Consider the following 129,395-nt stretch of genomic DNA (forward strand, 5'->3'; position numbering starts at 1 on the left):
TTCATTCAGAAGACTTACATTCACTTAAAGGTTTCATCCAAGAGAAATACAGCAGCTTTCAAATAAGATTCATTTCACAACACATGCTGAAGTCACCTTACCCATTCAGCCTGTATCTTGTCAATTCTACGAAAGCCATGTATACAGGGTCATGTGACGAGCATATCAAGACATGCGACTTTCTTAAATACATTAAGGTCACATGACAAAAGGCTACCAAGTCATGAAACAGGTATACAAAGTCGTGTAACCCATGTACACAAAGTTACGTGACACATGTATACAAAGTCACGTGACACATGTATACAAAGTCACGTGACAAATGTATACAAAGTCACGTGACACATGAATACAAAGTCACGTGACACATGTATACAAAGTCATGTGACACATGTAACAAAGCCATGTGACACATGTATACAAAGTCATGTGACACATGTAATACAAAGTCATGTGACGACACATCTATACAAAGTCACGTGAAACATGTATACAAAGTCACGCGACACATGTATACAAAGTCACGTGACAAACATGCATACAAAGTCACGTGACACATGTATACAAAGTCACATGACACTTGTACACACTCCAGTTTACATGTGTAGCCATACACTAACATAAAGCCACTCTGATGTATAATTACAATATTGCACAAAATTCTTCAGTAACACTTCCTGTCTGTGTACTTGGCAAGCGCTGTCCATGGATGCCCGCACTTCATCACAACAACAACAAATCAATGGAGTGTAGACGACTAGGTTAGCACCGCGCCACCCCCAGGGATCAGCTCTTAGCAAACATTTTTAACCGAGTTCTGTCCACAACATCCAAAAGATTTTTCGAGTCCATTGCTAACACATGAGCTGCTTTGAGCATGCCTTTTCTGTATTCATTTTCTAATGCTGTCGATCTGTACTGTTGAGCAAGTTTCATGGAGCTAATCAACGAGGCCATGTCTGTCGATAAAACCTTTTGTGCCATCAGAATCTGTCAACAAAAGTATAATAATCAGAATTCATACACTAAAACAGAAGTATCTGTACACAATGGTAGAATAACATACAAGTATCACAAAACATTCAGGAAAGACTGGTACCGATGTAATTCTTTCTCTGGAGCAAGAATAACCTAGCAGATTTTTTCCTTCCTTATATATGTAATATCACAAACTTGTAAAACTTCTACAACCTGGCTTGATACCAAAATTGATTTGAACTCTCAACTAAAATTTCAACTATGTATTGAAATAGGTTTCACACCCCTTTGAATTGACATTAGAGTTAATGAAATTTCACTGTAATGTCACCAGGATAAGCTTTAAACATACAACAGTAGCAATATAAGGAGAAAATGTTAAATCATATTCCTATTTCAGTAGCACGTCGTCACTAGCTATAATATGTCACTTAAGAACCCTGTACAAACTACGTACCTCATCCATCTGTTGAATCCATACCCAGCATCAGATTAACATATTCCACCCAATAAGCACCTATGTCCCTATAAGCGCTCATCATCCTTTTGAGGCCTCAATATCAATTTCTTAGGCATAAATAAAGACCTGAACTGTATAGGTTTGCAATAATTTTGTCTTATTAGCACCTTTTCATTTTGTTTATTTTTTTTAGAAGCCCTGGGCGCTCATGGGGTCTAATACAGTATATAAAACTTGTGTATGCATGAGCTTACCTCAGAATCCAGTCCTTGCGGTACTGTCCGTGTGAACTCGTCAGCACTGGTGAGCAGGCCTCTCAGCTGTAAGCCAGTGTCCTGTAACAACGAGCAAGGTCCTTTATATCTCACAATATAAAGTTGGTAAGTTTATCGATTAATTTGGTTTGGTTTTATGAGGACATCTTAACCACTCCGCCACCACAGCTCCAGAGGATGGAATTGAAATGGTGAAACAGTAACTTCACCTTATCTGAAATCCTTCAAAGTGGTAATATTTCTAAGGCATTTTAAAAAATATGCTATCAAGGGGGGAAAAATATCTTCAAATATTTTGCAAATCTTGCATGAAAACAGCAAAAAAAAGTTTCTATTAAAACAGGGGACATGACTCGATCAAGCCAGTTATACATTCTCACTCTCCACTTTGATTAAGTCCACATACTCGTCAGTTTAGAGGAATTGGGTTATCCTTGTTTCGTGATATTTATGTACATTTTCACTACCTACCTTTACTAAATCCACATACTCGTCAGGTTTGACAGTTTGGGCTACCCTCGTTAAGGACATCACAGATCGCACGACATTCGTTGTATTTTCATAAACATGGTCATCGTTTCTGTCTAATTGTTGTGCTGAAGCAGCCTCCGCCTACAGGGAAATTAATAGATAATGTAATTAGTCCAAAGCAGTGTTATCTCAATTATTTTATATCTAGACACAGTGGACTAAGCATATAGCAAAACTGAGTGAGGCATCAATTTTTCTTTTTTAGAACTGATTCTTGTTGAAGTTAAACCTAGCATATCAAAGACAAAAAATCTTTGACAGGGTTTGGTCTCTTCCTCTGATAATGACAATTCTATCAATATATAAAGTTCACTGTATTTCAGAATTATGAGTACTGCAAACCAACATTTTTTCGCTTGTGATTTACTTTCGCGATCAAAGTCAATTCACAAAACTTAGTCTCCGCAAATTGATATCTACACCATATATACTGAAAGGAATTTCCGTCAATTTTTAAATCTGCAAATGTTAATCTTGGCCAACTTGGTTTTAAATGGCATTCGCAAAATTAAGAAGCCGCGAAAGTAAGTTGATTTACAGTAATAAAGTAAGAAACAAAATTTAATTCTTCACATATCTAGGCTACATTGAGAATCTGGGAAATATATGTAGGTATGTGGTAAAATGTAGAGACTCACCTTGGAAGTTGGAGATGGAAGTTCTGGTTCACTGTTAACACTACTTCTGCTACCTGCTGAGATCAAAGTTAATATATCAATAATTTACAGAGGTAGTGAATAGTACTGTTTCAATATTTTCTAAACTGATTTCTATTACAGAAATTATATTGTAAATTCTAGGAATGCTTATGATTTTGAGATACCAAAACAATGTGGGTAAAGTATGATTACCAATACCAATAACCGGTGACACTGATGTCATATTTTTACCTGTTTTTGTGACGTCAGAATCAACAGAAGATGGAATTAATCTAAGTTTTAAGATATTAAAAATGGCAAATTTGTGTATAATCTTTACAAATTAACGGTTATATTTGTACAACTTACTAGAGGCGTGACTGTTACTAGAGGTACGTGAGTATGTGATGGTGGGTCGTGTCTGGACCTCCATGGCAGCTGGCTGGGAGGTGACGGGGGCCTGTGGGGGAGAGTTTTCCTTACTCCCAACGTCTATCTTCACATTTGGTGCCTGCCACTTATCTCGACCTCATTTGGTGCCTGCCACTTATCTCGACCCTGTAAAATAAACCCACAATATGTTATATCACAAACACAACATTTAGATACAGCGCTATTTTCTCATCCATCAGGGAACATTAATATAAAGTTGGTTTCCAGTTTCACTTATCACAAATTAGAATTATCATTATATCAATTTTCAATTTTTCATACCTCTGACAGATTTCAAAAATGTTTGCACCTCGATCGGTAGTCCCTACAAAATTTCACCTACGAACTGGGTAAAGACAATGGTTTAGGCAGTATACACTCCACAAAACACCACACTTGGAGGCCTCCTGCCTTTGTGTATGCTACATGTACATTACTAACTACACACAAACAACACTCACCAGTTTGGTTTCTGAGGCCTCCAGCCACTTGGCGTCCTCCTGTAACTGTCGCTGTTGTTGTAACAGACGCTGCTCTAGTATTTTAGGGTCCACGTCCTCATCATGGTTGATGTGGGCGCGAGGGATACCCTCTGTTGTGTGGAAGTCAAACTCCTGTACAATGTAAAGTACACACGCTGTAGTACATGGATAGTCTATAAATACTGTTAATGTACACATTTTGGTAGAAATAATTATCTAGTGCTTTTTGCACAAGACATTTTGTAATTTGATATAATTGCATTAATTTCATTTTCTGTATGAAGTTAGCAAAGCAATTATTGTAGATATGCAAATTTATCCCTGTTTTAATCTGTTGGCAGGTATGTAGGGTCTTCTAATTGCTATGGCATGTTTTTGTGAGCGTAATATCATATTTTTCAGGGAAATAACATAATATTCGCTCACAAAATGATGGAGTCAAGAAAGATATAAACCCACAAGGGCAGACAACTCTGTAATATACAAAGACGGAATAGGCAGTATTCAGACTCCCGAACTTCATACAACAAATAGCAAGATATACATGCGTGTACCAACCTCCGGAGAAAGTCTTGGGTCTTTAGGAATCTGGTGGTCTATCACAGCTGAATTTCTTGGCGACGGTTTACGGTACTGGTTACCTAAGATATCGGACAACTCATGATGATTTCGAGGCACATGGTATCCAAAAGGCTTTGACGAGGCCCCACCTCGCCGAGTCGGCAGACTGGCTGCCCCAGGGTCCGGGATGGCATGGATAGGCATGGCAGAGTCCATGGTACTGATTCCCAGGTGGTGATTATTAGAAGGCACAGACGTATAGCCGGAGGAGGAGGGGAAGTAGTGCTGCAGATTTATTTCTGCGGGAAGTTGAGAGTTCCGCAGCGTGGTGGGTTCTGAGGCAGCGGGAGGATGTGTCTGAGGACTGAGGCCCTGAAGAGGCGTACTATGGCCCACAGGGAGATTTGTAGTACTGTTCCACTGGTGGGGCAGGCTGGCTACACTACTATTAATGGCTAAGTTAGGCGTAGAGCCGGTGGGCGACATGGCCTGGTACTGGGGGCGGGCAGGTTTGGGGGGCGGCTCCTCAATGTCTGATCCACTAGATCCTGTATCACAAAATCTGTCTTTATTACTCATATCAAATTAATCATTACCATTCACATTCAAATATCAACATAGCCCATTTCTGTAGAAATGTTCTGTCTGAAAACTAGTATGTGAAGACAATTATCATTACTCTTATGAAAATTTTCAACAAACCTCACTTTTCAGTAAAAGATTTTGAATTTATAAACATAAAGTACACTTTTGATTTCTTCCTCTTTTTGAAGATTACAATGTTAATTCAAATTAGAGTAAAACATGTTTATAACAGACACGCTTACAGTATGAATTCATCGTTATAGGGTAGTAATTTTCATTCCTGATCAAGGTTCCTGTAAGATGTATACAATATGTGTATAATGAACTATGCTTATATTTGTTGGTCCCCCGAGGTTAGTTATAACCATGTTTTACTGAATCTCTTTTGATAATTATAAGACAACATAGTAAATCATGTCTTCCTTTCTGTCACAGCATCAATTTCTGTGAGTTTTCCTTGTTACATAGAATGATGTAAGAAAACTCACAGGAAACTAGAATATGCCTTAAACACTGACCGAAAATAATTCTGTACAGAATTTTTAACTTAATGATTCAGAACTAATAACAGAACATTGAAAATATCACTGAACAACCTCTGATTTTCAACGACAACAATTAAAGCCGTTGGTCATCTCTGATCTTATAAATATTTTAACGCAACAAACAAAAAAATTCCAGGGTGTTTAGATTTTCTGGGAGTTGACAGATATTGTTTATAAAGCTAAAGTAAGACAGATGAAATAAATCACAATGCCAAGCCTTACTTACAAACAGAATTATTATGTACGTGGTTCATCATACATCTATACTTTCTATTCTTTCATTACCTGCTTCCTCTCCATATGAATTAGACACAGATCTCTGTAGCGATAGTTTGAGACTAGACCGCTTGACACTCAGCCTTTTTACAGGTTCTCCTAACATCATTCTCTAATATCTCCACGATCTGTGATTTATTGACAATGCATACAGAAGCATTGACACATCACACTAAGTTTTCCGAGTTCTGTTTTTCGAGCGATCTAGGATTTATTGACGATGCATACAGCAGCATTGACACATCACATTACTTCAGTTTTCTAAATTCTGTTTTTGGAATGTCAACACAATCATAACATAATATTAACATCAGAATGATGTCTGCAATCTAAGAGTCTATTCCTCTGAAGAAGTTTCACTTAGGACTCTCTCCCATAAAGACGTCAGATCCAGAATCCTGTAGTCCATTCTCCAGTAGTAAAGTTATGACCTTTATGGCCCCGAGGGCCTAGATATACACACAGATATAGACACAGAGGTTCCTGGTGTGTGTCAGGGGTTCTCACCACACCTCTAACCACACCTTCTAACATGTGCAGGAAAGTTAATCCCTTTAGGGGCTATAATGGACTCCCCAGCAGTTCCTCTATTAGTTACTACCTTGTTTAATCAGGAAGGTTTCCTGAATGACTGCTCGTATAATGTCTACGCGTTTCCTGTCCAAGTCCACTAAATACACATAAATATATCATCATACGTACATCATCAGAGATTTCCTGTCAATTCTAACAGATACACATAAATACAAACAAATATACGTACTCCACGAGATTTCCTGTATCCTCCGATTATCTCGTCTCATTTCGTCCTCCTGTCGACATCTCTCCTCCTCCAAAATCTCACTTTAATCATTAATTTAACCAAGGTTAGTGGATCAAATACTGCATTAAATACTTTCTCTTTCATGTATATCGCCCAATTAAAAATAAATATGATGAAAATGTTGTCATTATTGTTTACATCTTGTTTCTTTACTCCTAAATCATGAAACTTCCAGCTCAATATTTCACAAATTTAATTATCCAATGCATTTTATAAAGAGTCTTGAAACAGTCCAAGGGATTTTTATTATGACAAAATTAAAGTATAACATAAACTACAAACTAAAAAATTATAAGTGTTCTTTACATGTGCAAGTTACAGTATGCATACATTTTAAGACGTTCACCCTATTACTCCATTTTTTCTTGAAGAATTTGAAGCAATATAAACATAAGTCAACCATTTCTCTCTAATCATTAATGTGAAATGTATTATAAAGTTTTATTTTAACACATACTCTATGGAAATATCTATAATTGAATTTTCATTTTCATTTAGCATTGTGAAAATTAAACATGTACACATATCAATGAATGAAGCCATGGTTATGTACAAGCATGACATGGTTAGAAAGCTAAGCATGATGGAAAGAAGATCACTCAAGATTTGTGTGTGACATGGTTTTACTTTCATTCATTTTTGATAGATAAAAGGTCAAAATAAGGTTGTCATGGCATATTTAAAAATGTGACAAATTTGCTTTGGTGATACCCTGCTGTGGTCAAGGACGAGACCGGTAGAAGCCACCACAAGATAATGCTATGGAAGAGATCAGGCATTATGGACACCATACAAAAGTAAAGAATCTTCCCCCCCTCCGTTCTGAGTTGGTAACAGATGTAGTAATTAAGATATGCAATCCTTACTGACTACAAAGCAGCTGACTGTATGTAAAATAACCACAATATGTGGCCAGATTTTAGGTAAAAAAGTATAAATCATTATAGACTAGCGGTGACTTAGTAAATACCATAACAGTTCTTTCGTAAATAACAACATAGGAGTGCTATCCATTTAGATAGAGAAAAGTATATAATCCTTAATTGACTACCGTAACTTATAATTCATAAGTCTTTCGTAAATAACAACAAAGGTGCTAAATTTTAGATTAGTGTATAAATCCTTACTGACTACCGTACTTATAATTCATAAGTCTTTCGTAAATAACAACAAAGGTGCTAAATTTAGATGAGAAAGAATAAATCCTTATTGACTACAGCGACTGACTTTAGTAAATAACAACAAACGTGCCAGATTTTAGCTGTTGTTGATTTAAGTACGAGCCACTTGAACACACTACGTACTTCCTATCACGATGACTTATACTCCTTATAACACAAGCATGTTTCTAAGTAGCATTGTTGTACGCTGACCTACAAATGACCTCTACCTCACTCCATCTAACGTACAAGGCATCTATAACAGCCAACTTCCTTGTATAATTGTTATTGAAGAAATTATAAAACAATCTGAAAATGTTTGTGTCTTAAAAGTTCTCTGTCCACTTAAATACAAGGTTATAAAGGCAAATTTTATTTTGAGAGATTATTTTAATCCATATCTATTTTAATTTTTTTCTATATATTCAAAGTTATATTAAAGAGGTTTTGTTTGACAATACTTCAGTATTTTTTATTATTTTTTAAAACCAATTCAAGTTAAAATTTAAATACAAAAATAGATAACATAGATGTTTTATACCGGCACTTTAAAATCTAATTTTTCCATCTCTCAAACTGAAAAGGGACAAATTCACTCAGGCTAATTCTTTTACATAACCAAGAAGCAAAAATATGGACATAAATGTATTGTTCTACATTTTCTTATGGAACATATAACATAAAAATATTGACAAATTCCACGTCATTATTTAGTATTTTAATTGATACCGTTGTAATTTACAAATCGTTGATCAATACGATTAAGCAGGTATAATATGTACGCGGTGTACCCAAACTCAATAAGCCAAAGTCCCACGCCTTATTGGTAGTAAACAAATGAACTTTAACCACTGAGAGGTGATAAATGATTTTTTAGGCAAGACAATTCACCTAATAAGGTAACACACTACAGTCAAAGCAATTGGATCAAGTTCTAAGACAAAACATTACTTTACAAGCAAGGTGACAGGTTCGGCATACAAGGGATGTACGATCCACAATGTGTAAATGGCAGACAGCGAGCAAGTTTGAACTTTACCCAACCATGACTAATTTCTATAAGAATGTGTTTTGATTTCTCCTAGTACTGAATTGTCTCTTATAAATAAATAGACATTAACTGTTGTCAAAATGAGAATCTTTCCTTGTAGGGTTTCAATCTTTCACTCTTTGAAATCTTAGCTGAGCATATTAGCAAACAACAATCAAAATAGGCTTATTGCTTTCACACATACGTAATAAAAGATGTAAGTGCCCTCTCTTTCATTAAAAGATGTTGTCAACTATAAGTACCCCCTCTTTCATTTGTGGCTTAAAACTGAGTTCTTTATCATTCTCTTTATTTGTTTACCAAACTTATTCGACTTCCTATGAACAATAATTCAGTGAAAAGGTTTAAATTTGGTCTCACTAACTGCCCTTAATTATCTCTAACTTTTAAGTCTACTGGGCACTTATTGGATTGAATGGTATATTGTTGATATAGCTGTTTTTTAGGGGACTGGTACGGGGTGTATACCATGCCCCACCCAACCCCTGCTTACAGTCTATACCATGCCCCACCCAACCCCTGTTTAACAGTCTATAGAATCAATCCATTACCTATAGTTTTACTTACCACAAAAGAATTTTCATATCAGCAAACGAAGGTCTCTTGGAGGGTTCGTAAGACCAGCACACACACATATAAGGTTGTACATGGAGGGGGACAGCCCGGGGGGAGGGGCAGCCGCTCTCCATTCTCTATCGTTTTCCCTATCACATCATTATTCTTCACATGTTGGAATGGTTTGAGAAAGACCATACAATACTTTGGAATCATAACGAAAAACAAATGTAATCCAAAGCCTGGCAGCAATGACCGAATTTATGAGGTCCCTTAATGAATTTGATAATCCCCTTCAGTACTTTAGAAATTGCCATGAACAAACTTTAACTATCAAAATCCAAGATGTTCGGCCTGGCGGCCATCTGTTGACCGAATCGGCAAAGCAATATGCAAACAAAGACCTACATATATTTTGAGACAGGAAACTTTTGAAAAAGCGATAACAAACTTTTTAACAATAGGCAGATTGAAATTTGAGAAAGAAGCACTTTTTTGAGGAAACTATCATCAATGGCTGCCTGGTGCCTGGTTTTTCCTATCAGCTTATGACACAAATAGGGACCAAGGTAATTAAAGTTTGAACAAAATTCCTTTTACAGTTATGGCTGCCTGGCGTCCAAAACAGCCATCCAGCCATCCATTTAATGGGCAGCTTTCCTTTGGAAGCTGCAAATAAAATCAACAAAAATAACATGAGTAGCTGTTCTTAAATTTTCCACAGTTGATCTAACGTTTCATTTCTGAATTCTTCATCAATTTTAACACGACTATATGGTACCCTTCATGCTAGATTGACAATAATGAATGATTTATACTTGAACCTAGCTTTCAGTTACTTTTACTGTGTTATGGTCATGTGTCTTAATGTCTTGACCATTTTGACAACGTCCGATAATGATTATTATTGTAAAGGGCAATAAAGCTGTGTAAGTTACAGTCGAACAAGTCCGATTTTTTTGAACTCCTCCAATATCTTACTAATGTTCGTCTATATACAAAGTTTTGTCACATATTGTCACACAAATATTCATTCAAGTTATTCTGTAGAAGTTATCTAAGGTCAGATGAACTAGAAGCATTTTCCTTAAGCAACTTGTGTGTTGCTGTACTGGTTTCAAACTCAAGTTGAGTTTTACAACTACCCAACACAACTAAAGGTAAAGTTCAATGAACTTAGTTTTTATTTATCATCTATAAAGAAAGCAAAGCCAGTAGTAATCAGTTTCAACGCCAATTTATTTAAATTTATTAAATTGCGACAGGTATTCTGACATCCTTATTCAGCAAAACATAATATATGTCATTCTGTGATGAGAGTGTTTAGTACAGGGAATAAATAACAGGAAATGCTGAACAGATGTTTCCTGTCTACAATACACATTTCTGGGAAACTTTTTACAACTCATAGAGATCTACAAAGTGACAGTTCCTCCTAATTATTAAACTTATGTCAATACACACCAGGAAGAGAGAAGAACTTTTAAGTATATATATCGGTCATAAGGAGTATTCTGTACAATACAGAAAATAATCAGGAAACGAAAACTGGGTGAAAAATAAAAAGATATTTACAGATAAAGCGAAAGTTGGCCCCAACAGTGAAATACTTTACTAGGTTTGTATAATCAAGTTTTACACTCATACGGTGATAGAATGACGTTACCTCTGAGAGTTGTACAAGTTATTAGATATCCAATGTCTTGTTCAACATTTCTCTAATTAAGTCTAATACTTGATTATCTCCCCTTAGTTTCAAACTCCCAGAATTTATATATTTTTGCTCACTTTTCATGATACTTTTTTCAGCCTGAAGACAGGTAACCACATTCTCTGAAAGGTCATTAGTTCAAACAATAGACATGTTTTCCCTAATTTTTTATTATTTCCTACAGATTTGGTAAAACTAAGCATTCTAAGCTTTAGGAGACCATAATGGTTTCCTTAAAATTACAACATTTGGATGGTAGTTGTTTGTAAGTAGAGGTGTGAACTATGCAGTAGTATAGAGATCAATCTATAAAGGGACTGATTGTGTTCTAACTACTAATAGGAAGAGGATGGCAGTTTACATACTACATTTGTATACTTTTCTCTTTCATGAGTTACTAACCTTTATAATAACTCTGTTCCTCTACAACACGCGACAGACCAAAGTCAGCCAATTTCTCACACAGTCATGTGACGACACTAACACATTCCTAGCCGCGATATCCCTGAAAATATAAATATTCTGCATAATGATACATTCTACAGAAAATATGAAAATTTTGTATCAGAATAAATTACTTTCACACTCAATAAATGTATTTCCTAAATTAATAAGAATTTGTATAAATTGATAAGAATTTGAATAAATTAATAAGAATTTGTATTGTGCAACATTTATTGCTATTAACAGAGTATGTATAGACCAAATATTACACAATGACTTACCTTTGTACAGATATTACACAATGACTTTTTGACTTACCTATGTACAAATATTACACAATGACTCACCTATGTACAAATATTACACAATGACTTACCTATGTACAAATATTACACAATGACTTATCTTTGTACAAATTTTACACAATGACTTACCTTTGTACAAATATTACACAATGACTTACCTATGCATACATTTTACACCATGACTTACCTATGTACAAATATTACACAATGACTTACCTATGTACAAATTTTACACAATGACTTACCTATGTACAAATTGTACACGATGACTTACCTATGTACAGTGGAACCTCCCGAAACCGATCATGGTCGGTGCACCATAATTTCGACCGGTTTAGAGAGGGTTCGGTTTGGAGAAGTGAACCGAATACCGATCATTACAATCCGGATTTAATCGATCGGAAGTCGTTTTTTACACTAGTGTACCGCATGTATGCCTAGTGTTTGTTAAAACCGACCGATATTGATTGTTAATGTGAATGTTATCACAAAAGAGAGAATCATACGTTTAAAAGGAATGGATTACAACAATCTTGATTTGTTACCGTTTTATAAACGTAGTTTTAGTTAGTTAGTTGCGTCAAGGACGTACATGAGAAGGATAAGTCACACTGGGGTTTGGGGAAGTCCAAGGCAGGCGCTTTTGTGTTTGTGCACTGACCGTGACGTTGGGCGACGACTGATTTTTCCTTTGATATCCGCCGGCGCAGCCTTTGATGTAGCTTGCGGGTGCGAGGGTTACCGTCTTACTTTCTGAAGCGGGGCCGTCATTTCATGAGCTGTCGATCTTTTTTAACGAAAATTTAAGACATATCCTCCAAATATTCCGTCTTTAAAGCAAGTAATATACGTCATGAAATTTAATAAACTTTACAATGGTGTTTCGTTTGACTCGATAAGACAAGTATTTGTTGAGAAAAACGGTTTTTATTCCCGGTTCATAGGCGTCTCGCGTGGTGTTTAGTAATGGAAAGAGACAGTCACGAATCCTTCTCACTTATAAATCCTTGGTTGCGTGAATGTTCTTGTGGATGTTCTCGTCTGCACTAACCTACATACGGCCGATCGCTTCCGGTTACGTCAAGAATCAAATTAAATGGTCTAATTACACGATGATCAGTTGATGTCGGTCATTATATGACATAGTCATTTTTCTAATAACAATTACATGGCTTTGGCTTCTTCATACAGATAATTTACGACATATGTAAATAAAAAAAACCGTGTGATTTGAATACGAAACTATCTCTTTATTACTAGCTCTGCTTGTTTTCATACAGTAAACAAACTGCGTGCACGTGGTAGACTTTTGTTAAATATCTAAACAATAGACATGATTAAATAATTTCACCACTATCTCGGGTATAATTACCGTGTACCTATAGCCTTCACATCTGTATACATGCCCCAGGACATGGCATGCGACAACTATTGTACAGGTACGTGTGTATTTCACGGTCGGTTGATCAGACCTCAATGCAATCTATCGGTATCGCTCAGGTAAGGCCGGTTTTCAGAAGTGTATTTTAGTTACATTTGACTATTCCTATCTCAAAATCGGTCCGGTATTCGGAATTGGGAGGGATCGGTTTTGGGAAGTTTTATATACTATTAATAAAGAGGAATTCATTCCGTACATGACATCCATGTTCGGTTTCTAGAGGTGATCGGTTTTGAGAAGGTTCGGTTTCGGGAGGTTCCACTGTATAAATTTTACACGATGACTTACCTATGTATAAATTTTACACAATGACTTACCTATGTACAAATTTTACACAATGACTTACCTATGTACAAATTTTACCCAATGACTAACCTATGTACAAATTTTACACAATGACTTACCTATGTACAAATATTACACATTGACTTACCTATGTACAAATTTTACACAATGACTTACCTATGTACAAACTTTTTACTCTCTAAGTAGGACAGGGCTGTGCACAGTTGACATGTATACAATATCAAGGTACACAGGTCCAGAAGGTGTGCGTTTTTCTGTAGATAAGCTCTCATCTGTAACATACCAGTAAATGTGTTACTCAAAATATCCTCAGATCACTAGCAATAAGTCATGTGAATCAGTGTTCTTGGATCATGACAATTACCATATATTTCAAAATTAACTCTAAAGTACTTGTATCAGAACCTATTAATGAGAAAATTTAGCCACACATTATTCAAAATATTACCATTATATATATGGAATGAGGTGATATATCCATCCCGAAATGCCCTGCTTGTATACATAATGTATATCTGAAAGTTGTCTCCCCTTTTTCCCCCCCCCCCCTCTTTTTTTTTCTCATTTTAGTTGAGCAACTTGTGGTGATTTGTGTGGTTTAGGAGACAGCAGTAATTGTTACTTCAGTCTGGGAACAACTACAAGTTATGGCTATACATAAGTAGTTATATATCTGTTAGTTACCTCCCCATGTTTAGCCAGCTCCATGACGATCCACACTGGTCTTGTCTCTGAACAGATCCCAATAAGGTGTATGATGTGAGGGTGGTCAAACTGCTGCATGATCACTGGAATACAAATATAATAGCATCAGTTATAACTTAAGTGATTATTTTTCAGTTTGGGATATCTTTATGTTAAAACGTTAATAATATAACATAGTGGCTTATGAGTGTTGACTATCCTTGACCTTTGTACAAATCACAAAGTTACCATCTTTGACCTTGGTAAAGGTCACAACACATCTTACTTATGACCTTGACCTTGGTATAGGTCACCACACGCCTAATTTATGACTTTGACCTTGGGTCACCATACACCTTACTTATCATAACCTTCACCTCGGTAAAGGTAACCACATACTAAACTACTTTGATCTTGTTTTAACCTTGACCTACTTACATGCCTCCTCCAGGAATTTTTCCGTCATGGATTCTTCATTGTCTTCTTTACATGTCTTCACAGCCACTGCGACACTCAGTCCTTCCTATAAACAAACAACCAATGACTTCAAAAATCCCTAAAACAACCTTAACTTTTAGTTTATATATAACCTAATACAACCTTAACTTTTAGTTTATATATAACCTAATACAACTTTAACTTTTAGTTTTATATATATATATATATTGACCTCTTTTGCATACTGTGTAATTGTTTAATTTTGTAGCAAGAAAAATTCCGTTGATTTCTCTTTGGTATTTGTAGTAGGAAATGTTTGCACATTACCAATTTTCTGTTTAGCTTTTTATCCTTCTTTTTATAGTATTCACAAGTTTGTAGAAATAAACTTGACCATCAACATAGTGAAATTTAAACCTCCGCAAATAAAACAACGTTATAGTTTTTGATTTTGGATAATATTGCTTTTCACTATAGTATTTTCTGAGCAATTCTATAAGGTAATCTTTTATTGTAGATTTTCGTACTAACCAACACGTTTTCAGTACTGACCAATACCTTTTTCATACTGACCAACATTTCTCCGTACTAACCGACACCTTTACAGTCCTGACTAAAACTGACCTTGTCAATGTAAACCCCTTTGTGGACATCCCCAAACTGTCCCTCTCCTAGCACCTCCTGTAAGTTTATTGCATCTCGCCGAAGCTCGTAGTCTCGCGCTGTAAATAAATCGCACACTTATATCATAATAACAATGTTTACAAATAACATCCCTTAAACATTAGGATTGGTAACAGTTTCTCTGCTTTAACTAGTTTTCATGTGTCACACGACAGTTATTGACATTATTGACATTACCACGTGAAAAGTTTAATCATATCTTCCAGATTTCAAAGATTCTGTTACAAATTCACCTCCATCCAAATTCACATATCATCTCATACAAGGTGCTTTTGAAAAAGAAGAAAACGATTTAGTATCTATCAATCACAAATCTCTTTAAAAAAATTGTTTTTTTTATTTATTTAATTTTGTCAAACCTCTGACTGTTTTACAGTGCTTTATGATATTGTTTTGTGTGTATAATACTGTATTATAGGCATGCGACCATTCTACACTCCAGTAACAAACCTTAAACATATGGAATGGTGATTTGTTGTATTTTCATGTTCAAAATTTCAATTAAAGTGCATCACTGGCTACTGGCAATAGTAGAAGCCATTTGATACTCCTATTGTAAAATGGACCATCACAATAGCCATTCGATACTCCTATTGTAAAATGGACCATTACAAACTCCAGTAACATTATGCTATTGTTTCAGAGATCATTAGATGTACGGTACCAGACAAAGCACATGTTGTCAACCAAGCAGTAAATATATATAACGATGGTAGGCAGACTTACAAAGCAGGATGGAGATGTAGTTATCTCCCTTTAGATACAGTAGGATGCGTAGTACAATACAGACACAAACACATGCAGAATTAGAAACATGGCTACCATGTAGAATAGCAAAGCCACAAAACAAACAATTTACCTACTAAAGCAAACGGAAACCTAACCTGTACATGCTTAGACAGAATTCAAAAGTGGTGATGATAATCGGTATAGTAATGCGATTACAGGGCCATAGTTAATGGAGTTAAAGCCATGTATAGGCCTAAACTATTGGATCGTTATACAGACTCATACTAGTAATGGTTTCACAAAATAAGGGTACCAGTGGAGTAATTTGTTTAGCATACAACACTTAGTCGGATAATTGATTTAGTATACAAGATTTTATCCTGCGGCAAGGAGACAGCAAGACAAAGCTAAGGATGTGACACATGAAAGAAAAATTGTTTTTCACAGGATCATCCTTTTTAAACATTAAATATCAAAAGCTGCATACAACATTCAAGTTATTACTGAACATATCAGCAGTTTTGGTCATTTAACGCATGACATTATATAGAAATCATCTGTTCTGGTAAGTTTTAACTTAGCTATCCATCATACACATGTTACACCAGTGTCATACTGGCATTCTAAAGGTCACACATGCTCAAGGTCAAGGCCGTTCATTCTCAAGGTCACTCACACTTTTTCTTCTTCCGACGACTGCCATACTGGCCTAAAGGTACCGTCAAACAAAGTATCAGTAAAATGGACAGAAATCAAAAAAAAAAAAAAATATGGAGATTTCAAAATAATATTTCTACAACTTCAATTCTTTATAACGGTAATGAGAAATAGTACTTTCAAAAAACATAGGTTGTGTATAGAATCTATCTCTACAGAGCCCAATGAAATTCAATGCCAGTAAATTTACTTAAATTCATTTTCTGACTTCATCCAAACATCTTTATAAATTATTCCCATATTTTACATGTGATGGGGAAAGAAACTTCAATTTGTAAATTTAAAGCCAACAGAAGTTATGCCCCTTTCCCGATCTTTGTACATCAATATCCCAATGCAGATTCCACGATCTCACAACTTTCTATAAACAAACTTAAATTTCCCAGATAGTGACTAATTTTTCTCTCTTCCTTTATGAATATTATGGGTTAAACATAATACATGAAGAGAAAGAATACCAAAGGAAACCACAAAAGCTTGGAAATAAAATATCAATATACAATCATATAGATATCTGCTGAAGTACACAATAATTATATATATACCACCAAATAATACAATACCACCAGTTACACAGTATCTCAAAGCAGGGCTAATGGACATCAAAAGTTTGGGAAAGAATTTGTATAAAAGATAACCTTGAGATAATAAACAAATTATAAATATACAGTCAAACCTGTCTTAATAACCCCCTCTGTATAAAGACCACCTGCTTAATAAGACAACTTTGCAGGGTCCCTGATGGTTATTTCAGCACAATTTGACCTGTGTATAAAGACCGCCTGGTTATAGGGACCATTTTTTCAAGGTCCCTGGGGTAGTCTATATAGACAGGTTTGACTACCATTTATCAAAAAATTGATTGCCATTAATCCTGCTATGCTAGATGAGACGTGATTATATAACATAAGTAAACGATGATGACCAGAGAGTAAACTGACCGGTGGTCAGTAACTATTCGGTTTTACCTGCTGGGGTACTGTAATCTCCTTCATCCTCCACTATTTCTGCATAGTCTGATATTCCTAAAAACACATAAAATTGAAATACAACATTGACTGGTATTCCTGATAAAGAAACCTACAATACAAAAGTTGTTCGTCAGAGCAAAATTGTTAATAATTGCAGATTTGATAAATCAGGGGTTCTAGAAACAGTTTCTTTATTGAGATTATTTCCCTTGTAGAAAGCCAGGATCATTGTGCGGTGATGATCTAATGTGTAGTAGCTGGTGGCTACATCACAAAGCAATATATATACTGGTCCCATGTTATACAGACAGTTCACTGTAGTGTATCACTCAATCTGACAATCATGACAGCACAGACCAGTCCATTTCTCAACTTTAGCTTATCATATGAGATATCAAAGAACTGATCAGTATTAAAACTCAATGTGTTATCACTGACCTAGTGTAGATATATCTCAAAGTGTTATCACTGACCTAGTGTAGATATATCACAATGTGTTATCACTGACCTAGTGTAGATATATCACAATGTGTTATCACTGACCTAGTGTAGATATATCACAATGTGTTATCACTGACCTAGTGTAGATATATCTCAATGTGTTATCACTGACCTAGTGTAGATATATCACAATGTGTTATCACTGACTTAGTGTAGATATATCTCAATGTGTTATCACTGACCTAGTGTAGATATATCTCAACGTGTATCATGTGTTATCACTGACCTAGTGTAGATATATCTCAATGTGTTATCACTGACCTAGTGTAGATATATCTCAATGTGTTATCACTGACCTAGTGTAGATATATCTCAATGTGTTATCACTGACCTAGTGTAGATATATCTCAATGTGTTATCACTGACCTAGTGTAGATATATCTCAATGTGTTATCACTGACCTAGTGTAGATATATCTCAATGTGTTATCACTGACCTAGTGTAGATATATCTCAATGTGTTATCACTGACCTAGTGTAGATATATCTCAATGTGTTATCACTGACCTAGTGTAGATATATCTCAATGTGTTATCACTGACCTAGTGTAGATATATCTCAATGTGTTATCACTGACCTAGTGTAGATATATCTCAATGTGTTATCACTGACCTAGTGTAGATATATCTCAATGTGTTATCACTGACCTAGTGTAGATATATCTCAATGTGTTATCACTGACCTAGTGTAGATATATCTCAATGTGTTATCACTGACCTAGTGTAGATATATCTCAATGTGTTATCACTGACCTAGTGTAGATATATCTCAATGTGTTATCACTGACCTAGTGTAGATATATCTCAATGTGTTATCACTGACCTAGTGTAGAATATCACATATCACTGACTAGTGTAGATCCAGTGTCTAGTGTAGATATATCTCAATGGTGTTATCACTGACCTAGTGTAGATATATCTCAATGTGTTATCACTGACCTAGTGTAGATATATCTCAATGTGTTATCACTGACCTAGTGTAGATATCATGTTATCTGACCTAGTGTAGATATATCTCAATGTGTTATCACTGACCTAGTGTAGATATATCTCAATGTGTTATCACTGACTAGTGTAGATATATCTCAATGTGTTTCACTGACCTAGTGTAGATATATCTCAACGTGTTATCACTGACCTAGTGTAGATATATCACAATGTGTTATCACTGACCTAGTGTAGATATATCACAATGTGTTATCACTGACTAGTGTAGATACATCTGTACATCTCAATGCGTTATCATTGACCTAGTGTAGTAGATATATCACAATGTGTTATCACTGACCTAGTGTAGATACATCTGTACATCTCAATGCGTTATCATTGACCTAGTGTAGATATATCTCAATGTGTTATCACTGACTTAGTGTAGATATATCTCAATGTGTTATCACTGACCTAGTGGAGATATATCTCAATGTGTTATCACTGACCTAGTGTAGATATATCTCAACGTGTTATCTCTGACCTAGTGTAGATATATCTCAACGTGTTATCTCTGACCTAGTGTAGATATATCTCAATGTGTTATCACTGACCTAGTGTTTTAAGTTATTATAACTGTATTTGTGATGAAGTGTCAGTCACCTGTACATATTATAACTAGATCTACTTACGTTCATTAGAACCATTATTATGAGATGACTTTCCATGACTTCCTGTCTTCTCAACTCTGTAGATAGCAAAAAATGATGAGTATTATTAGTCTAAAACTGAATCTATCTTCACATGAAACCACATCAATAATATCACATTTCTCAGCTTAGACATAAAGACTAATTGTCAAGTAACTGTTATTCAACCTTAATATAACTTATCAATTTGAAAAATCACTCATTGAATTACAATACCGACCCAAGTAGTAATTTAAACATAGATTCCATGTAAATATTCCTGCTGGATCTATGAGATTTTGGTGTCCCTGCCATCTGTGCCTATAGCAGGGTCCCAGCCCTCTATCACCTATATTATATACTACAGGGCCTAGTTTTAATTTGTATCCTTGGCCACATTAATTAGCCATGACTAAGCTACATTAGGCCCTGCCTCCCTCAGACACCCCAGTGTTTAAAACTCTAAACAGGAAACAGCTTCTATGTGCCAGTAAGTAAGTTATGTTGACCCCCCAACAAAAAGGTCAACGTTATTATGACTAATAGTTTTTAAGGCAAGTTAATTTAAAACTTTCTTATACCTCCCTAAAGAGATATTTTGAAGTGAGAGCTCAGACAATTATTTGTAATAACCAGATAGTGTAGTGGCCTATAGAGCACTGCCTGAGAAACATGAGACACACATTTAACTGTTGTTTATAGCTATAGGATGTGATCAGAAACACATGTCCTGTGTTTACAGCTATGGTGTCACTTACCCAAGGGATGGTAAACGGGGAATATTTTCACCTGAAACACGCAGAAAAATCAGAGTTAAATTAAATAAACAGCAACAGCAAGATTATTGAAATACAGGGGAAAACACACACAATGAAATAGAATTACACAAACATTAATTTAAGTAAAATTTTCTCAAAAATATGAAAATAATGAAAAGTATACAAGACTTTGCATGAAATTATAGATAATATCGACAGATTAAATATTTAAATATCAACTTTGGTACTCTATGTAATCAGCCAATGACAAAACTGTTAAGGAATTTTTATCACCAGCATCAATGCTACAATAGCTCTTTAAGCTCTTTATCTATCTGGCACCTTGACAATGAAACATGCATCCACATCATTAAGAGTTCTTTAGCTTCCGATCTAGATGTTACGGCTTTTATATTTTTGGACAGTCCCATGTTACCCTTTGATTATCCAAAAGCCCATTCAAAGGCAACCAAATGTGTATGGCTCTTAAAGATGCTTTATGACGTTTTAATGTTTAAATGAATGATAACAGGAATGACAATATTGATGAAATTCTGATTAAATATTGAACATGAATTCTACCAATCCATCATGCCAGAAAGAATGGTGTATATACTCTATCTAGTGAATCACTACAGTACAAAAAGAAAGTATGAAATAAAAGATCTAGTCATACAAAATGTTCAAGGACAAACATTGGCATGTTGAACCAGAGGGTGTCGGAGTGTACTTGTCAAGTGTTATCAAAATTAACTTAAAACTATCATAACCCGTCTAAATCAGAAGAAGTAAAACATATAAAAATATAGTCTGACTTTTATTTGAATGAAAATTTTTTGTTGGCTTTTATTTAAATGTCATAAGATAACAACAGCATTAGCTCTGTAGATGTGCCTATTTTAGGACAGAATTCTAGCATTTAATGTGGGAGAAAACATTACAAAACATGCTGTATGGTGTGTAACCATAGGAACCCAAATCTGATTGGTCGATTCAACACCTTGTATTCAGTCCAGTAGAAACAATATTAATAATAGTTTTAAACACAGGGATGTCACATGAGGAGCACACAAATATAACACTGGTGAGGATGTTAAGTTGGGAGGGGGATATCTGTGATATAATGTTCAAATGGTGCGGGGTAGTTTAGTGAATGGGAATGGTCGGACATGGAATAAATCATCAGTCTAAGGTCATAGGGATACAATATTTAATTTTCTTATCTAACTTCTTAATTTATACATGCATTCCACTGTTATCTAAAACCAGACTTAAATCAGATGTATTAACATTTAGCCACACAAACAAAAAATATGTAAGATGATACACTGCCACAAACTGTTTCTGTACTTAATTATAATTGATATAAAAACTAAATTTAGACTGTATCTACTTGTTAGATAAATACATGGATAAAGATATATATATGTTTTTTTTAAATTTCTAGTAAAAGACATAGGATATAAACACAAATAATCTTTTTCTTGTTAAATAAGCATTACTGAATGTTTAAATTAAATTCAATACATCACATACAGTTATTATGACTTATTAGGTAATCTTGGGTTACAGTTATTTTTGTCCATTTTTGTTGCCTTTAAGTATATTCTACTGATAGAACCAGATATTATAGAACTAGATATATAGTCACACATGCTCACGATAGAAGTACCCAGCCTCTTATAGGCCGAGGCTGCTAACTGTAAAACCCATCTGTTCTTACTGACATTGTATCTGGTGTCTAAAGAAAATACAGAAATGGCCCCATAATGGTGGGTTGTTTTAAGGGAAGGGCTAATGGAACCTTGGAGAATCTATCATATATTGATGCTCATAACGGAATATTAAAAGCATATGGAAACAGATTTATTTAAGTATTAAACTGCCTTTATGGTCTTATGATTCTCCCAGGATTGCCAACAAGTTGAATAATGTGCCTTATGATTTATATATCTTTGATTATTATGTAATGAATATCAATATCAAAGTCATAAACAAATTTCATGACTGACAAATTTAAAAATTTAATTTTTTTTTTTTTTTTTTTTTTTTAAAGTAATAAGAAAGCTCTTCTACCCCTGTGTGTAGTTTACACATATTCTACATAATGTATATGGGTAACATGAGGTTGAAGGTTTGTGTGATCAGTAGCGGTGTGAGAACACGAGGATGACTAACTGTGACAGTAGAATCACAGACAGGTTTTACACTGGACACCAGGGTACAACACATGCAAGGAAAACCAACACTGGTGACAACAAACCTCGGAGATCTAAGATATTGAGATTCTCCTCTACGGAAGACTTCCAGTCGGACAGAGCTACAAAACAGTCCAAGGGCAATAACTCACTAGCACCTGGTTCAGTCGTATTTTTATATCTCGAATTTTTTGTTTCATTATTGAAATAGCTTCAGTCTTCAATATTACCAGAATATATTTGATAGAATTCACAGATAAATTCAGAAGGTTCAATAATTTTGTTTTTTATTTTTGAAAATTCACATTTAAAATAATTGATAAGCAATTTGTTTTAAACAAAACTTTCAAAGTTTTAAAGGAATATTTTCAGAAAAAAATATATCTAAACATCGAGTTGTAAACTGAACTGTAAAATAAAAATAAAAACCTTTTTATTGAATAAGACTTGAGCATAAATTAACAGAACCTATAAGTGAGAATCAGACAGATACAAAGATTTGAACTCAGAGAATCTAGACAACAAAAAGATTTGAACATGAATCCAGAGCCTAAATGTGATGGTCTATGTTTCGGGGAAACTCACATCGTTTGGTCCAGAGGGATGTTGTTACATTGTGTACCAGTCGACAGTAGCCGTCCATCAAGTTGGCCATATCCTCGGCCTCCTCTAGCGTACTACAGATAATGGTCAGCGCCTCGGTCGCCCCAGCTATCTTTATCTGTAGTACACCCTTGGAGTCGGGTGTGGCGTTAGTCTGGATCGACTGCACCTGGGCAAAGTCGGCCATGTGTGTCGGCTAAAACAAACAGATTATTGTCATTTAGAATTTATTAGTGACATTTTCCTTATTCTGTTAATATCAGCCAAATACAACTCTAACATGTTGTACCTTTTAACTCTCTTCTGAAAACTTATTGCATTGAAACTCAGAAAGCAGTTGTTCAGGATTATTTTATTCTTTTTTCACTTCTATCATGATCAAACAATATCATTTGCTTGTTTGTGTATAAATAATGAATTACTTTGAATATAATAAATGGTTATAATAATTCAAACTTGGAAAGCATTCAAAACAGAGACCTGGCTTGCATATAACCAGATGGTGAAAGCAGATTGTTACAATTGTCATTTGGCTGCAAAGGACGTGGATGGGTGCTTTGCCAAACATGGGTTAACTTGTACCAGACAGGGGCTTATAACCAGACATGGGCTAATAACCAGACATGGGCTTATTACCAGACATGGGCTTATAGCCAGATATGGGCTTATAACCAGACATGGGCTTATAACCAGAGATACTTATTACCAAGCATTAGCAAAATGGTAAGTGAATATAATAAAAGCCTATGTCCTTGTGACTTACCGACGAGGCCTTCTCAGTGAGGTAGCTAATTCCTACTTCTGGTCCTATAACTATCTCCATGGAGATACTCCAACCCGTCTGATGATAAAACAATACATCAATAGTTAGGACATGTCCTAAAATTATATTGATAATACTTCTAACATTTAGAAAAAAAGAAATCAGTAAGTTATCCTCAGTGTTTTGAATTGTTATCAAAAACGTAGTATTTCATATAAATTTGTTTTAATCAAAATCCATACCATGGTTTAACACATTTATCAAATCCACAGAAACATATAATCCATCCTAAATGGAAGATAACATTCACTCCCTCAAGTTAAACTTTGTGTAAGAAAAAGCTTTATCTCAAATTCTTCAGATATCACAAGCGCATATCACATGGGTTTTTTTTTATAGAGGTTTAACTAACTGGAAAAGCTGTAGAAAAAACAGATGCTTTTCATGATTTATTTAAACTTGAAAACTTCTCCAGTTTTAAATCATTTTATTCATTTGTTAGCCACAAACGTTGTGTTTTATTAGAGCCCCCACACAGTGCTGTAGACACACACTACAACTCACCCCTAATGCACAGTTAAACCGTTCCTGCTCAAACTTATACACCGTCTTCAAAGTTTCAAAAAATTTATAAACACATTCATTCTCTGTAAGTTGTGCATACTGTTTGAAATGGAACTGGATCAGTTTTCGGAGAGTCTTCGACTGTAAAAACAAAATGACATAATCTCAGGAATTGAAACACAAGAGAAAATGTGAGGAATTTTTGGTCTGTTTTTTTTTTTTTTTTTTAAGTTTGTTATTCATGAGATTAACAAAGAGATTGAGAGGGAGAGAAAATAAACATACGGTACAAGCTGTTTTTATCAGTTAGTCGTTCTGTCTGAAATTCACTCGGGCTTTTTATCATAACTAAGAATCGTCTTAACTATGACAAATGGAAAGGAAATTTTTTTTTCTTTATTGAAAAAGTACTATAAACATGAATCATAGGAATTCATAACGATCAATTGATAAAACATTCTCACCAATTTGATCAGTAAAGCAACATATGACTCACTATGTAAACATAAACAATTTCTGCATAACTAATCATAATCAAAAACCAGTGATAGACACGAAATACTGCTTTTTCTCGTGAAATTGATACAGGATATCATGGTCGGTTTTTCTTTGTTTATTTTTTAATTTCCAAAAAATCAACATTCTTTTTGAATTTTTTTTTATCTCAGCCATCAGATGTACCATTAAACATGTTTACAACATAAGATAGTGATACATACCTTCATAGTTTCAGTGACAGACTTAGGAAGGAATCTTTTGAAGCCCACTTCCTTTTCTAAACACTCGAAGTTAGACTTCTTATCAAGAGCTGCTTGTGGCATATCCTTGAAAAATCTCCTGGAATTACAGAGGAACAGAAACGTTAGATCATTGTTGCAGCAGATACATGTAATCATCACATAAGTAAATGATTAAAACAAATGCTAGATCATTGTTTCAACAGATAATCATCAAATAAATTAAGGATGAACAAATTTTACAAAATTGTTATAAATATTTTCAAATTCAGATTTCTGGCTTTGACTTTTTTTCTTACCATAATATAAACTGATGTTCAATACACTATAAAATAACAACAGACTAATAAGTGATTTCTAATTACTTTTAAATGCCACTTGGTGGCAGGATTTGCAAGGCCTATATATATATATATGTTGACAGCATCTACAGGCCTCTCACAAGTTAGGCCTAAAACAGGCTCTTAATGACCAAGGAGTTTGGAGATATGAGTTGTCTCCCTTGTCATATGTGGAGTTATTGCTAGTATCTAATAGTATATTATAATATTCTGATGGTGCAATAAAGATGTTTTGGGGAACAACTGTAAGTAAGGTAGACTGGCCAACAGACCCTGGCACCAGACCCTAAGCTGTTTTTAAAATTTTCTCAGCAGAATTCTTATACTGGTTTACTATTTAAGAGGAGATTAAATGTAGCTCGGTGTTTGAACCTGAGACCTCCTAACATTAGCCAGATGGTTTATCGATTGAGCTATTTGATCATCGAAGATCGACACTGCTACACTAAATTATCTCTCCCTGGTTTAAAACTATAGAATCACACATATTGCAACTACAAAAGTATAAAAATTTTAGCAATAATTTCATTATTCTTGATATTGGTGATGTGTCTATAAATAAGAATGAGAGTATGACACAGCATCCCTCTCACATTATCACAGACACCATTAACTGTGGTATGCTATATCAGGGCCTTTGCACCATTAACTGTGGTACGCTATATCAGGACCTGGCACCATTAACTGTGGTACACTATACCAGGGCCATACATGACGTCATGTCGACAGCCTACACTTCCGTACTCAATAACACAGATATCATTTTATTGTAGTTATTACATCATATTAGTGTTCTCCCTATGATATCATCTACAATACACAAGAGATAACAATCCTTTTATTGATTTCTCGCTGATGTCTGTGGTCTGGTAAACAAAAGATAATAGATCGCTATGATGGTGCTGCCCGTAGATTTGTTAAGACGTATTGCAGTGCAGACATCCAAGCTCAATCGAGCTCAATCATTTTGAGGGCGGAGTCCTGTCGTCCAGACTCCTAACGACGGGATGAAGTGTCACAAACAAAATTCTTCTGTTTGTTGTCCAATGATTTTTTTTTCTCTTCCAAATATTGATTTTATCAAAACTTAAAGCTATAAATAAGGATTGGGGGGAAGATCTATAAGAGTAAAGACAAGCTTTTATATAATTTTGATTACATAAGAATATCTCACCTCATTTCAATACAGCCTAGCCGGATAGCAATGTCAGCATCTATGTGTTCCGCTATGTCTCTCATGTAATCATTTCGCACCTATAAAATCAGAAAACAAAATTCTTCATAATTTAAACAGCGATCCAAGATCCAAACGTAAAATCTACCAGGGAATAGCCAAATGGTCCCACATTTCTCACACTTGTCTGGAAACTGACCCAGCGGGACTCCAAGGTGATAGTAAGCTTTTTACTTATTGTGCCTTAAATGCAAGGTTGTTTTCTTGTTTATTCTACCTATGAAGGTATATTACTGTGGGTATGTGTGAAGAATACCTTTATCATAACGGTCTGATTTATTTTGTTGATGTTATGAATTTTTCCTCTGACGAGAGTTGCAATAGAATTTGGTCCTGACTCAGAAACCTAACAAAACTGCTTCCAATTTCTCTATAATATTCCAGAATTAAACAATGAACTCCGATTAGGAAAAAGAAAATGTGTTGTAGCTTCGTGGTTCTATAATTAACCATTTTGTCAAAATCAAATCAAATTATGCTAAATTTTTCCACATGCTATATCTCAAACAAAGAACTGCATGAAAGCTTTCATGCACTGTACGTGCACATTACGTCAAATGAAATGATATATGTTAAGTCAATAAACTGGAACGTAATTTCAGTAATTGTTTATACGTATCACACAGAATGGATGACTACACAATAACAATGTATTTGATGGTGGTATAAGCCCACAGAGGGAACATTAGATCTGTTTATCAGACATAATCATATATACAACAGGTGTTCCCCAGCAGGAACAATGCAAATCAATATCAACATTTAACACCTGAACATCTATGAATGAAACTACGTCAACAAACGTCAAGTAAACGATAAACGTTTATAGCGTACCACATCAACAAACTATCCATGTGTGAAGTATTTTATTGCAGCTATAGAAAATAGTGCAGTGTATACCGATTCACCTTTTGAATCATCCTCTGATCGATAGCTGTATCATACCAACGTCAATCCCTAATATCATCTACACTCACATCATCTTCTAATCGATAGCTGTATCATACCAACGTCCATCCCTAATATCATCTACACTCACATCATCTCTTCTAATCGATAGCTGTATCATACCAACGTCCATCCCTAATATCATCTACACTCACATCATCTTCTAATCGATAGCTGTATCATACCAACGTCCATCCCTAATATCATCTACACTCACATCATCTTCTAATCGATAGCTGTATCATACCAACGTCCATCCCTAATATCATCTACACTCACATCATCTTCTAATCGATAGCTGTATCATACCAACGTCCATCCCTAATATCATCTACACTCACATCATCTTCTAATCGATAGTTCTATCATACCAATGTCCATCCCTAATATCATCTACGCTCACATCATCTTCTAATCGATAGCTGTATCATACCAACGTCCATCCCTAATATCATCTATACTCACATCATCTTCTAATCGATAGCTGTATCATACCAACGTCCATCCCTAATATCATCTACACTCACATCATCTTCTAATCGATAGTTCTATCATACCAACGTCCATCCCTAATATCATCTACACTCACATCATCTTCTAATCGATAGCTCTATCATACCTATCCATCCCTAATATCATCTACACTCACATCATCTTCTAATCGATAGCTGTATCATACCAACGTCCATCCCTAATATCATCTACACTCACATCATCTTCTAATGATAGCGATAGTCCATCCCTAATATCATCTACACTCACATCATCTTCTAATATAGCTCTATCATACATACCTATCCATCCCTAATATCATCTACACTCACATCATCTTCTAATCGATAGCTATCATCATATCCCAAACGTCCATCTACACTCACATCATCTCTAATGATAGCTATCATACCAACTCCATCCATCATCTTCTAATCGATAGCTGTATCATACCAACGTCCATCCCTAATATCATCTACACTCACATCATCTTCTAATCGATAGCTGTATCATACCAACGTCCATCCCTAATATCATCTACACTCACATCATCTTCTCATCGATAGCTCTATCATACCTATCCATCTCTCAATTATCTACACTGACACTGGTTCATCCCTCTGTGAAAACTGTCCCCCCAGCTATTCACTATCATAATTTTGTAGTTTGAATTCATCACATGTTTGTTGCTGTATCTATAAAATGACCTTTATGCCATTGGTTATTATTGCACTAGAATTTTTGTGTGAAAATTTCTTATGCGTCTTGGGTATGGTAATTGTGTTATAAATGTTGAAATTAATATTTCGCTGATTTTTCTAAAATTCTAAAAGTTCTGAAATTGCAGTAAATTTACAGAAATCAGGTCGTTGGTTTGAGATTATAAGTGTATCTCTATATCAGTCGAGATCCTAGCTCTAAATAATTGTCAGTTTCTATAAAGTAGTCTAGATATCATCTTATTTCAATGAATTCTAATCCTGTAAGTTCCAAAATAGAATCCCAATACACTATAACTATACACATCCAAATGATCAGAAGATTCATCCTGAACGATTTGTAAAAGCGTGACCAAATTTCAGTGGTCATTGATTAAATCTCCTCAATAGTACCACACAGGTAGATTTATATTACAGAGGCTGGAGGCAACGAAGTCATTATGAAACCATAACAAAATATGATACAACACTTCTTATTGTTGGAAACAAAGTCATGCTCATAGGATGCTCAATTTCACCTTAAATTTCAACAACTAATGTTGTACATTGTCCAGGTGTCAGTTTCAAAAATCAGAAAACAATTAAAACGAGAAAGAGCTAATGAAATAAACACGAGGTGAATCACTGTCAATGCTTTTTACCGAAACCTCTCAGAAATATGGAGTTTTTTAATCCATGCCATATAGAACTAGAGAGAAATCAATTATTTACAGAAATGCTTGCCACAGCAACACACGAGACATATATAGAGAATACTACGACAGAAATCTTACCCTACACTATGAATCCTAAACGAGGCTCATCAGAACGTTTCTGTCTGTCTCATAAATAAGGAAATATCAATTTTCTCTAGTTTATTTTTGTAAGTGTGCGTCATGCTTTCTTCAAAGTGTAATATTTCATTTTCAAAATATTTATTTCAGCCACATCTAAATGACACACAACAGAAAATCCAATTGTTCTTATATAGGAACATCATCGATATCATTGTCATCGTCTCCGTCGCCATCTCGTAGGAATCATCATTAACATTAATCTTTACCTGTATTGTTTTTATTTTCCAATAAATTTGAGATGCCCTCTAGCCAACTTATACAAATATTCTTGCTAACAATCACTTTCACTCAGAAATTCTCCAAGAAAGGACATTATAACTTTGTTCTTTCAAGGAAGGTAATAATAAGCTAATGGGTTTGTTAAATTGTTAATCACCTTATAACAGATCAAACTTTGATTTATAAAACGCGGAAAGCTCATTTGAGAGAGTCATCACATTTTGTTGGCGTTTTAAGTAACTACATTAGACAACAAAGACTGATTATAATCACGCCACAGAAGCTAACAGACCTGTTGCTGCTATTATGGTATATAAATCATCGATGGATGAAGAATTATTAAATAATCATACCACCGAAGCTAATTACAGATATCTTTGTACTGACATGATGAGATGCCTAACTTTTCTCTAGGTATTTTTCCGTTACATCAACACCTACACCATATAGCCTCTCATACTCAGTAATATAAAAATGGCATGTTATTGACTGATGACAGACATGGAGGATATAGATTTTACATCATCACATGTCTAATGTACATCCTCATCAAACCTCTAGGAGTAAGGGGGAGCCAACTTACCATCAACACAGACCACCTGGACATATCACATCCTAAATCTAGACTACCAATATAATGTTTCTATAGCTGTGCAAAGTTTTCTTATATTTGTTTAAATGTTTCTCTTTTCTTCAGACCACAAAGGAGGTGTACCGTGTGTAGGTAGGACTGGTATGGCACCTTTCAACAGTAGTTTTATCAGTAAATCTTGGAATCTAGCGGGTGTTGGCTTTAAGCTCCCTTCATCACAATATCACTTCTATACTGGTGAGATCTTCATGTCTGTGTAGTAAATTTGTAACGGCTAACAAAACAATACCACCATTCTCACACCGACTTAATTTATATGCACACACTGTCTCAATCTTAATAGATTTAAAGGAAAAGAAATCTAACTTCAAATAGGTTTAAATTCACTCTCCCACTTAGGGAACCTGATGTAATCTGTTTTGATGTCTATAACTCAATCTATGAATTATTATCTCATTTAAATTCCAGAAATATTTTGAATTTCAATTTACTGGATTTCTGACATCTTGAATACACAGCCAGTTTTTTTTTCTTCCTTAATAACAGATAAGACGATAAAGCTGTTGGTAAAGATCAACTTCAATCGCATAAAAGAAAACCGCTACCCACTAAATGACGCATAAATAAACAACAATCTCTTCTATTTTGAACTGAAATGCTTCAATACCTGTAACAAAGAGCAGAGATCTCATTCTCTTTGTTTTCAAACCTTAGTGCAATTTTAAACGCCAACTTTATTACGCAAGACCGATTTAATTGTAACATGTAATAACGGAGTCAATGAATGATAAACTGCCATCGTAATAGACAGGTTACGTAAGACTCGGTGATCTACACACGAACAAAGTGCCTAAATTTACGACAATTATCGTCCAATTTTTAGTGTTTTGTTGAGATATTCCAGCTCATTGCTCCAGAAGATAATATCAATATGACACACCCAATCCCTGATAATCACGATGCTTTAACAAGGGGTGCAGTATTGCAGTAATCTACCCCGGATTCTACTCACAGTGAGCTGTGAGGTAGTGAAACCCTCACTCCAGCCGTCCCTTATCTTATACCTCTATCAGACAGCAGTAGTCGTCTTGAGGAGCTCAATCACACACAAACACAACATCATGGCAGGAGTAATGTTCTCACATTATTGCAATATTCTGGTGAGCATTATCAGTCGGTGAATAAAAGTAATGTTCGTTAAAATACCACAATTTTGTGTAAAACAGAGTTACCTGCTCTTGATGGGAAGGAATTGATTGTTACGTCGTTTTCTTTGAAAAAATGTATGTAACACCCAGAAAAACATGACATATCACAATTAATGCCAACCTGCAAAAGCACCTAACACTTAGAAATATACAATTTGTTATTTGCTTGATAGGTTTAGCATTCCATTAACAGTCAAGGTCATTTAAGGACAGGTCACTAGGTTTAGGAAGTTGAGAAAGCCGGAGTACCCAGAGAAAAAATGACCACCATACAGGCTGTACCTTTCAACTGTCCCAGATGGGATTCAAACTCAGATGAGATTCAAACTCAGATGGGATTCAAACTCACGACCCAGAGGCGGAAAATATATCTGGACATCTTAATTTAATCATTCTGCCAGCATAGCACAAGAAGTCTTATACTATAGGACTCCTACATCTGATACAGTGGGGTCATAATTATCCATTAAACACACTAATACTGGACTTGAATATAAAAGATTATTATCCTTTATCTGTTTATTCATTGTCCTGAAGCTTTATACTTACAACAATCAAATTAATTCATTGTATATCATAATGCCCTTGTTGTACTTATCCAAAACTGATGTTGTTGGATTTATTGTAAACTTTTGAAAGGCTAATTCCATACCTATTAACCATAATTCATGAAGTTTTATTGATTTGAAGTTTCACTCTAATGTACCCTACACCTGTGCTGGTATCAAATTTCTAATGGAATCATACAAATGAGACGCTTCACATGGCACATCAAAATAATCAATGTTAAACAGAAGCTTTTTTACAGGACAGGAAACAACATTTGAATCAATACTCCAGGTGAGTCACACCAATATTTAAGGTAAATTATGCAGATCCCCTGTAACCAGTGGCCAGACAGACCGGTCAAAGTGAAAGACAAAATAATGCATTGACATCAATAATGACCGTCTGCTACTCTCTACAGAACAATAACATCCAGCTTCAAATCAGGAAAAAATCTTCCAGCTCAGGCCATGTTTAATAATTAAACCAAATATTCAGGGAAATGGAAATGTCTTGATAGAGTGATATTAGACCTTGAATCTAATACCATTATTTATCCATTGAATTTGAATTGTCTTTATCTATACGACCATGTCTTTTATTAAGGCCAACTGTATATCTAGCATTGTTCAGCATAAAAATCATTACACAATACTACATATAAAATTACGTCTGTAATAACAACAAAGCCAACCTGACTGAGTTCATTGATTATTTGAATAGATGCTATATGACAATATATCTATCACCTATACAACACATGACTGTTGAATTGAGACAGGAAGATATACATCACAGGTGCGTGGGAGTGTTCCGAGGTCAAAGTGACACGTACAGGTGAGCACAGGTGATAAGTACGACCATACATCAACATCAGCAGGGACCAGGTAATTACTGGTGAGCTCAGCACTTCCTCTCAAAGGCGAGAAACGTAATCATAGGATAGCTCAACACTTCCTCTCAATGGCCAGAGACATTATACATGTTTCAAGTGTTTGTCTACTTTATTTTCGTCATTCATGTCCAAAAATCAGATAAACAAGCAGCAAAGCATTAAGGGTATAAACTAACAAAACTCACAAAACATGTTTGAAATATGTACAGGTAGCCATATTCAGTATAAATAGACAAAGGACTACTAAATCTATGGACAAATGGGATAAAAACTTATTATAGATCAATACTAATATTGTATCAAAACCATTCTGGATTTGCACTGCCCATTCTTGTGGTTAGCCACAAATTAAAAAAACTTAGCTTCGTCACATCCAGGAAGCCAATAGCACAAGCCAACTACAAACCACAGGAAATGTTGTGTGAAATTTGGCGTGACTTTCATTATCAGTCGTACTCTCCCAACATCAATCAACCCAGATATATACTGTCCAATGGGAGGAATTTAAATGAGCCATTTCACTGGATTATCACAGTGTATCAATGAAACTGATGTACTCGAAAACAAAAGATAAATTTCATACTATAACACTATTTACACTTTGTTTGTTTGTTGGATTAAATTAACGACCTATTAACAACCGGGGTTATGTAAGGACGGCCGTCCATGTATGCGGTGTGTTGCATGTATGAAATGCGGGTATGTGTTTTGGGAGACTGTGGTATCATTTACAAAATTATTATTTGAGTACCGTCACTTAAAACATCACAAGAGTAGAGTTGATGAATAATTTTCTGTGTTATTTTTTTCACTGGAATACTCTGAAATCTTAATGATCCACCCACAGTGGTCATGTGGCCAAGAGTTTAAGGTATCCTGAGTCTTGACAGCCTCGGAGTAAATTCAAAACCCACTCTAGCCTAGCTCACCACCGAAAAGAATGACACAGAGCGATGAAGTAAGAAGAAGCTCTCTGATCATCCTGATTGACATGTCTCTTTTCAATCTCTCGGAGTTAATCACTATACGCTGATTTATTTGGATATCACACCTCAATCATTCCAGATATCTTTCCATCATGTAGCTACCAGCTACTACAAAAAGATGCCACATTTTACTGACTTTTACTATTATCAAAATTATGTCCCAAGTTTCACTACCAGGTTTGGCCCTATATGAATTATCCTTACAATACCATACCTGATCATATAGATAGTAGAAGGTCACTTTGTCCTTGGTGTACAGTTCTTGGAAGCTCTTTGGAAGGTACCGTACTCTTAGCTCGTATCTGGAACACAAAAAGAACCAATTCAGTTACATAAAAAAATATCACAGACATATATAATATCAATAGGATTTTATGTGTATAGATAGAGAGTTTGGATAGAAAAGGCGATCAAGGTGGTCGTCTGTTAACTATTACAAAGTCAATTAGTATTTATTTACATTATCAGGTCTTCAATGTCTACCACATGTTTCCCGTGTAGAGCCCTCCACCTGTAAGCCTTTATATATCTAATGATTTAGTTCGCTCGTGTAATAAGGTCTAATTATCTTGATGTTCTCTATAAATACTCTCCCCCTTACAGCCATAGATCTCTTTGTGTTTATTAGTTAAATAAAGACGACAGGTCTAATTGCCGATCATCAACAATTTAGACATGATCAATGGTAATTCCAGACCTCGACTGACAAAACCTCTATAATACATCTGTATACACTATACATAGTCATGGTGTTTCTTAAATAAGCTGATGTGCTGTCTTTTGTATGCATGCATTTACATCTTCAGAATATAAACGCAGAGGGATTTAATGTCATTATGACATAGATATATCAGGGACTTTAATCTTAATATCAGGGAGAATGAAGTTCACAATTAGGTCACAGTGACCTTGATATCAGATATAATACACTATGACCAAGATATAAGGTAGAATGTAGGTCACAGTGACCTTAATATCAGATAGGTTATATGTCATTTTCGTAACCTAGATATCATGTCGAATATATGTCACAGTGACCTAAATATCAGACAGATTATATGTTATTGTAACCTAGATATCAGTAAGAATGTAGGTCACTATAACTATGATATCTGGTAGAATGTCAGTCACTGTATATAAATTACATAGTACCCTGTTTCCTCCTACTAGAAATTCAGAATATGTATATCTAATTATATATAGGTCATGTTTGAGATAAACTTTGACCTTATAATGCCCTCAGTGAAATATTTCTATTTTTTCTCTCTGTGGTTTATTATATAAAATATTCCATCCTAGATTGAACGTTAAGATATATTGCATGATATAGAGTATTATGGAAGCAAGCCAAATCTAGTACGCTGCTCTGGTGAAGCTATGCTAATACAAATCTGATATCATAACTTCATACATTATAAACCAAGTTGGATGAAATTTGACCTCCAGAGACAGAGGGGCTTAAGGCTTTGTGTGAATTCACTAGAGGAATACTCTGGTATTGAGAGAATTAAGATATATACAAGATAATAGCTGTAGCCTTGGTATTGGCCAGTGTATTGTGTCCAGTATATATAGGTATATATTGTGGATGCTCTCCATAGAACAGGTGTCAACACTAACCCACAACACATGTGTGTAGCATGTGTTCTCTCCCCTGTAACCTCACCATTCTTTACTTTCTACTCCTCCCAAATACCACCTCTCACAATCAATAACCCCCTCCTTTAAGATAAATGTCCCCCACCATCACCCCAACTATCCCTTAAGTCATTCCACCACCATTTTTCTACTACCTCTACCCTTCAAAAATCTCCCCTCTCCATCTTTTTCCTTTGATCTTTATCACACAACATTAATGATAGGTAACCCAAAACAATACAGAAAAGCTGGAAGTTCTCCCTATAAACTGTTTCCATCAGTCCTAGATCACAACACAAGGCCAATGATCCAGTGAGGGATTTAAGTATGTTATAGATACGGAAAGGATTAAATTAATCAGTAACAGATGTTCCAAAGTCGGTCAGATGTGACCAAAACCAGGATTGATTCTCATGAAGTGGAATGTATTAATGTTGTTGTGACAGACTTAGTATATAATGTATAGCAAAGGCAAGGTTGCACGCATCAACTACTAAAAGAGGACCTTCACTGGAATAGTGAGGTTGCCATCATCTTCATCCTCATAATGGCTTGTTGTTGATGATGTCTGAAGACACCACTGATGCCAGATAATTCTATTTAGGGCCTATCCACATCTAGAGCACTGCAAAGTAGGGCTGGGTATTGGAAGGTCTAAAACGATACGATACATATTGACGATACAGTCGACCTTTTTTCAAATACAGTTCACCGTTGTGTTTTGAATATTGTGACAATAAAAGATAATTTTGATGTTAAAACATTCTATAACATGGGGAAAATCTACCAAACATTTGATTGGTTTATCATCTGTGTTAATTAATTTCTGTCAATTCGTATTCTTAGTTATCAAAAGACATTTCTAATCCCTCTACTAGGTGACACAGATGCCTTAAACACTTGCTTTTGATTGAAATGCTCTAACTTGAATGATGTTTTAGAATAAATTTTGTTTGAAATTTCCTATTTCTATAACGAAAACAGTAGGTTGAGTTGTTAAAACGATACAGCGATATACAGGATGTTAGTGTATCGATATTTGATACACTGCTGAAAACCGATACGTATTGGTATATCGATATATTGATCCAGCCCTACTGCAAAGGATACAATATCTATAGATTGGAAAATGAGTTAGCCACCAGCTACGTCATCATAATGACTTGCTGGTGATGATGCTGTACTAAGACACCAACATACTTTAAGGTCTTTGCCTAGCTGTCCTCAGCTAGAACCCTACAAAGCTAGACCATCAGTACACCTGTATGTTTGGCCTGAACGAGATGTACTTATAGATCACAGACACCATCCTCTATAGTTCCCTGTTAATACAACCATACAGGTGTTCTCTGTAGTAGTGATGCTCACCACAAACTCTCGTTAACCTGTCACACCTGTCTTGCTTAGGTTAAGGCGGTCTTATCGTTTATCATCATTATCTATCATAACTGTGACCTCCTTTAATTCCCTTAACCATAATTCAATACACAAGACAGTAGAAATCTAATTATTAATATTTAAATTCCCGAATTCATAGGCATCATACTTCATTTTTATTGCAGACCAATAGCTAGGATTTTCAACTGTTGTTGGCAAATGACCCTGCATATGAATGATGTGCCAGGTTTAGGATACAGAGGAAAGCTGGAGTACCCAGAGAAAAAACATCAGTACCTGACAACTGCTCCACATGAGATTCAATTTCATGACCCAGATGTGGAGAGGTTGTGGTAGTATGTCAAGAAATTTTAATCAGTCTTTGGCCATCGAGGCCTAACATGAGTTTCTGTATAGAATTAGGTAATCTCATATATCAAACGGTGCTATATATCACATAGATTCTCCATTTTATCATATTTTTTGTTTTGTGTAAAGAGAATACTTTCAAATAATCAAAATTGGCAGTGATGCATGGATCATTTATATTGACCAGTTGTGTTGATGTTTGAATATTTTATTGAGACGGTCATATTGAACCTCAGAGAAAACACCCACCTATATACACCAAGGGAAACCTAATCCAGTAGTATTGTATAGCAGCTGACACATATTGTCACTCTCAAGCCTCGCGTGATATACAACATTAAAGCATTCACAGAAATTATTTAATTTGAATATAATCATGGAGGAAATGGGATCTGTATTCAGCATATTTCACTTTCCTATCCGACAGTCTGACTGATAGCTTCAGCAGATCTCGACAAAGCTACTGGGGTCAAAGGTTACCATCTGTTCCTGATCCTTCAAACAACCAACTCTCACACTATCTTGTTATTTACATTTTGTTTTCAAACTATCCTTAAAGAAAAAGTTTCCTTTTTATATGTGTAAATTCAACTCATGTGAAAGAAGAATTAAAATGCAATTGAAGTAAAATTTCAGGGGTAAATTCTTCCACGGGTTTCTGTTTTCGATTATTTATAAAAACTAGCTCATATCCAGTTTCCATGCCACTAATGGCTTCCAGATTCAACAATGTCAAGTTTTCCTTCTGAACCTGTCCATTACCATCCAATAAATACAGGGGTATATACAGAGGACCTTATCTCTATAGCTGTAGTGCATTTCAGCTACAGAAACACACTACTTAACTGGTACAGTTAATGTAGAGTGCTTGTGAAAACAACTTGGTAAATGGAATCTTAAATTCTAAATGAAGGGCATACACATGTTTATTTTTCTAATTTATGAGCCTGAAAATCCACCATTATAGAATATTTCTATCCTTCCACCCCTCCCGTGGGTAATGTAACACTCCACTGGACTGTGAAACAATAATGTGCCACAGTGATGTGTGGTCAGCAGGGTTGATCAGTTAATATGTAATTAACCATAATGCTAATTACAGAGTATAATTACAATGTCTCCCACTAAGCCATAATAACCAGATACCAGCCCACCATCTATCAGAATAGACAGATTTGACACTTCTCAAGGCTGTGCAGTGTTTATTGACACTTTCCTTGGCTAGACAGAGCTTACCATATTACAAACAAGGGACAGAACTCCCAAGGGTCCAGCCAGCTATGGGTCAGAGGCTCTGAAGGGAAACAAGCCAGCTAATGGTTAGAGGGCTCTAGAAGGGATCTAGCCAGCTAATGGTTAGAGGACTCTGGAAGGCAAATGGGTTCAGCCAACCATGGTCACATGTAATGGCTCTAGAGGAGAGGGTGTGACCATCTAATGGTCAGAGGCTGTAGAGGGGAAGTTATAGTGAGCTACTATTGAGAGGCTCCTGAGGACTGGGTCTGACCATCTTATGGCTCTAGAGGAGAGGGTGTGACCATCTAATGGACAGAGGCTCTAGAGGGGAAGTTATAGTGAGCTACTATTGAGAGGCTCCTGAGGACAGGGTCTGACCATCTTATGGCTCTAGAGGAGAGGGTGTGACCATCTAATGGTCAGAGGCTCTAGAGGGGAAGTTATAGTGAGCTACTATTGAGAGGCTCCTGAGGACAGAGTCTGACCATCTAATGGCTCTAGAGGAGAGGGTGCGACCATCTAATGGTCAGAGGGTCTAGAGGGGAGATTGGAGCCAGCTACTGTTGTGAGGCTCTAGACAGGAGATTGTCAATAAGGCCAAATAACATATGTACAGTAAAACCCCTATAACTCGAACAGCAGGGGACCAGGTCAATAGTTTGAGGAATACGGGGTATTCGACTCATCCGAGGTTGGTCATGATCAACAGTCAAAATGTCCGGTCTCAAACTATGACAGACAATGCACGACAATGGCATTTTAATTACCCTATCTTTCAACATTCTTTGCATATATCGTTTGATATCGTTTACATCTTTCGATAAATAACATTATGTTAGCCTGTCGAATGAAACCAACAAAGAAATTAAAAAAAAAACTTTTATAATTAGGCGGACGTCAGCAATATCTTCCACCTCTTTTGTCATTTCACAATGCGTACTTTCTATAAACACGGATCAACAACTTCCGTATTTTCGTATTTACAGCGAAGATTATTACGAGAGAAACATCAATAACTTAATGCCTTTTCTGAAATATTCAAATAAAGTTAGCATCAAACAACTACTTGCGATCGTGTAGGTAGGTAATAATGACACCGTTAATCTCTTAATTACCTAAAGGCTCGACACGCCAACTGTATAAACACAAGATTGTGAGCAATTATCCGTGTCGGTTGGTGCAGTCAGTTGTGACACAGGTAAAAAAATCTCAAGGGCTGAACACCTGTTCGACGAATACATGGGTAAATACTATGTATTTGATGAAACGGGGACATAATTCTGTTCGAGGAATAAGGGGTATTCGACGAATAGCTGTTCGAGCTATCCGGGGTTCTGTTACATAGATTATATAGGGAGACGGTCGGGACCGTACGACAAGTTCGACGAATAGCAGGTATTCAAGGAATCCGGGTTCGAGTTAGAGGGGTTTTACTGTATCTGTTTCAAGTAATAGCCTTGATCAAACTAGTACTGCTTGAAATGATCTGACTTATGAAATATCATACAATCTGACCAATGAAATATCATACAATCTGACCAATGAAATATCATACAATCTGACCAATGAAATATCATACAATCTGACCAATGAAACATCATACAATCTGACCAATGAAATACCATACAATCTGACCAATGAAACATCATACAATCTGACCAATGAAATATCATACAATCTGACCAATGAAATACCATACAAGCTGACCAATGAAATATCATACAATCTGATTTATGAAATACCATACAATCTGATTTATGAAATATCATACAATCTGACCAATGAAATATCATACAATCTGACCAATGAAATATCATACAATCTGACCAATGAAACATCATACAATCTGACCAATGAAATATCATACAATCTGACCAATGAAACATCATACAATCTGACCAATGAAATATCATACAATCTGACCAATGAAACATCATACATCTGACCAATGAAACATCATACAATCTGACCAATGAAACATCATACAATCTGACCAATGAAACATCATACAATCTGACCAATGAAATGAAACAATGACCAATGAAACATCATACAATCTGACCAATGAAATATCATACAATCTGACCAATGAAACATCATACAATCTGACCAATGAAATATCATACAATCTAACCAATGAAATATCATACAATCTGACCAATGAAATATCATACAATCTGACCAATGAAATATCATACAATCTGACCAATGAAACATCATACAATCTGACCAATGAAACATCATACAATCTGACCAATGAAATATCATACAATCTGACCAATGAAATATCATACAATCTGACCAATGAAACATCATACAATCTGACCAATGAAATATCATACAATCTGACCAATGAAACATCATACAATCTGACCAATGAAATATCATACAATCTGACCAATGAAACATCATACAATCTGACCAATGAAATATCATACAATCTGACCAATGAAACATCATACAATCTGACCAATGAAATATCATACAATCTGACCAATGAAATATCAATGAAACATCATACAATCTGACCAATGAAATATCATACAATCTGACCAATGAAATATCATACAATCTGACCAATGAAATATCATACAATCTGACCAATGAAATATCATACAATCTGACCAATGAAACATCATACAATCTGACCAATGAAATATCATACAATCTGACCAATGAAACATCATACAATCTGACCAATGAAATATCATACAATCTGACCAATGAAATATCATACAATCTGACCAATGAAACATCATACAATCTGACCAATGAAATATCATACAATCTGACCAATGAAACATCATACAATCTGACCAATGAAATATCATACAATCTGACCAATGAAACATCATACAATCTGACCAATGAAACATCATACAATCTGACCAATGAAACATCATACAATCTGACCAATGAAACATCATACAATCTGACCAATGAAATATCAATGAAACATCATACAATCTGACCAATGAAATATCATACAATCTGACCAATGAAACATCATACAATCTGACCAATGAAATATCATACAATCTAACCAATGAAATATCATACAATCTGACCAATGAAATATCATACAATCTGACCAATGAAACATCATACAATCTGACCAATGAAACATCATACAATCTGACCAATGAAATATCATACAATCTAACCAATGAAATATCATACAATCTAACCAATGAAACATCATACAATCTGACCAATGAAATATCATACAATCTGACCAATGAAATATCATACAATCTGATCAATGACAATCATACAATCTAACCAATGAAACATCATACAATCTGACCAATGAAATATCATACAATCTGACCAATGAAACATCATACAATCTAACCAATGAAACATCATACAATCTGACCAATGAAATATCATACAATCTGACCAATGAAATATCATACAATCTGACCAATGAAATATCATACAATCTGACCAATGAAATATCATACAATCTGACCAATGAAATATCATACAATCTGACCAATGAAATATCATACAATCTGACCAATGAAATATCATACAAGCTGACCGATGAAACATCATACAATCTGACCAATGAAATATCATACAATCTGACCAATGAAATATCAATGAAACATCATACAATCTGACCAATGAAACATCATACAATCTGACCAATGAAATATCATACAATCTGACCAATGAAATATCAATGAAACATCATACAATCTGACCAATGAAACATCATACAATCTGACCAATGAAATATCATACAATCTGACCAATGAAATATCATACAATCTGACCAATGAAATATCATGCAAGCTGACCAATGGAACAGCATACAATCTGACCAATGAAACATCATACAATCTGACCAATGAAATATCATACAAGCTGACCGATGAAATATCATAAAATCTTACTAACGAAACCTCATAAAATCTTACATCTACATTTTTCTGATATCATGATCATGCATAACATGTTCTATTTTTTTTGTAGAGCCAGTAAGTTATTTGAGATATTTTCACAACTATTTCTTTTGATTTGAACAATCCATATTACATGTAATTTATCATTTACGGTAATGTGGGAGCCCAGCATTACTATCAGAAACAGAGAAGCAGACAGAAACCTTGATAATCCCCATTACATTGTGTATGTGAAACACAGTCTAGGTTATCAAGTCAAAGTAAGCACTCCAGATTACTGCTGTTTGAAAGTGGCCCATGTCTGAAAGGGCCACCTTTCCACTGTACCTAACTATTGTACACTCGCCAATTTGTAAACCAACTTCAATCAAAGATGCCAAGAATTTGTCACTAAAAAATGTACATCACAACGATTTGTGATATGTGTACTATAATAACCGTGGTATAATGTACCAGGAGATCCAGCCGCCATATAATATGTAATGTGGGGATATGATGTTGTTTTTCTGTCCATTGCTGATTATCATCTGAGGAATGTCTCATTCTGCCATGTCCCTCAGTATACTGCATGTGTGATGTGATTGTATCTATGATTTGGGAGGCAGTGGCATATTTGTAGTTGGCTGTGCGAGGAATACTGACAATGACAACTAGCAGACAACCTTGACTAGTCACATAAAACTTTGAGCGAACAATTAAATCATCTGACTTCTAATTTGCGAGCACAAGAACAAAACGCATCTTACAGCAGTTAATAGTACTAGTTGGTCCCTAGCTCTTCCAGTCCTGAAACTTAAATCTAAAATCCTTTCAAAACAAGACCTTATCATAAACGAATTTGAAAAATTCCACAATGACACAGTAATTTTTTATGTGAGAAAACCATATCAAGGAAAAACCATATCAAATGACCAGACTATTACTGAACACTTCTTTGAAACTCGTCCAAAGTAGTCTCCTCTTTCATATTGTCTTCTAGCTACCGGATCAAGTCAAAATACCAGGGCAAAAATGACTTCGATAGCAAGACATGATATAGTCTACCTAAAATTACACAGCAATTAAAAACATCAACAAACAGAAACTAGAAGTAACGTAGGACAAGACAGATTGTATTCTCTGGCAGCTTTCATGTTGGACTCTCCCGCAATCTGTTATTGAATGTGTCCTTGGAAAAAAACCATTTTATTCAAAGTTATGGCCAAAAATTCAAAACGCCTTAAATACTATGTCCCATGAGGTAACAACCAGCTACAACAAATATAGACAGATGTACTGAAGATAGCACAGCCTTGAACAAACAGGACACCATCTTCAAATTGCAATCCAGGATGTAAGCCATATCAGCAGAAATATCAAATATATTACAGACGCATAAAATATACTTGTTTATCATCCAATGAACGCCAATGTGATTCTCAGAGTTGAGGTTTCAAGTACCTCAACAAAACAAAACTGAAGACATGTCAGTTACCTCAACTAAACAAAACTGAAGACATGTCAGTTACCTCAACTAAACAAAACTGAAGACATGTCAGTTACCCTAACTAAACAAAACTGAAGACAAGTCACACACTAAATGGAATAACTCTGGGTACACGTAGCAAGTTTGAAACTTAAACCAGGTACATCCTTACAAATGGCTCTGGCTATTTATGGAACGTCAAACCAAACACCTTGATTAAGGACATAACTGCGTCAGTCCTGATCAGGTTTGATGGCCTTCTGAAAACCCCCACTTGCGTCAAATTACAGACATTCATTACAAAAACCATATTTTAGAAATATCATTTCAAAATTTAGAAGTTAGCAGTGAGTGGCTGGAGATCTAAGTTATCAAACCAGAAGCTGGAATCACTCCCAATATCAGTTATCTAAACGTTTCTTCATCTTTATCACACAGACGATGATGCTGAGCAGTTTCTGTGGTTCAAATTCTGGACTATAGTAAGGTACTGCTGCACTGGTTAAAAGACACTGTAATAAAACTCTGCTAGTAGAGAAACTGCTTCCTCAAACACTCATACACTACAGTCTGATGTTGTCTGTCTACAACTGCTAATCAATGTCACCAAACTCCATGGTGTAGCTTTTTTATATTCAAAATGAAATAAACAAAAATCTTCTCTAAGTAGACACAACACCCCCAACCCGCCAACCCCCCACTCTAAATAAATCTTACCTAGAAAATGTGATCTTGATGGTTTTCAGCCATTGTGCTGGTATTCCACACTTGAAATACCATTTTAGTCATTTGTGTTTGGGTTACATCTACAAAATCTATACCTAATATACAGTGTTTTTGTTTTTTTTCAATAAATTGTATTTTAGAATTGGGTTTGAAATGCCCCTTGAAGTAATTTCAGACATCAAATTTGAGATGCTCCCTAGAGCACGATCTTAGATATTGAGTTTGAGATGGTCCCTATAGCATGATTTCAGAATTTGAGATGTTACCCAAGGTATTTTGTACATAGGCATTGGATTTGAGATGTTCCCTAATTACTTGTTTTCAGACATATACTGAGCTTACCTCCACTCGTCTGACGGGTGAGCAGCTTCGTATTTTTGTCGGACCTGGTACATGGACAGGTTGTTATGGAGCCAGTAACTATCCTTAGACTGTACATGGACTAACTTGAGAGCGTAACAGTTGGAGAAATACCTTTCTCCAGCGGTCAATCGCCCCACCACCAATTTGATTATATCCTAAAAAACAATTGCAAAACACAGTAGCCAATCATCAAGTTTTTTTTGTAATATCATGCATGCATAAACATTTCAAAAGATGATGACAATCGAAACAGCTTCAGAGTGTGGTTAGTTTTGCAGAACCCACTTGTAACCTTAGAAACTTATGGCGTTGGCTCTATCCATCTCTTCCTTCTTTGCATAACCATTTGATATAAAATGAGTGTTCAATTCATATGAAAATTTTCCCAAACAGTTTTCGATTTTTTTTTCTTATAGACAACCTTTATAACAGCAACAAAGGGATACAACTCTGTATAGGATAAAAAAGGGATATAACTCTACACATAGAGAAATCGACTAGGATATATGTTTTGATAAGAATCAGCAAATGTCATTACAGTGCTGTTATCAAGCATGTGGAAACTGTCATAGAGATTAACAAGGACTTACTTTGACATCAGTGGCGTCCCCATATTTGACCATGTTGAAGCCTCCATTTGGGAGGTGAACCTTTAAAATGGTGCGCTCCATGCTACACTTTTTCACCTTGGAGTCCGAGTCGATTGTATCAAACTCCTGTATTGGGTCTAAAACGACTTCGCGACACCCATCATCATCCTGTATTAGCTTCCACAATCTGCTCCATCGTGCTATCTGTAACATACAAAGTTTGTCAACATGTTATAATCGGATCATAAACAGAAATACAGTTACTACAATTATGAAAATTAACTTTTCAGCCCATGTAGTTACAACAGATCGAGAAATAGTTCTGAAAGCTATTTTCTTAGTGGACAACATCAAATATTTGACAGTTCCCAATTTGAAGGATTACCTTTACAAATGTATGTACAGTGAAATGCACACTGCTATAATGTTATTGGTTTTATTAAGATTTGATACGACACACAAAGTGAGTTTTGTTAAACCTGCAGCCTAAATTATTAATTAATATAAAATATGTAACGATGCATGTCTCTCTAATGTGACAGATACCTACACACAGTGATTTCTATTAAATTTACCTGTTACAGATAGCTAACAGTACAAATATCTTACACCATTAAATATACACATAGTGAATCCCAGAACTTGTGTGATAACTGATCGTGAAAATATAACTTTAAAAAAATCCATGTAACACTAATAAATGTTTTATTATGATTCATATGATAAGATCTAAGAAACAATTAAATGCTCACAAAGTCAGATCATAAACGTTTATGCAGTCATCTCATACACTCCACGATGCACATTGCACCACCATTCAGTGGGGAAGTTGTAATGGAGGTACAGCCAGTTAAGACATAAGATAACTCTCTACAAGTGAAGGTACAAAACTCAAAACTTTTTTATAGAAATTCTGTTCTGCTTCCAACAACTACTTGGATTACTGTACTGTTCCCAATGATTAGAAAGATCATTAACACCAGCAATGTTTTCCCTTTCCCTGACATATCACAGAGTTATCTGCCCTTGCAGGTAGCTGATGATTAAGACGTAATGCCAGACTACAAGCAAAACATCATGTTTTTTTAAAAAGAACAAACCACAAAGTAATGATGTCACAATCATAACCTACCATCAAGGGCGAATAACTCTGCTATATCCAAAGAAAGAATTGCACCAATCTTATACACACACACAAACCATACACAGGAAAATTCTCTGTATTGAAAAACACGTCTTTTATTGTTCAAAACTTTAAGTACTAAATAATGATACAATAGGTTTGTCTGGGTAATTTTACCCTCATTTTAAACCCCATATATGAGTAGCAGACACCCAATATTCAGGACACACCACACCTTCATTATTCCCGAGCTAATCAACTTTGGTCAGAAATGGCTTTCATTGAGAGAAAATTCACGTAAGCCAAGGTGTACTTGACCCGGCGACCTGGCAACTAAGTTATCAAATTTCACCCTTTCTAGTTGATCACAATATCTGTCAAATTTAACACCAGAGAAAAAAACACTCTTAGATATCAGATAAGTAGCTCCACCAATCACAGGGCGTGTTGTTCATAGTATCAGCCAGGTGTTTATAGAAATGGCCCGTTATTTTAAATTTATACTTCAATGAACTACCATTATTTATAATTCATACTTCAATGAACTACCGTTAACATATTTGGTTTTGCTCCTGATCTTTACGCAAGCCGACACAGTTATAATACTATAACGACCAATTATCTATAAATGTTTGGAATTGGCTTTAAAACTTGTTTTGTTATTTTGATCTTCTGACAACCAATTCACATGCAGAGTTTTACAGACATTTTAAAGACGTGCAAAAATCAGACAAAAGTTGGACTTCAGACTAACTACAACAAAACTATAACCATATTCCCATTACTAATAAATACAATACCATATTAATCCTGGTTCTAAAGCACCAGAAATATTTCTCAGATGAATCAGGGCATGTTTTGATTGATATGTTAGATAATCATGCTTAACGCTCTACATAACGGATCAAAACAACCAGTTTGCCTGTTGTCAGTATGGTTTGACCAAGTGGGGTGTTTTAGGTAGTATGCTTCAGTGAGATAGCACTATAAAAACTGCAAAGTCTCACTATTGCATGATGACACAGCATGGGAATATACTGTGTAGACTGCTATATTTTTACACGCAAATCATTGCATACAGGGGAGGCAGCCCTTAAATGACTTAAGCTGCTAATAGGATATTAAAACTATAAACCAATCATTGAACATACTGGTGGATGGAAGTATGTTTTACCCAGTTAACAAAAAATACAAATGACCTGCAGTCTCTACTTGGTATCTGTCTCTCATGGGCCTTAGCCTCCAGGCCCGGAGATAGAGGATAAGTGGTGGAAAGTCAGACACCTTAACCATTTGGCCATAGTCACCAAGTTTATAATAGACAATGTATGTAAAACAAACAGCATGTACTCTAACCAGATCTAGTCCATGTAACTGCTTTATCTGAATTAAAGTCATTAGAAGGTCCACTACAAGTTAATCTGATTGTTCAATAAGTACTAACTACAATAAGTCTTTGTTATCAACTATTCACTGTCAACAAATCATATTCCAGGTCAACAGCACTCAACCGACTTATAACTTATAAACCTATTAAATCATAGTTTAATTGTATAAAGAGCTTTAACATAATTGCCACCAGCTGGAAATTAATTAGTTAAATATTCTTATTGTTCAGATATTGAAATGAATCGACTGTACAAGATTACAAACACCTTTGATTGATATAATATAAGCATATATGTTACAATATATGCAGCTGTTTTGTCCTTCCAGGACTTGTCATCAATGTCTCAGGACATGTACAGCATACAGTTGTTTTGTCCTTCTATCAGACTCATCAGTGAAACTATAACCATAATTATAATGTCATTTTGTTGATTTTTCTTATTATAAACTTAATTTAAAGTTCAATACTGTCTATGCACATCCATCTCTTATGAAAGATTAAAGATCATGTGTATTTGTCAGTGTAGACTAAAGTAGCAACATCATCAGTATCATATCAACATATCTACAAGTCTATGTGACTTCACATAGGCGACGACAGGTCTAAAGTATGAAACAATACAACACTTTGAAGTCTTTTGTCATTTCCAGCATCAAACCTTGTCAATGCCAGTATATTTCTAACAGTACCACAGTATCCTTTGTATTCAGCAGCTATATATAATACCAGTACTATCAGCCTTTCATATCATATCTGACCTATATACACGAAACATCATTCATAGTGTCAAGGATTATATTGCAATTACATGTTGATACCAAAGCCATGGATTCTTTTTATTTCCCAAATAACATCCATTATTCCTTATACATTCTTTCATATAATGGTGTCATTGGACTGTAGCTATATATGTACTTAAAAAAATCTCCTTTTCTGTGTTAACTCAAATATGTATACACATATATACAAATGTACTTTACTTGAAAATGACTTGCTACTTTAAAAACCATTTTTAAACACATTGATAGAAACACACAATAAGATATCCTGCTTCATTCACAACCAGTTTATCCAGGTTTATCGGTCAATAGCTGAACAACAGGAAGTACTAATAGGAGACAATGCACATCGAAAATGTATTAAAATTCCAGAGTGAAGATGATGGTATATTTGGCCCCATTACATACCATCCCAGGAAACCCATCATGTCAAAGGGTAACAATGATGATAGTGATAATGATAGATTTGTGGGAGACATGTGGTCAGGCCTAATCCCACCGTATTGTATATATAGATCTGTTTATAAGAGGAGATAACCTGACAATGTGGTACAGTATATACTGATAACTACCCTCTCCTAGCTTTCATCCACCTCCACCATACACATAATGCATATAAAGGATTTTAAATGAGCTAAATGAAGGTCAATTTTATGCAACAAAAAGAAAAGTTATGTCAGAATTTATACATGCCCCACATGAAGAATGATTAAAGAACTTAGAAATACGAGGGTTTCAAGATCCCAAATCAACATGGTAAAGTTGCTAGTCCTATACCATCGATTAGTCCGATTATGTATCTTTATTTTCAGCGATTATGATATCTTTTTTATTTGGTAACATGATACCTATATATATTTCCAATACTTTTTATATTTGGTAACATGATACCTATATATATATTTCTATATTTATTTTATATTTGGTAACATGGACACCTAAATATTTCTATATATTTTATATTTTGTAACATGATACCTATATATTTCTCCACATTTATATTTTCTATACTTTTTACATTTGGTAACATGGACACCTGTATATTTACTATTATAGATCTATTATAGTTTTTATATTTGTATCATGATACCTATATATCCCTATACTTTTATATTTAGTAACATGGCACCTATATATTCCTCTTATAGTTTTATATTTGGTAACATGACACCTATAGATTCCTATTATAGTTTTATATTTGGTATCATGATACCTATATATTCCTATACTTTTATATTTAGTAACATGGCACCTATATATTCCTCTTATAGTTTTATATTTGGTAGCATGATACATATAGATTCCTATTATAGTTTTATATTTGGTAATATGGCACCTATAGATCATGTTATAGTTTTATATTTGGTAACATGGCACCTTTATATTCCTATTATAGTTTTATAATTGGTAATATGGCACCTATAGATCTTACTATAGTTTTATTTATATTAAGTAACGTGGCAGCTATATATTCCTATTATAGTTTTATATTTGGTAACCTGACACCTATATAACTAATTGGTATACATCCCAATATGTTTAAATTGTTTTTTCTGTACCCTTCTATTGACTGTATCAACACACCCCAGGCACCTTGTATAATGCAGTCAACAGCTGACCTAGTGTCTGTATCTACCACAGGCTCCAACAACAAAGATTGGGATATCATCCCATCTCACACACCCAAAATGTGTTGTACCATTTAACATAGCCAGCCAATTATTATCAATCTCAGAAAACTACCACACATGTTTGAATATGATGAGTACGATCATAGAAAAACAATGTTATTTCCATAATTCATATACATGTATTCATACGATAATATTGCAAACTTTATAGAGTGAAACAAGCACTGAGTTGGGTATATCGTGTCTATAAAGTTTTACCAAATAAATCGGAACAAGTTTTTGTTTTGTTTGATGTGTTCAGATGTTAATAAGTTACTAAATGTTACTCAAGTCAATAGCAGGTCAATTAAGTCATACATGTGGTCAGTCAAACCAGTGGTCAGCAAAGTTGGTGATCTGTTAGTAAAATAGTCAGAGGTCACTAAAACCGATATTGAAACACATAGCAGCAGTGACTGTGTTCAGAAAAGTAAGTATTCAGTATAAAGTCCTTGGTCAATACAATAAAATACCAGTAAAGTCAGAGGTCAGTGCACTCATCAGTGGTCAGTAAAAGCACTGATAAGTAAAGTCAGTGGTCAATAAAATTATCAGATGATTATAAACGTAACAAAAAATTCTTTCCCTGTATGACTAAAGAATATGTTTTAGTTGTAAATATTGTACATTCCATCCTATTGCTGTTTTGTCAACTTAAGAGATATCGTATAATAACCTTTGGGTAAATAGAATATCAGGTTCCAGTTATAGTTCAGTTTAAAGTTTCCGATTCTGAAATCTACATTTAAAATTACCTACATCATGATTCATTATGAAAATATTCCTTTTTTATTTAAATTTCTTCTGATTTCCTATGCTGTTCCCTGTAGGAGAGAACCATCACCACAATTGCTTTGTCATAAGACGTTTTACTCGTTTATAACTAAAATACAGGGCAATTTTCTTTAAAGTACAATATCAATGATGATAATCATTTCTGACAGAATTTGTTGTGATTTTGATCGTTAGATGAACAACAGGACATATTACAATAGGGTTCATGTCAACAATGCCGCTATACACCTGATATTTTAGGCCATTGAGAATCACATGGTCACCATGACCGTGGTCTATGTCTTTATAATTAACTCTATACTATTGTAGACGACTAGATCTTCTTACCTCAGCTAATATTTCTGGTCTACATATACACACATTTATATATACCAGTACTATATAGAATTCCTAGTTAACCTGGTTATCGTTGAGTGCTTTAAGTCGTACATGATATGTATAGGTTAATACCATACCGTGTGTAAATTCACACATTTGTTTTTTCATTTTAATAATAACCTGGCTATTGATACTTGGAATAAACAATATGGTATTGTTTATGTGTTGAACAGAAACTGGTATATGCCCTATATCTCTATCAGTAAGAGCATATAGACTGCGGAAATGTTTCCAAAACAAAGTCGTCAACACTTGCCCTTTTTATATAAATAGATGGGTCGTTCCTGTATGAAAAGGTACATACGTGTGTTTATCCACATGTACTTGCCAAGTACTCGCCTCATCTCACAAATATCTGCATACACTGTATAGACCATAATATGGACTTCCCAACTCATGATTTTATAGGATTCCAGCAACATAAAACAAAAAATATTGAGCAAGTATGTGGAGCAAAATCAAACAGACAACAGTGACCTTGATAAGCTTTCATGTGAGTATGAACCTTGATAAGCTAAAACTTTCATGTCAACATGAATATTAAAGATTTCATAATCACCAAATCAGAAATAATTAGTACAGTGAACCCTGGTTAATCCCCTTCCCAGATTACAAATTTTCCAGTCTGTTGAATTCTGTCTAATAAGACCATAATCAGACCTGTTCCCTGACATTTCTGTCTGGTTTGTGAGCTTCCCGGACTATCATATATGCATGTATCAAGATTATAGCAGGTCCAGAACTGTATCATCATCATGAAATTACACATCTATGAATACAAATATTACGAATATGAATAAGAAAACTAAATTTTCCCACTTATATAAGAACAAGATATACTTAATTAATGACACATTCACATTTGTCGTAAATAAAAGCATCTGAGGTAAAAAAAATACTCATGTGTTTGTCAGAACTCTCAAATAAAGTTCAATGATAAATGATTGCATCAAACATCTACAAGGAAATGAGATCATTAATAAGAGCGGAGACAATGGGAGTATGACCATGTGTACAGTGTTTACACTAGGGCAAATATACAGACCTTAACATACTACACGCCCTAACATGTGGTGTACAACGACTCCAAACACAGGAAGTGATTCCATGTCGTAAGACATCCCCTACACAAAATGTACATCACACATCACCATAGACTTACCTTGCTCCCCAATTCTAACCAATAACTCCAAAAGTTACGAATCTGCACTTTAACATCCCCTGTTATTTGTATGGTACTCCCCGACTCTACCATTCATGTAGTAAATATGTGGACCAAGACTCTGCAGCAATCAAAACCCAAGAGGCACCAAAGGGAAACTCCCAATCCGTAAATCATAATTCTCACATTAACTGTTAGGCTATCTAAGTGGAATCTATTGATTATGTAAATTGTAAATCTCAGTAGAAATAAAACACCCATGTAGACTGTTTTATGTGGAAAAGAATTAGATGAGATATTAGGGATTGACTGACACTTAAAGAGGCCCCCTTTGGAGTAGATTAGCTCCTGCCTATAGCTAACACATGGTGATTTATAAAGGACAATGTTAATCAAGCAATTTTTCCAATTGATTTTTCTGATGCCAGCCACTGCAGCAGACTGGCAGGTTAAGGAGGGGGACTCCTCCTCCCCTCCCCCTCCCCCCACTTCATCATGGGATCTGCAACACAAAGGAGAAGAATCTAATGACAAACCAAACAATGGTCAACAGCCGCCAATCATCCAGGCTCGTCATAACACACAAATTACTCCCGGACACAGACATGCCTCAGACTACTCATATCAAAGAAACCAGTTGCAGTCTCCAATTTCACTTCCATTTTTATTGGATTTTAGATAATAAAGCCAGAGATTAAATCAAGCTTTTATTGCCGTGGGATCATTATCTATCATGGAACATAGCTAACACATTTGTACAAATGTAAAACCAAAGTTGATTAATCAGAACTCAAGAGAGTGGAGGACATGAAATCCAAAGTTATACAACACCTCAACTGAATATGACATAACAGCTGGGGAAAATCTATAGCAAATAAGTAAGACTTCAATCCTGAATATCAGGACAATACTAAATATCAGGACTGCTTTGTTTTCATACTATAATAGGCAAGGTAAATTTAGGACATTGCCATGTATAGAAAGTGGAGGAACCCTAGAGGTAGAGTGAGCTAGCAGTAATGTGTCAAGACACTTCACCACATAGCAAGTAATTCTCATCATCACACCCTTTATTGATCAGAAGTCAACAGGACGGCAGAATAAGGAATTAATCATTAATGAAAATAAAGGACAAAGTTCAATAGGTCATAGTAAACAAATGTCAACAGAGGTTAATAGGTTATAGAGGTTAAACTGTTATGTTTGACTAAGCAAGGCATGCAAGTGCAATGGAAGGGTGAAAATAGGAAGTGGTTTGTGATAGAAATAGAATCATTAGAGAGAGATAGAGAGATTGTGGAAGAAATGATCGAGCTGGGAGGTTAATACACCTGGGAAAGAGAGAGATTGATGGAGATCCTCGTCCCCAAAATCTGTCCAAGATATCAGAGCTGGAATGTTGCAGTGGAGCATACATCAGGGGAATGTGAAGGCCACTTAGGGCTCTGTGTACTGTGTCTGTGGTGTAACTGTGTGTGTGTGTGCACTGCACAATCAACTTATTGGCTAATCAGACTGGTTAAAAAGTCCTTATCATGGGTACAAAAACCCAGGCTATACTACACACCAGAGAGATGGAGTGGTGTAGGCTAGGGCAGTGACAGATCTCTACACACATGTAACTATTACAATGGAATGTCAGACATGTATACATCCCCTCCCCTTGGGACAAGTGCAGATCATTGGGGCAGGGGACATTGCTTCTTTAATTTCTGGTTGTGAGTTCAAATCTCTAGGGAAGGGAAATTTTAAAACAGACCCATCCCATAACCTAGCATATTAAAATCCTTGGATGAGGGCCAGGATATTTAGAGGGTGCTGATCCCTGGGAGAAAGGATATGTATGTACATTTAGATCTCCTTCATCAATATAATGCAATTCCAGGCCAACTGATTCCAGAGAAGAGCTAGGACTTTTCATACCTTAGTTACCTACAATTATTTATTTTAAAATAATTTATTTTATTGATCCCTTGGGGTGGGGCATACTCTTATTCCCCTCACACTCTGCTAGGATATAGTTACAGAATGCTATGAACATATCAATTACACATACACCTTACAGTTGTCTCCCTTACATACCTATCAGAGTTATCTCCCTTATATACCTAATAGAGTTATCTCCCTTACACAATCTTATAGAGTTGTCTCCCTTAAAGCTTACATGCCAGTTACAGAGTTGTTGAATGAGCCCACAACAATACCTGCAACTCTCATTCACACAATGAATGTGTTGACTTCCCGTTGACCTCCTAACATGTAGGAATACCAGGAATGTCTTATCTACCAAACAATATCTTATCATCTACAATCAGTATGGACCTCTGGTAATCCGGGCTGGTACCACACAAGAAAGGTGTAGCTACTCAGTGTCATAACACATCTAAATCAACTCCCAACAAACCTACAAGTGTTCCCAGCATATACAGGAAAGGTGTGGGTTAGTGATGCCAATTAATGGTGGAGATGGATTGGTGTAACGTCTTTGGTTTAGGAGGCGGGGGAAAGCCAGAGTATTCAGAGAAAATCCATCAGCCTACAAGATCAGTACTTGGCAATGTCAGATTTCATAGTATAAGAAGCATTTGTCATTGTCACTTCAAGTAAAATAGACATGGTAACAAGCATGTTTCTATTAGACTTTTCAAAAAAGATTTCCATTTCAGCTCAGATGAAACAGTAATATGTCAAAAACACCATCCTCACCCTGCAATAAGGCCAGTACAAAATCCTTCACAATGCCAACTTCAACTTGTTTGTATGTTAATCCCTAGTAAAAGTGATTTTTTTTTATTTTTTTCCATGGATTAACCCTGGGTTTACGACAGGGGAAATATGCATGGTGGGTTTCATTCCAAGAACAATGGATTTGAGAGTAACATTTATCTAAGTCTACTTCTGTAAAGATGTGAGTGTTGATGTCTAATTTACTGATGTAAGCCCTCCATCATCAGCGTAAAATACAAGGACACCTGTCAGAAGACAGGTCATTTTAAGGCAAGGGGATTAACTCTTGCTGCTGTTTACTCTGTTTACTCGGAGCAAATCTATTGGGTCATATTATGATTGACACAGGTAATACTTTGAGATAAGAGAGAGGAGTCTGTGTTTACACATGCATAACCTGAGTACTGATAAACACGGATAACTGTTGACATACACAGATACACTGATAGTGTGTGCTATCCATTGTTCTAAATCAATGTAGTTACACCTGCAATCATGGCTAATGCTTTCTTAGTTACAACAGAAATGAGGCACTTGATCGATGTTGTTAATCAACTTATGTTAACAACAACTTAATTTTGTGTTTTCTTGCCTTAAAACTTTAATCAGGATGATTTAATTTTGTGATTTACAGTTATTTGTTTTATTGAGCTTCCATGTTTGATTCTGAACTGCATGTGGACGACAACAAAATTGAGTTCAGAATGATTTCTCATGTGCTGAATTAATGAGATAATGACATTTTTTCGATAGAGTTGAAGCTCACCAACATCAAGTATCAGTGACAATGCTGTGGTTTTCCTGATGATGGTAGCTAGATTTCCATTAATTCTGGTGACCTTAACGAAATCAATTTCCTCCAAATAGAATTCAAATCAAATTTCCTGATGCCAAGTTTCTCATTCTAGAAATTATTTATGAGCTAGATTTTGATTAATTTTGAAATCACACGATCTAAATCAAAACATGTGTTTTCTACAATGATGAATTAGATTTCATTTTTTTTTCTCAATTTTGTACTTTTTTTATTTCTTTTTTCAGATACATTCTTATAAAACAACAATATATATCATCCTCCTTATTTAATATTAAGAAAGATAATTTTCATCATCTTTCATTATTCCAATGTCTTCATTTAATATCATAACCTAATATAGATATCCTTCTCCACATCAATCATAACTCTATTCTCCATTTTGTAATTATAACATCCTCCAATATGAATATTATTCTTGTATTTGAATGTAACACCTGATAAATAGCCATATATATATATTTATTACACTGGTAATACGACTGTCAATCCTAGCCGATACATTAGCGAAGTCCTGTGATTTCCCCAGGCTTCAATACAGGTGTCAAAACAGTCCCTGGTGTGTAGCTACACATCTAATTTAATGTATTTATGGTGTTATATAAATTTGACCTATTTTACAATTCTAATTCAATTTTAAAGTTTTCACTACTAGTATCACTGACAGAGTTTATAAATCTATTTTCACTAACACATTACCTGGTAAGTACAGACACCTAATAATTACTACCATTTACGGCCAATTTATTTTTATATTTAAGACTTGATTGCCCTGAAGGTCAACAGCAACATTCAATTGAATTTTGATCTCACTACCACTTAAAATCCCAAACTGTTTTAATAACATCCTGATAAAATGTACCACTTCAATTGCTTATAATAACAACGAAAGTCTCCCAATATATTAGGTTTTCTTCACAGCTCTTATATTTTATTACCCATATACCAAGTTCAGTTATAACTTACTAGGACCAATACATATGTCCCCTAAAACAACTGGTATGCCATCATGTCTGAAATCCTCTATTACCTTTGTGTCAAATTTTCACCGATATTGGACATCCGGATCACTATCCTTAAGAAACAATATCCGAGATCTAAGGCATCCATTTCATCACCATAGCTGATAGCAACACATTCTTACCATATTGTTCCATACACCTCATAACTCATATGCATTGATGTTCATCTTAATATGACATCATTATTTCGACCAATCAGAGGCCTCCATGACAATCAAACTTTTGAAAATGTTACTCCTTTGTTTGTCATACCTCATAACATATTGGCATCAAATTTCACCTCAATATGACAATATCTAAATCTTGACCAATCAGATGCCTCCATTTTCTTACTATGGAAATGAAATTTACAAAATAAATGTTCATGTTTTCAAGGTATTCCTTATATTCCTATATACCCTGCACCAATTTTCACTAAAGTCAAAGAACCAGGGATCCAAGTCTCCGGATCCAGCTTCTCTCTCCCTACTGAGTACATATGATTGGGAAGTTTCTTAATAATCTGTTGAATATATAGTTTTAATTTTGATGAAATATGTTGAATTGTTGCAGTGGGGGGAATAAGAAACAGAACAAATTTTGTTTGTTGTTTAGTACTGTTTTTGTGACGTCCTTTGTTTCATCATGTGTTCTATTTCAAGTTATTCAAGCAGAACTAAAGCTTGACAGGTCCAACTTTACTAAAAGCCGCCCTGCACAGTGTCCCTGCTGACTGAAGTTCTTACTGACCTTGTGTCAATGACATGACTTCCTGAACAGCCCTAAGAAGATTGAGAGATTAAGTCTTGTGGTAACAACACCCCATCAGAGTATAAGTAGTCCTATACTTCAGGGGCTTGATCCCCATCCTCTAGCCCCTTATAGGATTACATACTAATACCCTCTGTCCATTATCTGCACTGACCATAAACTGACCATATCCAAACAAAGGTATTGAGTCATTGCCTGACCACTGACTATAAAGAAACACTGGCCAGTGTTACATCCCTGACACAAAGCTCATTGACAAAAGGCACCATAAAGCTGTAATAATCACAAAACCAAACATTTATTCAGCTCATGTAAGTACTGGTGTATCTATACAAAATGTATATTCTAACAGTACCTGTTACCACAGGTATGTAAGTCTGACTCAAGAGTTTTCTTTATAAATCTCAAGTAAGAAAACAAAACTTCACACAGTAAATGACTGTCAATAATGCATCTAACAGATCTATTCTATAACAAAGCAAAATCACACAAACATACATATACAGGCCGCATGATCGAGAATCGACATACAACCTTCCCTTCCATTAACTGATTTTCATTTGAAACAATTGAGTTTGATACCATATTACCAGACCTGGACTTATTGACTTACTAGACATGGGCATACCAGACATGGCTTATTATCAGACATGTTATTACCAGACATGGCTTATTACCAGACATGGGCTTATATTACCAGACATGGGCTTATTACCAGACATGGCTTATTACCAGACATGGGCTTATTACCAGACATGGTTATTACAGACATGGCTTATTACCAGACATGGATGCTTATTACCAGACATGGCTTATTTACAGACATGGGCTTATTAAACAGGCTTATTACAGACATGTTATTAAGACATGGCTTATTACCAGACATGGGCTTATTACCAGACATGGGCTTATTACCAGACATGGGCTTATTACAGACATGGCTTATTACAGACATGGCTTATACAGAACTATTACGACATGGGTTTATTACCAGACATTGACTTATTACCAGACATTGACTTATTACCAGACATTGACTTATTACCAGACATTGACTTATTACCAGACATTGACTTATTACCAGACATTGACTTATTACCAGACATTGACTTATTACCAGACATTGACTTATTACCAGACATTGACTTATTACCAGACATGGACTTATTACCAGACATTGACTTATTACCAGACATTGACTTATTACCAGACATTGACTTATTACCAGACATGGGCTTATTACCAGACATGGTTATTACCAGACATGGGCTTATTACCAGACATGGGCTTATTACCAGACATTACCAGACATTGACTTATTACCAGACATGTGCTTATTACCAGACATGGGCTTATTACCAAACATGGACTTATTACCATTACCAGACATGGGCTTATTACCAGACATGGGCTTATTACCATGGCCAGAAATGGGCTTATTACCAGACATGGGCTTATTGCAGAATAAATATTAGTCTTAAAGTAATATCCTGTTAGACACACCTACTTCACATGATTATGCTCATCAATAAACCACTGCCCAGTTATCATATATGTTATTTAACTAATTGTTCTACACAGACACCTCTGTTATTGCAGTTAGTGGGATTGTCATAAAAAGAATTCTCTATTCAAATTACAAAACAAATTGACTGGATGAGAGTATGTATCGTGAGTACTGGCTATTTTAATAGTTATCATGTAAAATATGACACCTATACACATGTCCTGCAAGTATTTGCACATAAAAGAATCGAGAATATCATGGCATGATGACAACATTACTGTGGTAAAGGTTATTGTTTTCGGTCTCTATCGCTTCGTTAGGATGACAGCTCTGTGGTTATACTATGATATTTTTCTGGGTGGATCTCTTCGTTACAACACTGAAACCCAACCTTAGAAAAACTTTTAACAAGTGAAAACAGCCTATCCTGTGTACTTTATGTTGTATCAGTAAATGGTAATCCTTATTTTCTATAAAGCAGGTGTCTACCACTAACGAGACCAAGACAACAGTGTATAGAATAACGAGTAGATTTATACATAAAAGTAATTCTCCTTCCATATATAGAACACTGATAAATATTTCAGCATTGATATATAAACCAAATTTTAAAATATCATACAATCTGCATGAATTCTGAGGGATCATTCTCCCAAAGTTGGATCATTAATGGCCCATAAATGTAATTTTATAATTACCTCTAGTCATGATTGGTTACAAAACGAGAAAAAATACAAAACAATGGCAACAACTAATGGCCTAATGTTGTCAATAAACTATCTAAGAATTATAATTGGAAAAAGGATTGGATCTACACAATGCTGTCTGTGATAGTAAATCAATTATTTTGAAATATTCTTTATACCAAGGAAGAGCGTTAATTCAACTTTCACTTTCAACTACTTTTTATCCATAAAATATTGTCCATGAAGTAGCAACTGGCATTCTTGCATTTCCAATGCAGAATCTACATTTAAAATGGTTATGTGTGTTTAAGATATAAAGATGGGTTAAAGCACATTATCTCTTTATCTATGGGTGAAAGTGTTAGTGATGGTCAAATTTGGGGGAACGGGGAGGGGAGGAGGGGAGGAGGGGGGGGGGGGGAAGATGTATAAAGAGTAACCATGTATAGTATCTAGCATCTTTTATAGTTTATGAATACAGGTATTGATCTCTCACACTTCAGCAGGTGATTTTATAACTATGTAATTACATATCACTGCCTCTGAGACCTAACAAAGGAAATTAGACCATCATACACAACTGTAGATATTAGAGGCCCGGATAGGTGTAATAATGAACAGTAGGACCCATCGTCGCTGCTATTTTTAGGACTGCCAGTGATTTGTACGAGTAATTAGCCTAATGTCAGTATAGATAAGGAAACTGTCACTGGTGTTTAGTATGACTTTGTTGTGTCTAACTTCTGTACATACTAAAACACTGGTCTGTAGGTGGGAGATGTGATGTATGTACCAGGGTATATATCCCTACATCTTGTGATGGTACTATTGATCAGGCAGCGGTGACTCACCTATCTAGATAGACCTGACCATCCACAGGGACCCTGACTCTCTCTTTATTTCTACTTTATCAATACTATGTCTCAGTTTCTGGCTCCTCCGATCAAAAACAAATTAAGTCCCACAACATTTAGCTGGCTAATATCACTTTCTTATAGTCAGACCCGTCCAACTGATGATCGTGGCTGATCATGACTGCAAGTTTTATACCAAAGATAAAAATCTATAATAGCCATTTTCTTAAAATCCTACATATAGTTCAATATTTAGTGTGGAGGATATTAAGCTCTAGAGTGGAATCCATTGCATCAATGATTAGAACTTAATAACTGTAATAAAAGTATATATGGTTTTTTGATTTTCAAAATCACACAAACAATTCAGGGATCATGGGTATCTATACATGATCAAGGACTAAAAGACTTGATCTAAGCATTACTACACAAAAGGTATTTGAGCTATTTGCAAATGTACATTGACAGCACAGATATTATCACTTTATGCAGAACTTTATGCATTCTTGCCTAACGGCACTTTAACAGGAAGTATACCACCAGCCCTTCCCAGTAGACAGAATTTTTATTATCCTTTCAGGGTGTACTATCAAACATAAAACTATGACACAATCAGTCAAATATCCATTTAAATGCATATACTTCCATGTATTGGACTTAAATTAGCATGTTCTAGTAATTAATGGAAATACTATTTCAATGGATTCATTAATCGTAACAGAAGAATGATGTGTGCTAGCTATTCTATTGTAGAGTTTAACCTACTGGGTAATAATAATGCTGAAGGAATTTTAGGGGCAGGTCAATCTAGAGATAACTATCATTTAAATGCATGTATTTTTATATACAGGCAATTGCAATCAGAATGGTGCCCTAAAAAATCATTATCAAAGGCTTTTTACTGATGATTATGTGTATACTATATATAGGACTCAAAGCTAAGGAAGACATGACTAAATCTAAGAGATGATATAATATGATGAACTACTTCATATCCATGATCTGCAGGTAATAAGAATATAAACTGATATTCAGAAAATTTGAAATTTTGCTGACATATTTTTAATCAAATCAGGACGATGTCAATTTAAGTCTTCAGAAAATGCTGTATCGTATATAACATATTTAATTGGGAGAGCTTACCTCTGAGATTCGTTTAGATATTCCTTTGGCATGGGACAATCTAACATTACTTGTTTTGTTCATTTTAATTTTCCGTCGACAACAGCGCCACCACTTATTCTGGCCATCGTTATCGATGTCGTCCATGCACACCTGTATATCCCCGTACGACATACATGTGCCGGTACCGATACAGGTGTTAGCCAGGGTGCCATCCTGGGTGAGGTAGACAAGCTGGGTGAGATTAACACCCCCTTCCCCCGACTTTTCACTCGTCATCATCCTCGCCAACCTCCATTGAACACATTACACAAAATATATCACACTAAATATACACATCATCGCTGTTTTAATTCCTGAGAGTGGGAAAAAAACGAGATCTACGGTATTACATCCAGTAACAGAAAGACAATATAATCACAAAGACAAAGGCTCCTCAGATCGGCAGTATAATCCAGATTGTTGGTGGTTTTCTGTTTGTTACCCTCAGATAAACTGATAATAGATAATCACTGTACATTTCATGGTCAGACAAGTAGCCTGTCATATACAAGGGCCAAGTACACCAACCAAATCACCTTTGGTCATTGTCGGGAGTTTGAGACAAATTATTGAATCTTGTCATCAGAGATATGTTGTCCCGTCTCTGATAAAACAGATGATCACTGTCGGTGTTCATTATCAATGCAAACAAGTGCTAATTGGCCGTCATTTGTCCACTAGCTATTGTCAACACTGGACAATTATCTGCTCGTCATTGTCTTGTGTGTTATAGGGAGCTGTGTCCGGCCCCCGGGGTCATGTCACCACTGGCCTTCTGATCTGTCCTGCTGGTCCTAGCCGTCCCAAACACAGGAAATCGGTAATCATCACCACAAACAACTAAACTCCACCCCAGATGGCAGTCTCTGAACAAAGATTGATCGTTACAGTATACAACACATGTTTTAGGACATCAATATGCTCCTTCTATGGATTTTAGGAGAGGAACAGCCACATCTGGTGTGGAGGTTTGTCCTGTTCCACTATACAGTGACAGTGTAATCAGGAGCTGGGTAGATGTTTAGTTGACCGTCATCTGTCACTCACAAGCGGAGAACATCAACAAGAAGATGGAGAGAGGTACCTGATACACACATCATCACAATTGTTTAACTACACCCGGCATGTTTATCATCCCAGAGAAAAATGTCCTGCTGTTTTTTCGTGTCATCCACTCTGCGTGATTGTATGCATGTGTGTATAGTCCATTTGATAATTCCTACTTGTGTGCACTTAGACAAAACATTACTACCGTGAGGTGTGTACTAAGCCTGGCCGATTGATTTACCTGGTTAAACACCTCAGTACATACAATACACCAACTACAATCATACAATTCATTCACTAAAACCGGAAAACCGTCTCCAATCAAATGTGTCCAATACTACTACCATGTCACACCAGTGATGACTACAGATCCATCCATGAAATACTAGTATGAGAGGTAATCCATTAAACACTAGTATTAGAGTTATAAATCCTTATTGAAATGCTGACATCACATGACCTATTTTACTGTTCTCCTACTAAGTCCCCTGCAGCCAATACTTGGGTAATAACATCGATCAATATAATGCCCTCACTGATGCTCTATCTACAGAAATGGCTTGGCCATGATCACCCATTCATTGAAACAAAGACACATTACAGTGTACAGTACAGGATAACTTGGACACACGTCCAGACCAGCGTCCCCTTATGATGAATTCAGTCAGCCGTGACAAACAGCCACCGTATCCCTGACGTACCGACAATAAATCAATATTCCGGAAGACTTCAGTAGGGATACAAAATAGAAAATTCAATACAAAATTTCCAGGGTTTTTGTCTGAAAAGCAGGAATCCTGCATATGGCACAGATGTGCAGGGCGAGATAGAGTCTGATCAATATCATTTACAGTTCGTCGTAGCCTTATAGAATTATAACTACTGACTTTGTCATATCATTATAGAATTATAACTACTGACTTTATCATATCATTATTGAATTATAACTGCTGACTTTGTCATATCATTATAGAATTATAGCTACTGACCTTGTCATATCATTATAGAATTATAACTACTGACTTTATCATATCATTATTGAATTATAACTACTGACTTTGTCATGTATCATTATAGAATTATACCCACTGACCTTGTCACATCATTATAGAATTATAACTACTGACTTTGTCGTATCATTATAGAATTATAACCTACTGATTACTTTGTCATATCATTAAGAATATAACTACTGACTTTCTCATATATTACAGAATTATAACTACTGACTTGTCGTATCATTATAGAATTATATCTACTGACTTACAGTATGTCATATCATTATAGAATTATATCTACTGACTTTTATATACATTACATAGTCATTCATTAGAATTATATACTGACTTGTCGTATCATTATAGAATTATATCTACTGACTTTCTCATATCATTATAGAATTATGATTACTGACCTTGTCATATCATTATAGAATTATAACTACTGACTTTCTCATATCATTATAGAATTATAACTACTGACCTTGTCGTATCATTATAGAATTATATCTACTGACTTACAGTATGTCATATCATTATAGAATTATGATTACTGACCTTGTCGTATCATTATAGAATTATATCTACTGACTTTCTCATATCATTATAGAATTATAACTACTGACCTTGTCGTATCAATATAGAATTATATCTACTGACTTACAGTATGTCATATCATTATAGAATTATGATTACTGACCTTGTCGTATCATTATAGAATTATATCTACTGACTTTCTCATATCATTATAGAATTATAACTACTGACCTTGTCGTATCATTATAGAATTATATCTACTGACTTACAGTATGTCATATCATTATAGAATTATATCTACTGACTTTCTCATATCATTATAGAATTATAACTACTGACCTTGTCGTATCAATATAGAATTATATTACTGACCTTGTTGTATCATTATAGAATTATATCTACTGACTTTCTCATATCATTATAGAATTATAACTACTGACCTTGTCGTATCATTATAGAATTATATCTACTGACTTACAGTATGTCATATCATTATAGAAGTATAACTACTGACTTTCAGTTGGTTTTCAATAATAGTCACACATAGACAATGTGAACTTTGAAGAATGAGCCAGAATATAAAACTCTGCTGATTAATCAACAAAACCTTCAGTATTACAACCAGCTGTGACAAAGGAATCAATCCTATATCTTAAACATAGCCTGTAAGAAAGGCAGATTGAAATCCTATCGTAACTTGTATTATTTTTAACTTAACACAAATCAATCACTTAAGTATATCACTGGAAGAGTAATCATTGGTATCATAACCAGTAATTATGAAACATTTAATCAGTAAATATAATCACAATATATCACCAAGCTGATACCATCAAAAAAACAAATATAGCTAGGACAATCAATTATAAGGATAAATATCTTATTATGTAATTAATCCACATACATACATATATGTATATCAAAGTTTTATTTATGAAATTAATTATTTCAAAGTAAAATGATAACTTCAAAGTGTAATTTGTATTTAATATTTTCCTTCAGTCATCATCATCATCAATTTTCTTTGCATATAAATTTCAATCGATTCCGGCCTTTTAAAATATAACTCTCTATAGGTATCTATTATATATATGACAAAGACTGATAATACATACTAGTAGCTAGAATATCACAATATCAATGATTGTAGTTGTTACATTTAGTATCCTAAATACAATACAACCTAACACAGTACATCTGAGTGTGTATGTCACACCCGACTGGTGACAGTGTTCTCAAGCCAGTCACATAGTCATAATGTGTGCACAGGTTGTCTCCCTTTACAGTGACACTAGTCAACAAGTTACAGGCCCAGCTGCTGTCACAGATATTTGTTTTCTTTCAACAATTTTCAACAAACAATCATTTTTAAAAGAACTATTAGATGAAATTGGTGTATTGATATAATTACTTTCTATTCTACCCCACACAAAAACAAGACTTAATTTATTTTCCTTTATTTACTTATTTTTTGGTAATTTTTTTCATTAATTACCATGGAAAGTAAAAATTGTGTCTGGTGTATTTCAGTTGAATAGATCTTGTTCCAAACCAGCATTACTTTATAAAAGAGGAACCATCTAACAACACCTATAAGATACATATGTATATAAGAATATATACTGGTGCTTAAATGGATTCAATTGAATTTACTGTATTAATGAAATTTTAACAGCAGTTTTATTTCATAATAAAGACTTAAAACTTGCTATTTTACATGTTGAAAAAACACAGTAAACTATTTCATGATTCGTTACTGACTATAAAATAGACAAAATTTTATCTCACACAAATATAACAGTAAGTTTGTTTATAATAACCTGCTTCTTTATCACAACAAAAGATGTGAGTCGTATTATCATTACAGTACTTTAAGTATATATTATACATAATAGTATTGCCCAACTCAAGTGGATATTGTCTGTGTGGATTGTCACATGTACACAAGCAAACAAATACGTGGAATTTCCATTCCCCCGCTTTCAGGACATATTGTAGGTAAACATTACTGAGGTTAGGTTTAACATTGGTTGAAACATGAAAAAATAAACTGAAGTCTTATTCGGAAGTAAGATGTGTAAAATAATATCCGCTGAAAGTGGCTATTAAACTTTGCTGAGCTCTTAAGACATTAAACTTTGATACTAACTTTTAAGAAAACCGGTTTACATTTGTTAAAATCATTGCACAGGGAATGGCAGAAAATGACGTTTTTAGCACATCAAAGGGCCATAACTCAACTACATAATGTCGGCAAAAAGTGGCAATCGAACTTGGCCAAGCCCTTAAGGCATTTGACCTTGCTACCAAGTTTGAAGAAAATCGGTTAATATTTATTAGAATTATTGCAGGGAAATGGCAGAAAATGACTTTTGCTTTATTAAATCAAAGGGCCATAACTCTGCTAAATAAGGTCTGTCGTAAGTGGCGATCGACACCTGGCCGAGCCCTTAAGACATTTAACTTTGTTACCAAGTTTGAAGGAAATAAGTTATATTTATTACAGTTATTGTACGTAAGTGGCAGAAAATGACTTTTTTTATTAAATCAAAGGGCCATAACTCTGCTAATTAAGATCTGCCAAAGTGGCGATTGAACTTGGCTTAGCCCTTAAGGCATTTAACTTTGTTACCAAGTTTTAACAATATGAGTTTTAACATTTGTTAGTTATTACACAGAAACTGCAGAAAAATGACATTTGTAGTCAATTAAAGGGCCATAACTCTGATAAATAGCATCCGCTGAAAGAGTTGATCGAACCTGGCCAGGCACTTAAGGCATTCAACCTTGTTACCAAGTTTGAAGAAAATCAGTTGATATTTATTACAGTTATTTTACGGAAGTGGCAGAAACTGACTTGTTTTAATTGAAGCAAAGGGCCATAACTCTGATAAATAAGGTCCGTTGAAAGTCGCGATCAAACTTGGCCGAGTCATTAAGGCATTTAATTTTAACCTTGTTACTAAGTTTGAAGAAAATCTGTTTACATTTGTTACACTTATTGCACGGAAATGGCAGAAAATGATGTTTTTAGTAATTCAAAGGGCCATAACTCTGCTAAATAAGGTCCATCGACTGTCACGATCGAACTTGGCCGAGCCCTTAGGCATTTAACTTTGTCACCAAGTTTGAAGAAAATCAGTTTACCTTTGTTACAGTTATTGCATGGAAACGAAGTGTGACGGACAGACAGACAGACAGACAGACGGACAAACCCAAATTAATATCCCCCGTTTCGGAGAAAACGGGGGATAATAACTGACTTATATTTACAAATAAACTTGATCTGTTTAATAGATGAAGATAAATGAAGTCCTCAGCCGTTAAGCCCCAAATTATTATTTACCAATGGAAACTTATATAGTCAGACATATACACACATATATTTTGAGACATTAGGCCACACAAAAAAATATTTGTGTTTCCGGTAACCCGACGGACCCTATAAAATCAGTGCCAACTCAAAAAAATTTTGATCAGTTTTGTCCTCAAGCAAACTTATAACAACCTAAATTTTGGTTGGTATTGCACAAAATCAGGATTTTTGGTACAAATTCTGTAAATCTAAGACACCAATAATCTCCTGGGAATCAAATCCATAATTATATAAGGTTGAATAAAGTCTACCTCAGGTTTTTTCCTGCAAGAAACTAGGATGAAGAGAAAAAATATCTCTAAAAATATTCCCTACCTACCATTCCTTCATTTTAAAAGGGTGTTAGTTTTTCCCTGCAAGAAACTAGGATGAAGAGAAAAAATATCTCTAAAAATATTCCCTATCTACCATTCCTTCATTTTAAAAGGGTGTTACCGGAAACAAGTATATTTTATATTTGGCCTTAGTATGCGCAGCAAAAGGCTCAAATCAATGAACTCTCCTTCATGAATTATCAGTCTTGTTAACATGTAGCATTGACCTGTATATGTAGCACATGTTGTATAATGTGTAATAGTTGATGATATTGTATAATTGATATTGTTAAACATGAATGAAACACAGGAGTAACATTCAGTTGATATCACAGTGATGAAATAACACTATGTATAATATATACCTGCCTTGATATCTAACACTAAACCGTTCTGATGGGTTGGGAGGAGTATAGTTTCCTGCTACCTGATGCAGATCCATGCCAATTATTATCTACCGACCTAATTATATGGACTGCCAGAGACTGGCCCTGCTATGATAAACAGGGAGATACAGACAAACATGTAAAGCTTCCTACTTCTGTGGGAAACAAATCTAAAGTACACCTACAACTCAGTGTAACTGTAACAAATACAGCAATCACAGCTACAAAATTCAAGATTTTCAAGGATCTTTCACCATTGAATACAGGGAAACTGTAATCCAGCATTAATTAGATTTCTCTCTCCTAAATTTATATTCAATAAAAACTTTCGAAAAAAAAACCTATCACATCTGAAAAAACTTCACCTCATTATATCTCTAAAATTAATTCTGATGTTGAAGAAATTCACATTAAAGAATTTAAAGTTTCATTTTATTTTCAAACTAGACGACATACTTAATTTTTACATAAGCTGATTAATTATACATTACAATTCATGTATACACATCCAATATCACCTTGAACATTCTGTCCTCACTACTATCAACCTAAGGAACACTTAGGTTTAATACATGCAGTGTAGTGCATTTAAGTGCGGTATACATTGAATGTGTGATACTGTATGGTCTGAAGTGTTACTTTAATAATACACATCCAATTATCATGTATTTTATTTTCTACAAATACAGACTAATTAAGAGAAATTTTCAAATCAAAATCTTTAATGTCTACATGACAATAACCTGGTTTATTGAGTGAATCATTTAAATTTGCTACTGTTGTTCTAAAGCAATTCAAGATTGGCCTATTACCAGCTAGCATATATATATATATATATCTATCTGTCATATTCATTCTGAAGCCATGTTTTGATTTTGTTAATAACAGAAAAAAGGCACACCTTTCAAACCTTAATTTAAAGATTCATTTACATGTTACGCATACAACTATTCAACTGCCAAACAGTATGTGATTGATGATATGTGCATATATCAATTTGGAATGTTAATGAGGCATTGGTTTAAAGGGTCATACTATGGAAAACAAGCATAACTTAATTTATATATGATACACCAAAGATAAAAGAAATAATACACTCAATATATTATTAAGATAACTCATTTGTATTCTATATCATTAAATCCTTCAACGTTCATTAAATACAAGCAATAATGCAATATATCATTCAAAATCATCTCACAACAATTAAGATTTATTCAGTTTACAATCATATTACCAATATGTTATGATAAAAGATAAATACGTCATTTCCATTCATTAGAATATGCAGAAAGCAATTTAATGACTTCATCATCATTTCAAATCAATACTCTAGTAATTTTAATCATGAATCCCAAACTGTCATCAAACAAAAAGTAAACTTTAACCTTATTAATGAAATATACATACATAGCTCAAACTTACTATAAGTTGACTTACCAAACAGTCCCTCAACTTTATCAAGGAAATATATCAACTCTCCATCATTTGGATTATGAAGTAGACAGTGTTTTCTTTTGTTGTGTTTAGACTTATTTATATACAGTTTTGTAAGTCTGTATTATATGGTATTTATAATTAGGCTAACTTAATTTTACATGCTAATATAACCCGCCCTTCTGTACGAAAACTGTCTATTGAATTGAATATGAGTTATGTCAATCATCATAGTTCAAACATGTACCATCCCTATGATAATGCCTTCTCTTTAGATCAGTCATTCTACACATGTTTTCACTAAACATCCGAATATCATCTCTAAGATTGTTATAGTACCACCAATCACTAACAGTTATGCGTAATGTTTTAGTGTGGGTTTTATTCATTGTATTAGTACGAATAATTGAAAGCAAGCCATAGGATTGAATCAAACAATTAATCACAGAACTACAGCGAAACCAAGAAAGCCTACACCTCGCACGTGTACGTAATACACAACATGCATATTGGTCGGCCGCTGTTGGTTTCATTCATGAATGCAAAATCACTCATGCGACACCAACTTACAAAGTATGACCGACTTTCTCATAAATTGCAAACCCATCACAACATAACAGAATATATTTACCGCTTATATTCCTCAGATGATATTCCGTAAGATTTGTACCTTCGAAGTCTTGCATGCGTACACTGACAAGTTTCAGAGTCTGTTGTTATCATCAACTACCTACACCGAGAGTGAATCATTTCTGCCGAGGGAACAAGTCAGTTCGGGACGGTCATGTTCGGACACTTTAGAACCAAGTCAAGATATTCAACGGTTTTTCCTCAATAGATCTCTATTATTTTCAATGTCTGACATAAGATCAAGTACGTACTTACCCAGTTTTGCCTTTTAAAATGAAGATATTTTGGATTTCTTCGACCAGAAAGCTTCTTCCGGGGTTCCACCAAATATCGCAAAGTCACGCGATAAACGTTACTTCACTTACGCACCTAATTTCCGGTCCACAGGTGAAAAATGACGGTTGTATATTTCCGCCAAGACCCAACACAGATCGCTCCTCGTGCGGTTTCACATACCGTAATTAAAACTTAACAAAAACGGTCATTTTTCTCTGATAAAAAAATCGGCTGAACACAAATGGTAGTGTTTTAAAGACCCACTTCCTTTCCGGAGCAAAATTAAAAGGTTTCTTGAAAATCCGTAACATAAGAAAATACATATCGATGACATAGGATGAGGTAACAACATCAAACATAAGCAACATTTCCTGTGTAATTTATGATAACTGTGGAGATTTACTTCGCTGTTTTGCCGTCTGTCGCAGTGATATTAAACTACCGGGCGATATTTTCACTATTTAGGACGACGGCGGGAAACATAAGACGACCCGTGTTATGAAAATCAATATTTCATTTATTTTAGTTAAATTGTTCAGAAGATGATGATACGTGTAGTATTAACTGTAAGTTAATAACTTTTGTGTCTCTACAAAATTATCGATCTCGTTTTACATTCCCATTTTAAAAATTAAAAGCCGTTGGGCCTTTAATGAAGAACTCTGGTAACACAAATACAGTCAAATTTACACCAACAAAAATGTTTACAAATATTCGTTTTTTCCCAGAACCATCACAGATTGGAACTCCTTACCAAGGACGTATATGACTTATAAATCCTTGTCCTTACCAACACCCCTTCAGGGTCTGCCCTTGCCAATCATTACCACCCAGTAAGGATCAAGTTTTTTATCATATACATTAAAAAAAGCAACATATAAACAACAAAATGATGTAACAAACATTAAATTTCATGCCACCTCCCAGAGTCAAATGCGCTCAACCCTTTGAGTCTGTCTCTTGATCTGGAAGAGGACGAATGAACACATTTGTTACTGTAAATAATGTCCACTCTATTACTATCGAGATCATTATCATGCAAGAGTCTTAAAAGAAAGTTTTTCTTTATTAACAGAAAAGCCAGTGCGTGTTTTGAAGACTGCGTTATAGTTTTCTTGTATACACAGGGATCTGTGAATAAGTTATAGTTTACATAATTAGGGACACACCAGAGTGCCCATAGAATATTTTAGATGTTTTATGGGTCTAGATAAAATATGTACTATGCATTGTACTATACGTGTATGTTCATAATGTTGTATTTAGCACAAACCATCTGTTCACCTTTTATCTGTATAGTTATTCTACGCCCTGTAATATTGTGTCATGATGGGTCTACGGTCAACACATCTTGTACATTACTTAGTAAATGAAATTACTTTCGTACTTCATACCTGACCCAATTGTCCACGTGACCTGATGCATTTACCTGAGTCGTCAAAGGGGCATCTCCGTCTGACAGAGAGGGTCGTCGACAGGTGTAATTACCATCATATAACGACTAACTAACAGTCGGTTTTAATTTTCACACCTGTGATTACGTCATCAGGTATGTGAGTTTGGTCAATAAACGGAGGACTAATGAAATGATTGACAGCTATATCTACAAGTGTCAATCAAACAAAGATATATTTGCTAGTGAATAGTCCAATATTCAGTTTCAAATACATGGATACACCTTATACATACTTTCAGTAGCCAAGGACGTAAAAAATAGACTTACATATACTTTCTTCTGTGATTTATTAAACAGAATATGTTTTGACACATTTAAATGTTCAACTCCGCTGGTTTTAATTAACTTTGAATTGAAGCGATGAGTACCCCTTTGTTCAGAATTCAAGTAATCTGTAAGTTTTATCTTTGGCTTTGTAAAATAATTTTGTCAAACAAATTTACTAGAATGGCGAACCTTTGTAAGATTAATCTATTCGTCTGATAATGACATTGATAATCTAATCAGGTGCTAAAGATTATTTTATAACCATGATGTACCCATACGTGTCCATACCCTACCCCAATCTACTTATTTTAGTTCTCATTGCATACCTGTAACCACTCTTATCCAGTTTTTTCCATGTCGACAAGAAAACTTAATGATACCAGAGATTTAAATAGTAATGATATTCAAGTCTCTGATGATACGGATAATTTATATATATAACTGGCCACACTAACAAAATTCTGATAGATAGAATTTCTGAATTTTTACCAGCAATATATACACATATATATATATATGTTTATGATTTTACCGCGAATTTCCATGGAAACTCTATTCTATAGTTCTAGGTAAATCATATAACACCAACACGTAATGGTTAAAACAAAACGAGATAAGTCTTTATATATAGATAAATACACCAATCGTCATAATGACAATTATTTTATCAATTTTTATTGTCCATGACTTGATACATTTTAGTAGGATATCTTAGATAGCTGACTAGTCTTGAATTATCTACAAAAGGTTGGCGCAGTTATCTCCCTTCATCTCAAACTACTCATAGGTCGGGAATTATTAGTCCGCTAAACCTGCCTATTTTTTTTCTTGTTATGTAATATATAAGGCATTTAAAAAAAAAAAAAAAAAAAGCCTAATAATATAGGCAGGTTTAGCGGACTAGCGAATTATAACATAGGAAACATCAGACGTTTGATGTATATATGATACCTGTGTGTGATTAAATTCCTAGGGAAATTCGCCATGACTGAAACCTACCATCATCTACATGTTTCTAAAATTAATTGTTACCCCGACTTGCAATCGCACTTGTTTACTAAAAGATGTTATTTGACATTGTTTATCTTCTAGAAAAAAGCTTAAATGATAAAGACACTTCTACAGTTTTTAAAACATTTTTTTATTTTTGTAGAAAATTGACAATAATATCATTAGAATGAGTCGATGGTTTCATATACAGTGTGGAGTGTGAAAGGCTGCACGAGTCACCTACAAAACGAAAAAAAAGTATATATTTAATAACTACAAACATGCAATTGTGAATAAAAAAAAAAATAAAAAATATATACTGGTTACCACTCGAATGTAAAAAAGAAAGAAGGAAATTACAACACTAAAATAGCTGCCGGTCCCTTCTCCATTTACCCACATGTTAATTCTAAGTTTGGGTTTATTAGTATAATATGTATAAGCACAAAACAAATATAGTTTTTATATGTAAAAAAAACTAGTTTTTTTCCTATTGCTTGCATTGTGTGCTTTCTTACGAAAAGCCTATTGGGCTCATTTTGGTAGAAGAAAAAAAAATCGTGTAATTACGCGAAAAAGTTTCGCTTAATAACGCGACAGTTTCGCGTAATAACGTGATAGTTTCGCTTAATAACACGTAATTGATTTTTTTTCTACCAAAATTAGTCCAATTGGCTTTCGTACTTAATAAAGATGAGTTGCCGGACAAATGTTAATAACAGATTAGTTTTATTTGTTACTATACTATTATAATCCATGAAGCTTATAGTTATTTAGATATATAACGTAAAGAGATCTGCCTATAAGGTACCGTATATTCATTTTCTTAAATCGATGACAAGATAACTAATTGAAGCGACACTCCCAGTTTATATAGCCACCAGCTGCTACAACGACAACTCCGTCCCATACTTTCACTTCCTGTTAGAGCCAGTAAGACGTACGTTATAATGTCGATGAGTATAGATTGTGTCCCAGACACTGAAGATGGACGCCTGGCTCCGTAATGACCTGTCCGGCCTCATAGACTTTACCGTCAAACCAACAGCCAGCTACAGTAACACGTAAACAATAGAATAAGTTATGAGTCGAAAAAGAAAACGTCAAAGTAGAAACAAAGACATTTCAAAACAAAACAAAAAAGTAAAAGGTCAAAGTAGAAACAAAGGTATGTCAAAATTGAAACTGTAACATGTCGAAATAGGAACAATGACATGTCAAAGTAGAAACTGTGACATGTCAAAGTAGAAATTGTAATACAATGTATGTCAAAATGAAAACTATAACATGTCAAAACAAAAACAAAAATATCAATCCAAAATTTAAACTGTAATATGATATTATCGGGATAAAATAAGAACACTTACTCTGTCCATCCACAGATCGCCTTTGCTGCTCTAAACTGCTGCAGTCTCCACTGTACAAACAGACAGGTGGGTAGTTGTAAATCTGCTTATAATGGCGTTGAAATTATGCCCTTATATGTCATAATTATTGATCACTAATTAATAAATACAAATTTATTCCTTTAATTTGTCATTTCATTTTACAAAAAAAGTGTCATATTCATAGGTTAGAGAACAGATATTACATACTTGCTTTACGTCATAGGTCTATAGTAGAGAACATTATTACATACTTGCTTTATGTCAGAGATACTTGCGATAAAGAACATTTATCATAGGTCTATAAGACATTTATTACATACTTGCTTATCGTGAAACGATTATCGTGCGATATAAGAACAGTTATCTTTGCCAATTTAAACAAACAATTTTGATGCAAACAGTTTGTTACCGTATATTTGGAAGATTCTATGAAGCAATCTGTCAATTTCCCAGTAATGAAACGAAGGATGATAGATCCTTTTACCTTTGTCAACTTCGGTACAAATATATGTGTACGTTAACTGCAATCATTGCTCCATAAGCTACGCTGGTAAGTGTAGCCGTAGCGTATAGTACAATTAACCGTGTCTCTGACGATACATTATTGTAGTCAGTGTACCATGTATTTGTACTGAAGATAGCAATATTGTCTGTAGCTCTAAAGGCATCTATATAGACAATGTTGCCAATTATCGTCCGAAAAGTGTTCTAGGGTGGATATGTGTGTACATGTGAGACTACATGTTTGGAAGAATCTATGAAACAATCTGTCAATTTCCCAGTAACGAAATTAGGATGATAGATTCCTTTGACACTTTGTCAACTCAGTACAAATACACATGTACTCTAACTGTAATAATGCATCGTCGGAGACACACTGTTACGCACTATACGTACGCTACGCTTACAAGTGTAGCCATAATGTAGCTTGTCTCCGAATATGACAATATTGATAGCTCTAAATAAGTAGACTTATATAGATAATGCTGTCGTCCGTGTACTAGGGCGGATATTGATACAATGTATACTTACTACAGTGAAACCTGCTGACCAAGATTATTGTTACCCAGACAAGGAATTTTGGCCAAACAAGTCGGGATGATGATGTCTTCACCAGGTCCATAAACGCGTCCGTCAAATAGACAACCAGCTGTGTGTGACAACAAGATATTTCTGTAGTGCGCTAGAAAACTTGTCCAAACGCTTTACAATACGAGAAGATTTATTTGGTCAACATTATTCTGTAGCCGTACCCCCCCCCCCCCTCCAACCCACCCACCCATCCCACCCCCCACCCATCCCACCCCCCGAAACAAAACAAAAACACTTTACAATACGAGAAGCGAGAAGCGTCTGGCTGGTATAGTTCAATATGGTACTATCTCGTTAAAATTCCACCAAAAGTATAACGTATAGGGCGATCACACTGAAATATCACATAAAAAGATAGCCCGCTATTAGTAATATACCAAAAAGACTTGTCGTTATAGGCAAAGGTGATCCTCCGAAAGTGAAATGATATTGAATTATATAGCGCTTATAAATAATAATTACAGAATCAGCGTTACTTACTTTGTCCGTCTACGGCTCTCTTCTCGGTGGGGCAGATTCCGCTACGGAAAATAAAAACAAGTTGTACAATCTCCAAATTATCAAACCATTTCACGTTTGCTCTTTGATATGTTGGAGAAAAAAACATTGGTGATACAGAGTGACAGTGATAATATGGAATGGATAGTTTTTATGTTTGTAGTTTTCAGAAATCGTGTACAATTCTCGATTCGGGAATCTAGAGGCAAGACTCTTTGGGAATTCCGAGAATATCATCGATACTTACCCCAACATATGTAGGTTTCCGTACAGGTTATGACCAAAGCAGGTCATTTCTGCCAGACAACCCTTTTCTACAATCACCTGTCCTTTCTGGTACACTGCACCATCAAATAAACAACCAACTGTGGACAAACAAAACATACAATATAACTTGTCTAAACCAGATGTTAACGGGACCAGTCAATTTGTTCTGTTTATACAGGTGTCCGGTTTATAGAGGATAGAACCTTTCCATGGGTAGCTGCGATGACGTTACTCTGAACGAAGGACGGCAGATTTGTATGTTACATAATGAAAGTATTGTTAACTTATGGTGATTGATGATATTCTATGAACACAAACTCATTGTTGCACAGACTCAGTGGTTCTATCAATTGCTCCAAATTGCAAATTCTTTTGAGAATCTCTAAATTTTACGTAGTGATGTACTGTCGCCTTAATGTACCTACTTTGACCATCTGCAGCTGGAGCTGCTGTTGCCATGGAGATGACGACGGCGAGGAGCATGGGAACCATGGTTACGATATTTCGGACAGATGAGTGGAAAGGTAGAAATGGTGAGAAGAAACATGTTATATAAAGGTTCCGGTCCCGTGTTCTGCAATGTGATCGTGATAAGCTTGTCTTGTATAACAAAAGCATGACCTTACTGAAAAGGTCAAGGGAATTTTCTTTATCTTTTTGGTTTATATTGAACCAATCCTTTAGACAGTGCTTTGTCCTTTTTTATCTTTAGTTGTAATACTCCCTCATACATGTGTCAGGTTAATTCCACCATCAGACAATAGTTTATAGAACATTGTTGGCGTTTGTGGTTAGTTATGTTGATGGTTCTTCTTTAAAGTTTGGTAAAAATCATACACCAGTGTATCTAATATAAACTTAAAGGGACAATTCAGTCTAAGAGAACATTAAAATTTGTACATATATCGAAAAAAAACCAGTTCTTATGGAAATTAGATCAGTCGGTTTTACTGTGATATGCATGAAAAGCCCCATAGTGGTGATATGTGTGTGAAATGTTCAAACTCGCTCGCTGTCCGCCATTACACACTGTGGTCAAACTTCTTGTATCCCTTGCTCGTAAGAGTAATGCAACTTTTGTCTAAATCTGTTCAAATCGCTCTGACAGTTGTGTGTTTATCTTATTAGGTGAATTGTCTTGCCTAAAAATCATTTTATCACCTTCTCAGTGGTTATGTAGTTCATTTGTTTAACGTGCATTACTTTGGCTCGGGTATGGGTACAGCGTCCATATTGTACCTGCTTTCAACGATATTTATTAAAATACTTAATAAGGCCAAGGAATTTGTCAATGTTTTACGTTATATGTTTCATAAGAGATGTAGAACAATACATTTATGCTATATTTGGCTTCTTGGTTATGTAAAAGAATTAGCCTGAGTGAATTGTCTCTACAACAACTTTCAAAAGTTTCAAAGGGAGACAAATTTAAATGTTTACAATGTATCCCTCTGTGGTATCTATGTCGGCAGCGGCTTAATTCTATATATATTATCATACATATTTCGTATTTGGCGGACGGACTGTTCAATATGTGTAACAGTCATATGATTTGCAACCAAAAATATTAGTTTTAAAAAATCATTTAAAAGTCCCTGTATGGTGGCATATTTCTGCCATCGAGTTGCCGACTTACGACTAAATGCTGTCGACATAATTAAGGCATTATGTCGACATCATATAGGAAGATGTCGACATAAACAGAAGAATATGTCGACTTACAAAATGTACCTGCTCACATAATGATTCCAAGATAATTATGTAGAAAGTCGGTAACTCGGCGATTAATCGTGTTTATGCTCGGGTGTGAGTGACACCGTCTTGTCAGTTATTGATGTCGACATCTAAACTAAAAGATGGCGACATTTGGTCTTGAAAGTGGAAATCAAAGGCCACCCTTTCATAAAGCACTGTGTATATGCAGCAAGGCACCATACAGCAGAGATCGACGTTGATTTTGTAAATTCAGGTTTTTATTTATTTGATTTCAAAATCAATAATTGTGATCCAGCACATCCCGGCCATGCAGCTGTAGCCTGCGTGTACGTAGAGCTCTGTTAGCCCGAGCTGAGGAAGTTAAAGTTCAAAAGGACTCTGCTTTGTAGCTGCAATATTGTTGCTCAAAAGACTTTTTGACAGGAAATAATGTCGTCTTCAGAGCTACAATTGGTGCCTATTACTGCTAATGGAGCAAAGCAATGATTATGCAAACCATTATAAAACGCTTGTTTGCATTTTTATCGTACTTGTTTGATATAGCTTACCTTCTAGGGAATAAAACTGAACCACATAAAATATCAAATTCTCACCGAGGCATTATTTTTTTACATAATATATATGAAGGTCTTTCTGAAGGAAATTTATACGGCAAGTCCACAAATTGTGAATTTGACGTCTTGTGAGCGGTACGGTAGATATAAAGAAAGGTAGTTATGTTTGTTTTGGACAAAAATCATATGTAAATACATGTATACGCATAAAAAATTGGAAACCTACAAAAAAGTAAAGAAAACTATGTCCGAGTGATTTTCAGAGGCAGTGCTCCACTACGACACATAGGGACCAACTCGTACCCGGCCGAAAGGTATAGTAGGCCGGGTACGTATATTCGTTCTTTCTGCTTTGTACAACGAACGTGGGTTGAAAATTCGTTTAAAAGCTGTGTGTGTGTTTTATGGATTGGCATTCGTACCAAGTCCATGTGATACATACCGTACTGTACTTATATATTAAAAGAATGAATGAAAAATGAAAAATACAAAAGAACGATTTTTCATGTTTTATTTTCTTGCAAATCACGAAAAATACCAAAAGGTCACAGTACACAATACACATTGGGAAACCAGCTTTACTTGTTAGCTTGCCCTGTTATATATACATAAATATTTACATCCCTCGATACGCTTACAACGAACTTTTGTTATGGTCGTAATGGCCAGATTCAACATTTGGGCTAAAAATCCTCCCGGACACGGTTTTAAACTCCAAACTCGGGATATATCTGCATCTATTTTTGTAGTAAAAACATGCGTTCTTTGTAGTCAAACATAGTAAAACAAGTCACGTGCTTATACCTCATTCATGCCATTGGCCGGAATATACAATTGGATTATGGGTAACTAGTGATCACGTGATTGTGTGTTTACTTCCAAATATGGTGATAGTTTGCTTGCCATTTCTTCGGAAAAACTGATTTATTTGAAAATATTTAGACTCCAAAATGTTATTAATATTGCATGCATATCATTTTGACTTGCACATATGTACTGTTTTATAATAAATAACGAACTGATATGAGTTATAAAACTGCCATTTTAACGGTTTGTAAATAAATGATATAATGCGAATTGACCAATTCAATAGGTCTAACCGTGTAATCTAAGATCAGCGAAGATCGGCTGCTCCCGGCTAAATTCGTAGAATTCTAAATCTATATTTACGCAGAGAATATATAATTACCTGCTTTAGGTTTCATAACAGATACATATAACACAGAGAAAATAAGATCTTCGTCAAAAGGCCAAATTATATATACTAAATACCAGGTCAGAGAAATCACTATATTTGGAAGTAAACACACACTCATGTGATCACTAGTTACCCATAATACAATTCCATATCTATTTCGGCCAATGGCATGAATTAGGTATAAGCACGTGACTTGTTTTTCTACGTTTGACTACAAAGAACGCGTGTTTTGTACCATTATGGGGAACATCCCCCGCGGATCGTGGTTTCATTTCCACCATTTGAAATTGCTAAACAATACTATCATATCATTGTTTATTTTTCATATTCTTTCCAAACAAATGGTTAAGCTTCCGCGTAGCCCACTTGGCTTTTTGGGAATCTAATACATGCGTACACATACTAAGGAAAATGATGTGCATGCACGGGCTTATGTGCTTACATGGTAGCTTCGCGCCTGGTAAATTGGGACCTAGGACCTAACTCACTATGTATGTACCAGTTTGTTTGTCAGAAATACTCTTCATAGATTAAAAGGTCTCAAGGCCCTCTACCAATATTGTGAATTTCATAGTCCTGGGGTGTCTAAATTTTCCCCAGGGGAGAGGGTCAAATTTACCATAGTTTATATAGGGAAACACTTTATGAGCATTATTTACTCAGTTTTCATAGGAAATGTAACAGATGTAATGGAATAGATGGAATACTCCTCATAGATTAAAAGGTTAAATTGATATGATAGACCAATATATGGTGCTTATATACAGTGTATGTCTTTGTTTCATTCTGTATCTGAACTCAGGTGACCAATCAGAAAAAAAAACATAACTGACAGGTGGCTATGGTTTTTTTTACTGCTATATAGACTTCAATTTTAGTTTTCCCATGTTATAAAACCTTTTCAAATGGAAAGAAAAAGGTAAAACATTACAGAAATAGAGAAAAGATCCATCTTTTATTGGCATGATTTACACCAGTCAGTTGTGGGTACCAATTGCAAGTTAATCAAAACTTTAATGTGCAACTGCAGGGGCGTAGGAAGAAAAAGGGTCCTCCAGCACATTTTTCGTCCTTCCTTTTAGAAAATTTTGCCGCTTTGTGGCGAATTTCCTAAAATGTTCAAGCACGTAATGTTCCAACCTTTAATAATGAAAATTCAATACACATGGACTAGACTAGAAATGTTCATCAAGGGATTCTACTATTTCAAAAATGTTTCTTAAAATACTAAGTTGTTTATATGTCTTAGCAAGACAATTAAATCAATTCATTATTTTTTTTAGTTAAACAACAATGTGCCGATGGTGTGAAGCCGGTAAGTTTAGATCGAGCTGGGTTGCATAATGATATGACGACATCCGCAATTATAATTTCTAAACGCAGATAATTTTGAATCAAAAAATTACCACGTTAAGAACGCTTTAAGATCCTCAAAATACATCGTAAAACTCATCTCAGTCATTCTAAGTCGTAATTTTTTTTCCCGGGGGAGACCCCCGGACCCCACAAACACCAAAATCTCGCGCATTCGGCGCTCGCAAAATCATCAAATTAGTAATTTTTTTTTCGAGTGAGACCACCGGACCCCCCAAACACCAAATTGGAAAAGTTAAGATCTTGAAACATGGGAATTGTGAATGGAAAAGTGAAAAACAAAAAATGTAACATATGTTGAACTGGTTGTTTGGCATAAAATTACTTTTTTTTGACTCAATATAGTCAATTACTTTCCATGCATTATTCAACCAAAATTTAGACTGACCATTACATTTCCAGGTCAACATCAATTTTAATTTCAACACAACTTTATTAGGTGATGTTTTAAATAATTGTCAAGGATATACATGAACTTTGACATCTGACACAACATGTAATCTTCAATTTATCAATGTTCCACGATTAAAGTCTACTCTTCTTGTCCAGGTTGGGTGGTAAGTCTCAGTCTTTTGTAAGCCAACACAAACTCTGCCTTAGTGCAATATAATTCAAACAAGGTTCAAAACACAATGGAACACAACACTGTTTACATTGGAAAGTGGTTTCCCTTCTAAGACGTCTTGGAGCAGGACGTCCCTGATGTTGTGCTCTATACATCTCCATCTCATTCTCACCAGGCCCACAGATTTGGTACCCGTTGGATAGAAGGTGTCCTAAGAAATGTCTCGCTGACAGGCGCTAAAGGTTGTCTCCCTTCTCCTACCTTTAGATTCTGGTCCTGTCACATCAGCCTCCAAGAAAAGATGGCAGATAATTTCTATTCTGAAATTGTAAAATTAATAGATAATGAGAATGTTAACTTTCATGATTTCACACAAAAAGCTTTTGATGTCAATTTTTATGCTCCCATTTAATGGTGATCCACCGCAGACAATTTTTTTCTCTATCAAAAACAAAAGCAGACGATTTAGAATTTTTCTTCAGTTACAAAAGTTACTGACTTTACACCATTACCACCATTGAAAAGTTTGAGATTCTAATTTTACTTCAAGATAAAAATATTAAAAATAATTAATTGCATCCCGAAAAAATTCCGTGGCACTATGTCCTATATGGAATGAAGTACTGATTGTTCAATAATTAATTATTTTAAAATATTTTTTGTGTGTTAATTAGACATATATACACACGATTAAACACCAATTATTGTTCAAATGATGTGTATCATTTATTTTCTATCGGCGGTGGAGCATCTTTAAAACATAATATGTACATGATCAAAATTCGGGATTCTTTGTAGATTATATAGGAATTTAGGACTGCAATGCCAAGGACATGAAAAAAACCTTCTTCCACCATTTCAATGTCCAACTTTGGAAAAACCAACAATGCTTTAAAGAATTTGATATAAAAAATAAACTCATTTACTGACATGCGCATCTCCTAGCATCAGTGATCCAGTATTTACAATGGAACCAAATCTTTTTCAACAGATAAAATTTTAATGGTTCTCATATTATTGATCTATCAACAAAGTGTTTATCTGTAAGAATTCAATTTAGTCTGGCTCTTTGACTTACCTGTATACTGCTTGCATGCGCTTGTGTAGCTCAAAACAGTCAGGCGGACAATTTTGTTGTCATCATGTTGATTCCATTACATCTGCTACATTTCCTATGAAAAAGGAGCAAATAATGCTAAAAAATAAAAACCTTGAGACCTTTCAATCTATGAAGAGTAATTCTGACGAACCAAATGATATACTAATAACCAGTAGTATCTAGGCTTTTTCGTACGGAACCTACCGAAGCATAATGAGTTAGGTCCTATATATGTAGGTCCCAATTTAGCACATAAGTCCGTGCATGCACATCATTTTCCTTAGTACAATATATGTGTAAAAGTACGTGTATTAGATTCCAAAAAAGCTAATTGGGCTACGTGGAAGCTTTTAAAACCATTTGTTTGGAATGAATCTGGAAATTAAACAATGATACATGTGTGATAGTATTGCTTAGCAATTTAAAATGCTGGAAATGAAACCACGATCCGCGGGGGATTTTCCCCATAATAGTACAAAACACGCGTTCTTTGTAGTCAAACGTAATCAAACAAGTCACGTGCTTATACCTCATTCATGCCATTGGCTGAAATAAATATGGAATTGTATTATGGGTTACTAGTGATCACATGAGTGTGTGTTTACTTCCAAATATAGTGATTTCTCTGACCTGGTATTTAGTATATATAATTTGGCCTCTTGACGAAGATCTTATTTTCTCTGTGTTATATGTATCTGTTCTGAAACCTAAAGCAGGTAATAATATACATAAATATAAATGTAGAATTCTACGAATTTAGCCGGGAGCAGCCGATTTTCGCTGATCCTAGATTACACGGTTAGACCTATTGAATTGGTCAATTCGCATTATATCATTTACTTACAAAACGTGAAAATGGCAGTTTTATAACTCATTTCAGTTCATTATTTATGTTAAAACACTACATATGTGCAAGTCAAAATGATATGCATGTAATATTAATAACATTTTGGAGTCTAAATATTTTTAAATTAATCAATTTTTCCGAAGAAATGGCAAGCAAACTATCACCATATTTGGAAGTAAACACACAATCACATGATCACTAATTACCCATAATACAATTGTATATTCCGGCCAATGACATGAATGAGGTATAAGCACGTGACTTTTCTTTTACTACGTTTTGACTACAAAAAATAGATGTAGATATATCCCGACTTTGGAGCTAAAACTGCGTCCCGGGAGGATCTTTAGCCCAAAGGCTGAATCTGGCCATTAAGACCGTCACAAAAATGCGTTGTGCCTTTATAAAAGTGTATCGAGGGACGTAAATATTTATGTATATATATATGGACAAGGCAAGCTAACAAATAAAGCTGGTTTCCCAATGTGTATTGTTGTGTACCTGTACTGTGACCTTTATGGTTTTTAAATTATGTAACTGGTATTTTTCGTGATTCGCAAGAAAATAAAACATGAAAAAATCATTGTTTTGTATTTTTCATTTATTCTTTTAATACAGTATATTAAGGTATGTACCATATAGACTTGGTACGAATGCTAATCCACAAAGCACACACACAGCTTTAAAACGAATTTTCAACCCACGGTTATATATATTAATAAATGATTGTACAAAGCAGAGTCCTTTTGCACTCTAACTTCCTCAGCTCGGACTGACAGCTACAATTTGTACGTACACGCAGGCTACAGCTGCATGGCCGGGATGTGCAGGATCACAATTTTTGATTTTGCAATCAAATAAATAAAAACTTACACGAATTAACAAAATCAACGTCGATCTCTGCTGTAAGGTGCCTTGCTGCATATACACAGTGTTTTATGAAAGGGTGGCCTTTGATTTCAACTTTCTACATAATTATCTTGGAATCATTATGCGGGCAGGTACATGTGGTAAGTCGACATATTCTTCTGTTTATGTCGATATCTTCCGATATGATGCCGTCATAATGCCTTAATTATGTCGACATCATTAAGTCGTAAGTCGGCAACTCGATGGCTGAAATATGCCACCATATCTCTGTTTTATTAGGTAATCGTCCCAATGTTTAATCTGAAAACCCCCAAAAAACCCACATGCAAGACTATTAAGTATGTTGATTAGTCTATCCACCAAATATAAAATATGTGTGACAAAATCCATTTTCAGTAAATAAGTCCCCTGTGGACCCCCGTCCCCACAATTACTTTATCATATCTTGCACGTACGTACAGAGTACCTGACTCTTATCTAAGCGCTTTTTCCACGCGACGGAATCGAAACAACAAGCTAAGTGAGGTCAACTTTAAATGTTAGAAAACGCTGATGACTGATTTCATGTTTTCTAGCAGTAATTTATATATATATAAATCTTTCTAGATAGAATCACTGCATAAAATCTATTCTGCACCTGAGCATAATGTATTTAGCTAAGTTTAATTTGAATACAGATGTCACTTTCGTGTACACAGCGTAACGTTATGTATATCTACAGCCTTCGGAGGGAGTTGCCACTTGAATATTGTATGATAATGTAGTCAAATCATAACGAAGTATGGTGCAGTTATAATATAAAAAAGAAATGACCTTTTCATGCAAACAGAATATTGATAGGAAATGGAGAGGAAACGGTTACTTTCAGTATGCCCTATAAGTAGTAGCAATATCCGGTGTATGCCTATATAAAATTACAAAATTTTATAGAAAATAGAAACTATTCACTTCATGTTCATTTAGAGGACGTCTAACCTAAAATAAATTTAGATATTTCTACTGTATGGTAGGCCTATTATGCCTATAACTTTCGTCTGAACATGGAAAGTCGTAAAGAAGCAAGACAACTACTTTTCGGCAGTATAGATAGCGGGAAATCCAAAATGGCGAGCAAGACTGAGGTAGGCATACAGTATCTAACTTTCATGTTGTTATATTTTTCTTTCGATAGCAAGCAGACCATGGGAATATCTTGATTATCAGTAGATTTATACTAATCGTTCCTACATGCAACTTGAACATTACAGGACAAAGTGTCTGTACAGCGGGATGACTTGGTGCGACTTGCCACTGAGATAGCTCAACTCAAACAAACCTTCCCCACAGTTGTCAATAAACGAGTGACCTCTGCCATCACCAAGGTCAACCATTTGGAGACAGGCAAGAACACTTTAACTCTTTAAAAATGAAATGCATTATCATTTCAAATGATATTTTTAATCCATATTTAACCCAATCACCTGTTTTCAAAATGAATTTATCCATTTTCAAGTCACAAAAACTTATATATCAAATATCCAGTTTCAGATAATTTTCCAACTTTTGAAATTATTCTCATGCAGATCTTGTTTCCAGAACTTTCAATCCTTCAACAAAAGTACGAAGAGTCGTTGGCGGAAACAGAGCGCTGGAAGACCCGATGTGAGCTGGCCGTCACAGATTGTCAGAAGGAGAAACAGGTCAGAAATTCTAAGTGATATACATGTAATCATAAAGAGAGCTGAGTCGAATAATTTTCCTTTACAAGGAATCTTTTCTTTATTCATAGATAATCTGTAATCAATTTCAATATCATGTGTTTTCTTAGAAGTTTGGTTAGAACTTGTTTCCGAGGAATTAAGTAATTTTCACCACTTGATCCCCCCCCCCCCCCAGGACAATGTGCAGTTGCGTTGTGAGGTTCGGGTCCTTAGTGAACAGCTCACTCAGCAGTCAGACTACTGCTCCAGTCTAGGGGCATCATGCTGTACTCTACTCTGGAGGGTGTCTCGATGTGAGGAGAGTATCCAGTCCATCTTGGTCGGGGTAGGTAATCTGATGAACAGGGTCAGAGCTTGTTGTTTTTTTTCAATAGAATGTTTATTAAGAGGTTACAGGAGTAAATTATTGAATCATGGGTACATAATTATCTTGGTATATGATCTGGTGTTTAGTGACCAAGTTCACTGAAAGGTTCCGTATTTGTTAAAACAAGTGAAGTTGATCTTCATTTTAGACAGAAGATATTATATGTACTGAAATCTTCTAAAAGCCTGTTTGACTGTACCAATTGATGAGGTTTCTATTGTTTTCAAAATCAAATATCTTTGAATGTTTCTTGGCTTATATTTAAGTTTTTATTTTGAATATGGGAGGTTTAAGAGAAGCAATAACAAAGTCTGTCTTGTTAAAATGAGATTTTTTGAACTTATTTGATAAAGCAATGGTTTACTTGAAACAGACCAAGGTGGATGAGTTCCTGTGTTTAGTGGCCAGTACCTTACAGAGCTATGTGTCAGCCTACAAGTCCGATTGGCCGAAGGAGGACCAGGAGGAAACTCAGTTCATACTGGCTTTGTGTGGGATCATCACCAGTTTGTATACACATTTCTAGCACACATTATCTTCAAAGACAATAAGAGTTTATCAATCACATCTGATGTTTGTCAAGGGCATAACAGCTTCATCCCATGAATGTGATGAAATGATTCACATCCCACTATTCTAAAGTCTTATTATATTGTTTATTTTATTATTTCTTTTTAGATCATTGTATTTATGTATATAAACCTAACCTTTTAGACACAAAGTAACAATAATATCAAAATATGACCATTCATCTAGAAAGTTTAAAGTTTAGGAAGTTTAAACTTGTGCCAAAAATATTTTTACATCAATCTGAATTTTGTATTAAACTACTGAGTGATAGACATTTAAAGGCCCACTACATTTCCGGAGCAAAACATGAAGGTTTCTTAAAAAACATCAGAAAATATATACCGATGACCTATTAAGATGAGGTTACAACACAAAACATATATGCAAGACTTCCTCTGTAATATATGATAACAATGGAGGGTCATTTTGCTGTTTTGCCATCTGGCGGTGATAATCAAATACCGCTGGAAACATAAGACGACCCGCATTATGAAAATTAAAATTTTATCTATTTTAATCAAATTGATATTAACAGTAAGTTTATAACTTTTGTAACTCTACAAAATTATCGATCTCGTTTTACATTTACATTTTGAAAATTAAAAGCTGTTTCGGAAAGGTAGTGGGCCTTTAAGAGGAGTTTGACATACCACTCAGAATCATGAAAATCCAACATTGTTTCAAGTAAGGATATTGTTACAGTACTACATAGTTTTTCCTTTTTCAGATATAGCAGCATCTGCCTATGGTCGGGATTTCCTTATCACAAACCAAAATGGCCGTCACGTAGTCGATACCTATCTGAGTGTCCTTTCTGAGGCACCTAACGGCAAAAGTGCACGTTTAAAAAAGTAAGTTTACCACATGCATATTTTAAAGGTTTTGCATTACCGTATTTTGATTGTTAAACAAAAGGATTTCCAAAAGGCATTTTTCTGAAGCAAGATAATTAAGCTATTATAATATCTGTAGTATATTTATTGTAATACACTGTTCAGGGCAATTCAGGATGGACTAATGTACAGGTTGGTATTTTTTCACTATCAAAATCAGAAGCAGACGATTTAGTATTTTTCTTCAGTTACAAAAGTTACTTACTTTACACCATTACAACCACTGAAAAGTTTGAGCTTCTAATTTCACATCAAGTTAAAAATATGAAAAATAATTAATTGCATCCCGAAAAAATTCCGTGGCACTATATCCTATATGGAATGAAGGACTGATTGCGCATGCACCAAAGGCGAAATAAATTATTTTATATATTTGTTTTCTGTTAATTAGGCATATATATACACAATTAGACATCAATTAATGTTCAAATGACGAATATCATTTTTGCTCTGTCAGCGGTTGAGCATCTTTAAGTGTGGAAGCTAACATACATTTGTATATTACTTTATATTTTTTTTCCCAGTTTGATACTGATGGCATTGTACAACATAAGCATTAACAAGAAGGGAATCAAGTATATCAACTCTAAAGGAGGTGTGCTAGAGTTACTGTCCTGGATATTACAGGGTAGGTATCCATGCAACTTGGAAGGATCAGAATCACACTGGCCTGAGTTAGCTTACTAACCTTAAGAGGGTATAGTTCCTTTCAGTATTGGAATAGAATATTGATGTCTGTCAGAAAGGGCTTGATCCCTGAAGCGTTAAATGCAAAAGTGACTTATAAGATTTTTTAAAAAGTGTAACCATGAGATCCAGTGTTCCAAAGAATCCCTGTATACATGTACCAGTTTTCACTGAAATCAGATGATTTGCAAACTTTGACCTCTTTAGGAGTCAAGGTAGCCATCTTGGTTTTAAGATCTCCTTAAAACTATCACCATGATATTCAATGTTCTCAAGAATCACTTTATAAATATAAATTTTCAGGGAAATTGGATGATTTTTGAACTTTTGATCATTTTATTGGCTTTCTTGGATTTCTCATGAAAAAAAAATCAAACCCTTTTATTGAACATCTGTACACTATCATTTATTACAATTTACAATATTTCACAGCAATAGATCTAGTAGTTTTCTCTAGAATCCATTAATTTTTGGATTAAATTACAGCACAGCCTTTGCACAGTATACCACAGTCTCCCAAAAATGTCATCACATTCACTACACGTTTATTCCTTGATGCTCCAGGGGTTCCAATCACTTACGGTCTATACATGTCATCCCTGGACTATCTCATAGTAAAACTGAATGCAACTCAGAGGAAAAAATCTGAACCAATCACAGGCCAGCAAAAAAGTCCTTTGAAGACTACAGAGAGAGCAACGCCCAACTTCAAAGCCACACAGTCAACCACAGTGTACCGTTATACGGTTCTTTTGATGTGCATCAAAGGACTAAATTACCTATTCTGTTCTGTTGCCTTCAGTTTTACTATGAAATAGTCCAGGGGTGTAGAGATCATAAATGATCGGAACCCCTGGGGTATCGAGGACGGTCCAGGAGTGGATACAAATTCAGTGATAATAACCCCTTGAGTATCAAGGATGTTTGTATATAGGAGGCTTAATGAGATTTATAAATACAAATATGTAAGTTTATATACATTTTAGCTTACGCCTGTATATATACATGTACTATATATATCTAATCTAGGAATAATGGATGTAAAATGCTTCTGCTTTGTGATACAGATGAGAAGGAAAGTGAGAACAAGACAAATGCTCTACGTCTAATTCAGTCGATCCTGTGTGATGGAACTTGTGTTGGAGTGATCCTCGAGCTGAATGAAGTGGTAGGAACATAAGTTGTTTTCTATATAAGACTAAAAAAAGATATGTCTGAGTTATCCGATCGACCCTAATTCATATCTTGACACTAATTTTTTTTCCACTGTTCTACGAAAAAAAAAAAAATTTAAAGTCGGGATTTCGATCTCAGACTCCAGTTTTGGCGTTAACTTTAGAGTGAATTGAACGACACACACACAAAAAAAAATCCCTACCTACCGACCCTATTTTGTTAGCCAATGTAACCCTAAACAGACATATTTTTTTTGGCTTAACTTCAAAAATAATAAACATGCAGCATTACCATGAATTGTATAGCCTAATGGTATAAGCTATATCTTGACATTTGATGTTTTGTGATTTATGCATTTAATATCTCCTTATGACGGAGATATATTGTATAACTATTGTATTGGAAAGTGAATGTATATGCATTAAAATCGTTCACTCTCAAAGCTTTATAATAAATTGTTGCAGTCATCTTGTCTAATATAAGAGTTTTTCTGGGATGCATCAGTTGAGAGTTAGATTTTTTTTTCAGTTGCCAATGTCAGTGTTACAACAGCTTACCAAGGATAAAAGTGCAGAGGTACGACAACTGGTGCAAGAAGTCATCTCAGATATTCAACTTAAGTCTCACGCAGAACATTGACTCATTTATATCTTCAGCAGAACTTTGACCCGTTCATATCTTCAGCAAAACATTGACCCGTTCATGTCTCGCACAGAACATTGACTTGTTCATATCTTCAGCAGAACATTGATTCGTTCATGTTTCGCACAGAACATTGACTCGTTCATATCTTCAGCAGAACATTGATTCGTTCATATCTTCAGCAGAACATTGATTCGTTCATGTCTCGCACAGAACATTGACTCGTTCATATCTTCAGCAGAACATTGATTCGTTCATATCTTCAGCAGAACATTGATTCGTTCATATCTTCAGTAGAACATTGACTCGTTCATATCTTCAGCATAACATTGACTTGTTCATATCTTCAGCAGAACATTGACTCTTTCATGTCGCATTCAGATTACCGATTGATCATCTCCTGTAGAACATTGCCTCGTTTATGCCTCACACAGAAAATTGATGCGTTCATTTGGCATGCAGACATATCTTCAGCAGAACATTGACTTGTTCATACCAGCTTGCACAGAACATAGATTTGTTCATGTCTCCAACAGTAAAATGACTATCTTGTGTCTCCAGTGGAACAAAGTTTTATGTGTTTTAAGTTTCGTGAGACTTACTTCTGTTATCATGGTTTTGAAGCAGAACCTTGTTGTTGGTGTCTTCAGTTTGACAGATTCGAACTGACTTAAAGCACGTTAGTCGGTGATAATCCTCATCCTGTTCTAGTGCTGCTACATTTCAGACAGAGGAAAATGTGTTACTCTGTATCAGTGATAGAAATATTGGAGTGTTTTAGTGTATTTTTTGAGGAACTGGAACATGTTTTTGACTTGCATAATGTATGACTTGTCTTCGTTTAAAAGGGAAAAGCTTTGAAAAGTAATGGTTAATGACATAGTGTATATCTAGTAATTTTTTGCAGGGTATTGGCATGTTGCTGGAAATAAACAAATTATGTGCACTGTTACAGCCAAATTGCAAAATATGTATTTACTGTTACATTGACGAGGGCCGTTTTTGTTTATTCGGAACAACCGGTTCAACTGTTTGTTAAAGTCATTATTTCAAGTATAAATCCTGACAGACCTGCAGTTTTTGATACAGGCCTGTGAGGGCTTCGTCAAGTAAAGGTGAAAACGGTCGACAATAAAAGATGAACCAATGAGGTGTCCTGATGAAGCGTCAGTAAAGGTGAAACTGGTTGACAATAAAAGATGAACCAATGCGGTGTCCTGATGAAGCGTCAGTAAAGGTAAAATCGGACGACAATAAAAGATGAACCAATGCGGTGTCCTGATGAAGCGTCAGTAAAGGTGAAACCGGTTGACAATAAAAGATGAATTATGTCCCCTGTTGTGATTGTTCCTACCTACTTAACAATACACCTTGTTACAATAGAAATCTAATAAATAACAAACAGATGAATATTCATGCGAAATATTGACCTTTATTTCCATAATTTTCCATGGAAATGGCTAGATATGCACTTTTGTTCTGATATACATATATATGGCCTTTAGATGAGGGGAGACAACTGTACTGCTACAAAACAACACGGGGGATATGCATAATGAACAGAGCTTGAATTTTTATTTGTATAATTTTGCATGAATGAAGAGATTCTATTAATGATCAGTTTTGTATGATTGGTAGTCCAAGTTTCCTCCGACTCTAATACCAGAGAAGGACAGACATCTGACTGAAGGAAACCTGGGACTTAATAATGATTATAAATTTCCTTACAAATGTGACAACAAAAGTTAGTTTGTGCACGTGACATTGGACATAACACAATCTTCAAACACAGGTTTCACAAGTAAGAACACCAGAGATATATTAATCTCAAATATTAACTTTGAAAAAAATTGTTAATTAAAATTTCATCGTTGTTAAGATATTTGAAAAGAAAATTCAGTGATCAGGACATCAGAGACTGCAATTTCTATAAATAACTTCTACATTATACCAATATGTTGTTCCTAGTTGCCTACCTTGTGAAACACTGGATACAACATTCATAATCTCAGTATTAGGAGTATTATCATGATCGATGAAGAATGTGACATATTTGTAGCAGAACAGCATGACAGACTACAGTCTGATAAAGTACAACCTGAACCTTCTGATCTCAAACTTGTGAATATATATATGATATAGCCATGATGTAAAAGAGATTGAGGTGTTCTGATATATTACCGCTGGCCCACCACCTCTTGGGTGTGAGTTCAAAACCAGCATGCTTGGCAATCAAGTTTTCTCAGAGTACATTGAATTTCTTCCACTTACTATCCCCAATATTCCAGGAGTTACTGCCACTGTCATTATATCCATCCCTGGATAATGTTGTAGATAAACTGAAGACTCTGTGTGCAACAACAGATGGAAAGGTAGTTTGGTCCTTTGATGTACATCATGTACAATACACTGTACAGCTTTGAAGTTGGGCGTTGCTCTCTGTAAGCTTCAAAGGAAGTCTCTGTAGACCTGTGATTGGTCAGTTTTTTCTCCAGAAATGTATTCAGTGGATATGACAGTGATAGTAATCCCTGGAATATTGAGTATTGGACAAACATTGTATATCCTTTGATGATCCCGGCTGTTAATAGGCTTTAAAATAAACCCACACATTTCTGTTACTTCATTCAAACATCCTGGATACCTTTTCAGTACCATGATTTCTCAACAACTTTGACATCACATGGTTCAACCTTAAAACAAATGTACATTTTTTTGTTTATTAATTTTCTGTGTATTCTATGTAACATAATTATGAATTAAAAATTATTCAATAAACTTAAACAGTATTTTCTCTCATTCATTAACCCATGCATGCATTCAAAACTTTGTATGTGAACTAAATAAGTCCATAGTCTTTTAGGTTATTACCTTCAGTAGGTCAGCAGAATGAAGGAAAGAAGAAAAGATGATTGAATAGAGATGTAAAATACAGCTTTCTAGTTTTTCATTTTGTAAACAGAACAGACGTTGATAAAATGAAAACATTAAAACCTCAACTGAAACTAGGAAAACTGAGAGAGATAACCAAATATGCTTTACTTAAACTTGAGTCTTCAAGTTTTAAGAAATGAAATCTTTAGCAATCATCTAGATGAGGTTAAAATTATTCAGTGTCAATACCACATCACATAATTAGAGATATATCATTAACTTTGATTTTAAATAAAGCTGTAAACAATCGACATGATATGCAAAATTATAGCAATCATCTAGATGAGGTTAAAATTATTCAGTGTCAATACCACATCACATAATTAGAGATATATCATTAACTTTGATTTGAAATAAAGCTGTAAACAATCGACATGATATGCAATATACAAGTATCATTGACTTTGACTTTACATACAATAGAAGTTTTTGAGCCATATAAACTATATTCTTCAAATCAACGCAAAATTGGATTCAATCCTTTACTCTTGATAAATCTAAATAAAATCTTCTATCATTATAATATTTCTTCTATAATTACACAGAAAGACTATGATTATATACATGTATACACATCACGATATGCTATCGGTAATAAGCCCACCTGCCTTAGAATTAAATTTTGAGAGTTTAAGGGTCTTATATCCCAATGAGTTTTTCATAATGATTTAATTATAACTTAACTGAATTGACCCGAAAGCATTGCAAACATGTTTTGCCATTTTCAAATATGGTCACAACCTCTGAAGTAATTTTGATACACTACAGTGGTTGAAAAGACCTGTTAACACTTGTTCACACTGACCAAATAATCCTTAGTTCCATACACATAGTTTAAATCTACATTTCAGACGACAAGCACTGGTTTACCGTCTACATGACTCCGCATATTCAGACAGTTTAGATAATAAAGCCATATATGGAATTTAAACATGATTAACAAACATAGCTGTTATTTTTTAAATGACAAATCTGAAAAAAAATTTAAACTTTAAACACAACAATTCAGTATCTCAACAACAATAACAAATAATTCTGTATTAACATATATAAGCAATCTGATTAAAATCAGATCTTCGATTATGTACTGGAGCGTAGAGTATCAGAGCGTAATCGAAGATCTGATTTTAATCAGACTGCATATATAGATTCTTTGTACACTGGACAAACAATAGCTTCAATCATATCAACTCACCATAAAAACACTTTATCAACAACGGCAGGTAAATACAGATTTTTAGAAGTCACAATTATATGTAACTCCAAAAACTGCCGTTAGTTCATTATCACTTTCGTACAGTAAATTTTCAAGATTATCTTCACAGATAAATTTCTGACTTATATTGTTAAGTATTTCAATTTTATTTGGGGGAAGGTAATCTCCACAAGGTTGTTCAGAAAGGGAAATTGTGAAATTCCCTCAATATTGGTTATAGTGATGTGTAGCCACTTCTTTTCTGACTAGAATACAGAGGAGTGTACTATGTGTGAATAATGATATTTTCCCAATGACTGTATACCAACATATTTTGTTTTAACTTAAGTTTATATTTTATTGGTTTGACCACTATTCTACATCAATTTAATTTCATGATTTATAGCCATTTGGTTCTATTTTACCTATGATCAAAACAATTTTGTCACATTTTTTTTTAGGAGTATGTGTCTTAACGCTTGTGCTATACACGAAATTTAATTACAAGGGAAAATGGTCTTTTCTCCAATTTTGGAATAGGGGAAATAGCTGGGAAATACCATGACAGTAAATTCAAAATGGCTCTTGAAACGAATAGTAATGTTGTTGCATACAACGTACTTCTTAGTAGTGAACATGAAAACGTCATTGATAAAAAAAGTCAAGTTGTGGCATGGCAACGATATTTGAGTACGGACAGATCAATATTGTCACCTGTCCCATGTCTGTAATCATATTATTTTTTCAATATAGTTTTTTTTTTGTTACATACTACATTTGTATTTTCAGGTAGTTTTTAACATTGAACAATGAAAGCCTACAGACCATTTTACACTTTAACAACAAATAAAACACATTCAATACTTTACAAGTAAAATCTGAAAGTAAAACAACCATACCCTGATCACAATATCACCAATCAATCAAACATATACATATATATATTAGAAATTCTAACATTAGAGGTAATCTATTGTTTAACATACAATTGCACTATCACGTTTAACACATACCAGAAACCAGCTTCTGGTATAAACCAGATATTTTAACAATTTTTCCTCGGTTTGTACCCTGAACAGATGTTTAATTTACCCAGTAATTTTTTTTTAGACTTGGTACATAGATTTACACTGGAGCAAAACTTGTCCACTTTCGGGTACTGAATTCTTCATTTAAGTTAGCAACTTTTTTTTTTTTTTTTTTTTTTTTTTGCAAAAATTCAAAATTGACAAGAATGGAATAAATGTTTGCGATACAAAAATCTTAAATTATAGCAAGAACCAGCTTTCTCTTATAACTCATGAAGTGGTTATGTCTTTTTTCCTGATAATATTTGAAACGATTTTCCAGAAACCAAAATAAATTGTTTGTACACTGAGAAATATTCAGAGTAAATTATTTTGTTACTTGTTTTATCACCTACACGACTCCACCTATTGATAAGTGTTCTGTTTCTTTGAAAATTCTCAATATCAAAATATTTTCATCAGAATCAAAGAAAGATGGCACTCTGTTAGCTGTTTAACTGTCACTTTAAACAATTGATATGCACATCTGAAGATAACAAATTTGCGTTTAGGTGTGAAAACACTCAAAGACAAATCTCGGCAAATAAATGTTATCCCCGAAGATATCAATATTATTTTGATTACAACTCCAGTAAGTAAATCATACAGCCTTTTCAGTTCCTGTAAACAATACATGACAAGCTGTAAACTAATGTTCGATGATTTTCCTCCATACTGAGCCACGGGATACCATATTTATTCTGTATTCGACCATATGATGCCGGGTTTTTCTCGATGTTTTCCATTGTTGATTACCAGTTCACTTGTTGTTTTCTCATTTCTTTGCTGATCCCCTTTCACGCTTTTCCTTGCTAAGAGCTATAATATTTATCGATAAGTTTTTGACATCTGGATTTGTCTCAGGATTCTCAATCATTTGTTGTAGAATTTCTGATCCCCCCTCTTCTTCCAACATCAAACAGTAACGATCACCTACAAAATACATATATAATTATATTATATTTCGTAACAAAATTTTATCTGTAGAGTTTTATTTTAAATTTTAAAGAAAGTGTGGTTGCTTTCACAAAATTGCTGCTGAAAATATTTGTTTACATTCAGTTCGTAAAATAGGTCACAATCGAACTGTCAGATTGTCCAATCCCTAACTGTATAATGTCTGCTTCTAAAATAAGATAATTATGTTACTAGTTTTAACCTGATGAAAAGCTATGTATCTATTGTTTAATTTGTCAACAAGTTTATTGTTTTGGCTGGTGCTGAATATGTAATCACATCCACTTTGTGTGACCCAGCAGCTCGCTGTGATTCTTCGTAACTGGCCTGTGTAAGGCACATGTTTACAGCTAATTTATCAACTCGATTGGCGGACTAAAAATAGACTGATGCATATTTTAATGTCGACTTTAACTGAGTGGACTAACATACATTGGCAATTTCTTCCACATGTTTCCACCAGGTACAGCGAGTTCAAATATGCATTGTTAGGGCCTAAATAAAATATTAGACCTTGCTCTTTTGTGCACTATATACCAGCATAAATTTGGTTTGGTTTGTTTAGTTTTACGCCCTATTATTAACAGCCAGGGTCATGTAAGGACGTGCCAGGTTTGTTAGTGGAGGAAAGCCGGAGTACCCGGAGAAAAACCACCGGCAAGCGGTCAGTACCTGGCAACTGCCCCACATGGGATTCGAACCCGCATCCCAGAGGTGGAGGGCTTGTGGTAATATGTCGGGACATCTAACCACTCGGCCACCGCGGCCCCTACCAGCATGAATAATTTTAATTGTGAATTAAAGTCAATTCCTTATCTGTCATATGATTTTTATTATGATTATTTACACAATCTTTATTCAAAACATTTTTGTTGCATATGCAAAATATACAGTTACAGTATCGCTCATTTTTTGGTGACCCCATTGCGGCAATTTGCTTAAAACAAACCTTACTTTTACGTTCATAATTTGAACAATGTATACGAAATAGGATTTACTGTAAGAAGTCAGTGTTTGAATTATCACAAGCTAAAATTTACATTTTTTTTCCAGAAGAGATTGCGTGTTCGAACTATCCGCCAGTTCTAATTAACTGGATATTTATCGTACTTACCATTTTTTGTACAGACGTGTTGTATGGCCCACACGGCCCACAGTTGTACGGTAGGTACAGAATAACACCTCAACAGGGGAAAGAATGGCTTGAACGACCTGTGAAATGTAGTGATTTTTCAAATTACCATATAACCTGTTATTTTTGAGGAGATATTTTTTCAATTACATGTATGCGAAAAATTATGATAGCAAAAATATGATTCATAAAATATTGAGAAACGGTTGAATCATATAATACCCTGCAAGCTATGGACACGAAAACTTAAAATTGCTACTGCTGCTGAAATTCTATTAGACTTGTATCGATTGAGACATTTTTTTGTGAGCAAAAATTACCGTACATCACTTTCAAGAATGTGGCGTTGGACTCACAAATACATCACATTTCAATCAATACCTACCGGCAAGGACAAATAACTCTGTAATATGCAATGTAGAGTTATAGGCATTAAACATTTTACACAACATTTTGTACAGATCGCGATTTTCCATTACATTAAGCCTTTCATTATCAACTATGTCACAGACAAAGGTATTTACCTGTAGGCTACCATTTCTCCTTTGGGCTGTTCCCACTTCAAAACAACTTCTCCCTGTATAGTCAAGGAAATTCATGTAAATGACATCTTGCTTTCATTTTTTCATGTAATAATTGTACATATTGTTGGTACATGTTCATATAGTGATATTTAACATTTTAGATTTCAGGATTGTTAGGTATCAACATAAAATTGATATTCAACTGAGGAATTTGAGATTCTTAATTCTGACCAGCATCTTCCAAAAAGGCTAATTATATCATGTAGTTATAAGTCAGATATTTTGTTATCAAGTTTGAAAAAAACCCACATTTTTGCAAATATTTCCATGAAAATGGCAAACAAAAAAGTGTTGGAAAAATGGCAATCAGTGAAAATTGGTTTGCATGGAAAGAAATCATTTTGCAAATCTCAAATTTATATGCCGGTAAATAGCACAAAACTGTTTGACTTTTCAAGAGATTTTCCATGCGTTCCATTTGTTCCATTTGCGGATTCGTACTAGTTGCACTAAAGTGATACGTCACCGCCTAATGGAACGAATTTGGATTTTTCCATGATGTCGGCATCCATATGAAAGATACACTTCAAATATAAAAGTCAAATATTTTCTGTGTTAGCAATAACATGGTTAAAAAAAGTAATACGTAAATAGTTTTGACACATTGAAACAAATAATCCATGTAATTTCATTTGATATAAATACGATCTGTCTTGTTTTAACCACAGAAAACATTTCGATGACAACTGAAAAATCTTGAGTGCATCATCTTGGATCAATTTGGTACGCTTCTGAAAACGATCCACTTGTATCAGTACAGTTCTGCTGGTACGGTGCGTTCCATTTGAGATACAGCAGATTTCTATCGATACAATTGGTACGACTCCGCAAATGGAACATACGAATAACTATAACTTACCAGCTCCTGTAGTATTTCTTCCCTGTCTGTTGACGACACGAGCCATGCCTCTGCCCCATCACTAGCCAAGTGAGCTATGATTCCAGCCGCGAAGTAACTCACATCTATCTGTTCCGCATGGATGAGCTTCTTTAAGAGGATTAAGTTATCAGTCCTCATCAGAAATCCTCGTAGTTCCCGTACCTCGGCAATGTTGTTCTATCATAGATCAAAAGATATTTAGCACAATGACACATCATCAGCCTGTTCAGCAATGTCATAAACATCATAAGAAACATGTAACAACACTACTGTGATGTCACGGATAGTTATGACATCATAATCAAAATATGATGACAGATGTTTTAAGACTGTCTCTATAGACGGAAACGTTAAATTTCCCTAAATGAAATTAAGTGAAATTTTTTGTCTATATTGATAAATACAATAGCATAATTTAACATAAGTCCTTAAATAATTTGATATGCTACTCGTCGAAAACCTTGTGGCAAATCAAAATGAAATTATTGAACAAGTTTCTCTTCTTAAATCTTCTAATTAACACTAACTTGCTCTTGTCATCAATTTCAAAAGGCACATGAGTAATGGGAAAAAGACTTCCTGACATCACAGATAATATAATGAAGGCACTTCATTGTCTCTTCATCGTGAAAAAAACCATGCAAATGAAGGTAAAATATCTATGACATCCAAGTATATGTTATTGTATTTGCCATACATTCCTTTTAGTACTACTTACCAAAAGTCCTAATATCTTGGTCTCTACATGGACCCTGACATCGGTTTCCATATCCATGACCACCTACAACCATTATGACAAAATAAACATCATCTCATATCAACAGTGATTACTTTGATTGGCTGAGATTGTAATGTGAAGGATACCATGTCAAATCTGGTGACTATAGTACACTGTGTCGCTTAATCATCCTGAGCAATCTAGGAATTCACTCAGACATTTCAATAAGGTCAACCTAAACCATCAACTTTCCACTTTAACCTTGAATTGATTATCGAAATGAAGTCTTGCTTGTATGCAAATAAGTCATCGGGTACTTCTACTTATCGCACAAATTCCGCAAATTCCTGACAGCAACGAGAGTGAAATATCCTGAAACACATGAACACCGGTACTGTCAACAATAGAGTATAACTTACCATCAGGGTATCCATAAAAAGGTCCAGCCCTTTCTCCTTAAGGAAGACCCGGCAGGTTGGAGGAGATTCATCTGAAATAAAAGAGTATTGTTTTACTCATACAATAGAACATCAAGATCTAATTGACAATTTCATAGTATCAATTTCATAGTATCATCATTTCATCGTTTTAAGCCATTAAGCCAAAGAAACATTTTCTCAAGCTAAATGGTACTAAATATATCAAAACTTTTGTAAAGAGAAGAAAGATATTGTTTGTTGTAGACAGGGGCAGATAACTGTGATACTGTTTGTCTGTAGACAGGGGCAGATAACTGTGATACTGTTTGTCTGTAGACAGGGGCAGATAACTGTGATAGTTTTTGTCTTTAGACAGGGGCAGATAACTGTGATAGTTTTTGTCTATAGACAGGGGCAGATAACTGTGATAGTTTTTGTCTTTAGACAGGGGCAGATAACTGTGATACTTTTGTCTGTAGACAGGGGCAGATAACTGTGATACTGTTTGTCTGTAGACAGGGGCAGATAACTGTGATACTGTTTGTCTGTAGACAGGGGCAGATAACTGTGATACTGTTTGTCTGTAGACAGGGGCAGATAACTGTGGTACTGTTTGTATGTAGACAGGGACAGATAACTGTGATACTGTTGTCTGTAGACAGTGGCAGATAACTGTGATACTGTTTGTCTGTAGACAAGGGCACATGACTTGATACTGTTGTCTGTAGACAGGGGCAGATAACTGTTTTTTTTTTCTGCAGACAGGGGCAGATAACTCTTATACTGTTGTCTGTAGATAGACGCAGATAACTTATACTAATTTCCACTAGTTTTACCTGTTAGGTTCCATAGAGCACTGAGTGTGAACTTGAGAGTGATATCTATCGACCTCGCCTCCACTTTCATCCGGACTAGATCTAACATCTTCTGCATGTATTTGGTCTTAGCTCCTAGAAGTGACGTTTGGCTTGTGGAAATTTTGGCAGCGAGAATCGAGCAGATTGCGACGGACATCCGATTCATGGATGGATCATCAAACTGACAGAGGCATTCCATCACCAGTTTAGCACAGCGGTAACGGTCAAACGACTGAAAATAGGCAAATCCCATAATATAGCACAGTTTGCCCATTACTAGTGAGCAAATAACTTACATTAGACAAACCCTTTAACTCAGCAAATCCATAACCAGGGCCAAATGGGCCTGAATTACTCACCTGCTATGTGGTAATCATGGTTCATACTTAACAAATAGGAGAGTAAATAAGAATTTATATCATGCCCAAGCATGTCAGAGGCCCAATATAAGGTCTGTACGCCTCACGGTTATTAAGAAGAAGTTGTTTAAAGATTTTAGCCTATCTGACTGCTGTGACCTTGAATGAAGGTCAAGGTCATACATGTGAACAAACTTACTAGTCCTTCATCCCAGAATGTCACAGGCCCAATATCAGGTCCCTAGGCCCTTCGGGTATTTAGAAGATGTAGTTTAAAGATTTTAGCCTACCAGTATTTGACCCCTGTGACCTTGAATGAAGGCCAAGGCCATTCATTTATTGACACAGACGGACGGATGGATGATGGACGCCGCACCACTGCATCGGGCAGGTGAGCTAATGATCAAATGACTGAAACCAACATATAATGTGAAGGGCTAACTTTGGTGCACTTCTTGAAAAAACACAACACAAGGATTGAACTAAGAGTCCCATTCTAAAATCAGGGGGTTCTCTCCAATTAATTAAAATATAGATTTTGTTATCAGAGGCCTATATCATTTTCTACTGTTTTGAAATATCATTTCAAAATGTTAATTGTTTCTGCTTGATCTTTTGATTTAGAAGTACCTTTCATTCTAAATACTTTTCACTTGAGTCCCTGTGACCTTAATCATTTTATGTAGGATATCCAAAGCAAATATTTTCTGTCAGCAATGCAGAAAACCTGCATCAGGTAAGACCCTGTGTATATATATACTAACCACATCCTGTAGTATCCGATCACTGCACAGAGTCAGTAGAGCATTCTTCTGGAGCTGAAATCACAACAGAATATTTCATCATTTTAAGATACACACTTATCCATACATGTATCCATAATTCTGAAAAGTACAAACAAAACATGCTCCTCAAATAGGCCAAAATAAATTTATGAACTTAACTTTTATTGTGCTACATATTGTGTTCAAATTAAATTTAAAAGGAAATTTCTATATTCAATGACCTTGAGTTGACCTTGAGACTACTTTTATACTCAGTGACATTGAGTTTGCCCTGGGCACCAGTTTTATACTTAATGATGTCGACCTTGAGTTGACTCTGGGCACCAGTTTTATACATAGTGTCCATGAGTTGACCTTGGGCACCAGTTTTTTCCTTAATGACCTTGAGTTGACGCTGGACACCAGTTTTATACCTAATGGCCTTGAGTTGACTCTGGACACCAGTTTTATCCTTAATGACCTTGAGTTGACCCTGGGCACCAGTTTTATACCTAATGACCTTGAGTTGACCCTGGGCACCAGTTTTATCCTTAATGACCTTGAGTTGACTCTGGACACCAGTTTTATCCTTAATGACCTTGAGTTGACTCTGGGCACCAGTTTTATACCTAATGACCTTGAGTTGACCCTGGGCACCAGTTTTATACCTAATGACCTTGAGTTGACTCTGGACACCAGTTTTATCCTTAATGACCTTGAGTTGACTCTGGGCACCAGTTTTATACCTTAATGACCTTGAGTTGACCCTGGGCACCAGTTTTATACCTAATGACCTTGAGTTGACCCTGGACACCAGTTTTATACCTAATGACCTTGAGTTGACTCTGGACACCAGTTTTATCCTTAATGACCTTGAGTTGACTCTGGGCACCAGTTTATACTTAATGACCTTGGGTTGATCCTGTATACAATTTTATATTCAATGATCTTGAGTTGACCCTAGGCACCACTTTTTATATTAATTACAGTGACCTTGAGTTGACCCTAGACCTACCTGCTGGTGGTTTGGGAAGTTGTCCATGGACAGAAGCGTCAGGTTGACGACATGTTTCAGACAAGCAGGGTGTACTTTGTTTCCAATCTCCCCTTTAGATAGGTTATACAGACAGGCTGTGGCGGCCATCTGGACACCTAACTGTTTGGGATGACTTTTCATGGCAGGCAAGACAAGCTAAACATGGACAAATAAAATCAGTTATCAAGAAAGAGTCATACAGGATCTCACTTCTAATTAGAGATTCACAGCTTGTGATTTATATTGGAAGTACAACAATAAGAGATTTTCTACCCTTCAGCATGTTACAGATATGTAATTAAATTTAAATTTATCCACTGAAAAATGTACTTTTGTAATCTATTATGTTAAACAAACTAAATTTTACTGGCATGTAAATCTTATCAAGACCTCCTAACAGACCTTAACTATATCCTCTCTAGGTTCGACCATTGTCTGGGTCAGTCTGAACAGCGTGTACAATGACTTCTGTACGTAGACAACTCGATGGACGTATCGCCTCAGCGCCTCCAATACCTGTCGTTCGTTAGCGTCGCCACTGATCTGTAATCAAAGGTGAATTACTAAAGTCAAAATTATTTTAAGACTGTCTAAGGGAGATTGAAAAATAGGTCACATATATATGTACATGTAGTAGCTATTCCACAGTGAACAAATTGTGTGTAAAAATGAAACTTAGGAGTTTAGCATTCATCTTTTACATTAGATTTGTCACATTGCATTATTGAACTTCGGCAAATTAAAGAACACTGGATTTTGTACAATTATAAATTGATAACATTATCAACCTTGATATAAGATTTTTATTTTTTTGCTGGCTTCAAACTGGAAATGAAATTGATACATATTTGGAATAGGACTCATATTAACATATTTGATGTTTGTGAAAACTTACCACAATATCACAGTAGAAATCTCCACACTCGTCATCGCAGAACATCGGCATCTCACAGTACGCAGTCCTCGCCAAACCCAGGAACTTCATGTTTTTGTGTTCAGATATAAATTTCCTGCAAAATATATGAGAACATCATCAGGAAAAATGACACAACTCCTGATCATAACTTAGAAATAGAAAAGGTTGTATTTTGGTCAGTCAAATTTTTCCTATCAAGGTTTCCCCTCAAAAACATGCATGTAAAAGAGTGACAGCATCAAATTCAATGTCTCACCTGATGAGTCTCTTAAGAATTGTCTTAAAATGCATCCTCTATACTCAAGGGGTTACTATCACTGTTGTTATATATCCACTCCTGCACTATGTCATAGCAAAAGTGAAGGATTTGTGTGCAACAACAGATGCCACAGGTAGTTTTGATTTACAACAAAATAATTGAATAACAAATGAGGTGGGGTGTCAATTCTGTAGTCTTCAAAGGAAGTCTCTGCAAGCCTGTCATTAGTCAGTTTCTTTCTCCTGAACTGCCTTCAGTTTTGCTATATAACATACAGTCAAGGGATATATATAACAGGAGTGTTAATAACCCCTGGAATAACGAGGGTTGAAGAAATAATAAAATGATAATAGTAGTAAGTGTAGTCACTATAAAAATAATTTGTATGTAGGTTTATGGTATGTGTAGCTTACCTCAATGTCTTTTCAACAGCTCCTTCTTTCCCAGAGATATCCAGGGATGTCAGGTGTGGTAGACAGTTAAATTTCTCCAACAGATCCTGAATGGGGAACTTAGACTGTGAATCGCCAGCCATGAATGTATGCTGGACAGGAGTGATGACAGAATCGTCTGACACATCCAGATGGACAAGCTTTGTAAGATCAAAGAGGACAGGTACCACATCGTCTTTGTTGGAAGCTCGTAAATTGTACATGGACAGAGATTTTAACCGGTCTCTACATTTCCTGAGCGGTGATATATCGTTTATCTGTGTACAGGAGATGTCCAAGCTTTCTAAGCACGGTAAATCTTCGGCAATAATCTCCAAGCCGTGTTTGTTAAACTCCGTTCGACTTACGTTTAAACTATGTAGATTTCGCAATTTCGACAAAGAAACAACTACACAGAATTTTGTACTGTTTAGGAATGTACTATTGCTAACATTGAGTGATCTTAAATTGCACAACGTCCATTCTCCTAGACACCCTATTGCGTCGTTAACTGTCACACTTTTCAGTCCGGTTATTTCTAACTCTGATATACGATGAGTTTTCAACGTCCTCAAGCCTCTTGTTGTAAGTTGTTGTGCGTCATGTATACAGACCCGCTTCAGATTGGTGACACTAGGATCAAATAAACTGAGCGTTTCATCTGTTAGCTTTCCTTTCTCACATAGACTGTTCAACAGTTGCTCTGACAGGTCGCCATGGAAATATACTTCTGGATCTTTAAATGTAAGTTTTGGTGGTGTTTCAGCTGAGGCCAAACAAAGTGTAGACAGATTGTCACATATAAAATCCACACAACAGTTCTGTAGACTCACAGGGGTGTCATACATTTTTGAAGTTGGAGTTGACGCTGGCGGTAAAATCTACAAAACAAATTGAAAAATAATAGCTAATTAAAAGTGAGTATCACTTCAAAAGGAATCAAAATAAACATAAAATATAGTGAACATTTTACTTAAAATACACGGCTCTTAATTACAGCTCAAGGAAGTTCTGTTTCAGTGTTCTCATAATTTACCATACATATGTTTATACAATTTTCTGTGTATGTTAAATTTGAGATAAAATATTAAATCATTCATCCTTGAAGAAATATTTTGACTCTTCTACATACCGGTAATGTAAATAAACAAGAGGCCCAGAGGGCCTGTATCGCTCACCTGGTTTGTAATGCCTAGAAATGTTCTGAATTCAAGTTCATTGTTTCTTTTCTGAATTCCCCTATTAGGCCCCACTCTTTCTGCTCCAGGGGGTCAAAGCCAAAATTTATACAAATTCTGTTAACCCCAAGGATGTTTCTGGGCCAAATTTGGTTAAAATCCAAACAGAACTATATGACTATTAGCGATTTACAGGATTTACCTCTATTTCCCCTATTGGGCCCCGCCCCTCCTGCCCCATGGGGGTCAGAGCCAAAATTTATACAATTTTCTGTTCTCTTTCCTCCAAGGATGTTTCTGGTCAAATTTGGTTACAATCCATGCAGAACTCTAGGACAAGTAGCGATTTATAGGATTTACCTCTATTTCCCCTATTGGGCCCCGCCCCTCCTGCCCCCGGGGGGTCAGAGCATAAATTTATACAAGTTCTGTTCCCCTTCTGCCAAGGATGTTTGTGGCCAAATTTGGTTACAATCCATGCAGAACTCTAGGACAAGTAGCGTTTTATAGGATTTACCTTTATTTTCCCTATTGGGCCCCGCCCCTCCTGCCCCCGGGGGGTCAGAGCCAAAATTTATACAAGTTCTGTTCCCCTTCTCCCTAGGATGTTTGTGGCCAAATTTGGTTACAATCCATGCAGAACTCTAGGACAAGTAGCGTTTTATAGGATTTACCTTTATTTTCCCTATTGGGCCCCGCCCCTCCTGCCCCCGGGGGGTCAGAGCCAAAATTTATACAAGTTCTGTTCCCCTTCCCCCAAGGATGTTTGTGGCCAAATTTGGTTACAATCCATGCAGAACTCTATGACTAGTAGGAATTGATTAAAGACGGAAATGTTGACGGAGACGGACGACGGACGCCGCGCCATGACATAAGCTCACCGGCCCTTCGGGCCAGGTGAGCTAAAAAACCTGACCAGTCAATTATAAAATTTCAGAGGTGAATGAGTTAAAAACATTGGTATAAGGAATCCTTTAATTTAATACAAAAATTAATAAAGGAGAAAGTAGATTTTCTCTGAGGTAAAACAAATTTTAAATAATTTAAAATGCATTTCCAGGAAAAGATTCAATAAAATATAGATTTGTGATTCATTTATTATATGTTGTTATGTAAATGATGATCCAACACTGTTGGGTGTGGAAATGTTTCCCTATTTATAGCTAAGGTACATTTAAACCTCACTTTATCATGTCATATTTCCAATACTGACTGCTGCCTTAACTCATCACTGACTTTAAATTAACAGACCACCACCTCCATAATATCATGTCTGTCATCATGTCATATTGCTGATACTGACCACTGACTTTACAGACCACCACCCTCCACAATATCCTGTTATCATGTCATATTTACCGATACTGACCACTGACATTACAGACCACCACCTCCACAATATCCTGTTATCATGTCATTTTACTGATACTGACCACTGACATTACAGACCACCACCTCCACAATATCCTGTTATCATGTCATATTGCTGATACTGACCACTGACTTTACAGACCACCACCTCCACAATATCCTGTTATCATGTCATATTACCGATACTGACCACTGACTTTACAGACCACCACCTCCACAATACTGTATCATGTCATATTACCGATACTGACCACTGACTTTACAGACCACCACCTCCACAATATCCTGTTATCATGTCATATTACCGATACTGACCACTGACTTTACAGACCACCACCTCCACAATATCCTGTTATCATGTCATATTACCGATACTGACCACTGACTTTACAGACCACCACCTCCACAATATCCTGTTATCATGTCATATTACCGATACTGACCACTGACTTTACAGACCACCACCTCCACAATATCCTGTTATCATGTCATATTGCTGATACTGACCACTGACTTTACAGACCCCACCTCCACAATACTGTTACATGTCATATCGATACTGCCACTGACAATAAGACCACCCCTCCACAATATCCTGTTATCATGTCATATTGCTGATACTGACCACTGACTTTACAGACCACCACCTCCACAATATCCTGTTATCATGTCATATTACCGATACTGACCACTGACTTTACAGACCACCACCTCCACAATATCCTGTTATCATGTCATATTGCTGATACTGACCACTGACTTTACAGACCACCACCTCCACAATATCCTGTTATCATGTCATATTGCTGATACTGACCACTGACTTTACAGACCACCACCTCCACAATATCCTGTTATCATGTCATATTACCGATACTGACCACTGACTTTACAGACCACCACCTCCACAATATCCTGTTATCATGTCATATTGCTGATACTGACCACTGACATTACAGACCACCACCTCCACAATATCCTGTTATCATGTCATATTGCCGATACTGACCACTGACTTTACAGACCCACCACCACTCCACAATATCCTGTTATCATCATGTCATATTACCGATGACTGACCACTGACATTACAGACCACCACCTCCACAATATCCTGTTATCATGTCATATTACCGATACTGACCACTGACTTTACAGACCACCACCTCCACAATATCCTGTTATCATGTCATATTGCTGATACTGACCACTGACATTACAGACCACCACCTCCACAATATCCTGTTATCATGTCATATTACCGATACTGACCACTGACATTACAGACCCCCACCTCCACAATATCCTGTTATCATGTCATATTACTGATACTGACCACTGACATTACAGACCACCACCTCCACAATATCCTGTTATCATGTCATATTGCCGATACTGACCACTGACATTACAGACCACCACCTCCACAATATCCTGTTATCATGTCATATTTGATACTGACCACTGACATTACAGACCACCACCTCCACAATATCCTGTTATCATGTCATATTACCCGATACTGACCACTGACTTTACAGACACCACCTCCACAATATCCTGTTATCATGTCATAATTACTGATACTGACCACTGACATTACAGACCACCACCTCCACAATATCCTGTTATCATGTCATATTACCGATACTGACCACTGACATTACAGACCACCACCTCCACAATATCCTGTTATCATGTCATATTGCTGATACTGACCACTGACATTACAGACCACCACCTCCACAATATCCTGTTATCATGTCATATTACCGATACTGACCACTGACATTACAGACCACCACCTCCACAATATCCTGTTATCATGTCATATTACCGATACTGACCACTGACTTTACAGACCCCCACCTCCACAATATCCTGTTATCATGTCATATTACCGATACTGACCACTGACATTACAGACCACCACCTCCACAATATCCTGTTATCATGTCATATTACTGATACTGACCACTGACATTACAGACCACCACCTCCACAATATCCTGTTATCATGTCATATTACCGATACTGACCACTGACTTTACAGACCCCCACCTCCACAATATCCTGTTATCATGTCATATTGCTGATACTGACCACTGACTTTACAGACCACCACCTCCACAATATCCTGTTATCATGTCATATTACCGATACTGACCACTGACTTTACAGACCACCACCTCCACAATATCCTGTTATCATGTCATATTACTGATACTGACCACTGACTTTACAGACCACCACCTCCACAATATCCTGTTATCATGTCATATTGCTGATACTGACCACTGACTTTACAGACCACCACCTCCACAATATCCTGTTATCATGTCATATTACCGATACTGACCACTGACTTTACAGACCACCACCTCCACAATATCCTGTTATCATGTCATATTGCTGATACTGACGATACTGACCACTGACTTTACAGACCCCCACCTCCACAATATCCTGTTATCATTCTTATACTTACTGATACAGACCACTGACATTACAGACCACCACCCTCCACAAATATCCAATATCCTGTTATCATGTCATATTACCGATACTGACCACTGACTTTACAGACCACCACCTCCACAATATCCTGTTATCATGTCATATTGCTGATACTGACCACTGACTTTACAGACCACCACCTCCACAATATCCTGTTATCATGTCATATTACCGATACTGACCACTGACTTTACAGACCACCACCTCCACAATATCATGTCATCATGTCATATTGCTGATACTGACCACTGACATTACAGACCACCACCTCCACAATATCCTGTTATCATGTCATATTACTGATACTGACCACTGACTTTACAGACCACCACCTCCACAATATCATGTTATCATGTCATATTGCTGATACTGACCACTGACTTTACAGACCCACCACCTCCACAATATCCTGTTATCATGTCATATTGCTGATACTGACCACTGACTTTACAGACCACCACCTCCACAATATCCTGTTATCATGTCATATTACCGATACTGACCCACTGACATTACACAGACCACCACCTCCACAATATCCTGTATCATGTCATATTGCTGATACTGACCACTGACTTTACAGACCCCCACCTCCACAATATCCTGTTATCATGTCATATTACCGATACTGACCACTGACTTTACAGACCACCACCTCCACAATATCCTGTTATCATGTCATATTACCGATACTGACCACTGACTTTACAGACCACCACCTCCACAATATCCTGTTTATCATGTCATATTACCGATACTGACCACTGACTTTACAGACCACCACCTCCACAATATCCTGTTATCATGTCATATTACCGATACTGACCACTGACTTTACAGACCACCACCTCCACAATATCCTGTTATCATGTCATATTACCGATACTGACCACTGACTTTACAGACCACCACCTCCACAATATCCATCATGTCATATATACCGATACTGACCACTGACTTTACAGACCACCACCTCCACAATATCCTGTTATCATGTCATATTACCGATACTGACCACTGACTTTACAGACCACCACCTCCACAATATCCTGTTATCATGTCATATTACCGATACTGACCACTGACTTTTTACAGACCACCACCTCCACAATATCTGTTATCATGTCATATTACTTTACTGACCAGTCATCATGTCATATTACCGATACTGACCACTGACTTTACAGACCACCACCTCCACAATATCCTGTTATCATGTCATATTACCGATACTGACCACTGACTTTACAGACCACCACCTCCACAATATCCTGTTATCATGTCATATTACCGATACTGACCTTTACAGACACTGACATTACAGACCCCCACCTCCACATTATCCTGTTTGTTACTGGTTTATCACCTATACAACATAACAACGTCTATTACTAGGATTTGCCTCACCGACTATAAAGTCAGCATTCTGCCAACCTACCGATCACAGACTAAACTTAACTGACCAACCAAGGCCACTTATATAGCGGTACTGACCACAGACTTAGCTGACCACTGACCTTCTGATCACTGACTTAACTGACCACCAATTGCAACCTAGCTACTGATCACAGACTTAAATGAAACTAACCACTGACCTAGCTACTGACCACAGACTTATATAGCTGACCATCGACTTAGCTGACCACAAAGACAATTAATTATATAATGACAACCAAATTTACTGACTAATTGACTTTCACAACAACTTGAATTGAATTGTAGGACATGCATTGACTGAATATATACAATACCACTGACTTATCAGACAAATAATTATATATATAACTTACATGTAACTGACCACTGTCTTATCAGACAAATGAATTACATACATATGTATAACTGACCACTGACTTATCAGACAAATAACTTGTGACCACTGTCTTATCAGACAAATGAATTACATGTATAACTGACCATTGACTTATCAGACAAATAACTTACATGTGACTGACCACAGTCTTATCAGACGTACAAATAACTTATATGGAACCGACACTGACTTTAACAACATTCCTGTTTCATGCATCCAACAAAACACTGATACATTCGACCATTATCATCAACAATGGCTTATAACATACACATCTGGCCATCTGCCACATCTACTACTTCTACCGTTACAGCTTCTGTAAAGTGTCTGTGATAGTGTTAAATAGTCAACATATGATATATACGTCTGTTTCAAAATCCATTCTTTACATACATGCATTTGTTTTGTTCAATTACGTAGTGGTCACTTCCAGTCTCTCCCAATACAGGATACAGAATACTATTTTAGAAGTCTTCAATAATCCGTTCTCCTTAAATTTGTGTGTAAACCAAGACACAACATGTACATCAAAACAGAAAATACAGCGCTGTTTTTGAATACTCTTTGAGGAGTGCCCACAATGTATATATACATGTACACAATTCATTAACACTTATATAGCAGCAAGAAAGTGTAACAGCCATATATAAATTCTATATATGTATATATTTACATGTACTGAGGAAAACAGATCAATAATGAAAGCTTGAAATAAATGTATCTGTTTAATCCAGCTGGCCCTAAATTTTTAAATTACCCTGTATTTCCTCTAACCCAGGTGGGCCCTAAAATAATACCTGTATTTCTTCTAACCCACCCAGGCCCTAAACTAATACCTGTGTTTCCTCTAGCCCAGGTGGACCCTAAAATAATACCTGTATTTCCTCTTACCTCAGTTGGGCCCTAAAATAATACCTGTGTTTCTTCTAACCAAGGTGGACCCTAAAATAATACCTGTCATTGAGGTGGACCCTAAAATAATACCTGTATTTCCTAACCAGGTGGGCCTAAAATAATACCTGTATTTTCCTCTAACTCAGGTGGCCCTAAAATAATACCTATTTCTATGGACCCTAAAATAATACCTGTATTTCTTGTAACCCAGGTGGCCCCTAAAATAATACCTGTATTTCTTGTAACCCAGCTGGTGGACCCTAAAATAATACCTGTATTTCCTCTAACTCAGGTGGACCCTAAAATAATTCATGTATTTCTTCAACCTCTGCAGTCCCCTCAAATATTGCCATGTTTCCTCTATTTCTTGTAATTAAACAGAATCAACTGTTCCCTCAGGATCACATTGCATTTTCAAAGAGCAGTGATTTGGTTTATTTATTTTTACGTCCTATTAACAGCCAGGGTTATGTAAGGACGTGCCAGGTTTGTTGGTGGAGGAAAGCCGGAGTACCCGGAGAAAAACCACCGACCAGCGGTCAGTACCTGGCAACTGCCCCACATGGGATTCGAACCCGCATCCCAGAGGTGGAGGGCTTGTGGTAATATGTCGGGACATCTTAACCACTCGGCCACCGCGGCCCCTAAAGTGCAGTGAAGGCAAGCTGAAGTATACCCATAGGTTTGTGTATAAAAGGGAAATTAGGGAGAGTATATATATATTGAACAGTTTAGGTCAGTTGTTATTGTTATTTTTTATATATAAATTTTTCATTCGTAAGAATATTTTCTTCAATTTATGTTATATATAATCTATTAGAAGACAGAGTTGGGCACTCGATGGGAAAGATTGTGTATAATTACACCTATAATTACACAAGGTTTGCATCCAGCTGGAGTCTGAGTGGGCTAAAAGCTGCATTTACTAGTATCTATATATATATACATTGTTTCTACGTAGAAAGAGCAAAGGTGGTGATCAGTGAAGCTGTAACCATCTCTCTAAATGTCAATATTGCTGAATAGATATTGCCTGGAATCTTTCTTACTGCCTCAACAATTACTAACCAACTCTTCGTTTTTCTAATGAGTTCTAATTTTTTGACAGATCTTACATGTACTTGAATGGGGGTTTGAGTGGTACATGTTTGATGCTATCTTATAAAGACATGCATTCACCAGGTGCTGCAGGACTTCAACTCTTATTAATGAAATACTATTGAATGGATTAATATCAGCTAATGGTTGTGACAAGTCATCATGCAGCTATAAAATTGGTGTGATTCTATAGATTTAACAAATAAGGTGCATATATATATAGTTGGAATAAAAGTTTAATGATGTTTTTTGTGCATATATATATAGTTGGAATAAAAGTTTAATGATGTTTTTTGTGAATTTTAAATCTATTTTGATGTGTAAAAAATTATTCAATCATAACATAGGAACTAATTGTATATCATTATTACATTAGCAACCTGTGCAATCACACAATACTACCCAAATCAACACAAGCTTTGAAAATTACCAAAAAAAAAATTGAAATATGATTCAAATTCATTTTTTAATAGTAAATGCAGTAAAAGTTACCTCCCTTGCTTTATCGTTAAGATTCAGGGGGCTGTTCCTTTTAAATTGGAAAAAAACTTCAAATGATCTCTTTTGAAAATTATATATTCAATAGAGAGTTTTTTTTATTGGGGAAAACGTTTATATGAAATTGAGAAAAAAACAGCAAAATTTCTTTAGGGGAAGGGGCCTTTACTCACCCCCAAATGTACCAAAAATCAAGAGGCCCAAGGGCCTTAATGGTCATCTGACTTTCTTGGCAAAAGTCATATAGGGAATTAATTAGATATGGTGTTATGGTAGCCATCTTCCATTTGGGATCATCCAGAGATGTAACAACACTTTGTCAAGATCATATCAGGATAATTTTCAGGCGAGTTTCAGCCATATTGCACCGGTGTAACTTTAGAAGAAGTTCGAAATGTGTTTTCAAGATGACGGCTGTGGCCACCATCTTGGGTTTCGGATTGACCGGTAAAAAATAACAACACTTGGTCGGGACCATGTCAGGATCATTTCATGCAAGTTTCAGCTAAAGCGCACTGGTACAACTTAAGAAGAAGTTCGAAATTTGTTTTCAAGATGGCGGCTGTGGTGGCCATCTTGGATTTCAGATCAACCCGAAAAATAACAACTCTTGGTCGAGATCATATCAGGATCATTTCATAAAAGTTTCAGCTAAATCGCACAAGTAGAACTTGAGAAGAAGTTCAAAATGTGAAAAGTTTACGTACGGCGACGAAGCGTGATGACTAATTATCCTGACCCTTTGGGTCAGATGACCTAAATATCACTAAAGAACAATGAAAAAAACAAGAACAGGATTTTTATCAATTTGTATTTTTTGTTCACTTTTTCCCTGCATTAGTAAATAACTTTTATTCATTACCATAAATTATATGTTATTCTGTTTAAACATATATGCCTGTAGCAGGATTAGACTGGGTTGATCATAATTGACCTGGTAGCTTAATTATGATCAGTCACATCAGTAGAGCACTCGGTTAGTGTTCAGAGGGTCTCGCGTTCGAATCTTGGTCAGCCACTACAGTTTCTCCTCTCCTGTTACATGCCATTTAATTTTGTCAAAACTTACGGCAAAATGTTTAAATATCGAAATATTTTGTTTTAAGTAAATGAAATATCTTTAGAGCAAATTGCATTGGTGGATTTTGGTTAAAGAAATCTGAAATAGATTTAAGAATACATGTACCCAGTAAAACAGAATATGTTGATTTTATATGCATAAGGCCCAATTACAGACCTTCAGTCTCATATATTGTATTTATCTGTTTCATGATATATGTTTTTGTACAAATCGCGTTAACTGAATTTTGATAAAGAGTTTGGATAATAAGCTTAAACATAGGGTCATCATGATATCACATATATTTTAGTTTTTTTTAATTTCCTTTCTAAATCTAATTATAAGATACAAGATTATAATAAACAATCATAGCATATTGAAAAATAAAGTGGAATTGAAAACACACATCGGGTGCGTAATCTGCAAATGAATAAAATGTTTATTTTCATTTCATAACAAACACTGACAAATGAAAAACTTAAGCAACATCCATGACAATTCTAGTGAATACAACAAGTGGTCGCCATTGTATAATTACCTATTCTTCAATGCACTTCATCTCAAATCAGTGTTTTTGGCTTCTATCTCTTGTAATATAATTCCATATTGATTCCTTAATCAAATGTCATACTTCCGTCAAAAACAAGATAAAATTTAGGAAACGTGACCTTTTTTCCTGACCGGATATGATTCAAGAAGGGAGATAACTACAAACGGTCCACTCGTGTCTCGTTACTTCCTGGTTTTTTTTATTTTTATTTTGTATGTTTTCTTCAGTATGTCACAGAAATCAAAATTCATTTTTTCAGAAACATTGGATCTAAGTAAACATATTGATATATCCCTTTAACATCAAAATTGACAACCTAGGCTACTTTCCATATGTTGATATGTTCATAGTTGCCTATTAAAAAATACATTTTGATTATCTCCCTTGCTGAAATCTCTAGTTCCGGAAATAAATTCAAGTTTTGTTTACTTTTTTTCTGCAACTTAACATGAGTAATGACTTATTTTAGAGAATTATTCATTTGAAAACCTTTTTATTGCAAAGCTGTCATTTCCCTGAATCGGCTGCGTTATCTCGCCTGGTTTGTCGTAGGAGGAACAAAAAGGTAAATATTAAACCATTGATGTTTTAACAGGTTGGACGCAACCTTCACATGGGTAACATTTACCCATGCATTTTTTTTCAATGAATCTTGCGTTTGGATTACTTATTGCTTACTCAAATGGGTGACTTTTATCCATGACATGCAAGGTAATGCCGCCCTGTAAAATGTTTTGGCTAAAGTGATTTTAATGCATTTGTTAGTTTGTTGCAGTAACTGGGTAGTCATCATATTTGCAATAATATTGAGAGTGGACCCCGGCCAGGGGAGATAATCATTCCCCATCGAGAACATTACAACCTCCACACACTAAAATCACATAAAATAAAAACAATATGTTGGATCATTTTGATCTCTAACAGGTCATAATAACACCATTGTCCGTCATTCTTGGCCAGTTAATCATGTTTCAGTATGGAAGCAGCTCTGATCTATATTTCAAGGGGAAGAGACTCTGATCTAGGTAGGCAATCATTCCTATCCTAACTCATGGGGAGATAACCCATAAATTTTTGGTTTGGCGTTATTAGTTTTAACATCTTATTAAAAGCCTGGCTCATGTAAGGATGTGCCAGGTTTGTTTGTGGAGGAAAGCCAGAGTACCCAGAAAAAAACACTGACCAGCAGTCAGTACCTGGCAACTGCCCCAAATGGGATTTAAACTTGCAACCCAGAGGTGAATAGCTTGTGTTAATATGACAAGACATGTTAACCACTTGTCCACCACGGCCCCTTTTGCACAGAATCATAAATTCACACAATACAAACACAGACTCTGGGATTTGTGACCCTAAACTCTAAGGCCTGATATGTATAGGGATCATGATGCCCCAATTCGCAAGGGGGTTGGGGGGGGGAGGTGGTTGTTTCTGTGTATGGGTATTCTGCTCAATCATCATATTCTCTTTTTGAAAATAATATAATTGATTAGTAATGATAATGATGAATATAGGGATGATAGCTCTAGTCCCAAGAAGAATTTTCCTATCATAACACCTTTGGCTTAATTTAATTTCTTCAAAAATAACGACCTTATCTTGGCACTACATGTACATGGTAGAATAGAACCTCCATCAGCCATAAAAAATCACGATCTTTGAGTTTGATTACCAACACAACAAATTCATTATTTTACTTGCATGGTTCATGCTCTACCTATATAGTTCCAGTAAAACTAATTTTATAATACAGATAGGTATTTGTTTAACTTTTAATTTGGTTTTTCTTTATTATCTGTTTTAGGAAGATGGCATCTAATGAAGATTCACCACCCATAGAACAAAGTGATCAGGCATCCCCTACACCTGAACTACACTCTGAAGACAATGAAAGATTGGAACTTTTACAAAACTCCATCCACAAAGAAACAACAGAGGAAGAAGGAAATGATAGCTTCACATTACTAAAAGACCTGGAAACTGATTTCTTGACAATAGAAACTCTGCCTGTTGAAATTCTGATGCATATTTTTAATTTCCTTGATGCCAAATTTATCGTTGAAACTCTTGGAAAAGTTTGTGTTCTTTTCAAGGATTTATTTAGTGGAGATACATATTGGAAGACAAGACTAAGTAAGCGATGTCCAGAACAATATCCCCCAGTATATGGTATGTTATACTATCTGGTATATCTCATATCTTTAATTACAATACAATACATATGTAAGTTTAAAATTGTACTTCTGTGTCTGTGCTCAAAGATGCTCCTTCATTCATCACCATATAATGCTCCCATTGTACATATGTAAAAAAATAACTACTACATGTAAATCTGTTTGCTTATTTTCCTATCATATCCTCATCAGAGCCATATTGTCGTATCATTTTACCATAAAGGAGGTGTTTATTCTTATTCAGCATGACAATAGTAGAACATGGAGAATTAGCAAAATGACCATAGAGATAGATACAAAACATAGTCTACCAAATACAGTACAATATACATATATGTACAAATATGTATACAAATGATAATGTATCATATGGGAAATTGATGAGGATTAGCATTCACGTGGTGGAGGATAGATGTACGGTAGTATATATGTACTGATTTGTCTTCATTTTTTTTTCTTTTCTAGAGGAGAATTTTAACTGGTCTGAAGCCTGTGTAGAGCGTGAGGAACAATACAGAGTTTGGAGTAAGCCAGAGGAAACATGTGTTCACATATCGTACAAACAAGCAATCTTTGCCTCGGTCGATACCGTCCATCTGATGAAGGTATGATTTACATAATGGAAAGGGCTTCATTTTAGGAAAAGGCAAGATTCTATCAATACTATTCCAGTTTTATATCTAGAAGGAAGGTCTTGTATGTCCATGTAGTAGATTATAACTCCACTTATGTTTGATTTATACAGGATGCGACACTCTTGGCTACAGGATCAAGAGACCGCTACCTCAACTTGTTAGATCTGACCAAATATAACGAAGAGGACCCGATAGCAAGCATGAAAGAAATGAGCTTAATTTCTACTGACAAAAAGCACAAGGTAAATGTTCGACTGGCAAAACATTTAATAGTTAAATATTGTATTGTTTTCAGACTTCTTTCCTGCTAAATATAGCACCTCTTTGCTTCTCGGGGCTGCCACCTGGTGACAAAGTGGTTTGTGATTTCAAATCTATGTGGGGCAGTTGCCAGGAACTAACCGCTGGTAAGTGATATTTCTCCAGGTACTCTGGCTTTCCTACATAACAAATCTAGCACGTCTTTAAATGACTGACTGTTATTAGAAAATTTGCTTCTAGTTATTTAATGCAAAATATAACCTGTCAAACCAGTTCTTGTTTAATCTAGATCCTGGTATATTCTGTAAAGCGCTGTTTGACTGTAGGGTTGGATATGGTCGTTGGCCTCCTATGACGACATTCTGTGTTCAGGGTCATGGGACTGCTACATAAAGCTGTGGGACTTAAACGCTGACCTAGCGGAAATCAACAAATTTAAGTAAGATTTTATTTCTATAACTTGTTTATTAAGACATGAAACAAATTTTTTTTGTCTCATTAGGAGATTATTTATTTTGATAACTTCTGAAAATGTCCACTGCAGTGTTTAAATGTAGTGGTTAGGTTCAAATCTAGGAAAAGATATGATCTAGGATTTAAAGCACACATGTATATATAAATCTACCGTAATTGCCCTCTAGAGGGAGACGTTACACAATAAAATCAATTTAATTGTCTTAAAAAGAGAGACAAACTTAGAATTGTAGTTAAGACCGATAAGTACTGGGTAATTTTATCAAAATGAGGATTCAACTTCCCTGCAAGACAGCCTATCACACATACATTTCAGACTGTGATGTTGTTAATAAAGAGAATAAAACACGGTACATTTGAAATAAGATATGGTTGTTTCTTTATGATACTGATCTTGTTTGTAGTGAAGACAACATGTCCATCTTTGTGGAATCAAGTCTTGTGACATTTGATGTTTCTAGGTGTAAATCGGCTATCCTCGGACTCCATGCTGAACCTAACTGGATTGTAGCTGCGGGGTATAACCAATTCCTCTATATGATCGACCCTCGAAGTGGATCTGGCGAGAAAAAGAAGTTCCATCGTCGCCCAGTTCTTTGTGTTGTTGCTGACGACAAATATGTGATCAGTGGCAGTGAAGATAAAACCATGGCGATCTTTGACAGACGGGCGGGTCGTGTATATAAAACTATTCAGGTGAGGCAGTGACCATAAAAATATCTTATCTTTATACTTTTTAATTGAAATCATTTATTTGATTTATGATTGGATTAATTTCATTTTTTCTATATCAATTTTGCAAGCATTTTGTGATTGCTTATCAAATCTTGCTCTATTTTTTTCTAAATCACTTGCATTGTGATAATCATGTAATAGTACTTTACTTTTCCAAAGTTAAATTTTATTGCAGAATTCATTATGAATAAGTGAATAAGTTAGTGCAGTGATGAATTCATGCATTCATAGTAACATAAGAATGTACAATAAACTCAATCATATCTTAGCATAAAATGCTAAAAAAAGTGTTGAAATATGATTACCATTAAATATGTAAGTGAATGGTATGTTGTTTGCAATAAGTTTGTACAGACATATATGACACCAGCCACGCAAGTCTCTCGGTCATTCACTTCCCTCCTACTTCAGAAATACCACTTACACAATATATTAGCTACGCTACTTGGAGTAATGAATATTTTGCCATTGTGAATATGTGACCATGTGGGGTATGCTGTACCATTGTCTTTGGGGACATGCTTCAGTGAGATAGCACTATAAAATGGACATGAGTTTTACTATTACAAAAAGTCAAAACACAACCATACTGCAGTCTCCCAAAACATACAGGACACACTCGTGACTGCTTACACCGGAGGCCATCCTCAAGTAAACCTAGCTGTCAAAATAGATGTTTTGTTTCATTTACAATCTTTTTCATTTTTAATAATATAGACAGAAAGCTATGCCATGGATTTAAGTTTTGGCCACAATCAACTGTGGATGGGAGACAAAGAAGGACAAATTCACCTTTACGACACGACACATGGAAGTTTTGAGATAGTTCAGGTAAGAGATCAGATCTTTAGATATTACAGTGTTACTTCCCTTGTGGGTAGGTATCCATTCTGGCATCATTGTTTTGTGAACAAAATTGTTTTCTCTGAAAAGTATGTTACGCTTGCTAAAAACATGATTTCACCACAGAGGGCCAACTCAATGAAAATGGATGTTGTCATACATTTTTTGCATTTGGTGGATGGACTGATGAGTATATATGACTGTCATGGGATTTTTTTTGTTGAAAAATACGAGATTTGAAAAATTATTAAAAAATCGGGATATTTACAATAAAACAGAAAAAAAAATCACATGACTGTCATATATACTCATCAGTCCATCCACCAAATACAAAAAAATGTACGACAACATCCATTTTCATTGAGTTGGCCCCCTGTGGATTTCACAATCAAGTTAAGCTGTTCGATTGTATATTGTACTAAATTTATATGTGAAAGTTTAATGATTTCATAATAATACAGTTATTGTTTGTTCTTTCTTTCCTAGATCTATAAGATGGGGGTAAATAGGTGGTATATTGAATGAGGATTAATTGATACACTAAAACCTGTCATAGTGACCACCTCTGTAGAAGGACAACCTGCTTAATAAGACCAATTTCTTGGGGTTTTAAATGACCAAAACCAACACAGTTTGACCTGTGAATAAAGACCACTTGTCTATAAAAACCACTTTTTCTTTCTGTCTCAGGTAGTCATTATAGACAAATTTGACTGTATAATCTGCATAGCTATAGTTCATACATGCCACTAACATGATATTTGTTCACACAGTCGTACGATGTCGGCCATACCGGGAAGGTAACTGGAATACAGTATAACACAGGGGCACTGTTTACCTGCTCCACTGACAGAACAATAAAGATCCTGGAGCCGACCAGAAACCCAGGGGTCATCTCTACTCTGGACACTCACAAGGGAGAAGTGGCTAGGGTAAGTAGTGAACGCAACACATCTATCTATTAGCATGGGGCTTCATTTACATTGAATACGATAATTCTGATACATATCATTTTTCTCAACATAAACAAGCTAAGGTCAATTTTTAATACAACGCGTGTAGCGTTTGTATTATTGCTACCCGGTTTACTGTTGATTTGTAGGACTTGCCCTACAATAATTCTGATACATATCATTTTTCTCAACATAAATAAAATAAGGTCAATTTTTAATACAACGCGTGAAGCGTTTGTATTATTGCTATCCGGTTTACTGTTGATTTGTAGGACTTGCCCTACAATGACATCTAGTGGTGACTTCTTGAACCATTTCATTCATAAACTCCCATTCATAAATTCCCTATTCATTGAATAATAATCCTTTGGACCAATCAGTAGTCATGGGAAGACTGCCTTCTGATTGGTAGAATACACAGAGTGTGTATAGAATACACAGTGTTATATAATACACAGCACTATCTAGGTCAACTCCTGACAAGAGTATAGGATAGAAACTCATTTTTAATGAAGACTTTTGTTTTCTTTTGTAATTTTAAAATCTTTTATTCATGTAGGAACTTTAATTAAGAAAAATGTCATACAAGACATATGTATTTTCTGTGATCAGTTGAATGTTCTTAAAATAATTTATATCAAAGTCTTTCTAATATGGTTTATATATTTTAATTTTGAAAATTCATTTAATTTCATTCTATTTTTCTGTTTCTGCTGCGTTGTATTTACAGTACTTTGAGTACTTTGATTTTTAATTGAAGTTTTAAGAACAGTTGTAATAGTAGACACCAATATGAAATCTCCCATGTAAAACTTTTCAATGTTTCAGTTATCGTATCAGAATGGAACGTTGGCCAGTGCTGGCAGTGACTGTAGTGTTCAAGTATGGCTACCAAAGACAATTTATCAGAGCTATCGGGCGTGATAGGTGGTGAGCTGTCACCTGATACATGTGGAGACATAAATCACGGCTACATGTAGTTATTGTATGTGATATGTGATACACAAGTGTGATATTCTATAGGAATACATTAGAATTTCTGTGTGTAAGATGTGACTAGTTAAAGCTTGTGATATGAAGCAAGTGTGTGTGAAACTGGATAAGACTCATTCTACAAATATGATGTATACTGTAAAGTGATATAATATTGATTTATATAGTAAACAAATAGTATTGATCTTCATTATACTTGGGGCCATGTACTATATCTTCTCATCAGGAAACTCACAGACTCATCTAATTATCTCTATGTAAAACCTGTTGGGTATTATTGTAAACTATTTTATTTTTGCTAGATGCATATTTTCATGTACATCTATTCAATTTCATTAGTGAGATCAAATATGTATTGAAATATTTCAGGAATAATTCTATAAAACATTGATTACATTGTGGCAGCCATGAAATTGTGCTCATGGTGATACCAAAGTGCCCTAATTTCAAGTTACTATTGCCAAGAGTATGGTTTGAAAACCCCACAAAATGTTCAATTCATGTCTTAGTTGTGTCTTCTCTGATGATGTAAATTTGAATGTATCAGTTGAAAAAACCACAGTTGTGTTCCATCTCAAGAAATACCAGTATGCACAATTTAAGTAAAATGTTTAAAAATCTTCTTCAGCCTTGAAATGATATTCTGTTTGTTTCTTTTATATTGAGAAAATAGAACATAAAATAATGTGATTTTCAATGTTCAAATGTTATCAATTAATTAATATCATTTACTTAAATAACTATCACCAAAATATATAAAGAGACCACCACATCTATATATTCCATCAACTTCGCTAGCCAAGGGTATTCAGTACGATACTCTCGCCGCATCGTCGGAGACCCACAGATGATCGCACTACACTACGCTACACTTATCACCCATGCGCAAACTCCTCTAAAATATGCTAATTCACATACTAGAATTGACCAATTAGAATACTCAATATATACATGTAGTTCGGAACTCTTCAGAATGAAGGCTGGTTTATTAACTTGAAGATAAACAAAAAATGACTGGTGATAAGTGTAGCGTAGTGTAGTGCGATCACCTGTGGGTCTCCAATGATGCTCTCCCCGCGACTTGGGGATTATACAGTATACACTTAGCTAGCGAAGTTGATATTCCATGCAATGGTTGTTTTATCCAGTCTTGTAATTAATTGTTTATTTTTAATGTTATTATTACTTTAACTTTTACCGGGTAGTTATATGAAATCACAGTTATACATATTATTAGTTGATGAATAAAATCTTTATAAAAATGCAGACATTTTTTTTTCGCTTTTTCTGATTAACAAAAACAACTAGAACTGCTGCCAGAGTGGGCGACTAATACCCTTGCTGCACAAATTTAGTAATAAACTAATAACTCCATTAATAGGGGACATTGCAGAACCCTATATAGTTTACTCAACTTCCATTTATGTCAGGGTTCTGTCAACCAAATTTTCTCAAAATCTGTCAAATAGTTTAGGAGGAGTTCGACGAACAAAATTGAGTCTACAGACGGACGGACAACCTGATTCCAGTGTTTGGATGATATACTTCTACACAAACTAGATATGATTATTGACAAAGTGAAACCACTGGCATTTGGATCTACAGATTTCTTTCTCTATATATATGCATGTAATACTGTGGTGAAAGCAAGACAGGTAAATGTATACCGTATAGCCAGTTATCTTTACATAGACGATATTTTCGTGATATCCTGTAACATTGTTATTGTAGCAGGGCTTGTAAATAGTTTGTGTTTCATGGGAATATATATCGTGTCGTGGTCCTGTGCTAGTTGTAAGAGTGCATGTGTATCTTGTACACGTGTAGCTGTTGTGAATAATATGTCATTGTATCGAGCGCCTGTGTTGTGTTCCGTCTTCGTATTGGTCGATCGTGCATGTATTGTTATAGTCGGGTATATATAGGGGTGTTCTGTCCATTTCATTGCGATGTACTGAAGGATTGAGTTCCTGGACCTAAAAGGTTTTAGATAGAGGTGGGTAATAGGTATAGGGTGGTAGGGTTGTAGGTGGGGTATGGAGGGGTTGTCGGGGGATATTTTGTAAATATATGTGTTAGTCTCATCGTTGTTGGGCCCTATGTCTTGTGTAATACATCGTTTAATATGTAATATGTCGTTGTAATAAATATTGTTACATGTTAAAAGTATTTGTCTCGTTTTCCTTCACTGGCAAAAATCAAGCAAAACCCTACGAACCTGGGTTGAATCACATGGGTAGGGAGCCGGGTGTAGTTCGTAGTTATTAACAAACTGGGCCCGTCTCGCTCCTGTTACATTATGATCGCAAAAATTTGATCTGCAAAATTTTAAGAAATGGATGAATTTGATTTTTCTTCTTTTTGGTCAAATCCCGAAAATTTTAACCCGCGAAAAATAACCGGCTAAGTGGTACATATGGAGATCAAAACAACAATAGATAATCTAAGATTTTTATGAATACTTTTATTACAAAGTATAAATATGGAATGGATATCACAAAAATGTTATAATCTATAACATCCACATATTAACAGTGAAAATAGCAAGTGTTGTCAAATAAAAATATAACATCATATATACTGAGTGACATAAGAGATTATATTAGCTATCATAGAAACTTGGCAGAATTCGAGACAAATTCTCAATTTTCGAAACCATTAAGGGCTGATGTGTACATTACTGTATGAAACATGAAAACAGCAAAAAATGTGAAGTTTTATTGGTAGTTAAATTCAAATAGAGCAATTGCTTCTTGAGAAATGATTACAATAAAATTTTAATGGCAAGTACATGTGGCCATCGTTATTGATTTGTCACCAAATGATTCTATCTAGATATTCAGTAGAGTATTAAAAGCCTAATTACTGTACATATAGTGATGAAAATTTTTATCCTTAGTCGATCCACTATACTCCAGATGCCGGTAATGTGGAAAGCTCATAATCTGGACAGAAACATTGATTTGATTTGATTGTTAATTAAGTAGATGGAATGCAGCAGTCCAGAAAATTTACAATCCGGGCAGTCTGGACAGAGGACACAAGTGTTTCCTTAGGATTATCAAAGGTCAGAAAGATCAGCACACAGCTAATAATGGATGCATACATACCTTAAAATACTAGCACCAGTAATAAACAATACAACATAATATAAATAGATCCAGTGGATAACCAAATAAATCTATCACTGTATAGTACTATAAATTTGTGGGGTCAATATTTCACGGTTTCTTATAAAAAGTATTGTCATAGGTTAAATTTTACGGTTCAATAATTCTGATAATTCTTTGAACTAATATTATAAAGTGTGTCCTTGAACTTCTGAATATTTCCCTGGTGCTTAGAATTTGCGAATTTCAGTGAAAAAGCGTATAAAGTGAAAATAAACCATCCGCAAAATTTACACACTATAGAGTAGTCGGGTAAAAGTCAGTTGAGATTGCACATTTGTTCAATTGCTTCACAGTTATTTGTGAATTTAATTTGTTCATCTTTAATAACAGAAGAATATAGCACACTGTCTATAGGACAAGCTTACACAACCTTTAGGGAGAAATTGATATGTTATACAGCGATTGTACTTACATTGTTAATACATATGTACTATTGTACAAAGCAATACACATCATCCTTACAAATATAGGCAACCACATGTCACAATCATATTTGATAATACAGGTAAATACATCTAAGGTTTCATATCAACAAATTCACTCCTTACACATGTAAATTTATATTCATTCTCACTTAACTTTAGTGTATTTTGTATATTTCTCAAAGAAAACTCTCACACATAATCATGTCTTTATCTTTGCCAATTGAATTAAAGATGCTCCACCGCTCACAAATGGTATTTTTTCACTATCAAAAACAGTAGCAGACGATTTTGTATTTTTCTTCAGTAACAAAAGTTACCTATTTTACACCATTACCACCGTTGAAAAGTTTGAGCTTCTAATTTTACATCAAGTTAAAAATATGAAGAATAATTAATTGCATCCCGAAAAAATTCTGTGGCACTATATCTTATATAGAATGAAGTAATGATTGTGCATGCACCAAAGGCGAAATAAAATATTTGATGTTATTTTTTGTGCTAATTAGACATAAATATACACGATTAAACACCAATTACATGTATTGTTCAAATGATGAAAATCATTTATGCTCTGTTGGCGGTGGAGCATCTTTAAGAATTTTGACCCTAGTAAAGACATATCAATGTCTATAACAATGGTAGACATTGATCCTGAGCTGACAAAGAGAGATACACTCCTCATACATACAATACAGAGAGGATGACCTTGATTGGCTTTAATTATTAAATAATTCAGTAGTTAAAGCAAACTACATACTCTAAACTTCATTTCCAGCAGTACACTCCAACATCACAGTGTTTTGGCAAGTTGTATATACTTTTAGACAATTTTTGTCTGATATTCACATGATATGGCAAGACATATAGTTCACCAACTTATTTCCACAGTGACATTGAATATTTCATAGTGATTTAGTTTCATGATTTGAAATGATATGGTTTACTGTACCTGTGTATGAAACATTTTCATGCCAATTTGATCTAAAAACG

At 35.2% G+C, this 129,395-nt stretch overlaps 5 protein-coding genes across 6 annotated transcripts; 2 read left to right on the forward strand and 3 right to left on the reverse strand.

Moving 5' to 3' along the window:
• Positions 1-473: 473 nt before the first annotated feature.
• LOC138326186 (focal adhesion kinase 1-like) lies at positions 474-64,317 on the reverse strand. The gene is given in 31 exon segments (XM_069272314.1): positions 474-990; positions 1,693-1,773; positions 2,185-2,325; positions 2,883-2,938; positions 3,252-3,410; positions 3,775-3,928; positions 4,355-4,905; positions 6,527-6,606; positions 9,365-9,432; positions 9,434-9,594; positions 9,953-10,021; positions 11,466-11,520; positions 11,523-11,568; positions 13,716-13,831; positions 14,244-14,347; positions 14,682-14,766; positions 15,306-15,403; positions 16,771-16,803; positions 17,780-17,836; positions 19,901-19,956; positions 20,656-20,686; positions 22,919-22,975; positions 23,439-23,652; positions 24,220-24,297; positions 24,784-24,924; positions 25,503-25,620; positions 27,036-27,115; positions 34,751-34,838; positions 45,604-45,779; positions 46,215-46,418; positions 63,015-64,317. Coding segments are annotated over 31 exon segments (3,822 nt in total). The 5' UTR covers positions 63,276-64,317; the 3' UTR covers positions 474-786.
• Positions 64,318-74,884: 10,567 nt separating this feature from the next.
• On the reverse strand, positions 74,885-78,546 carry LOC138326253 (uncharacterized). The gene is made up of 7 exons (XM_069272374.1): positions 78,420-78,546; positions 77,975-78,092; positions 77,710-77,750; positions 77,170-77,287; positions 76,117-76,166; positions 75,694-75,801; positions 74,885-74,989 (listed from the first exon to the last, which is right to left on the reverse strand). The coding sequence occupies exons 1-6, from the start codon at positions 78,484-78,486 to the stop codon at positions 75,695-75,697; spliced, it is 501 nt and encodes a 166-aa protein (XP_069128475.1). The 5' UTR covers positions 78,487-78,546; the 3' UTR covers positions 74,885-74,989; position 75,694.
• An 8,582-nt stretch (positions 78,547-87,128) lies between these two features.
• Positions 87,129-93,545, forward strand: LOC138324882 (heat shock factor 2-binding protein-like). 2 transcript variants are annotated; one of them, XM_069270105.1, is made up of 9 exons: positions 87,131-87,338; positions 87,465-87,597; positions 87,793-87,896; positions 88,093-88,242; positions 88,658-88,790; positions 89,582-89,705; positions 90,272-90,375; positions 91,502-91,602; positions 92,139-93,545. In XM_069270105.1, exons 1-9 carry the CDS (start codon positions 87,258-87,260, stop codon positions 92,247-92,249), a joined length of 1,041 nt encoding a protein of 346 aa, XP_069126206.1. In that variant the 5' UTR covers positions 87,131-87,257; the 3' UTR covers positions 92,250-93,545. The 2 variants fall into 2 exon arrangements, with proteins under 2 accessions (XP_069126207.1, XP_069126206.1); XM_069270106.1 differs by lacking the exon at positions 88,093-88,242 and having other exon boundaries at positions 87,129-87,338.
• A 119-nt stretch (positions 93,546-93,664) lies between these two features.
• LOC138324880 (protein zyg-11 homolog B-like) lies at positions 93,665-117,902 on the reverse strand. The gene is made up of 13 exons (XM_069270103.1): positions 117,728-117,902; positions 106,743-107,641; positions 106,050-106,164; positions 105,557-105,697; positions 105,134-105,310; positions 104,119-104,172; positions 102,975-103,227; positions 102,139-102,209; positions 101,720-101,782; positions 100,981-101,178; positions 100,062-100,114; positions 99,520-99,617; positions 93,665-98,381 (listed from the first exon to the last, which is right to left on the reverse strand). The coding sequence occupies exons 2-13, from the start codon at positions 107,606-107,608 to the stop codon at positions 98,224-98,226; spliced, it is 2,247 nt and encodes a 748-aa protein (XP_069126204.1). The 5' UTR covers positions 107,609-107,641; positions 117,728-117,902; the 3' UTR covers positions 93,665-98,223.
• Positions 117,903-118,132: 230 nt separating this feature from the next.
• On the forward strand, positions 118,133-126,073 carry LOC138324881 (F-box/WD repeat-containing protein 9-like). The gene is made up of 9 exons (XM_069270104.1): positions 118,133-118,304; positions 119,544-119,908; positions 120,379-120,518; positions 120,659-120,790; positions 121,136-121,248; positions 121,745-121,979; positions 122,736-122,849; positions 123,635-123,793; positions 124,643-126,073. The coding sequence occupies exons 2-9, from the start codon at positions 119,548-119,550 to the stop codon at positions 124,736-124,738; spliced, it is 1,350 nt and encodes a 449-aa protein (XP_069126205.1). The 5' UTR covers positions 118,133-118,304; positions 119,544-119,547; the 3' UTR covers positions 124,739-126,073.
• The last annotated feature ends 3,322 nt before the right edge of the window (positions 126,074-129,395 follow it).

The sequence above is a fragment of the Argopecten irradians genome, chromosome 6, assembly GCF_041381155.1.
Source record: "Argopecten irradians isolate NY chromosome 6, Ai_NY, whole genome shotgun sequence".
Classification (NCBI taxonomy): domain Eukaryota; kingdom Metazoa; phylum Mollusca; class Bivalvia; order Pectinida; family Pectinidae; genus Argopecten; species Argopecten irradians.

Coding starts and splice junctions, on each gene's coding strand:
- LOC138326253 (XM_069272374.1), bottom strand. CDS start 78,486: ATGGTTCCCATGCTCCTCGCCGTCGTCATCTCCATGGCAACAGCAGCT. Junction 78,093..78,419: donor TCCAGCTGCAGATGGTCAAA/GTAGGTACATTA, acceptor GTTTGTCCACAG/TTGGTTGTTTATTTGATGGT. Junction 77,751..77,974: donor GGAAACCTACATATGTTGGG/GTAAGTATCGAT, acceptor TATTTTCCGTAG/CGGAATCTGCCCCACCGAGA.
- LOC138324882 (XM_069270105.1), top strand. CDS start 87,258: ATGGAAAGTCGTAAAGAAGCAAGACAACTACTTTTCGGCAGTATAGAT. Junction 87,339..87,464: donor AAATGGCGAGCAAGACTGAG/GTAGGCATACAG, acceptor TGAACATTACAG/GACAAAGTGTCTGTACAGCG. Junction 88,243..88,657: donor TCCAGTCCATCTTGGTCGGG/GTAGGTAATCTG, acceptor TACTTGAAACAG/ACCAAGGTGGATGAGTTCCT.
- LOC138324881 (XM_069270104.1), top strand. CDS start 119,548: ATGGCATCTAATGAAGATTCACCACCCATAGAACAAAGTGATCAGGCA. Junction 120,519..120,658: donor ATACCGTCCATCTGATGAAG/GTATGATTTACA, acceptor TGATTTATACAG/GATGCGACACTCTTGGCTAC. Junction 121,980..122,735: donor GTGTATATAAAACTATTCAG/GTGAGGCAGTGA, acceptor TTAATAATATAG/ACAGAAAGCTATGCCATGGA.
- LOC138324880 (XM_069270103.1), bottom strand. CDS start 107,608: ATGTATGACACCCCTGTGAGTCTACAGAACTGTTGTGTGGATTTTATA. Junction 106,165..106,742: donor GCTGTTGAAAAGACATTGAG/GTAAGCTACACA, acceptor TATATTTTGCAG/GAAATTTATATCTGAACACA. Junction 104,173..105,133: donor ACTTCCCAAACCACCAGCAG/GTAGGTCTAGGG, acceptor TTGTGATTTCAG/CTCCAGAAGAATGCTCTACT.